Consider the following 144179-nt stretch of genomic DNA (forward strand, 5'->3'; position numbering starts at 1 on the left):
GGAGTAGGGACTGAGCAACGGGAACTCACCCCATTGGGGGGATTCGAACCGCCGAGCTTCTGATTGGAAAGTCCTCGGCTCTGTGGTTTAACCCACAGCGCCACCCGCGTCCCTTAGTTTGCCTACCCATGTGCTAAAGCTATTTTTGGTCATCTGCATACTATCCCTTGCTTTTTCCTGTAGGACTAATTGCAGTCGTTAACAGTCGTCAAGAGGTTTACCATGTCCATTGAGTCAATCACCCATCTCCTACTACCCTCCTGAGAAAAACCCCACCCCACCCTCCCACTATATACAGTGGTACCTCAGGTTAAGTACTTAATTCATTCTGGAGGTTCATACTTAACCTGAAACTGTTCTTAACCTGAAGCACCACTTTAGCTAATGGGGCCTCCTGCTGCCGCTGCACCGCCAGAGCACAATTTCTGTTCTCATCCTGAAGCAAAGTTCTTAACCTGAAGCACTATTTCTGGGTTAGCGGAGTCTGAAACCTGAAGCGTATGTAACCTGAGGTACCACTGTATAAGGGTCTGGTGACTTCTGTTTCAGTGCATCTGAAGAGGTGTGCATGCACACGAAAGCTTATACCCAGAACAAACTTAGCTGGTCTCTAAGGTGCTACTGGACATTATTTAAAACCTTTTATTATTATTTTTTTATTTCGACTGTGTCAGACCAACATGGCTATCTACATGAACCTAGTGCTGTAAAGTTGAGGGGGTGATTTTAGCTCAGCCCTATTCACACATCCATCGTGAAACACCCTTCTCGTGTGCGTGTGAAAATGATGTGTGAATGCAACACCTTGGAGAAAGTGCAGAGGGGAAGAAAGAAAGAAAGAAAACTCAAAGTCATGTAATTTATTGATAAGACTCAGCCATTATTTTTGGCTTTTAATTGCAAATCTCATACAGCCAGTCAATTTCAACATTTTCTAAAATTGCGACTTCTCAATAATACATTTCCTCAGTTTGCATTCATACACGTCACGGGGCATTTATTGGATAAAGTGCGAGTGATAAAACTTCATAAAGGTACAAAAAACAACTGATGGAACCAGCAGGCCTTAAATCAGAAACATCACCTATGAATCACACACCCAATCCTGATTGTCCATTCTCTCTCTGAAAACAATCTCAGTTTTACTAAGAAATGACAACTTCCAAGTACCAAAAGCCCAACTCTTATATCCCTAAAGAATGGGCGGAAACAGCGAAGGAAGTTTTGGCTAGAATAATAAACATTTGAGCCGTTCTTTTTATTTAAAAACAAACAAACAAACAAACCCCAAAGTAAACATCTGAAGGTATTTTTGGTCCCGATAAACAGATTAAATTGAAAGCCCTATTGATGTTATGGCTTATTTCTTATGGGCAATATTCGCATCACACACACAAACACACCACCCTGAAATGCACAAGTTGGAATTAAATCTGTGGTTGAATTCTCCAGATGGAATTCCCTCCCATTTCAGTCCGGAAACGCGTTTTGCTAAGGCTCTCCAAAATGATCACCTTTTTTAAAAAACCAAAATCAAACCTTCCTTGCATATAGAAATCTAGCACACAGAACATCAGGGAGATAGCGACCTTCTTGCTCATGAGGCTAGTTTTCTACAAGCAGAGAGTGTCTCTTATATGGGAAATACATGACAAATACTGCCCTGGTTTTGCTGCACGTGCAATGCCGTTTAAAAGCAACAGCAGGCACCTTCCATATGGTTGCAGTATGCGAGACCAAAGCTGCATAGGAACGTGGGAAGGTCTATCTAGATCAGTATTGTCAACACTGACTTGGCAGCTGCTCTCTGGGGCTTCAGGCAGGGATATTTCTCAGCCCTGCCTGGGAACTGAACCCGAGACCTTCCGCATGCAGAGAAGATGCTCTAACCACTGAGCCATACCACCGCTTGCTATGTTAACTGTAAATGGTAATGGAAGGTCAACGCTTATTGGAAGTCACGTGCAAGTCACCAAGTCAGTGGGTGTCTCCGCTACCTTGTAATAGCGACTCACGTAGTTCCAACTATGCACTGTGTGAAATACTTCCTTTTGCCTGGCCTGAATCTCTCTACATCCATCTTCATCAAATTGTCCCCAAGTTTTAAGAGAGGAAGAAATACTTCGCCCCGTCCACTTTCTCCAGGCTGTGCATTTTATACGAAAACTTTCCGCCCCTCTCCCACACAGAGACATTTCAACAGGTCTTGCATATCCAGACCATTCTATATTCCCTTTATGAGACCCACCTCCCCCTTTTTGCTCAGTATCTTCCAGGAAATGGCAATGCTTATGTAGCTGTGCATCTGAAACCCTGAACCAATTCTGCAACCCTTTGGCAATCACGGAATCTCTGGCTAAATATTCACCTCTCATTTTTGTGCAATTGCATTCTGGGTTTTTGCTACTCAACGGGTGCGACGGCCATGAGCCACTAAAAGCTCCACCCTTCTGCTACAGGAAATATGGCATTCTGAGATTTCAGTTGGCTTCGCTCACACGTTTGCACCCATGAGGTCTAGAGCCTTGATCTCTTTCGGAAGAAAAAGAGAAATCTAAATCAGGGGCACAGCAATGTTTGCCCTCAGTACGAGGTTTTCCAGACTTTTATCAGCCTGCTACAAAATCACAACACAGATGCAAGTCCTGGGCAGAGAATTTGCCTGCCCCAACTGGTGACTGTAGGGAGCATCAAAGCGACAAATTCCTGTTGTTTCTTCCTGAGCATCCAGCAAACGAGGCCTCGTCTACTCCCTGCCTTTTCCCACCTTTGGGGACAGCACCCTTGGGGATATGGGAATTAAGAAATGAGCCCTTCGCCCAGGTTGGCAATATGTAGTTTTTTCCCCAGGCTGGGTACAAAGCCCAACCCCAGCCACGCATGTGCGCATGAGAGACAGATTTCTCTGTGTAAACATACAGCCCCGAGTGGGACTACTTTATACTGCCCAGAGGCCCAGAGCTGGCAGTAAAATTACGCCCGGGACTTGTATTTGAAAACACTCCCCCCCCCCCACTTCTTGAAAAGGCACCGTTGTATAAAAATCAAATCAAAACAAAACAAAACCGAACGCGCTGGTCCCCTTTTAAAAGTGAAGGCATGCACAGTACACGATGCAGGTACAGATATAGATATATGCTGTATATTGCGAGATCGGATGTACAGATGGCACGAAGGGAACCGTTCTTCTTTTAGATGTTGGTGAGGACGTTGCTGGTGAGCAACTGCACCTTGAGGGTCCCCGGAAGCTCATTGACGCGTTTGCTGCCTTTGTCCTCCAGGTGGAGGATGTGCATCGACAGGAGGTTGTTGGGGTCACCTGCAAGGCTCACCTGGCCCAGAAAGGTATCGCTGATTAGGTTATGGTCCCAGACCTGGAGGGAGAGAAGCAGAAGTTGGTGGACAATCAGAGAAGGAACGCGCCCACAGACCAGGGCTGTGAGCATCCATGGTGGACCTAGCAGACCCCGACCAACCAAAATCTAAAAAACTAAGCATCTAGTCCTCATGATTGAAGAGAAAAGCTGCACATGGTTAAAGGTAAAGGGACCCCTGACCATTAGGTCCAGTCGTGGCCGACTCCGGGGTTGCAGCGCTCATCTCGCTTTACTGGCCGAGGGAGCCGGCGTACAGCTTCCAGGTCATGTGGCCAGCATGACTTAAGCCACTTCTGGCGAACCAGAGCAGCGCACGGAAACGCTGTTTACCTCCCCACCAGAGTGGTACCTATTTATCTACTTGCACTTTGGCGCGCTTTTGAACTGCAAGGTGGGCAGGAGCAGGGACCGAGCAGCGGGAGCTCACCCCATCACGGGGATTCGAACCGCGACCTTCTGATCGGCAAGTCCTAGGCTCTGTGGTTTAACCCACAGCGCCACCCATGTCCCTGCACATGGTTAGGCTGTGATAAAAAGAACAGCCGCTCCAATACTTTGGCCACCTCGTGAGAAGAGAAGACTCCCTGGAAAAGACCCTGATGTTGGGAAAGATGGAGGGCACAAGGAGAAGGGGACGACAGAGGACGAGATGGTTGGACAGTGTTCTCTAAGCTACAAACATGAGTTTGACCAAACTGCAGGAGGCAGTGGAAGACAGGAGTGCATGGCATGCTCTGGTCCAGGGGGTCACAAAGAGTCGGACACGACTAAACGAGTAAGCAACAAATAACAACAGGTTATGGGCCCAGTCCTCAGTGGGCAGAGACGGAGCATGGAAAAGGACCCAGAGACTGGAAGCGACTCAGCGTTTCTCAAGCAGCTGGCTGTGTGAAGGCTCTGGTAGGGAGTGTCTATTTGAGACCGGGAGGCAAACAATTCTTCAAGCCACGTGTGAGTAAAGACTGAGTGGAAAGCTGAAAGCTGGGTGGAGGTATGGCTGGACTTGGAGCTGGAGCTCAAGGGGGAGCTTCATATTTTCCAGTAGAGAAACTGGGAGAATCCAATTATATGTCATGGAATTTACAGATGTGGCCATTGTTAAAGAAAGAACAGTGTTGGACTATTATTGTTAACCCTCCTGTAAAAGACGAGGATGAAGAAGTTGACGAAGCCGACCAAAGACTGGAGGACAAAGCCTATGCCAATCTAATTCTGAGTTTAGAGAAGTCTCAGTTATCTTCGAGACTTGGGAGAAGAAAGGATCGAAGAAGATTGGAAAAAATTTAAGATTTACCTACAGAAACATTGTGATTTAGTGGAATGTTAAGAAGGATGCTTGGTTTTAAATAATTGGCCATCACTAAACTGGATTAGAATTTGATGATAAGTGAGATTAAGAGAAACAAAATCTGTAGGAGAACTATTATATTGTATTTAAATGAGTGATTATAAAACTGCAAATAAGATGATAATTTGCTTGAAAAAATTTATTAATGATGTAAGTGGGAGCGGGGGACGTGAGGAAGTCTAAAGATGTTATGAAATTTTGTAAAAACAAAGCAATGCTGTTTATTACTTTTGTATTTCTTTTATTAAAAACTCTAATAAATATTTATATATAAAAAAGAGAAGTCTCAGTTATCTCAGGTGCGTAACCTTGAAACAGCAAGTGAGATTTGGAAAGCACTGAGAGCGATACACATTAGAGATACTGCTGGCAGTAAAATTACTCTAATGCGAGCTCTGTACCGAGCCGGAATAAGTGAGGGTGAATGTGTTTGAAAACACCTTCAAAGAATGCATGATTTATTTTCACAGTTAAATGAAATCTTCTTTTAGGGGAGCCAGTGATCTACCGCAGGCGTCCAGTGATCTACCAGTAGATCACGATTTACCTGTTGGATGTGTCTGCTATAGTACTATGATCCTTTGATAAAGGAAACCTCACCTGAATGACAATGGGCTGCCCAGGCTTCTTGCGGTAGAACAGGCCTTTCACGTCAAACTCTGGCGTCACAGTGCTTTTCACCACCGGCGAACGGATCTTCTCGCCTTCACATTTAATGATCACGTAGGGGTCTGCGCCTGAATTAAAATGACAACAACGGTTGTTGAAGCCCCGAGGCCGGTTTGTCAGCAGCCCAAAGCTCCCCTGCTCTTTGGAAGCGACTCTCCCCCTCTCCTAGCTGTCAACGTTTCCCTTTTTCCAAGGGAAATTCCCTTATTCCGAATAGGATTCCTCGCAAGAAAAGGGAAAAGTTGACAGCTGTGCCCCCTCTCCTCCCCCTCCTCCCCCTGCAGATTTTGGGCGTGACGCGTGGGTGTGGTTGGAAATGGGGTGGGATCGGGGCCCTGCACCTTCTTGCGAATCCTGATTCTTCAGCCCGGAAGCCGAGACGACGTGGACTTGCGACACCATCTGCGGGTAGCCACACATCCCGCTCCAACAGGTGTGCGGGGGCTCATCCAGCGTCAGCTCCCTACAGGGTGGATAAAAATCAATGATTTTTAAAAAGAAAAATCAATAAACATTGGATTTTTAAAGAAATTAAATCAGATTTTTTTTTTATTTAATTCAGATTTTTAAAATAAAATGCTTTTGGAGGGAAAAATCTTTCTAAAGATAGTTTTCTATTTAAGTTACATTATAGGCTATTCATCAGGAAATAAGGGTTTGTTTTTAAGTTTTTCATGTGTGCCAAAACTCAGTCTAAGTATTCTTTTTGAAAAAAATTGTTTAACCACATCAGTTAACAAACATGGATACAGATGCTATAATTTGTTTTAGTTAAATAAGTTGTTTAAATTGTTATTAAGGAAATGATTATTTTTCTCCTTCCAATCAAGCACAGCAGAAAAGTTGTCCAAATAGAAACAACCATTTCATAATTGCCTGTCTTTGTGTTTCTAACAGTATAACTAAATCAGTAATTTTCAATAAAACCGTAAAAACTACTCTGAAAATTTATTATTCCAAAAACGAAACCTTCATCTGGTTGCAAATATTAAGATTATACCAGCAAGAATGAGTCTTTCGATAAAAAAAATATGATTTAAATCAAGTCTTACTGACTAGTGATTTAAATCAAGTCTGAAAATTTATTATTCCAGAAACGAACCCTTTATCTGGTGGTAAATATTAAGATTATTAAAAAAAAATGATTTAAATCAAGTCTGAAAATTATTCCAAAATACTGTAATTGTAAATATTAAGATTATAAAAAAAAATGATTTACATCTAGTCTGAAAATTTATTATTCCACAAACGAAACCTTCATCTGGTTGTAAATATTAAGATTATAAAAAAGAAGAAGATTTAAATCAAGTCTTACTGACTAGTGATTTAAATCGATTTGATTTAAGTCCACTTTCATAAATAAATAAATAAATAAATAAATTCTTACTGACTGGTGATTTAAATCAAGTCATATTGACCAGTGATTTAAACCGTGATTTAAACTGATTTGATTTAAGTCCACTTTCTGTAATCAATCAATCAATCAATCAATCAATCAAGTCTTACTGGCTGGTGATTTAAATCAAGTCATATTGACCAGTGATTTAAACCGTGATTTAAACTGATTTGATTTAAGTCCACTTTCTGTAATCAATCAATCAATCAATCAATCAATCAATCAAGTCTTACTGGCTGGTGATTTAAATCAAGTCATATTGACCAGTGATTTAAACCGTGATTTAAATCGATTTGATTTAAATCAAATCCACCCTGGTTCCTTGGAAAGGAGGGGGAAGACAGCTGAGAGATATCAGTGACTTTGCCCCTAAACTCCAAGCATCCTCTATTATCAGAGTCCCACTAAGGGCTGGGTGGGCAGGCAGCCAGGTGCAGATATGGTCCCAGCCAGGATCAAAAGGCTACAGGAAGCCTCCGTTCCATGGAGAGCAGCTTACTGGCAATCGGAAGGCACATCTGTGAACACCCTGAGGAGGAACTCGCCCACGTGGCCGGCCTCGAAGGTGGTGGGGATGATGACATAGCGCCCTTCCTTCAGGTCGGTCCTCAGGAAGACGATGCGGGAATTGATGTAGATGGAGCTGGCGACCTTGGGCTGCAAGGTGTGCATGCGGTAAGTCCGATTCAGCTCCACCTGGGCAGAATAAAGCACAGGAAAGAAGAAGAAGAAGAGTGTGAAACTACGGAACTCACTGCCACATGAGGCAACCCAGGTGGCTTTAAAAGAGGACCTTATCTAACAATCAGTAGATAAGGTTAAAGAAGAATGGGAATGTCATAAAAATTATTTGACAAAATTTGCTCCCAATAAATAATGCTTGGCTGTGTCTAGATTCATTTCACAGACAGAAGAATAATTTCATACTCCAAGGTGGGGACAAATAATTAAACATAGATTAAAAAGAGTAATACTGTAGTTGACTTGAAACTGCAAAGAGTAGACGGAAGTCAAAAAATCTGAATATATTGAACACTGCTTACTGTTGATTGATATCTGGGAGGAAGACCTTTCATTGCCTACAGACAGCCACCCAATCTTAAACAACTCCTAACCCACAATAATACTACAGCCAGACCTAACACGGACACTGGCACCAGAGCCTGCAATAAACCCGGATGCCAACTTTGCTGCCACATAACCCGGACAACACCATTACTGGCCCCAACAACATCACACATACCATCTCGGGACTATTTAATTGCTCATCGTCTAACATTGTGTATGCCATCAAATGCCAACAGTGTCCTTCAGCTCTCTATATTGGACAAACAGGCCAGACCTTACGCCAAAGAATAAACGGACATAAATCGGACATCAGGAATCACAAGACAGAGAAACCAGTAGGAGAACACTTCAATCTCCCAGGACATTCTATACAAGATCTCAAAGTAGCTGTTTTACTACAAAGGAATTTCAGAAATAGACTGGAAAGAGAAGCTGCTGAATTGCAACTTTTCACCAAACTTAAAACCATGGAGAGACCTGGTCTGAACAAAGACATTGGATTCTTATCTCATTATACATGACAAAGCCATTTTTCACCTTCTCACCCCTTGCTTTTTCCTGTAAGACCTATTGCAGTCGTTAAGAGTCGTCAACAGGCTCATCACAGCTATCTGCCAATCACCCATTCCCACCACCCTTCTGAGTAATACCCCTCCCCACCTTCTCACTATATAGAAGGGTCTGGAAACTTCTGTTTCAGTGTATCTGAAGAAGTGTGCATGCACACGAAAGCTCATACCAAGAACTAACTTAGGTGGTCTTTAAGGTGCTACTGGAAGGAATTTTTTTTGTGTTGATTGATAGATATTTATATTTTTTAATAGTTTTTCAGTTTGCTCTTTGGTTTTCTTTTTCTTTTTTCCTTTCCTTTCCTCGCTCTCCCATCTTTTGTCATTTATTCTTTGTGATGCTTATTATATTTACCTATTTATATAGTTATCTTCGATTTCTTTTATTATGTACACCGTAACAATTATTTCAGTCTAAGAATATCCAATATAAGCCCATCTTTTTTTATGTTCGTGTGTGTGTGTGTGTGTGTGTGTGTGTGTGTGTGTGTAAATTGTGGAAAAAAGAAAGATAAGAGGACCAGGCAAATTCCTGGAGGAGAGGGCTGTCGATGGCTACTAGTTACAACTTCTGGGCTCTACCTCCACAAAAAGCTTTTAAAAGCAAAAGTCAGAAAGGCGTTCAAGCTTCTGAATCATTTCTTCCGAGTCCACAATATTGCGAGTAGGGGTGTTATGTACTGAGTTGCATAGGATGCAGAATGCAGCAGTCTGATTGGTCCTAGAACAATAGGATGCAGAATGCAGCAGTCTGATTGGTCCTAGAACAATAGGATGCAGAATGCAGCAGTCTGATTGGTCCTAGAACAATAGGATGCAGAATGCAGCAGTCTGATTGGTCCTAGAACAATAGGATGCAGAATGCAGCAGTCTGATTGGTCCTAGAACAATAGGATGCAGAATGCAGCAGTCTGATTGGTCCTAGAACAATAGGATGCAGAATGCAGCAGTCTGATTGGTCCGCAGGAGCCACCCAATCCAACTCCAGGTGGAAGTGAATCCGCAACCTGATTGGCCTACAGGTGAATCCCGGAATTAGCCAATCACGTGGGGCCCATTGTGTAAATAATGTATATAAAGCAGACATTCTGGGGGAACTTCCATTCCTCACTACTATGAGCTGAATAAAGAGCATTAAATCCACTCTCGACTCCGAGTATATTTCAGGGGGTGTTACGATAGAAACAGACACAGGAGTAGAAATTGCTGGTGTTTGCTTTTTCACCTTGTGTGCGGAACGGGTATCAATCCAGCCAATATGATTGGCATTTGCTGCCACTGTTGCTTTCAGTCAGCAAACCACACCTATTCGATTATGTTTCCAAACCCCCCACCCACATTTGCATGGCGGTTGCTCTGCGCCAAAACAAACAGAGCGAAAAAGCGTAACGAAAACGTAACTGGTGCAACATATGCTAGCCACGTAAAGTCGCTGCGGAAGATAGCAAGAATAATGATGCAATTTCAGCAGCAGAACCGCAGGAGAGTAGAAACAGCGCTGCGGGCAACGAACGTAGAGCAGAACAGAAAGCAATGCCTCCATGCGTCTCTAACTCACAGCTGTCCATGGAGGCGCAGGTTAATTCTGTGTCCAGGGCAGCTGTTTACCAGCTCCACCTGGTACGCAGGCTGAGACCCTGTCTGCCCACGGACCGTCTCGCCAGAGTGGTGCATGCTCTGGTTATCTCCTGCTTGGACTACTGCAATGTGCTCTCTGTGGGGCTACCTTTGAAGCTAACCTGGAAACTGCAATTAATCCAGAATGCGGCAATGAGACTGGGGACTGGGAGTAGCCGCCAGGACCATATAACACCGGTCCTGAAAGATCTTCATTGGCTCCCAGTACATTTCCGAGCATAATTCAAAGTGTTGGTGCTGACCTTTAAAGCCCTAAATGGCTTCGGTCCTGTATACCTGAAGGAGCGTCTCCACCCCCATCGTTCAGCCCAGAAACTGAGGTTCAGCGCCAAGGGCCTTCCGGCGGTTCCCTCACTGCGAGAAGCCAAGTTACAAGAAACCAGGCAGAGGGCCTACTCGGTGGTGGCACTTGCCCTGTGGAACGCCCTCCCAGCAGATGTCAAGGCAATAAATAACTATTTTACTTTTAAAAGACAACTGAAGGCGGCCTTGTTTAGGGAAATTTATAATGTCTGATGTTGTATTGTTTTTAATACAGGGGTACCTTGGGTTCCACATTTCCGTGCGCTGCTCTGGTTCTCCAGAAGCGGCTTAGTCATGCTGGCCACATGACCCGGAAGCTGTCTGTGGACAAATGCCGGCTCCCTCAGCCAATAAAGCGAGATGAGCGCCGCAACCCCAGAGTTGGTCACGACTGGACCTAATGGTTAGGGGCCCCTTTACCTCGGGTTAAGTACTTAATTCGTTCTGGAGGTCCGTTCTTAACCTGAAACTGTTCTTAACCTGAAGCACCACTTTAGCTAATGGGGCTTCCCGCTGCCACTGCGCCACTGGAGCACGATTTCTGTTCTTATCCTGAAGCAAAGTTCTTAACCTGAAGCACTATTTCTGGGTTAGCGGTTAGAGTGTGTAACCTGAAGCGTATGTAAACCGAGGTACCACTGTATTCAGTTGGAAGACGCCCAGAGTGGCTGGGGAAACCCAGCCAGATGGGTCGGGTATAAATAAATAAATTAATAATAATAATAATAGTAATAATAGTAATAATATTTATTATTATTAGTAACCTGCTCAGTGCCAGCTTCCCCAGGTTTTTGAGTCCAGATGCAGACAGAGGAAGGTAGTCTCAGTGGCAGAGACATGCATTGCCCCGTTGGGTGAGAAGCAAGAAGCAGAAACAGCGGTTCACACAAACACACACTTCTGACCTTATAGATGTCGAATCCGATCGCCAGGTTCTCCCCCTTTCCCTCCTTCCGATTGGTCTGTTTGGGCTTCTGCTGGATGCAAATGAGCACTTCGTCTTCCGTTTTCTTCACGTCAAAAACGTACTGGGCAGGAAAAGAAAAGCAATGGAAAATGAGACAAATTTATTTTTGTGTGTGTGTGTGTGGAGCACTTGGTTGGCAACCTCCAAGCCAAGCTCTAGTGCCCACCGTTCTTTGGTGTGCCTTCTTGGCCAGAGGCTGAGCTACAAATCTGGGAATTCCCGGTTCGACGGAGGCTTCAGGCCATTTCCCCGTCTCTACCTCGCCTGAGCTCCGGAAAAGGGTTGTAGCTCAGTGGCAGAGCAGTCGCTTGGCATGCGGAACGTGCCAGGTTCAATCCCTGGGATCTCTAGGCACGGCTGGCATAGATCTCCGGCCTGAAACCCTGGAGAGAGCTGCTGCCAGCCTGTGTGGGTACCGTATTTTTCGCTCTATAGGACACACTTTTCCCCCTCCAAAAATTAAGGGGAAATGTGTGTGCGTCCTATAGAGCGAATGCAAGCTGCGCGGCTAAGCCCAAAGCTGCGGAGCGCTCCGTCTCGCTGTTCTAGCTTGGGGATGGCTGTGCGGAAAGCCTCTGTAGGGCAGCGGGGTGCTGCGCTCCAAAGGCTTCAGGGATCTTTGAGGCTGGGGGGGGGGGGGAAGCAGCGCTTCCCCCCTCCGCCAGCCCCACAAGCTGAACTTGAACACACCTTCTTTTAGAGGGAGAGAACAAGAAAGAACATTTTTTTTTCCTGTTCTCCCTCTCCTATGGTCCGGTGCATCCACGTTCCTGTTCTCACGTTCCTTGCTTAAGCTGGCCCCAGTCTGACGAGAACCTGCTCGCCATCAGTAAGAATCAGTCTCACACAGAGATGGGTTGAAGAATTCTGGCTGCTTTAGCGCTGCTGCAGCACAGCCTTTATTGTGTAAAGTCCGAAAGATACAAAATACAAGGAAAGCAACTTTTTCTAAGCCAGCAGATAAGGACAGTGCCATGCCATCACACCAGGCCACGTAGCCGATCAGGCTATGCTTACATCGGCCAATCATTAGGACAGCATGAGCTGTCCACGCGTTGATCACGCTCCAAGGATGCTTTTAGCTATGAAAGCACCCTGCAATAATAAGAACTTTGCTCATGCTCTTATGCACAAGCAATCATTTTCCCACACCAGTCTCTCAGTCCCTGTACCAAGCATAGGCAAACTCAGCGCTCCAGATGTTTTGGGACTACAACTCCCATCATCCCTAGCTAACAGGGATGATGGGAGTTGTAGTCCCAAAACATCTGGAGGGCTGAGTTTGTCTACGCCTGAACTTTCTAATAAGCTGAGAGCTGTTAGAAGACTCCTGTTTCCCTCCCAGATTTGCGATCCCTAGGGTAGTTTCACAGCCAATCCGCCCTTCCAAAGGGACTCTGGGAACTGTAGCTCTGCGATGGGAATAAAGGATTTCCATACTACTCTCAGCACCCACCAATCAGTTTATTATGGTCATAGACCAGCGGTTTAAAATAGTTAAAATACAAAATTATAAAAGCAAGATACAATCAATCTAAAAGCAAGCCAGAATTAGAGCAGGGAGACCAGAATTAGTGACCAGAAGGTTAAAACAACTAGAATTATACAATAAAATAAAATTATAGAATACTACATAATAATATATCCATGTGACTTCCCTCTCTCACTACCCATCATTTCTTAGTCTTAGAGTTCTTATTTACATTGCATCTTATATATCTCATCCTTAATGTTCTAAATACGGTTAATTTTTTCCTCTACAAACTTAATCTATACAGATTGAGGTTGAATCCTGACAAGACAGAAGTACTGTTCTTGGGGGACAGGAGGCGGGCAGGTGTGGAGGACTCCCTGGTCCTGAATGGGGCAACGTTGCCCCTGAAGGACCAGGTGCGCAGCCTGGGAGTCATTTTGGACTCACAGCTGTCCATGGAGGCACAGGTCAATTCTGTGTCCAGGGCAGCTGTTTACCAGCTCCATCTGGTACACAGGATGAGACCCTCCCTGCCCACGGACTGTCTCCCCAGAGTGGTGCATGCTCTGGTTATCTCTTGCTTAGACTACTGCAATGCGCTCTATGTGGGGCTACCTTTGAAGGTGACCCAGAAACTACAACTAATCCAGAATGCGGCAGCTAGACTGGGGACTGGGAGCGGCCGCCGAGACCATATAACACCAGTCTTGAAAGACCTACATTGGCTCCCAGTACGTTTCCGAGCACAATTCAAAGTGTTGGTGCTGACCTTTAAAGCCCTAAATGGCCTCTGTCCAGTATACCTGAAGGAGTGTCTCCACCTCCATCATTCTGCCTGGAAACTGAGGTCCAACTCTGAAGGCCTTCTGGTGGTTCCCTCGCTGCAAGAAGCCAAGTTACAGGGAACCAGGCAGAGGGCCTTCTCGGTAGTGGCACCCGCCCTGTGGAACGCCCTCCCACCAGATGTCAAAGAGAAAAATAACTACCAAACTTTTAGAAGACATCTGAAGGCAGTCCTGTTTGGGGAAGCTTTTAATGTTTAATAGGTTATTGTATTTTAGTGTTTTGTTGGAAGCCGCCCAGAGTGGCTGGGGAAACCCAGCCAGATGGGTGGGGTATAAATAATAAATAATAAATTATTATTATTATTATTATTAGTAGTAGTAGTAGTAACCTGCTCAGTGCCAGTTTCCCCAGGTTTTTGAGTCCAGATGCAGACAGCGGAAGGTAGTCTCAGTGGCAGAGACATGCATTGCCCCCTTGGGAACACCTTGCTCCGCCTCTCACCTGCCGCTCGCTGCTGCCTCACCTGTGGGTTCTGCAGGAAGGTGTCCCTGTTGTTGACGCAGCCCCCGCAGCGGTTCTTCAAGGGGTCTTCGTGCTTGGTCCAGGCCCCCCGCAAGACCACCTCCTCCCAGGTCTTATGGATGCTCAGGTACGACGTGTTGATGAGACGGCACTTGATGATGTCGGTGAAGTACCTGCAGAAGTCTTCAAACGTCATCCTGCGGTGGGGAAGAGTTCGAATCTTGACTCAGGACCGCAATACCTCAAGCACAGCCTCTTTCCATAGGAACCTACCCAGACCCTGAGATCATCTTCCGAGGCCCTCCTTTGTGTGCCTCCTCCTCGAGAAGTCCAGAGGGCGGCAACACAAGAACGGGGCCTTATCTGCAGTGGCTCCCTGTCTGTGGAATGCTCTCCCCAGGGAAGTTTGCCTGACATTTTGCCTTTAGGCGCCAGGCAAAAATGTTCCTTTTTAACCAGGCCTTTGGTTGATTTGATTGACATCCTATGCCCTTTCAAAATTTGGGTGTTGTTGTTTTTTGAGGGGGGGTTATTGGGTTGGTTTTTTTTTAATTTTCATTAGGTATTTTGTGGTTTTATTTCTTGATTTTATTCCGTGAACCACCCTGAGACCCCTGGGTATAGGGCGGTATATAAATTCAATCAATAATAAGTAAGTAAGTAAGTAAGTAAGTAAGTAAGTAAGTAAAGAGTTCAAAAGGGACGCGGGTGGCGCTGTGGGTTAAACCACAGAGCCTAGGACTTGCCGATCAAAAGGTCGGCGGTTCGAATCCCTGCGACGGGGTGAGCTCCCGTTGTTCAGTCCCTGCTCCTGCCAACCTAACAGTTCGAAAGCAGGTCAAAGTGCAAGTAGATAAATAGGTACCGCTCCGGCGGGAAGGTAAACGGCATTTCCGTGCGCTGCTCTGGTTCGCCAGAAGCGGCTTAGTCCTGCTGGCCACATGACCCGGAAGCTGTACGCCGGCTCCCTCGGCCAGTAAAGCGAGACGAGTGTCGCAACCCCAGAGTCGGTCACGACTGGACCTAATGGCCAGGGGCCCCTTTACCCTTTACTAAAGAGTTCAAATCTCGACTCAAAGCCTGGCCAGGTTAAACGGGCCTTGTATCCCTTTCTTCTGGTGTGGTGCCACCTTTAAGATACTTCAGCTAGCTGAATCTGACCCAGAAACACTATCTGAGGACGATTGCATGAGAGTCTTCATCTTGAGGTCGTGGGTTCGAGTCCCAGGGTGGGCAAAAGATTCCTGCATTGCAGGGGGTTGGACTAGATGACCCTCGTAGTCCCCTCCAACTCTACAATTCTATGATTTTGTGACCTGCAAAATGGCTTTCGATGGCTAGAAGCCACAATGGCTCTGCTCTGCTTCCACAGCTGGAGGAAGCAATGCTTCTGTATACAGTAGTACCTTGGTTCCCGAATGCCTTGGTTCTCAAACACCGAAAACCCAGAATTTAGTGTTTCAGTTTTCAAACGTTTTTCGGAAGCCAAACATCCGATGCGGCTGTCGGCTATTGTTTCCGGGGCGCCTGCACCAATCAGAAGCTGTGCCTTGGTTTTCGAACATTTCGGAAGTCAAATGGACTTCCGGTACGGATTAAGTTTGGTGCTTCTGTTTTTGCTATTTATTTTGCATTTTTTGTCTTTGAGGTTTTTTCAGTTAATTTGTTTTTGTGACTGTGTGGAACCTAGTTCAGCTACTGATTGAATGATTGTGTGACTGCAGAAATGGATAAAAGCCAAACGACGACTATCATCAGTGCAGGTATGAAAAATATTGAATTTAGTTTTTATCATCTACAACACTGTCTTATTTATCTTATAGCACAGTACGTTGATTATTGCTTTCATTTTATGGATCAGTGGTCTACTTAGATAGTAAAATTCATGGGAAATTGCTGTTTTAGGGGTTATTTTCAAAAGTCTGGAATGGATTGATCCATTTTGCATTACTTTCTATGGGAAAGCGTGCCTTGGTTTTGGAACAGACTTCCGGAACGGATTAAGTTTGAGAACCAAGGTACCACTGCACCCGTTGCTGGAAATCACAGAGCCCTCCTGCACTCTGGTAAGCTTTTTATAGGCCTCTGTTTGGCCACTGTGATCTAGTGTAGCGCACTAACCACTGCTCCGCGCTGTCCTTTTTTGTGAGAGAGGCAAACCTCCCTCTATCCACTTTCTCGACAATGTACATCATTTTTGTACAGTTCCATCACATCTCCCTTTAATCACCCTTCCCCTCTACCTAAACTAAAAAGCCCTGACTTTTTAACTTCTTAACTTTTTAAGTATTTTGAAGATTATATGTCAAAATATTGTTCTAAAAACGACATGCTAATAGGCTTAGAATTAAAAAAGTAAGCAATAGCAAAACCAATAAAGAAGGAAAAATCAGAATTTAACAAAAAATAATTTATTACAGAATGCAAGGGGGAAAGGTAGAAAGAAATATAAAGAAGTTGAATTGCTGTTGAGGGAAGTAGAGGGTTGGTGGTGGGATTTATAATTAAGTGCATAATTATGTAGCTGTTGTGATTTAGATATTATATTTTATGTGAGGGAATCACTGGGGATTTTGGTTATTAGGTATATATGTTAAGTTTCAATAAAGACCTTTGGAAAAGAAATTTAAAAATTAAAAAGCCCGTTTCTGCGTCAAAACCCAGCACCCCTGTAACAAACTTAAATCTGGGATTGGCAGCTTTTGTACTGAGGAAAAGACCTGATAGTTGCACTGGGCTATGATGAGAGAGATAAGGAATCATCCGCTTTTACTTCATACGCACAACTCACCAAAATTCCCCATCGTCTTGGACAGTCATTCCCAGTTTTTCTCTCTCGCTGTTGCTGACTTTCTGCCATTCCTCTGAGCTGCAGAAACGACAAGAGGACGCATGAGGGGAAACACAAAAATCATATTAACCATGGTTAGATATTTAGAAATCATATTAACCGTGGTTACATCTTTAGGTACCAGGCGAAAATGTTTCTTGTCATGATTAAATGGGCACAAGATGTAGGTCACAACATTATGATGGAAGATTGGGAAAAAATTATGGAAAACTGATTTAAAATTTACCGAATGTTCCCTATTGAAGGAGAATTATATGAAGATGATGTACAGATGGTACACGACACCAGGGCAGTTAGGGAAAATATACAAAACTAGTTCAAATACATGTTGGAAGTGTAAGGAAAAGGAGGGGACAGTTTATCATATGTGGTGGGATTGTAAGGTAATTAAAAAATTTTGGGAAATGATATACAACGAATTGAAGAAAATGTTCCATTTAACATTTGTTTAAAAACCTGAGGCATTTTTATTAGGGATTGCAGGGAAAGATCTGCCAAAAAAGTTGAAAAACATCTTCATGTATGCGACAACAGCTGCGAGAGTTTTAATAGCACAAGGATGGAAGGCTGAAGAAACCCCAACTAAAGAATCATGGTAAGAAAAATTGATGGACTATGCAGAACTGGCAAAACTGACATATAAACTATGTATCTGAAGAAGTGTGCATGCACACGAAAGCTCATACCAAGAACTAACTTAGTTGGTCTTTAAGGTGCTACTGGAAGGAATTTTTTTTGTTTTGACTATGGCAGACCAACACGGCTACCTATCTGTAATATAAACTATGGGACAAGGATAACTGTGACTTTAAAGATGAATGGGAACCCTTTACAAAGTAGCTGAAGACGCAACAAAGCGAACTGGACTCCTTGGCTGGCTTTGAATAAACATTCACAAACTTCTTATTGATAACAATCAGCTAAATAGTTTCAGGATCTATACAACTGTGTAACATGCAGAAAACAGCATTTTTAGAGAAATCAAAGACTGGAACTGAGGGAAGTTGGGGGGTGGGGGGGGTTTGTGTGGGAGGGAGGAAAAATGGGGGCGGGAATAAGGGTGATATGTTTCTGGATAATATGTTTTGTTTTAATTTTGAATAAAAAAGTTATTAAAAAGAAAAGAAAAGAAAATGTTTCTTGTCAACCAGCCCTGTGGCTGATTAACATTCATTGTCCTTTTTCTTTTCAATTTTTTTTTTACCAACAACCAAAACACAAACAGTGAAAACAAACAGTGAAAACCTCCAGGCGGCTGATACATTGAGTATACATAATCAATAATAACATATTCAAATCAACCACATGTACAATGCTATATACCTTAACACTCCTCCCTCCAAAAGGTTTATTTAACTTTCAACATTTTATTTGCCCCAAATTGTTCAAACCTGCCCAAATAATTCAGTATCTTCTCAAACCAATCCTCCTCCTCCTCAATGACCTTAAACCCTTTCATTTTATGTATCTTCACGGTTAGATATTCTTCGGATGAAGGGCAATATACAACTTTAAGTAAGTAGTTATGGGTTGTTTTTCTCATACATATTACTGTTTTTTTTCCATGTATAAGACTATATTTCCCCCCAATTTTTTAAAGTTTAAAATTGGGGGTCGTCTTATACACGGAATGTTGCAATGAAATATCTAAACGAATTTATTTCTTAATTTTGGGCTCAAAAAATAGGGGGCGTCTTATACATGGATGGGGTCGTCTTATACACGAAAAAACACGGTACATGTAATTTTTTATTGATTTCAAGGAAATAATGGCCGGGTGTGTGTGTAGGTGTGGAACCAACTTATATCTATAGTATTTATAATGTCTGAGGAACAATGAAGTTGGGGTCTGGGAGCCACCAGCAGTCCACAACATGTTTCCAGGGGGTCAGTGAGACCACAATTAAAAATATAATATGATGGGATGCCTCTCACTCTCTCTCTCTCCTTCCACGCAGCAAAGTAAATGCCAAGGAGAAAAAAAAACAGCCCAGCATCTTTTCTTCCCTGACAGGCTAGATTTCTATGTGCGGGGAGGTCAATTTTTATTTTATTTTTTGTACGGTGGGACATTTTGCTGCCATCTTAACTGGTTTGCCCCATCAGTAGGAATGTGGCAAAAGCCATTTAGACAAGGTGGCCCCCATTTCCAGTGGACTTTCCCAGACATACTCACGTGTCACTCCAGGGTCCGTTCCACTCTTTCTCCCCCCAGGGGTTCCTCAGCCTGATCATATCGAGCTTTTCGGACTTGAAGTAGGACAGCAGGCCGTGGCCCAAGCGGACTCTCCTCACATCCGTCACGGCGTAGGCATGCCCTTTGACCAGGCCGCAGTCCAGCCGGGCTTCCATGTCGGCCGCGGAGGTGGCCTTGCCGAGGGGACAAAGGAAGCACAAGAATTAAACAGTGCGCTTAGAAACATCTGCCCAAGGGACACTGGCAAAGGGTGAGGGGAGGTGAAGGAGCCAGGATGAAAAAAAAGCTGTGAGCCTCCACTCGAGGCTCGGCAACGAATTATTTCAGCAAGCACCTCAGCGCCAAGGCGTCAGAATAAGTGAGGCAGAAGAACAGGGCCTGATCAGTGGTGGCACCAAAAAGAGAACGCCCTTCTTGAAAGGGGAATAAATAGCATTCTGCCTACTGGTGCCTGTTAAAGACTTCACCAGTCCCCTGCCTCTAATATATTTAAAGGGTTTTTTTAGTTGGTGGTCTTTACGTTTAGTTTTACTTTTGCAACATGCTACTATTAGACTTTTAGAAGACATCTGAAGGCAACCCTGTTTAGGGAAGCTTTTAATGTTTAATAGGTTATTGTATCCTATTAATCTTAGGGTTGCGGATTCGAGTCCCAGGTTGGGTTGGACTAGATAGCTCTACAATTCCGTGGTTCTGTGGACACCAATCCTAATGGGTTAAGCAACGCTTACATCTTGCGCCAGATTCTTGGGAACCACTTAAGATTCAGGAGACGGTCAGGCCCACCCTCCTGCGGTTATGCCAACAAGAACTGCTGGGTCCTTACTTTTATGGAACAGCTGATGAGACCGCCCCGGTTGTAGACCTTCAACACCCGCTCAAAGAGAACGTTGCGTTTGGCTTCGTCGTTCGCATAGCCGCCTTCCAGCAGGTCGATGGGTTCGGAAACGCCGCCGGTGAAATCCACCAAAGCGTCAGCCGTGTTGCCTCCGTCTAGGGCCTCGTAGCATCCTGAGAGTCTACGCAGTGGGGAAGAGGAGCATAAGAACACGGGACGTGACAAAGATTATGCCCTGTTTGTGGAGTGGCATGACGTAAGCCAGGGGTCAGCAAACTTTTTCAGCAGGGGGTCGGTCCATTGTCCCTCAGACCTTGTGGGGGGCCGGACTATATTTTGAAAAAAATATATATGAAGGAATTCCTATGCCCCACAAATAACCCAGAGATGCATTTTAAATAAAAGGACACATTCTACTCATGTAAAAACACGTCCGCAGGCTGGATTTAGGAGGCCCACCCATGGCATAAGCTCACGACTATGCCACATAAAGGTAAAAGTTAAAGGACTCCTGGATGGTTAAATCCAGTTGGGGTTGCGGCACTCATCTCGCTTTCAGGCTGAGGGAGCCGGCGTTTGTCCACAGACAGCTTTCCGGGTCATGTGGCCAGCAGGACTAAACCGCTTCTGGCGCAACAAAACACCATGTTGGAAACCAGAGTGCGTGGAAACACCGTTTACCTTCCCGCTGCAGTGGTACCTATTTATCTACTTGCACTGGCATGCTTTCAAACTGCTGGGATGGCAGGAGCTGGGACAGAGCAATGGGAGCTCAGCCCGTTGCCAGGATTCAAACCGCCGACCTTCTGATCAGCAAGCCCAAGTGGCTCAGTGGTTTAGACCACAGTGCCACATATCACGCCCTCTAATAACAAACACAGCTGGTGCATGCAAATGCTTAAAAGCAAAAGGTGCTGCAAGTTCAACAGCAGAGATCATTCTGCACGTAACTTTAGGGTTAATTCTATTTGAAGGGAACCAATGTTTGAGGGAGGTGATGGCGATGCTTAATAGCCAGGCAGAACAGCGTTTGGATTGGCTGCATCATTCTGAGGGAGGTTTTCCTCTGGAAAGGTAAAGGTAAAGGGACCCCTGACCATTAGGTCGTGACCGACTCTGGGGTTGCGGCGCTCATCTCGCTTTACTGGCCGAGGGAGCCAGTGTACAGCTTCTGGGTCATGTGGCCAGCATAACTAAGCCGCTTCTGGCGAACCAGAGCAGCGCACGGAAACGCCGTTTACCTTCCCACTGGAGTGGTACCTATTTATCTACTTGCACTTTGACGTGCTTTCGAACTGCTAGGTTGGCAGGAGCAGGGACCGAGCAAAGGGAGCCCACCCCGACGCGGGGATTCGAACCGCCGACCTTCTGATCGGCAAGTCCTAGGCTCTGTGGTTTAACCCACAGTGCCACCTGTGTTTCCTCTGTACATCTCACTAAATGTCTTCCTGTCTATGTACAAGGCCTGAACAACAATAGACAAAAACCTCTGTTTGGTTCTCCTCAAATTATACTATATATTGATTTGTTCAGTTTCCTCAGTCAAGCGTTATCCTCAGGATTTATTTTCTTTCTGCGTCACTGAAGTGACTTTGTTAACAGGAGGAAAATATGAGTTCACATCTTTTTAATTTTTGTCAACGGTGTATCCAGGGCGACACACTGTCAGGGCATGATGGTCTTTGTGCCGAGACAGGAATTGAGGTATTACAGAGAAACATAATGGCTGCTGGCCAGATCATCCAGAAAAGAAATAGCCAAACGACCTTTTTTTAAGAAAAGATGGCTGGTGGGGCAGTGAGAGGGAGAGGGAACGATACTAATGCCAATGACCCAATAAGCCCCCTGCCCCTCAAAATAGGGAGAATGCTGCCTGGTTTTCACAACCAGAGGAACACAACAGGTAGCTGCGAAGTCAGACCTCTGGTCCATCTAACACAGTAATGCCTACACTGACTGGCAGCAGCCCCCCAGGACTTCAGGTGGGAGTCATTTCCCTGGCCGGAAAGCTTCGTGATGGGCGATTGGGGATTTCAACCCTGGTCTCCCAGGTCGTAGCCCAGCTACTCTAACCACTAGTCCACGCTGCCTCACTCACTTGGCGTAGGCCTTTTCCACCAGCGCGCACCACAGCTCGTTCTTGGAGTTGGAGTGGCAGTAGATGAGCTGGTTGTGCAGTGTGGGGAGGCGGTCGTCAATCACCACGTCCACCCAGTCGCCGAAACGCCAGAACTGGAAGTGGAAGATGCCGGCATAGTTCTCCGGCTTCTCAGCCGACCACTCTTGCTCCTTCCAGTCTGGGATGACCTGTGTCAGGGAGAAGGAAAGAGACATGTTAGGTACCTACGCCGTCGGGCAGAGTTTGCCAGAATTAAAGTGCATTACATCACTAGAGTGGGGTAAGTTTAACTGAAGGAGCGTCTCCACCCCCATCGTTCTGCCCAGACACTAAGGTCCACTGCTGAGGGCCTTCTGGCAGTTCCCTCCTTGCGAGAAGCCAAGTTACAGGCAACCAGGCAGAGGGCCTTCTCGGTGGTGGCACCCGCCCTGTGGAATGCCCTCCCACCAGATGTCAAAGAGAAAAACAACTGTCTGACTTTTAGAAGGCACCCCTGTTTTGTTGTTGTTTAGTTGTTTAGTCATGTCCGACTCCTTGTGACCCCCTGGACCAGAGCACGCCAGGCACTCCTGTTTTCCACTGCCTCCCGCAGTTTGGTCAAACTCATATTGGTAGCTTCAAGAACACTGTCCCACCATCTCATCCTCTGTCGTCCCCTTCTCCTTGTGCCCTCCATCTTTCCCAGCATCAGGGTCTTTTCTCTCTTCTCATGAGGTGGCCAAAATATTGGAGCCTCAGCTTCAGGATCTGTCCTTCCAGTGAGCACTCAGGGCTGATTTCCTTCAGAATGGATAGGTTTGATCTTCTTGCAGTCCATGGAGCTCTCAAGAGTCTCCTCCAGCACCAGAATTCAGAAGTATCAATTCTTTCGCGATCAGCCTTCTTTATGGTCCAGCTCTCACTTCCATACATCACTACTGGGAAAACCATAGCTTTAACTATACGGACCTTTGTTGGCAAGGCGATGTCTCTGCTTTTTAAGATGCTGTCTAGGTTTGTCATTGCTTTTCTCCCAAGAAGCAGGCGTCTTTTAATTTCATGACTGCTGTCACCCATTTAGGGAAGCTTTTAATGTTTGACGGACTATTGCATTTTAATATTTTGTTGGAAGCTGCCCAGAGTGGCTGGGTAAACCCAGCCAGATGGGCAGGGTATAAATAATAAATTATAATAATAATAATAATAATTAGTTGTTTATTTATTGCATTAACATTCCGCCTTCTTCCCCGAAGAGCTCGAGGTAGCAGATGAGGTTCTTCCTCCTCCTCACTCGTTTCCGACTCTTAGTGACCTCCTTAATTCCCCGCAACAACAACCCTTCGAGGTAGGTTAGGACGAGAGGCAGCGTGACTGGCGCATGGTGTCTGAGTGGAGATTTGAACCCTGGCCTAAAAAGGTCCTAATCCAACCCTCTAACCCAGGCAAAGGCAAACTCGGCCCTCCAGATGTTTTGGGACTACAACTCCCATCATCCCTAGTTAACAGGACCAGCAGGCGCAGACGATGGGACTTGTAGTCCCAAAACATCTGGAGGGCCGAGTTTGCCTATGCCTGCTCTAACCACTACACCACATGGGCTCCCTAAGTTACAAGGGCATGAGGGAATTCTATTAGTATGCTGGGGCTTCCAGAAAAAATCCCATCAATGGGAGCTGGAACCTTGCACACAGAAGGCAGTTAATACAGAATGTGTGAGGGAATGCAGAATATTTATCACTTAAATTGACTTACTTTGTTTTTCACATTAAAATTTTACAGTCACATATCCAACATACAACATTAAGAACAAGATTCCAGAGAATCACCTGGACTTCCATCCTTCCCTTTGTGGGTCATGTTGTTAATCATTTCCTCCTGAATCTTTTATAATAATCCAAATCTTTTACCTCTCCATTGTGTCCAAAATTCACCATTAAACTACAAGTGTTATTCCAATCCTACTAATGATTTTAACTGTTTACAATGGTTTTTAAGATAAGTTATAAAATTTCCCCCATTCCTTATTAAAATGTTGGTCTTCCTGATTTCTGATTCTTCCGGCCATTTTAGCCATAATCCATCAACTTGATCTGCCATTCTGCTCTGGTCGGGACTTTATCTTCTTTCCAATGTGCAATATTTAAGGGAGAATTCTCCCTTGCCCATCAGCCTTCGAGCAAATCATCTTCTACGTTAATCCTATCAATCACCAGTGGTTTTTTTTACATCCCATACTTATTTTCTGCCTGCAGGTAGCTCCAGAAAACCCCATTTGGAGGCTGCCTGGCAAAAGGACACAATTCTTAGAAATATCTTAAAAACAATGGGGAACTGTGATAACATGAGTGCCCCTTCTCAGCGTACTCCATTCCATCCCCACCATAAGCCGGCATTATGTAGACATTGAACAGACCAAGCCTTTACTGTTTTTCCTAAAGATTTGTGTTTCCTTGTTCCTGCAAATCTTAGGATTTGCTGGTGGTGCTACAGAAGCATTGATATTCAATGATACGATATGATAATCTTTATTGTCATTGTCCCATACAGAACAACGAAATTGAAAAAAATCTACATCAGACATTCAAAAACCAACAAGCCTGCTATCCCAGCCTGGTTAAAAACTCTGATACCCCATAATTAAACACAATATGCTCCCATAGAGACTACCTTACACTGCGTTTAAAACCAAAATCGCATTTGGATAGAAACTGTTTCTCAGGTGGCTAATTCTAGTCTTTATAAACCTGTACCCTGAATGTCACTCTGGGTGGCTTCCAACTGAATATTAAAAACAATACAGCATCAGACATTAAAAACTTCCCTAAACAGGGCCGCCTTCAGTTGCCTTTTAAAAGTAAAATAGTTGTTTATTGCCTTGACATCTGGTGGGAGGGCGTTCCACAGGGCAGACGCCACCACCAAGAAGGCCCTCTGCCTGGTTCCCTGTAACCTCACTTCTCGCAGTGAGGGAACCGCCAGAAGGCCCTCGGAGCTGGACCTCAGTGTCCGGGCTGAACAATGGGGGTGGAGACACTCCTTCAGTTATACAGGACCGAGGCCGTTTAGGGCTTTAAAGGTCAGCACCAACACTTTGAATTGTGCTCGGAAACATACTGGGAGCCAATGTAGGTCTTTCAAGACCGGTGTTATATGGTTTCGGCGGCCGCCCCCAGTCCCCAGTCTAGCTGCCGCATTCTGGATTAATTTTAGTTTCCGAGTCACCTTCAAAGGTAGCCCGACATAGAGCGCATTGCAGTAGTCCAAGCGGGAGATAACCAGAGCATGCACCACTCTGGGGAGACAGTCTTTGGACAGGGAGGGTCTCATCCTGCGTATCAGATGGGAGCTGGTAGACAGCTGCCCTGGATACAGAATTAACCTGCGCCTCCATGGGCAGCTGTGAGTCCAAAATGACTCCCAGGCTGCACACCTGGTCCTTCAGGGGCACAGTGACCCCATTCAGGATTGGGGAGACCTGCCCGCCGAAAAGGACCATAATCTTAATGGAGCACCTTAAGCCTGCCTTATCTGATCAGATCATAGATTTGTAAGGGTTTCCAAGCAGAGGTTGGGTGGCCATCTATCATGGATGCTTTAGCTGAGATTCCTGCATTTCAGGGGTTGGACTTGATGATCCTCAGAACCCCTTCCAGCACTAGGATTCCACTATTCTATGATTCTATACCACCATCATCTGAGGTGCAGCTGGTCAGATTTAGTGAACAGTCTTTGCCTGTTGCTGCAGCTGCATGGGGGAATTCCAAACTCCAGGGAACCCACTGGATCCCTCGCTCCAGGAAAGAATTTTGCAGTAGGTCAAAGACCTTTTACATTTCTCAGGAACTGATCTCCCTGGCTTCTTTCTTTGTGACACTTTTAATCTCTTCCACCTGCCTGCATCTGCTTGTTAACTTGGTCTCTCTTTCCAGCAGGGTCAATTTTGCATTGTTTTTGCAAGATGCCTTGGGCTCGCAAAATCAACCAAGCAGTATTGAAATTGAACTGAAATACTTTATTGTCACTTGTACAACTTGTATACAGTGAGATTACACGAGCACCCCCCCCCCACTCAGCTCTCTTAGTCTTAATTCCCCTCGTTTACTGACGCACACCCACCAAACCCGAAACTCAGTTGCCCTGTTGTTATCTTTTCACTCAGCAGCCTAACAGCCCATGGATAGAAGCTGTTCTTTACCCTGTTGGTGTGACTAATCCTGCTTCTATTATCTTCTGCCCGAGGGCAGGAGATCAAGAAAGTGCCGGCCAGGGTGTGAATCATCCCTGAGAATTTTCCTCACTCTCCTGAGGCAACGTTCTTCCGCTATTTCCTCCAGTGGACTCACGAGACAGCCCATAATATCTTGTGCTGTATTCACCACCCTCTGTAGGCACTTCCTATCAGATGATGTCAAACCAGTGTACCACACCGTGATGCAGTAGGAAAGGACACTTTCTGTTGTTGACTGGTAGAAGGAGATCATCAAATGTTGATTGAAATCATTCTTCTGCAAAACTCTGAGGAGATGGAGTCTCTGTTGGGCTTTCTTAAACACCTGGGTCGTATTTATTTTCCAAGTAAGTTGAACTCCCAGGAATTTAAAGGAAGAGACTCTCTCCACACAGCACTCCCCGATGTACAGCGGGGCTAGCTCTCCTCTCTTCCTCCAAAAGTCCAACACCATTTCCTTTGTCTTGCGGATATTAAGGTGCAAGTTGTTCCCTAGGCACCATGGAGATATTTTTTGGACCTCCCCTCTATGCGCTGATTCGTCTCCACCTGCTATTAAACCCATTATGGTGGTGTCATCTGCAAACTTAATAATTGCAGCAATGAGTCAGATGATACACAATCGTATGTATACAATGAATACAGGTAGGGACTTAGCACACATCCCTATTGTGTGGCCCTTGGGAAATGTTCCAGGCATATTCCCTAAGGCTGGAACCGCTATGGGGGTCAGGCCAAAGGAACCAGCAGAAGGGCAAAGATCAATAAATTCTGGCTGCATTGCACCAAGGAAGCTTACTGCAGAAGTTGACAACTTTGTTGGGGTCTGTCAAGACCTTTATTGTAAGAATCTTGCCGCATCAAGAACGAAGTACCCAAGTTCCCTTGTTTTCCTCTTCCCTCCTCATTCTTCTTTCCTTTTGTGTCGTGCCCTTTTTTTAAGATTGTGAGCCTGTGGTGGTCTTGTTTGTTACTGGACCGTGGAACCCAAGTTTGCTTGTTTCCCTCTTTCTTCCTCATTCATTTCCCCCCTTTTTGTTAGATTGTATGCCTGAGTGGCATGGGACGCGGGTGGCATTGTGGGTTAAACCACAGAGCCTAGGACTTGCTGGTCAGCAGTTCGAATCCCCCAGATGGGGTGAGCTCCCGTTGATCAGCCCCTGTTCCTGCCAACCTAGCAGTTCGAAAGCACATCTAAGTGCAAGTAGATAAATAGGTACCGCTCCAGCAGGAAGGTAAATGACGTTTCCGTGCGCTGCTCTGGTTCGCCAGAAGCGGTTTAGTCATGCTGGCCACATGACCCGGAAGCTGTATGCCGGCTCCCTCGGCCAATAAAGCGAGATGAGCGCTGCAACTCCAGAGTTGGTCACGACTGGACCTAATGGTCAGGGGTCTCTTTACCTTTACCTATGCCTGAGTGGCAGAGATGGCCTTGCTTGTTACTGAACTGCGAATGGCTCCAAGAATCTTTTTCGGCCGAAGGACAGGATAAAAATGCTTTTCTTGGCAGCGCCAGATGTACTAGGAATGAGTGGCTGAAAGATTCCCAGCCCTCTCTCAGGAAGATCTAGATAAAAGCAAATGTGGAATCGCTAATAGCTTCTTGTGGTCAGAGAAAGGGGGCAAATTCATTGTAAACGTAACCCCTGAAAGGTCCATTAGTCCATTAGCTACTGATGCATTGTACATACAGAAGAAATATGCCCCACTCAAGGCCAGAGAGAGGCATACAGAGAAGAAATCTGTTTAATATTGATGCTGATATCTGCCTCCAAGAGCCATATATTAATAAAGGGGGAGAAAGATGCAGTTCATAGGGGGGAATGTCAATTAAAAACAGAGCTCTGCACTCTTGTAACCGTTCGCTAAGCACAAAAATAATTGAGCTGTATGTCAAAGGACAGCCTTAGCACAGTGAAATGGAGCAAATCACCAAAAAAATAAAATCAAACATAAATTAAAAAATGATTTTTTGGTGTAAGAAAAACAACAACAAGAAGACTTTTAAAAGTATCGCTTTTTAAAAGAAGCCCAATCTAAAATTAAAGTGAATTTAAGGCATTTTTTAAGCAAAGGACTACGAAGTCCCAGGGAGGAAACCAAAACGTCATCTCAGATTCCTAAAGGTACTTCCAAGGGGAGTTTAAAGTGAATGCGCTGATCTTTTTTTTTTTGCCCTAGAAACCCAATGAACCACACCTGCATCTCAGGGGCAAATGTCACTGCAGAGCAAGCATGGGGCATATCTGTGCCCCTCCAGATGTCGGTGGACTACTACAAATCCCATCCCACCCACCCCCCAAGCTAGCAATGGTCAATGGTCAGAGATTCTGGGGCGCTGCATATATTTATTTAAATATATACCGCTTAACACTGTAGCCTCTAAGCAGTGTGCAATAAGTGTAAAATTAGCTGGAACCATAAAAAATACTTCTGCTGTCTTCAAGAAGTGTCAGAAGTTTAACAGGGACAGAGGGCCTGTCAGGGCTTCCCCTCCAAAAAATAATAATCATGGGAATTGCAGAATGCTGAGACCTGTTAGGTAACCCCTCACAGGACTACAATTCCCGGGGGGGAAACTGATTTTAATAAATAAATACATAATATTTGTTACTTAAGAGAAGTGTTGAAGCTGCAGAGAGATCGAGGGAAGTCAACTAATATAGCAGGGATTGAAACTAGTTTTAAAGAAAAGAAAAGAAAAGAAAAGAAAAGAAAAGAAAAGAAAAGAAAAGAAAAGAAAAGAAAAGAAAAGAAAGATTATAAATGTATTTCTTTCTGAGAACCTGGCATATAGGATCTTCAAATTACAGTGGTGCCTCGCAAGACAAAATTAATTCGTCTTGCGAGTTTTTCGTGTTGCGGAGCACGGTTTCCCATAGGAATGCATTGAAAATCAATTAATGCGTTCCTATGGAAACCGCCTTCAGACCAGGTCCGGGGACAGTCTGTCCCCCGACCTCTTCTGAAGGCTGGGGGGGGCAAGGGCTTTTCTTCCCACCCCCAGCATTTTAAAAAACCCCGGGACAGCAGAGGACTTCTCCGCTGTCCCGGGGCGATTTTAAAGCCCCCGGGAAGGCAGGCAGGGGGGAGCAAAGACTTTCGCCCCCCGCCGGCCTTCAGAAGAGGTCCAGGACCTCTTCTGAAGGCCGGCGGGGGGCGAAAGTCTTTTCTCCCCCTGCCTGCCTTCAAAAGCCGTCCGGGATAGCGGGAAGCACCTCTTCTGAAGTCCGGAGGGGGGGGGAAAGGCTTTGCTCCCCACCGCCAGCATTTAAAAGAGGTCCCCGGAGATTTCCCTATGGGCTTTCTTCTTGCGAAGCAAGCCCATAGGGAAATTCGTCTTGCGAAGCAACTTGCAAACGGAAAACCCTTTCGTCTTGCGGGTTTTCCATCTTGCGAGGCGTTCGTCTTGCGGGGCACCACTGTACTGTTTGTATCCTTTGAATAATTTTGTGTACATGTTCTTTTTTGTGCTTTCTCCCCCCCTTCCCCCTTTTTATATTTTCCCTTTTTATGTATTTTTTACTTTTATTTTTGAATAGTTGGATGTAAGGTTTAATTGATGCTTTCTTTGTGATTTTAAAAAATGCAATAAAGTTTTGGTTGTTTTTTTAAAATACAATTCCCGGCACTCTCACATAAAAAATGTAGTTCCCAGGAATCTCTGGTGGAAGCTACAGCCAGAATGCTTCAAAGGTACCATGTGGATGTGAGCTCAGAAGGGCTTTGCAAGCAAAATATTCCCCCCCGTGCCCCCTCCCCTAATCACAAACCTCTGTATTCAGGGTACCTGACTACCAGACCCCTGCGTAAAAAAAGTTAAGGGGAGACAAAGCACCCTCTTTCAAGTACCCTGGTGGTCAGTGCCAGATTTACGTATAAGCTAAACCAGTGTTTCCCAACCTTGAGCCTCTAGCTGTTTTTGAACCACAATTCCCATCATCCCTGACCACTGGTCTTGCTAGCTAGGGATGATGGGAGTTGTAGTCCAAAAACAGCTGGAGGTCCAAGGTTGGGAAACACTGAGCTAAACAAGCTACAGCTCAGGGCCCCACTCTCTTGGGGGCCCCAAAAAATTTTAAAGGAAAAAAGAACCTTGGATGTACATTTCCAAAATATAATATAAAAATAAAATAAAATAAAACCTACATGCAGCAACAGTGTTTTGTGTTGTGTAGGCTCCTGTGATGTAAGTCATGGGCCCCGCCTGCTAGCCTGCTCCCTAAAATATCACTGGTTTGCTCCTTTCTATATATAGGGGACGAGGGTGGCGCTGTGGGTTAAACCACAGAGCCTAGGGCTTGCCGATCAGAAGGTTGGCGGTTCGAATCCCCGCGACGGGGTGAGCTCCCGTTGCTCGGTCCCTGCTCCTGCCAACCTAGCAGTTCGAAAGCACGTCAAAGTGCAAGTAGATAAATATGTACCACTCCGGCAGGAAGGTAAATGGCGTTTCCGTGCGCTGCTCTTGTTTGCCAGAAGCGGCTTAGTCTTGCTGGCCAAACACTGGCTAGAATGGAAGGGCAGCGTTCAGTTAAGAAACTTCCCAGTGGCAAAAGTTGATTGACAGGGGAAGAGACCGGTGCTTGGAAAGTTGTGGTCGGGTCTCTGCTACCCAAGGTTTAAGCAGAGGCTGGACAGGACATCTTGGACAGGACAGCAGCCTTGAGTGAATCTTCTCCCTTCCCGCTTTACGATATACTAAGAAAACCTATATAGTGGTACCTCGGGTTACATACGCTTCAGGTTACAGGTTACAGACTTCGCTAACCCAGAAATAGTACCTCGGGTTAAGAACTTTGCTTCAGGATGAGAACAGAAATCGCGCTGCAGTGGCGTGGCAGCAGCAGGAGACCCCATTAGCTAAAGTGGTGCTTCAGGTTAAGAACTGTTTCACGTTAAGAACGGACCTCTGGAACGAATTAAGTTCTTAACCCGAGGTAAAGTAAAGGGTAAAGGGACCCCTGACCATTAGGTCAAGTAGTGGAGAACTCTGGGGTTGCGGCACTCATCTTGCTTTACTGGCCGAGGGAACCGGCGTACAGCTTCCGGGTCATGTGGCTGCATGACTAAGCCGCTTCTGGCAAACCAGAGCAGCGCACGGAAACGCCGTTTACCTTCCCGCCGGAGTGGTACCTATTTATCTACTTGCACTTTGATGCGCTTTCGAACTGCTAGGTTGGCAGGAGCAGGGACCGAGCAATGGGAACTCACCCCATCACGGGGATTTGTTAAGAACGGACCTCCGAAACGAATTAAGTATGCAACCAGAGGTACCACTGTCGTTGTTATAGCTACGGTTGTTTTTCAATCACAGCACAATTCCAGTGTCATTTTTAAATGCAAAGGCAGCACCCTGATAATCTGAAACGAACAAGGGACAGTCAAAAGAGAACCTCACCCTTAAAATAAAAAAGATCACGAGCTGGAAATTGCGTTCCAAATAATAATATATATATATTTATCTTTTATTACAATATTTTTTTTTACACCAAAAGGTTATTCCGAAGAAAGCTTTGAGAGTACAGGCTGCTACATTGCAGATGGGTGCATTTAAATGCCGGTATACCAAGAAATTGCAATTGCCATAGATTGTTGTGTCATTTGAGGCAGGATTGTGACCCCGGGGCAAACCACCTTCTGATGAACCCTCAGCACAGAAGTTAGCAGCAGAGCCAAGCTTCACGGCGCATTTCCTTTCCAATTACTTCCCCAAAGGGCTAATTGTTTCTCAAGCAAGGTGTTTCTCAAATGATGGCCGGCTGAAGACTGCGGAACTTTTCAAAGAACCCAGAACCCACTGGTTCACGGACGCCATTACTTATAAAGCGCTCTGGAAGCTCACAGAGACGCTGGACGTCGCCGAGAAATTGAAATCAGCAGCCGAGCTGCAGAAAAGCCATAGATCTAGGAGGGCCCACACTCTGCAAAGGGAGGTGCTGAGCTAATGGCCTGGCCCCCCCAAATGCCACAGCACCAGAAAAGGAATATATAGATCCAGGTGCACATATTGCAGTCGCATCTCGTGGCACCACAAGGTGACCAAGGACGTGGTGCTACGGAAGCCCATTCAGGACAACTTTTGAACACACACAAAAAGCAAGGAGAAAATTTTAGGCTCCTCCCCCTGGCCTTGGAAGACTCCGCCCCTAGGGGCTTTGCAAACAAACAAACAAACAAAGCACTTGGGATGCAGCTCCATGGCGTAAAATTTGCATGTGTTAATTCAGGCTTCCTCAACCTTGGCCCTCCAGATGTTTCGGGACTACAACTCCCATCATCCCTGACCGCTTGTCCTGCTTTGGGGAGGGGGGGGGGCGACATTGAACACGTGACATTTCGACGACCTGCCATTGCATGCAAGAGCATCGTGCCGCCTTCCCTAAGCCAAGCAGAAGCTTCCCAGGTTTGGGGAAGGAGGTGGCAGGCTTTAATACTTTCATACTCTAATTTGCCGGGAACATAGGGACGTAGCTTAGTCCCCCTAGTTAACTGGACACACCCCACTGTTAAGAATGATGTTGGCAAGATGGAAAGTGTGCGAAGACCAAGATGATCAAGGGTCTGGAAACCGAGCCTGATGAGGAACGGTCAAGGGAGGTGGGTAGGTTTGGCCTAGATAAGTGGAGACTGAGAGGTGATATGGTAGCCATCTTCAAATAGCTGAAGGATGGAGCGAGCTTGTTTTCTGCCGCTCCGGACGGCAGGACTCGAACCCAGACCCATGGATTCAAATTACAAGGAGATTCCGACTAAACATCAGGAAGAACTTTCTGATGGTAAGAGTTGTCCCGACGCTATAATTCTACGACAAGGCAGCCTCCTGACTTTATAATTATAATTTTTTTAAAGGGGGGCAGGAGATCTGGGGCCCTGTTCCCACGGGTCACCCCTAATAACTCCTCAGTTCCACTGTTTCTTAACTTCCCTTCGACCCACTCTGCACAAAAAGGTTGCAACGACTTTGTCACAACCTAACAGGAACCAGAACGGCAAGGATCTGCTTCCATTTGGCCTCAGGGATGGATGCTCAGGCACAGGGAAGCCTTGCTGGAAAAAACAAACCGCCATTGAGGCCTCGCGGGACCGCGAAAGATCTTTGCTTTTGATATTTTGAACAAAACATAAGAGTGGAATATACATGCTATTTTCTGTTTCTCCAGCTGGGAAGGGGCTCATATTCCAGTTTCTTCAATGGGATTATCAAAAGCTTTGAGCAAATGAACACCTGCAGCCAGGGCTGTTGGGAAATGTCTCAAAAATTAAGAATCAAGCCAGACCCATCTAGCCCAGTAATGTCTACACTGGCGGCAGCAGCAGCAGCTCTGCAAAGGTGTCAGGGAGAAAGGCCGTCCCAGCTCTAGCTGAAGAAGTTGAGGATTGAGCTACAGCCGTAAAGAAACAAACAAACAAATAATAAATAAATAAATACAGCCACAAGGGAACACATGAATGAATAAATAAAAATCCAGATTCACTGGCAGAGGGATTCTCAGATGAACAGAAATATTGGTTTTTATAGCAGCAGGGTTCAATTTCTGCCTCCCGCTTAAAGAATAAATTTCCAGTAAGTTCCAACAGCTCCAATCTGCAAATGTTTCTTTTAAAAGAAAGTAGTTTTACATTTATAAGATTTTATACACTTTGTGCAACTGGGGTAGGCTCTCTTGTTTCCAAAAGGCAGGGAATAATTTACTCTTAGGGGTACAGGAGAGGGGAAATGTGATCTGGGGGGGGAGGACTTAATTCACCCCCCAGCCACAGATCACCAGGAAACCAGGTTCTTTTCTCTGAGCCTCGGCTCCCAATTTGCAAAGCAGTAACTATTTCAACCCTAGACAGCATCTTAAAAAGCAGAGACATCACCTTGCCAACAAAGGTCCGTACAGTTAAAGCTATGGTTTTCCCAGTAGCGATGTATGGAAGTGAGAGCTGGACCCTAAAGAAGGCTGATCACCGAAGAATGGGTGCTTTTGAATTCTGGTGCTGGAGGAGACTCTTGAGAGTCCCATGGACTGCAAGAAGATCAAACCGATCCATTCTGAAGGAAATCAGCCCTGAGTGCTCACTGGAAGGACAGATCCTGAAGCTGAGGGTCTAATACTTTGGCCACCTCATGAGAAGAGAAGACTCCCTGGAAAAGACCCTGATGCTGGGAAAGATGGAGGGCACAAGGAGAAGGGGACGACAGAGGACGAGATGGCTGGACAGTGTTCTAGAAGCTACCAGCATGAGTTTGACCAAACTGCGAGAGGCAGTGGAAGACAGGAGTGCCTGGCGTGCTCTGGTCCAGGGGGTCACGAAGAGTCGGGCACGACTAAATGACTAAACAACAACAACCTCATGCTAAACACTGGGGGGGGTTGGGGGGTACATATCTGTAACACTCTACGTGATAAAAATGCTCCAATTGAGGGTTGCCAGGGTGGTGGTGGGGAGACATGAAAAGAAATCAACAAGTCAACAAGTCTTCATCACCAGACTCTTCCCCTTTAACCTATATCTGCACCTGCATTTCTCCCAGAACCCATGAGGACTACCAGCTTGCTTCAAAAGAGGCAAAAGGAAAATAAAAATCCGAACGGTCCCATGTATGAGGTCCTTGGCTCCATGATATACCCTTTGCTCTGGAGGGCAGTCAGAGCTGGGCAGATGTGCAGCTCTCCCGGTGTAAAGAATCGGGGCAAGATGGGAGTCGGCCACCCGGGGTGCCCTTGCTTCATCCAGCCCGGCTGCGTCGCTTTCTGAGATTGCCAAGGGGTCTTTTTGCGCCAGCGTTGCGTGGATGTCTCGACTCGGCGGTCTGTCTGCGCCCGTGTGTGCGCATGTCCGTCCCAAAGCTTCAAAACAGAAAACACGCCTCACTTCCCGGCAGGAGACTTTGCCGCCTAAGCTGTGTCACTCGCCGCTTCTCTGAATCCTACGTTGAAAGCGCGTCGAAAAAGCGTGGCCTTCCAAGTTAGAGAAGCAAAGAAATAAATAGGGTTCCCAAACGGAGGCAGGCACCTGTGGCAATCAGGAGGAAATAAACTGCGGTGCAATTTTGTCTTAGAAGATGAGAAAGCAGCCACAGAGTCGACAGCAGCGGGGAGAAAACAGGAGAAGTTAAGGAGGTTGGGAGGGCAAGAGAGGCCTGACTCAGACTTTGAACACGACTGAGCACTTGAGCTGGGCTGGTTCCAGGCCGTCTGTGTACGCCAGGAGGAAATACATCACTTTCCGGATCCTGGCCAGCTCCACCAGCCTCTCCCCAAACTCCAGAGCATCGGCCTCGTTCCAATCGACCTCCTGGGCGCCTGCCTTCTTCCAGAAGACGGCCACAGGCTCCAGAAGCTGCCTGCGCATGAGATTGGTGAGATCCGGCGTCCAGTGCTGGGAGGTGCCGATAATGGTGACCTTCCCGGGTTTCTCCAGAACCACATTCCAGCGCAGGAAGTGGAGTCCTTGCTGGCGCGAGAAGTCCAGGCGGTAGACAAACTCGTTGGCTTGCAGCAGCTTCTCCCCATCTTGCGGTTTCTCGTTCCTCTGCTGGAGGCTCTCGACCCGAAGCCGCATGCACCGGGTCAGTTCGACGTCCTGCACCAAGTGCAGCTCCAGCTCGGCCGCCTCCGAAGCCATCAAGACCCTCGGTTTGCCCTCTCCTCCCTTCCCCTCGACCGTGTTCTGCAGCACTGCCTCTCTGTCTTTCTCTGAGCGTCCGAGATGTAGGAAGAAAAATATGACACTATTTGCAAACTCTTCCTCTCTCTCTCTCTCTCTCTGGCCGGCCCTCCCCTGTCCCAGCGGTGCTAGGCAACCTGCTTCGGTGACGTGAAGCACCCTCGGGGGCTTTCCTCTGGGTGCCCTCGCCTCGTTTGCAGGCGAGGGACGGATCCCGGCGCTGTGCGATAAATCTATAGGGGATGCGGCCTCTGATGTCAGCTTCCCAGGCAACTCGCCTAGTGACCATTCCCAAACGAGGCACGTGGCATTCTCCGTCAGGTTTAAACGAGGTCTCCTATGTGCTTCGGATGGAGCCGGCCTCTCGGGAAGGGGCCGGGGACATATGCTGGAAATTCAGGAGGGGGAAGCAAGTTTCCTCTCTCCTCACCCCGTATGGCATCGAAGCATGTAAAGAAGGCTAGGCTCATGCTGGAAACAGCCCCATATTCTTCCCCCCTGCGTCCCGTTCATCTGACGCTTTCCCCAGCGTTGATAATTTTAGACTGCAGGCTCCTTATGTCGAACACTGACATGAAACCAGAATTGTAATAATAATAATAATAATAATAATAATAATAATAATAATAATAATAATAATAATACAGTCATACCTCGGGTTACGAACGCTTCGGGTTGTGCAATTTCGGGTTGCGCACCGGGCCAAATCCGGAAGTACCGGAACGGGTTACTTCTGGGTTTCGGCGCTTGCACAGAAGCACTAAATCGCACTTTGCGCATGCGCAGAAGAACTGAATAGCAACCCGCGTGTCCGCAGACATGGCGCTGCAGGTTGCGGACGCTGCAGGTTGCAAACATGCTTCCCACACAGAACACGTTCGCAACCTGAGCGTCCACTGTAATAACAACAACAACAACAACAACAACAACAATAATAATTCATTACTTATACCCCAGCCACTCTGGGTGGCTTCCAACAGGATATTAAAAACACAATAAAATATCAAACGTTAAAAACTTCCCTAAACAGGACTGCCTTCAGATGTCTTCTAAAAGTCAGATAGTTGTTTATTTCCTTGACATCTAATGGGAGGGAGTTCCACAGGGAGGGCGCCACCACCGAGAAGGCCCTCTGCCTGGTTCCCCGTTCCCTTCTCGCAATAAGGGAACCGCCAGAAGGCCCTTGGAGCTGGACTTCAGTGTCCAGCCTGAACGATGGGGGTGGAGACGCTCCTTCAGGTATACAGGGCCAAGGCCATTTAGGGCTTTCAAGGTCAGCACCAACACTTTGAATTGTGCTTGGAGGCATACTGGGAGCCAATGTAGGTCTTTCAGGACTGGTGTTATGTGGTCTCGGAGGTCGCTCCCAGTCACCAGTCTGGCTGCCACATTCTGGATTAGCTGTAGTTTCTGGGTCACCCTCAAAGGTAGCCCCATGTAGAGTGCATTGCAGTAGTCCAAGAGAGAGATAACCAGAGCATGTACCACCCTGGGGAGACAGTCTGCAGGCAGGGAGGGTCTCAGCCTGCGTACCAGGTGGAGCTGGGAGACAGCTGCCCTGGACACAGAACTGACCTGTGCCTGCAAGGACAGCTGAGAGTCCATGGTAAATACTTCATAGTTCCTGAAACCATTGTAGAAATATATTTTAAAAATAAAAAAAATTGTCCAGTAGCACCTTAGAGACCAACTAAGTTTGTTCTGGGTATAAGCTTTTGTGTGCATGCACATTTCTTCAGATGCACTGAAACAGAAGTCACCAGACCCTTATACAGTGGTACCTCAGGTTACATACACTTCAGGTTACAGACTCCGCTAACCCAGAAATAGTGCTTCAGGTTAAGAACTTTGCTTCAGGATGAGGACAGAAATCATGCTTTAGAAAGTCAGAAAGTACTTCCTGAGGTTTCGTCGGCATCTCCTTTCTTGTAGCTTGAAGCCATCGGTTCAGATCTGACCCTCCGGAGAAGGAGAAAACAAGCTTGTAGATCAAGGTGCTTGCTCACCTGCCGCGCTTGCGACAGGACCAAGAGCAAAAGTTTGGGAACATTTAGCAACGTTGTACTGCAGGACAGTCCTGCGAGGCTGGGGGAAAACAACCCTTGAAGCGGAAACAGTCTCCATCATCATGTACTTCTCTGGAGGCCCAGATGATGGCTGTGAGATAAGGAAAGTTGCATCCCTGCGGGAGGCGTGATGCAAATCCAACAGCTTTGCGGAGAGAAATGTCTCAAACAGCTTCACCCCAGTTGCTCTCCAACACAGGTGCTCCAGAATGTTCTATGGCCAGCAGGACTTGCATTTGCTAAATTTAAATTTGGTGACCAGCTGATCGGCGCTGGCTTCTAGCCCGGTTGGGACCCTGCTGCATTCCGGATCTTCCAGGCAGCGATCCCCAAACAGGGGGTCGAAGACAGTGCTGACTGAGAATTCTGGAGCACAGCTGATCCCGCGAGGCTTGGTCCCGGTCGATCACCAGTGCTTGGGTCTTCCTTCGCAGGTTGGCTATGCCGGTCGCCTGATGTCATGGTTATGTCAGGTGATTGACAGGTGGGCGCTCTGCTCACTCGTCAAAGCAGCCTGCCAGCTGCACAGGACCTCAGGATCAGGTCAGCCAGACTGAAAAGGACCCTTGCTCCCAGTGTAGTGGTTAGAGTAAGGGCAAGGGACTTTTGGCCCCCCAGAAGTTACTGGACTCCAAATCAGCCACAGCCAGCATGGCCAATGGTTAGGTATACAGTGGTACCTCGGGTTACATACGCTTCAGGTTACATACGCTTCAGGTTACAGACTCTGCTAACCCAGAAATAGTGCTTCAGGTTAAGAACTTTGCTTCAGGATGAGAACAGAAATCGCACAGCGGCAGCGGGAGGCCCCATTAGCTAAAGTGGTGCTTCAGGTTAAGAACAGTTTCAGGTTAAGTACAGACCTCCAGAATGAACTTAACCCGAGGTACCACTGCAATGGGAACGCCACACCTTTTATTGCCCTCTTGCTCGAGATCAGAGATAATAATAATAATAATAATAATAATAATAATAATAATAATAATTATGACTTTGCCACTCCTGAAAGTCTCCAAGTTGCACACACCTGCATAACCCCGACCGAATTCCTGCACCAACCGTCTTGTAAAGTTGGGCACGAAGCAGGCCGTCTGTCCGAAAATGCTAAGCCAGAGTGTGGCGTTTGCCTCCTAGGTGGGTCATAAGGAAAGGGTTAAATGAGTGTGAAGTGATTGGCCAGTGGGAATCCAAGGGGAGGAGTTAGAGTTGGAGTTGTTGGAAAGTCAGTTGGGAGTTGGAGAAGGAAGAGGGAGGATAAGTTTGTGGGCTGATCGAGTTGTGTGGTGAGAGAAACTGTTAGGTGGAGTCAGATACAGTGGTGCCTCGCAAGACGAAAAGAATCCGTTCTGCGAGTCTCTTCGTCTTGCGGTTTTTTCGTCTTTCGAAGCAAGCCCATTAGCGGCTTAGCGCTATTAGCGGTTTAGCGGGCTTAGCGGATCAGCTGTTAAGCGGCTTAGCGGATCAGCTGTTAAGCGGCTTAGCGGATCAGCTGATAAGCGGCTTAGCGGATCAGCTGATAAGCGGCTTAGCGGATCAGCTGTTAAGCGGCTTAGCGGATCAGCTGTTAAGCGGCTTAGTAGATCAGCTGTTAAGCGGCTTAGCGGATCAGCTGATAAGCGGCTTAGCGGCTTGGGAAAAAGGGGGGGAAAGAAAAAAAAACCCGGCAGGAACTCGCAAGGCATTTTCGTCTTGCGAAGCAAGCCCATAGGAAATTCGTTTTGCGAAGCACCTCCAAAACGGAAAACCCTTTCATCTAGCGGGTTTTCCGTCTTGCGAGTTATTCGTCTTGCGGGGCACCACTGTAGATAGTTGGGATAATCAGTCTGAAGTTGTTAGGAACGAATAGGTCAGTAAAGAAACTAAGATTAAGAAACTGACAAGAAGAATTAACTGAAACCTTAAACTTGTTCATGCTTATAAAAATAAACTTGATTATTTGTTAATGTTAACAACTGTCTGGACTCCGTGTGTACCCGAGGGAAACAGGTTGGTGGCAGCGAAGAGGCAATCACTATGGTGGCACAGGGATCAATAGACCGTCAAAGTCCGAGGACCCTGTGTGATCGCCACACAGAGCAAAAAGTTTCCAGCCTCAAACCCATCCAGCAAGTAATACGAAAAGACTCCCGAGAGGCAAGCGATGCTCTCTGCTCCCACCGGGAGAGCGAAGGGATTGGAAAGTTAGCATCGAGCAAACAAACAAAACAAAACAAAAATCGGGTTGCCGGGGGAGGGACGGCAATGTCTGAAATAATGAGTTCCTCATGGGTCCTCTTCTCCTCTTTGAATGGAGTCTCCGAGGACCAAGAGACCGGAGCAGATTGGGAGGAAATTTGCGCAGCTGAACTCAATGCTAAAGAAGGAAGTCAAACAGGGAGAAGCCAGGCAGTGACTGGCAGCTGGCACAGGAAGCGCATAATGTCACAAGTAAAAAGTAGAGACAACACCTTGCCAACAAAGGTCTGTATAGTAAAAGCTATGGTTTTCCCTATAGTGATGTATGGAAGTGAAAGCTGGACCATAAAGAAGGCTGATCGCTGAAGAATTGATGCTTTTGAATTCTGGTGCTGGAGGAGACTCTTGAGAGTCCCATGGACTGCAAGAAGATCAAACCTCTCCATTCTGAAGGAAATCAGCCCTGAGGGCTCACTGGAAGGACAGATCCTGAAGCTGAGGCTCCAGTACTTTGGCCAACTCATGAGAAGAGAAGACTCTCTGGAAAAGACCCTGATGTTGGAAAAGATGGAGGGCACAAGGAGAAGGGGAGGACAGAGGACAAGATGGTGGGACAGTGTTCTCAAAGCTACCAGCATGAGTTTGACCAAACTGCGGGAGGCAGTGGAAGACAGGAGTGCTGCCTGGCGTGCTCTGGTCCAGGGGGTCATGAAGAGTCGGACACGACTAAATGACTAAACAACAACAACAACCCTGCTAACTCGGCCTTCCAGAGTCAAGCAGGTCTACTCCAGAGATGGCCAATGTAGGAACATAAGAAGCTGCCTCATACAGAGTCAGAAGGTAAAGGGACGTGGGTGGCACTGTGGTCTAAACCACCGAGCCGCTTTGGCTTGCCGATCGGAAGGTTGCCGGTTCGAATCCCCGTGACGGGGTGAGCTCCCGTTGCTCGGTCCCTGCTCCTGCCAACCTAGCAGTTCGAAAGCACGTCAAAGTGCAAGTAGATAAACAGGTACCACTGCAGTGGGAAGCTAAACGGCGTTTCCGTGCGCTCTGGTTTCCGCCATGGTGTTCCGTTGTGCCAGAAGCGATTTAGTTCTGCTGGGCGCATGACCTGGAAAGCTGTCTGCGGACAAATGCTGGCTCCCTTGGCCTGAAAGCAAGATGAATGCCACACTTCATAGTCGCCTTTGGCTGGACTTAACTGTCCAGAGGTCCTTTACCTTTTCTTTTTTTACAAAAACAGACCACTGATAAGGTAAAGGTAAGGGGACCCCTGACCATTAGGTCCAGTCGTGGCTGACTCTGGGGTTGCGGCGCTCATCTCACTTTATTGGCCGAGGGAGCCGGCGTACAGCTTCCGGGTCATGTGGCCAGCATGACTAAGCCGCTTCTGGCAAACCAGAGCAGCGCACGGAAACGCCGTTTACCTTCCTGCCGGAGTGGTACCTATTTATCTACTTGCACTTTGACGTGCTTTCAAACTGCCAGGTTGGCAGGAGCAGGGACTGAGCAATGGGAGCTCACTCCGTTGCGGGGATTCGAACCGCCGACCTTCTGATCGGCAAGTCCTAGGCTCTGTGCTTTAACCCACAGCGCCACCCATGCCCCTAGACCACTGGTACATCTATCTCAATGGTGTCTGCACTGACTGGCAGCAGTGGCTGTCCACAATTTCAGGGATAGAGCAATTGTAGAAACACTCCCCTCCCCCAAAGGAGGGCATCAGGTAACCAAAGGATGAGCACAACCAGTGGCTCTCAAACTTTTTCAAGCCACCATAAATTCATTCCCGTTGCCCCCAACCCATAATATGAAGCAGTATTCGGAATAGCGTGACCCACTAAGGCATGGGTTAGCAAACTAAGGCCAGGGGGACGGATCCGGCCCAACTGCCTTCTCAATCCAGCCCATGGACGGTCCGGGAATCAGCGTGTTTTTACATGAGTAGAATGTGTTGTTTTATTTAAAATGCACCTCTGGGTTATTTGTGGGGCCTGCCTGGTGTTTTGACATGAGTAGAATGTGTGATTTTATTTAAATGTGTGCTTTTATTTTATTTGTGGGGCATAGGAATTCATTCATTTCCCGCCCCCCCCCAAAATATATAGTCCGGCCCCCCCACAAGGTCTGAGGGACAGTGCACCGGCCCCCTGCTGAAAAAAATTGCTGCCCCCTGCACTAAGGTAATAACACAAAATAATTCAAAACAGTAACAATGCATTGGACATTTATTCAAAAGTCAGTTAAAGTTATTTAGGTTTACTCAGCAAAACTGATAAAATTGATTTGGCAGTAGCAGTTTTTCAAAGTCTGCTAGTCACCTGCACGTCCCAAGACTCTTAATCTCAGCCTTGTGGCTTCAAGACCCACGTTGGGGATAAGATTTCTACATGTCAGGGAGTTGGGCGAGACAACCCTCGTGTACAATTCTATGATCTGACGAACACATCAGAATCACAATTTGCTAAGTGCGGACAGGCAGAAACCCAGCGTTCGTCCACTAGAGGGCAGCAGCTATCACAAGCATCTTTTCCAGTGATGGTGAAGATAACAAACAGGAACAGGCTTTTAAATTATATTTTTGTTCGGGCGCCTTGGGCACATCAATTTCTGTTGCCGGAGGTTGGAATACAGTCATTGCAACGTCTAGTCCTTGGCAGCCTTTTGTCCCTGTATGAATCTGTCTGTTTCCTTTGAAAGCCCTTGCAAAGTTCAAGGGCCGAGGCTCAAAAATTAAACAGTGAAACAGAGAATAATCCCTCCAGCCTCCGGCTCTCAGTTTGGCCAACGAGACGCCCCGTGGGAATTGCACAATCACAACAGTGCTCTCCCCTCCAGCAACAGCCGGTAGAGAATCTCAAGCTCAGGGCTGTGGGTTCGACCCCCAGGTTGGGCAAAATATTTCTGCCCTGCAGGGGGTTGGCCTAGATGATCTTAGGGGGTCCCCTTCCACCCTATAATTCTATGATTCCCAGCAAGAAGTAAAGCTTTCAGGAGGGGGTACGTTCCTTCCTCTTTCCCCTCTCTCACATACACCCCAGCAAGCAAACAATTCATACGCAGTCCTGTGGGATTTGGGGGCTGTGGGTTAAACCACAGAGCCTAGGACTTGCCGATCAGAAGGTCGGCAGTTCGAATCCCCACAACGGGGTGAGCTCCTGTTGCTCGGTCCCTGCTCCTGCCAACCTAGCAGTTCAAAAACACCTCAAAGTGCAAGTAGATAAATAGGTACCACTCAGGCGGGAAGGTAAACGGCTTTTCCGTGCGCTGCTCTGGTTCGCCAGAAGCAGCTTAGTCATGCTGGCCGCATGACCCGGAAGCTGTACGCCGGCTCCCTCGGCCAGTAAAGCGAGATGAGCGCTGCAACCCCAGAGTCGGCCACGACTGGACCTAATGGTCAGGGGTCCCTTTAGCTTTACCTGAATATTATTTAGCCCAGAAGAAGAAGAAGAAGAAGAAGAAGAAGAAGAAGAAGAAGAAGAAGAAGAAGAAGAAGAAGAAGAAGAAGAAGAAGAAGAATTTATTGTTTATACCCCATTTAAACTGTTTATATGGCTGGAGAAACCCATCTGGCTGAGTTTCCCCAGCCACTCTGGGCAGCTCTCAACAGAATTAAAAACTTCCCTGAACAGAGGCTGCCTTCAGATGTCTTCTGAAGGTTATACAGTGGTACCTCGGGTTACAAACTTAATTCATTCTGGAGGTCTGTTCTTAACCTGAAACTGTTCTTAACCTGAAGCACCACTTTAGCTAATGGGGCCTCCCGCTGCCGCTGCATGATTTCTGTTCTCATCCTGAAGCAAAGTTCTTAAGCTGAGGTACTATTTCTGGGTTAGCAGAGTCAGTAACCTGAAGCGTATGTAACCCAAGGTACCACTGTATAGTTATTCATCTCCATAACAACTGATGGGAGGGTGTTCCACAGGGTGGGTGCAACTACAGAGAAGGCCCTCTTCCTGGTTTCCTGTAACCTCACTTTTCGCAGGGAGGGAACCGCCAGAAGGCCCTCGGAGCTGGACTTTGGTGTCTGGGCCGAATGATGGGGGTGGAGACGCTCCTTCAGGTCTACTGGGTCGAGGCCGTTTAGGGCTTTCAAGGTCAGCACCAACACTTTGAATTGTGCTCGGAAACGTACCTTATCTACTGCAGTGTGAAAGGGCACAGTGTCTGAGCAGTGCATAATGAAGATTGTAGTGCGTGTGTTCATGTGCTGATGTGTATCTCCGTAGCCCCCACCCGTTCTGCACATGGCTCACGCAGTGGCAGCCCTGGGCAGCCGGCCAACAAACAGCCAACAGCCAAACGGCATAATCTAGTTGATGGAATTCAGGGTGGATAATGTGGAGGAAGGGCAAAGCAGAAAGCCCAGCTAGGATAGGCATTGCAGGAAGGGCAGGAAAAGCATAACTCTTTCATCGAAACCACGGGGGACTCTGAATCCGGAAGACCCATGGCAGGCAGGAAGAGAAGGCTTAACTTTTTGCATCAATGCGGTCGCCTCCATTGGAACGGTCTTTGCCAGCCTGGGCTTTTCCGGGTGTTTTGGATAACAGCTTCCATCGGATCCAGGAAGCACACTGCTGATGGAAGCTATGGTCCAAAATTTCTGGATGGCACCGCTTTGGCGAAGGTCGCATTAAAAAACAACAACCCCCAAACTGTTCTTAAAATCTGTTGATTTGATCTGTATTTTATCCCCTCTGGTGAAAACAGGGAAGTCCTCTTCCATCCCTTTCGACATTTCTCAGATGAAAACAGGGACATCCTATTCCATCCCAGCCAAGATTTCTCCAGTGAAGGAAAAGCGGGACATTCTGGGATCAATCCAGAAACTGAGATGATAATAATAATAATTTATAATAATTTATTATTTATACCCCGCCCATCTGACTGGGTTTCCCCAGCCACTCTGGGCGGCTTCCAACAAAACACTAAAATACAATAACATATTAAACATTAAAAGCTTCCCTAAACAGGGCTGCCTTCAGATGTCTTCTAAAATTTGGTAGTTATTTTTCTCTTTGACATCTGGTGGGAGGGTGTTCCACAGGGCGGGTGCCACTACCGAGAAGGCCCTCTGCCTGGTTCCCTGTAACTTGGCTTCTCGCAGTGAGAGAACCACCAGAAGGCCCTCGGAGCTGGACCTCAGTGTCTGGGCAGAACGATGGGGGTGGAGACGCTTCTTCAGGTCTACTGGGCCTTTGAGGCCATTTAGGGCTTTCAAGGTCAGCACCAACACTTTGACTTGTGCTCCGAAACGTACTGGGAGCCAATGTAGGTCTTTCAAGACCAGTGTTATGTGGTCTCGGCGGCCGCCCCCAGTCACCAGTCTAGCTGCCGCATTCTGGATTAGTTGGGATGGCATTTGTAATTCTGGGGCTGTGCCTGGAAAATTGGGGCACTTGGGAGGGTCTGGTATTTCAATAATTTCATTGGGTCTCTGGATGCTGGACAACATGCTGTCCTTTGGTCTGATGAAGCAGAATTCTTCTTATATTCCATTCCAAAATTCTGTTGCATCTTATCTGAAGGAGTCTGGGCCCAATCACAAAGCCATCAAAAGTACATAGGATAGGATTGCAGGGAAGTTAAAAAGAGGGCAGAAGTCCTTCAGACCCTGTCTTTCCTCCCCTGACGTCGTTCTGGCTTTGGAGAAGCTTCAAAACATTTCCAGACTTTCCTTCCCAATGATGAGGACTAGAGACTTGTGTTTTCAAAACAAGAAGTGGTGGAGATTCGCAAGAAGCTGGGTTTTGCAGGCTTAAGCCCACACAGGTTGGCTTCGCAAGAAGTGAAATGTGTATTCACAATGCTCCTAAAATAAACAAGCAACAACCAAATTTCCGCCGTTACCTTTTGCCACAGAGCTTCTCTTGACGCTAGGGAGGAGCAAGCCGCCACAAACCAGCAGTTCCCCACCTGGCCCTGGTGCAAGTCATGAGAGCTGATTCCATCCACGAAGAGGTGGGGGTCGTCACAGATGTCCTGCACGGAGAGAGGAGAAAGAAAACACGAGATGAAGAAGAGGCCGCCCAGTGTCAACAATACTGAGCTGGGTGAGCCGGAAGATCAGCTGCTCCCCCAAGTACCATGCGCCCCCAAATACCATAGGGCGCACCGGACCATAGGACACACCTAGTTTGTAGAGGGGGAAATCAAGAAAAAAAAATCTCAATTTTTGGAGGGGAAAAAGTGCGTCCTATAGAGCGAAAAATACGGTATTTAGAAGACCCAGAAACATCCTGTGCCAGAAACCAGATTCTTGCACAACAACAATAATAAAAGCATTATTTCGGCACAGAGCAGGGCACATCTGCTTAGGAAAATGCCGAGCAGGGAACCCAAGTCGCCGTTTGACCTCTCCTCCTCCGCTTTCCGGACAGTTTTGACAAAGAATGTAAGTGACATCAAGGGACTGAACTAGGCTCATTTGAAACCCGTCGTATATATATATGACTGTAGTTCACTTGATCCATCCACTGTAATTATTAAGTTTGCAGATGATACCACCATAATGGGTCTAATTACAGGTGGAGATGAATCAGCGTACGGGGGGAGGTTCAAAAAGTATCTACATGGTGCCTAGAGAATAACTTGCACCTAAATATTAGCAAGACAAAGGAGGTGGTTTGGACTTTTGGAGGAAGAGAGGGGAACTAGCCCCGTTGTATATCGGGGTGGGTGGGTGGGGTTGTGTGGAGAGAGCCTCTTCCTTTAAATTCCTGGGAGTTTACCTTAGTGAGGACCTCACTTGGAAAAACAATATACAGTGGTACCTCGGGTTAAGTACTTAATTCATTCCGGAGGTCCGTTCTTAACCTGAAACTGTTCTTAACCTGAGGTACCACTTTAGCTAATGGGGCCTCCTGCTGCCGCCGCACGATTTCTGTTCTCATCCTGAAGCAAAGTTCTTAACCTGAGGTAATATTTCTGGGTTAGAGGAGTCTGTAGCCTGAAGCGTACGTAACCTGAAGTACCACTGTACCGTATTTTTTGCTCTATAAGATGCACTTCCCCCCTCCTAAAAAGTAAGGGGAAATGTGTGTGCGTCTTATGGAGCAAATGCAGGCGGCAGGCTCAGTGCTCCGTTTAAAGAACCGTGTGGAGCGTGTGTGCAGCTCTTGGGGGCTTTTCTCCAAGGAGGGAGAAGGGCTGCCCTTCTCCCTCCTAGGGGAAAAGCCCCCAAGAGCCGCACATACACTCTGCGAGCTCTTTAAAGCGAGCGTGGCTCTTGGGGGAGCCTTAGCCGCGCGCAGCCTCTCGCGGGCAGGGGATGAAGGCTCCCCTTGCCCGGGAGAGGCTACGCGCGGCTAAATAGGAAGCCAGGACAACGAGTGGGATCACTGCACAGCGATCCCACTGGCTGTCCTGGCTTCTGGCTTAGCCGAGTGCAGCCTCCGCAGGGCATGGGGAGCCTTCATCCCTGTGCCCTGCGGAGGCTTCACGGAGCTATCCAAAAGCCAGAACAGCTAGAGGGAGCGCTGCGCAGTGCTCCCTCTAGCTGTTCTAGCTTAGCCACACGAAGCATCCGCAGGGCAGTGGGGAGCCTTCATCCTGCTGCCCTGCGGAGGCTTCGCGTGGCTATTCCTGGCTTTTGCGGGAGGTGGGCTCTGTCCCTTCCCCCACCTCCCACAAAAGCCCGCAAGAGCCACGCTCCTTTTAAAGAGCGCACATCTCTTGCGGGAAGTGGGGGGAAAGCCAGTAGGCTTGCCTTCACTGAAGCCGGGGGCGGGCAAGAGGGATCGGTGCGCACCAATCCCGCTTGCTCTCCTGGCTTCAGGGATAGCCCCGCAAGGCCTCCTGAGCGAAGATGGAGGAGCGCTCCCTCTTAGCTCAGAATGCTTTGCGTTGCTTTCTTATTTCTTGTTTCCCTCCCCTAAAAACTAGGTGTGTTTTATGGTCCGGTGCGTCTAATAGAGCGAAAAATACAGTAACTCAGGTGGTTAGGAAGGCCAAACAGAGTTCGGTAGATCAGCACAGGAAGGCCAACCTGGAACCATTTTGATTCCTAAACTGACCAAATGTTTTCTCTGCAAGGTCAAAGTGGGAGACCTCCCCATTGTCTCTTTCCTCACAAATCCTGTCTTAAGGACACATGTAAGATATGAATAGGGTGTGAGCCTGTGACCTGGCCCAGGAAATAAGTATTTATCACTACAAAAGAATGGCCAGGCTCCCCAGGAAATCCAATCAAGTAACCTGCCAGACAGGAGATAAACAAGGACAAGAGAAAAACAACATTTAAATTTCTGTGATGTAGGTGTGGTGTATCTGAGGGGTGGTCTTCGGTTACACCCCTTCTGTGATGTATGTATGTTTCTGGGGGTGGTCTTGATCTACAGGATGGGAATTTCAAAAGTCTTTATAAGCCCTTGCGCGCCATTTTTCTGGGTCCCTCCTCTCTCCTGCGGGTGAGGGGAGCACCCTGTTGCAACAGATCAATAAAGATCAAGCTTACTAGCTGCTTTGCTTCTCAATATTCTCTGGTTGGCCTCTGTTATTCTCTCCTACCAATAGGGAACCTATGTATGGACTCTATATGGGCTCTTGGATAAGGGAAAAGGGCAATTTTTGTTTACAACAGAGTGGACTTCCCATCCAAACCCTGGGATGAATTAATTTCCAATCTAGGCCATAGCGGCTCTGAATGACAGAGAAGTCACTTTCCAACAGCAGACGCCGCAATCCAAACCACGCACCACGAATGATGAAGAAGCAAATTTCCCCTCTCCAGGATATTCCCTTCAAGCATAAAAACAACAACAGAGAAACCAGCCCCTGCCCCAGTCCAATTCAATCAGGCTTGTGTCAAAGTCTCAGGTCGCAGAACAAGACAAACAGACGAACACACAGATTGCATATTAAGTTTGGGATGCTCAGAAAAGAGAGCTCTGTTTTCCATTAAGCAGGCATTACGAGACGCAAGGCTCTTCCAAGCACCACAGCCAAGATGGATCGCCTCCTCGGAACCACACAAGGCTAATTGAAAGAGAAATGTTATGATCTGGCAGCAGGCGGGTTGTGTAGCTTTATTGCACTGGTAGTCACTCCCCACCGGTGCAAGAAGGGAGCATTTAGGCTGCCTGAATTTCCTTAGGGATGTAAACCGAGCCGGCTGGATCAGGCCCATGGCCCAGCTGGTCCAGCATCTTGTTCCAAAGGGATTGCCTGTGTTGCAGGAATTTATGTATAGGTTGGAGGGGGGTTGCCCCCCAGCAGATATCATGCACATGCAACCCACTACCAAAACCAGCGCCATCACTTTTGTGACTTTTGTGATTTGTCCCCACAAAACCCTTCATCACAGTTTCTTCCTCTCTATTCAAAGGGCCTCTGCTGCACGATACCAAATGTAAGAATTCACTGATAAATGTTATCTCTGTACTGGCTCACAGGGAAAACTTCAGAAATTCATATAGACATGTGAGCTCAGCTACTCAGCAGCCCCTCTGCCTGAGTGATAATCCCTGGCATCCTGATACCTGACTTCCAGACAGGTAGCCATTCCAGAAATAACAAACCCAGATGAAGACAAAAGGGTGTGATTAACTTGGCTGGGAAACGGAAATGCACCATATTTTTCGCTCTATAAGACGCACCAGACCATAAGACGCACCTAGTTTTTGGAGGAGGAAAACAAGAAAAAAAATATTCTGAATTCCAGAAGCCAGAACAGCAAGAGGGATCGCTGTGCAGTGAAAGCAGCAATCCCTCTTGCTGTTCTGACTTCTGGGACAGCTGTGCAGCCTGCATTCGCTCCATAAGATGCACACACATTTCCCCTTACTTTTTAGGAGGGAAAAAGTGAGTCTTATAGAGCAAAAAATACAGTAAATATCTCTTGTTACACTTGATGGGTGTTTAGTGGAGGGCAAGGGGAACCATGGGGCAGGGTCTAGGATGCTCAGATTACTGCCACCAGACCTCCCCTTTCATGATGTAACCATGATGTATTAGTGATGTAGTTTGGGGGGGGTGTAACATGGGGATTAGCAGCTAATAAAAGTTTGGGTGCTTTTTCGTTCAGGGCTTCCATCTTCTTCCACCTTGTGGCAGGTGGGAGTCCTGTCGCGACCGTCTTCAAGATAGACCAAGCCTACTGGCTGCTGTTTTGCTCTGGTATTCCTGGCTGGTGTCCTTGTTTTTTGTCCAAGGGAGCCCTCAGATTTCTCCGTTAACCCCTGTGGGAAACCAGTAAGCAGGATTCATAGAATTGTAGTGTTGGTCATCTAGTCCAACCCCCGGCAGGAATCTCAATGAAAGCATCCAGAGCTGGAGAAAACAAGCTTGCTCCATCCTCCATGTGACATCCCTTTAGATCAGGGGTCAGCAAACTTTTTCAACAGGGGGCCGGTCCACTGTCCCTCAGACCTTGTGAGGGGCCAGATTATATTTTGAAAAAAAAATAACAATGAACGAATTCCTATGCCCCACAAATAACCCAGAGATGCATTTTAAATAAAAGCGCACATTCTACTCATGTAAAAACACCAGGCAGGCCCCACAAATAACCCAGAGATGCATTTTAAATAAAAGAACACATTCTACTCATGTAAAAACATGCTGATTCCCGGACCGTCTGCGGGCCAGATTTAGAAGGTGATTGGGTCGAATCCAGCCCCCGGGCCTTAGTTTGCCTACCCATGCTTTAAATATTGAAAGATGGCCACCATATCTCCTCTCAGTCTCCTCTTTTCCAGGCTAAACATACCCAGCTCCTTCAACCGTTCCTCATCAGGCTTGGTTTCCAGACCTTTAACCATTGTGGTCGCCCTCCTCTGCACACCTTCCAGCTTGTCAACATCCTTCTCAAACTGTGGTACCCAGAATTGGACAGAGTATTCCAGGTGTGGTCTGACCAAGACAGAATAGAGTGGGACTATCACTTCCCTTGATCAGGACACCAGACTTCTGTTGATGCAGCCTAGAATAGCATAAGCTCTTTTTTGCTGCTGCTGCACAAGAGCCTTCTCCATCCTTTGTGGTTCTCAGAAAATGGTACCCAGCACTGTTGCCTCCAAGTGAGGCGGCAGCAGAACATAGCCTCTGTACATGGAGGTTGTATTTAACTACCCTGGCCCAACGCCACCCAGTGAGCTTCACAACTGGGTAGAGGATTATTGATTTATTTTTGCATTTCTCTCTCACCTTTTCCTATATATATATATATATATATATATATATATATATATATATGCAGGTTTTGGTGTCCTCGGGTGTCTTCCCGTGTAAAAGTTGGGGTGTCTAGGCGACGTTTCGACGAGGTCTCACTCGTCATCTTCAGGCTGGTGCTTTCGGCTTCTTGTTACTGGAACAGAGCAGGATCTCAGTGTTTGAGTTCCTATAAATACTGTTGAGGGGGTGTGGTGTATAGCCTCCAATGTTCTGGGCAGAGAGGAAGTTCCCAGGCTAGTGTGCCTTTTCTTCTTTTGTTCCTTAATTACTTGAGGGATATCTTGAGTGATTTCTTGAGTGATATCCTGAGTACCACTTAGGTGGGTCATTAGGTGTGGATTAGTTGCTTCACAAAGTTCAAGAGGTCAAGACACAAGACTTTAGCAACTAATCCACACCTAATGACCCACCTAAGTGGTACTCAGGATATCACTCAAGAAATCACTCAAGATATCCCTCAAGTAATTAAGGAACAAAAGAAGAAAAGGCACACTAGCCTGGGAACTTCCTCTCTGCCCAGAACATTGGAGGCTATACACCACACCCCCTCAACAGTATTTATAGGAACTCAAACACTGAGATCCTGCTCTGTTCCAGTAACAAGAAGCCGAAAGCACCAGCCTGAAGATGACGAGTGAGACCTCGTCGAAACGTCGCCTAGACACCCCAACTTTTACACGGGAAGACACCCGAGGACACCAAAACCTGCATTCCTGTACCCGTGAAAATCTACGAAAGCATATATATATATATATATATATATATATGTATGTTTTAAAGGTTACAAAAAGAAAAAAATAGAAAACACCATATTAAACAAAAACAAAACAACACATCACAATAAGGAAAAAGAAAAAGAAGAAAAAGAAAAAGAAGAAAACAGAAAAATAAAAACAATTAAAAAACACAGCGAATCTTCCCATAACTTATCTTTCATTTGCTTGTTTCCTTGACCTCCTCACACCTCCCTTTTTTGTATTCTAATTCGGTTAGCTATTTCAGCAAATCCTTTCCATCTTTCCCAATTTTTGTCCTGTAATTTATCTTAATATAATGTAACTTTACTTTCCCTCCTTTCACCAATTAACAGTCTGTTTTTTCTTAATCCTTTATAACATTTCTGCTAAAACCACATAACTTCATTCCAACATCCTTCTAACATTCATTAATTTTACAATGTTTCTGTAAATAATCTTTAAATTTCTTCCAATCTTCCTCCACCGACTCTTCTCCCTGGTCTCAGATTCTGCCAGCCATTTCCTCCACGTTACTCAAGATGATATACATGGCTCTCCCATCCCCCAATTAATCCCCCCCCCCCGCCCAACAACCAGCTAGAAGCTGAGAGGCAGTGGCTGGCCCAAGCACAACCAGTGAGCATTTCATGGCTTGCAGGGTGGATAAAAATCAATGAAATTCATTTGTCAAAGAAAGAATCTGCGGGATTTTCATCCCACAGGGAGACCCAAACCTTTGGGTCACAAAACGTTGCGCCCTTTCCTTTTGCATCGGAAAACATCCGTTAAAAGTAATTGCACGTGGAAAAGATGCTGAAGGATGATGTATGTGTGTCTCCTGCGACCGCATCTGTTTTGAACATAATGGAAAGCCAAGCAGAGGAACTGCAAGGAGGAAAATAAGGAGGAAATATTAAAACGCAGCCTCAAGGGATGTGCACTGGGGAACCTAGCAATCGCTTGGCCCGACAGCTTCGAAGTCTGCCATGGGGTCCTTGCAAGGTCTTCTTTTAAAAGCATTTCTGCTGCTTTACTTTTTTTAAAAAAATAATGCTTTATTTTAATGTATTTTAAATCTTTGTTGGAAGCCGCACAGAGTGGCTGGGGAAGCCCAGCCAGATGGGCGGGGTACAAATAAATTATTATTATTATTATTATTATTATTATTATTATTATTATTAGGTTGAAAAGTTTATAACAGAAATATGCAATAGATGTTACTCTTTAACTAATACTTGCTTCGTACATCCATTTGTGATTAAATTTGACAAGACCTCCGATCTTCCCTTTGCATTCCCAAATTAAGTTCCTTAAATACGCGCTTAAACTTTACTTTCTCTTAGAATGTTAAGAAAAGTGAATAAGATGGACTATAATTGGAAATTGTTTTAGCTTAATAATGATATTGGAAAGCTGTTACTTTTAATTACAAGGCAAGTTAGAAGGGAGGGTTTTGAGGAAGTCAACCAAGATGTTTAAAAGGTTGGATTTGTGAAGAATTAAGTTTGTTGTTATCTGTTTATTGTTCCTTTTTTCTGTTTTTGTATATCATTTTGCTTTGTGGTTTGTGTTATCATTGTGGAAAATCTGATAAAAAAATTATTTTAAAAAATAAATAAAAAATAAACTTTACTTTCTCTGTGTTATTTGACTGACTATAAATTTCATTTTATAGAAACATCCTGCTTACACACTGAAGTTCAATCAAGACCTGCCAACATATTGATCTTTTGACAGCGTTCTTTTACATGCACTCAGTATATATCCCACTCTCTGATAAATTTTTCATCGGCAACGTCTCTTAGCCTCGCTGACAATCTCGCCTGCTCAGCATACTCTCTGATTTTGTTTTGCCGTTCTGATTTAGATGGAATATCCTCTCCCTTCCAGCCTTTTACGATTAGAATTCTGGAAGCAACCTGAAGGTTTTGGGGGATTTCATTACCCATAATTCCTAGCAGGAAGGCTTCAGGGGATTTTTTAGGGAACATTTTCTTAAACTCGTTATAAATCATTCCCCAAATTTATTTCTGCGACTTTCTGGCGCCCGTTCCAACACTTTGAGATGGAGCAGGGTGCAAACCAACATTTGTAAAGTGTCCTCATTGCCGCACACCTTCCTTTAGACACGAATTTGTTGTTGTTTAGTCGTTTAGTCATGTCTGACTCTTTGTGACCCCCTGGACCAGAGCACGCCAGGAACTCCTGTCTTCCACTGCCTCCCACAGTTTGGTCAAATTCATGCTGGTAGCTTCAAGAACACTGTCCAACCATCTCGTCCTCTGTCGTCCCCTTCTCCTTGTGCCCTCCATCTTTCCCATCATCAGGGTCTTTCCCAGGGAGTCCTCTCTTCTCATGAGGCGGCCAAAGTATTGGAGCCTCAACCTTCTTTATGGTCCAGCTCTCACTTCCATACATCACTACCCCTTCATGGATTACTGCCTTGCCGTGGCGAACTCAGGGAAGCTATGAGCTATGCCATGCAGGGCCACCCAAGATGAACAGGTCATAGTGGAGAGTTTTGAACAAATGTGATGCACCTGGAGGAGGAACCGGCAAGCCACTCCAGTATCCCTGCCAAGAAAACTCCATGGACAAAGTCAACAGGCAAACATGAATATACCTGTCTTATTTTTAAAGTAGGCTTCCTGGACCTGCTGTTAACTCTGCTCCGCTAGGCGGGTTGCACACCTCGGGCAGGTGTGAAATGCAGGAATTCATTTCGCTCCGGGCCTCTGATCCTCTTCTTTGCTCTCATCCATGCATGAAACCACTCAAATTAACACCCTTCGCTTGGCTGAGCCGTGCGGCTTTGCTGATAACGCTGCTCCGCTTTCGTGGCTGTGCATCTCACCTTGGCTTCTCTCTCACAGGCAAGGCATGCACAGCTGGACGGCAAAAGGATGTTCGGCACATACTTGATTAGCAGCAATGCGCCCTCCTCCCCATATCAAGGCCCCCAAATGACCTTCACTCTCAGGACGCGGAGCTCGCCTTGCCAGCAAACGCAGCTGCAGCCGTTTTGTGTGAGCCATCGATCAGGCCCAGATTTACATCACAGAATCGTCGAATCGTCGAGCTGGAAGGGAGCCAAGGGGTCATCTAGGCAAACCCCCGGTAATGCAGGAATCACAGGCTCAGTCCACTGAGTTTTTCCCTTTGATAAACAGCTTAAAAGGTAAAGGGACCCCTGACCATTAGGTGCAGTCGTGGCCGACTCTGGGGTTGTGGCGCTCATCTTGCTTTATTGGCCGAGGGAGCCAGCATACAGCTTCCGGGTCATGGCGCCAGCATGACTAAGCCGCTTCTGGTGAACCAGAGCAGCTCACGGAAACGCCATTTACCTTCCCGCCAGAGTGGTACCTATTTATCTACTTGCACTGATATGCTTTCGAACTGCTAGTTTGGCAGGAGCAGGGACCGAGCAACGGGAGCTCACGCCGTCGCAGGGATTCAAACCGCCAACCCTCTGATAAGCAAGTCCTAGGCTCTGTGGTTTAATCCACAGCGCCACCTGCGTCCCCGATAAACAGCTTGGGGTTCCCCAAAACAACTCATGCCAGACAAATCTCATTTTTGTAATGATGGCGTTACAAGGGGGAGGCTGTGGACGTAGCGCATCTTGATTTCAGTACAGTGGTGCCTCGCAAGACGAAAAGAATCCGTTCCGCGAGTCTCTTCGTCTAGCGGCTTTTTCGTCTTGCGAAGCAAGCCCATTGACGGATTAGCGGATTAGCGCTATTAGCGGCTTAGCGGATAAGTGGCTTAGAAAAAGGGGGGGAGGAAAAAATCCCCCGCAGGAACTCGCAAGACATTTTTGTCTTGTGAAGCAAGCCCAAAGGAAATTCGTTTTGCGAAGCACCTCCAAAACGGAAAACTCTTTCGTCTAGCGAGTTTTCCGTCTTGCGAGGCATTTGTCTTGCGGGGCACCACTGTAAGGCTTTTGACAAAGTCCCCCGTGATATTCTTGTGAAAAAGCTGGCAAAATGTGCTGTTTGACCGACCGAACCGAAAGAGCACTCATTGATGGTTCCTCGCCATCCTCTCTTACGGGCAGTGCTGAGTACTGTACTTTTCTGTGTATAGTCACACCTCGGGTTACAGACACTTCAGGCTGCGTTTTTTCAGGTTACGGACTCGCCGAAACCGGGAAGTACTGGAACAGGTTACTTATGGGTTTGAGGGGTCGTGCATGCGCAGAAGCACTAAATTGCGCTTTGTGCATGCGCAGAAGACCAAATCACAACCCACAAGCGCGCAGATGCACCACTGCGAGTTGCGAACATGCATCCCACACGGATCACGTTCGTAACCCGAGCATCCACTGTATAAGACTAGGTTTCCCCCCTTCAAAATCATACTAAAAAGTAGGGGTCGTCTTATAGGGTGGACGTTTGATTGGTTGCTGCTGCGGCTGCCACAAGCCATTGTGCGTGTTATTGGTTGCTGCGTCAATGGGTGTTCTTGATTGGCCGAGGCTGTGGCAAGTGGGCGGGCGATTGGCGAGGGGACAGAAGAGAGGCGGATTTCGCAACACGTGCGGGTGAGCGATTTTCGGCATTCCCACCTAATAAAAGCTCAACAACCCTTGGTAAACCCCCCCCCAAAAAAACAACAACAACAGCTCAACAACTCCCCTAAAAAGCTCAAAAACTTTTTGCCATCTCCCCCCATTTTCTGAAATTTCAGTCCCCCAAAATAGGGGGCATTTTATACATGGAGGCATCTTATAGACGGAAAAGTACGGCATATCCTGCTCTAAAACAACCCCCCAAAAGAATTTGGCACACAGGCTCTCTGAGCTCTCTAGCCAGGAAAAGCTAAATTGGATCATGCTCTTTAATAAAAATTATGCAAACTGAACAAGTTTGCAGAACTAATGCTATAACTTTTTTTCGGGTGCCATTGTTTCCTGCCTCTTGCTTTTGGGGTAGGGTGGGGAGGACACTGGAAATCTGCAAATAGATTTCCCATTCTCTGTAAAACTTCTTTTCGAAGGAGCCGAGGGACCAGATGGGGATGGAATCAAGGGCCTGTTCAGCTGCAGAACTAACCTTGTGGAATATCCTCTCCAGAGAGAGATTCTGTAAGCTCCACCTCCTGGATATCTCAAGCATCTCATAAAAACCTCAGCTGTTTACCCAGGCCTTTGAGGGGATTATTCTGTCCATTCGCTGATTTGCTGCTTTAAAACGGCACTTTTTAAAACAGTGCGTTCAATGGCTTCTTCCGTTTCTGATGTTGTATTTTATCGTATGGCATTTTGAATTCTATGCACCACAGAGTTTGGGAATCGCTGCTCTAGTGTATGTGTGATAATGCAGTTTAGTTACAGGAAAAAATCTAAACCGTTCTTTACGGGCAGTCTCTACAGTACATGGCCATGGAATGAACCAGTTATCTCCTTGGAACATCAAGTACATGGTCTGTCCTGAGTCTAAGGCCGTGTAAAATAAGCAGCTCTGTCTCTGAAGGAAAAACTCTCCCAAAATTATGCAGGTTTTGCCACCACCACACTATGACTCCTCTCTCTCCCCCCCCTCTCTCACACACACCTATTAATTATTTTTATTTACTATAACTATTACTATAACTATTTTTATTTTTACCTGCCTTTTTCCCTAACAGGGAAAGATAAAAACAAAAACAGGTAAAAACAGGTAAACCCCCCCCCAATAATTAAAAAGCAATTAAATTAAAACACACACACACGCCATACAAATAATCACAATGAAAACAGCACGGCCTCCATCACCAGCCCTGTCATTAAAAGCAGTCCATTCTCAACTGTCTCAGAAAAAAACAGGGCAACCCATTTTCCCACACGCGATCACGGCGGCCATTTTGGGTGTTGCGATCCCACCCCGAAGAAAAGCACTTTTCCCAGGGCGAGATCATGGAGCGGGTCACGTGACTCGCCTGGAAGCGCGTCCCGGAAAACACGTGTCCCAGTTTTTGGTGTGGAAATGTTGGAGGACATGTGCAACATGGTCTTCACCTGCTAGCAGAAGGACAACAAGGACGGGACCAGTCTGGCTTCTCCAGGGAGAGAGTTCCAAAGTTACCTGGGAGGAGCCAACACCGAGAAGGCCCTGCCTTGCATCCCTGACCAGCATGCCTTTGAGGGTGGTGGGACCGAGAGAAGGGCCTCCCCTAGAGATCTCAAAACCTGGGCCGGTTCGTATGAGTGAATACGGTCTCTCCCCTCCGTATAGAACTACACTTGCATTGATAAGCGAGAAGGGCGGCCAAAACTGTTAACCTTTTTAAAGTTAATCTTCCTGGGACAGTTGTACAAGGCAAGGTCTCTCAACAAAAAGGCCGTGAGCTGCTTTCAGCAGTTCCCAGAAACTGCCCCTCCTTCCCATAGTGGTGGAAAAATTGCAAGATGACAAATGTGTTTGACTCTTCCCTGCAGGGCAAAAGCAGATTTTGGTCCTTCGGTTTGTACCAGCCGAGGTTCCGAGAATCGTGCAGGCTCCACGTTCTCAGGTATGTTGAAAATCCTGTTAGACCTGCAGCTGAAGGAGTGGGCAGAATCAACTGACCATTGTGAGAGCTACGTGTCCACCAAGCCATCCTTATCCATTTCTGGACATCGTTTGTTTTGGTAACTTTCTCCTTCGTTATTTCAACACCAGTATGGGCAACACTGAGCCGCTTAATGCACGGTCAGAGGATTTGTCGACCTAGACCAGTCTAGTCCTTCAAAAGGGGGAAATGAGGTCTACCTCATTTGGCCAGCTCATTTTTTTCCTGCCCTGGAGGGCAGGACTCGAACCCATGGCTTCAAGTTCCAAGAAAAGGAGATTCTGCCTAAACATCAGGAAGAACTTTATGACAGTAAGAGCTGTTTGACTGTGGAACAGTCGCCCACAAGAAGTTGTGGACCTTCCTTCCTTGGAGCTTTTTGAGCAGATGCTTTAGTTGAGATTCCTACATTGCAGGGGGTTGGACTAGATGACCCTTGGGGTCCCTTCCAACTCTACAATCCAATGAATTCACCTTAAGTGCTTGATCGTTCCTTCATAGCCGCAATAGTGTGTGCCCCAAACCTGACGCTCACATCAAATTTCAGGTGTGGCGCAGGTGGGCTTCAGGATTTGAACCTGGGATCGTCAGCGTGCAAAACACGAGTGGTGCTTGAAGGTGCAGTCTGCAACCGCTGGAGGTCACTAGGTAAGCTGAGCTAACAGACAACCTCCACATACCCATGCCACCCCGATCTCTGAGCTGCCCCCCCTCCTGCCCCCAAGAGAGGCGCTTTCCAAAGACACCATTTGCTTATAGCCAGGGCTGCTGCAGCCAACAGCTGTTTACGATTACGATATCTTTATTGTCAATGTCCCATGCAGAACAATGAAAAACTACATAAAAACTACATAAAACTACCATAAAACTACATAAAACTACATAAAACATTCTAAAACCCCTAAAAACTCTGAAACCCCATTTTAAAATACACTAGACTATAGAGACCCCTTATGCTGCGTTTAGAACCAGAATTGCATTTGCATAGAAATTGTTTCTCAGGCGGCTAGTCCTGGCCTTTATAACCCTGGACCTTCTTCCAGAAGGCAGAAGCTGAAAGAGATCATTTCCGGGGTACGTACTATCCTGTGCTATCTCTGCAGCTTTCTTATGGCACCTGGAAGCATAGATTTGATCTAAAGTGGGAAGAGTGCACCCAATTATTCTGTCCGCAGTCTTTACAACCCTGGATAGAATTGTTTTTTCCCTAGTCGTGCAGCTCCCAAACCACACGCACAGACCATAAGTTAGTACACTCTCCACAGTGCAATGGTAAAATGCCATCAACAGGTCCTTTGAGAGATTGTTTTTCCTTGGCAGAAATGACTGGCAGAATCCGAGACCAGGGAGAAGAGTCGGTAGAAGAAGACTGGAAGAAATTTAAAGACTATCTACAGAAACACTGTAAAATTAAGGAATGTTAGAAGGATGCTGGAATGAAGTTATGTGGTTTTAGCAGTAATGCTATAAAGGGTTAAGTAATAATGAATTGTCAACAGGTCAGAATGTAAAGTTATAATATATTAAGATAAATTAGTAAGATGAAAACAAGGATGGAAAGGATTTGCTGAAATAACCAATTGAACTAGAATACAAAAAAGGGAGGTATGAGGAGGTCAAGGAAACAAGTAAATGAAAGACAAGATATGGAAAGATGGATTTGTTTTTAATTGTTTCTATTTTTTGTATTTTGTATTTTCTGTTTTTCTTTTCTTTATTTTTGTAATTTTTTGAAACTTTAATAAATATTATTTTTTTGAAAAAGAGAAAGAGATTGTTTTTCCGGAGGAGTCTCAGAAAATATAACCTCTGCTGTGTTTGGGAGGCAGAGACATGAGAGGGCATCAAGGAAGGCAGGAAAGAGCAAGGGACAGAGGCTAGAATTTCCTGTGGCACCCCTGAACACCATTCAAGGCACCCCAGGGTTGAAAACCACTGGGCCAGACCAACTCTGTGTTAAAAAGATGCCTGAAAACGTGACACAAAGGCTGGAAACGTCAGTTGCTTCCTTGTGGAAATCAATTGTAGATGACCACAGCAGTGACCAGAGCAGGAACGGCCACTGGGAGAAAGCGTAGGGAGAAGAAATGGCTTGGTGCATCTGCGGCAGCAAAAGCAGACGCCTTCCTATGCCCCAGCTGCAACAAAACATGTCTCTCCTGTGTCGCTCTCTGCAGCCACAGCAGGCCCGGCAACTCTCCAACGGTTTGACTTCACCAGCAACCGCACACTCCACTGTCGCCCGAGGCAGACGGACGCCAACCAACTAGTGATGATATAAGGACGACGAAAGCAACCAAAACACACTGTTGTTGTTTAGTCGTGTCCGACTCTTTGTGACCCCATGGACCAGAGCATGCCAGGCACTCCTGTCTTCCACTGCCTCCCGCAGTTTGGTCAAACTCATGTTGGTAGCTTCGAGAACACTGTCCAAAAATCTTGTCCTCTCTTGTCCCCTTCTCCTTGTGCCCTCCATCTTTCCCAACATCAAGGTCTTTTCCAGGGAGTCTTCTCTTCTCATGAGGTGGCCAAAGTATTGGAGCCTCAGCTTCAGGATCTGTCCTTCCAGTGAGCACTCAAGGCTGATTTCCTTCAGAATGGATAGGTTGGATCTTCTTGCAGTCCATGGGACTCTCAAGAGTCTCCTCCAGCACCAAAACACACAGATGGCCAGAAATAAGGATTTTCTGGTGGGAATGTGGCATGTAGCTCCCACAAGGGCCAGTTGATTCTGCCCACGCCTTCTGCTGCAGGTCTAACGGGATTTCCAACATACCTGAGAACGTGGAGCCTACACAATTCTCAGAACCTCGGCTGACCAAAACAACAACAACAAAAAACAACGCTTGCTTTCGCCCTGCGGGGAAGAGCTAAGGACATTTGTCATTGTGCAAGCTTTTCAAAGCTATGGGAGGTGCGGGGAGGGGGGAGAGATTTCCTAGGAACAACTAAAAGCAGTTCATGTTCTTTCGTTGAGAGACCTCGCGCTGCGCAACTGACCCTGGAAGATTAATTAAAGAGGTTAAGAGATAAAGGCGCTTGCCACTGTTATCAATGGTGGAGCGGAAAACACGCTACTTTAACGATATGTTCAGAACTATCGCTGGAACCAGCTTTCCTTTATCAAAGTGCTGGTATGAGCTCAAAAAATTCAGCAATCCCGTCGAAGATACTGCACGAAGAGGGCTTCTGCTAATGGTATTTTTGCCGCGAAACCTCGCGATTCTGTTCATCTTTATCCCCCCTTTTTTTTGCATTTTAAGAACAGTCTGTGGTGGCTAATCTACTCCGGAGGCCTGTTCTCACAGCGGCCTCTGTTTCTCATGTTTCTCAATACCAGTCACGGGGGAACCACAGCAGGAGTGCGCTGCCTTCCGAGTCTCAACACATGCTCAGAGGCGCTCTGCTCCTGCATGCCAGTTTCTGAAAGCAAAACATCCATAGCCCCAGAAATGCCACAAATTATCCTAGCCCTTACAGTGCAGTGAGTAGCCCAGAGACTCGGAAAACCGGGTTCAAAAATCACCTTGCCGTTGGTCACTGTCTCTTGGCATGATCCACCTCACAGCGTCGTGAGGGAGTTCAACCGCCACACGTTCCTAAGCTTCTTAGAACAACATGTTGCGAAAACGACAGGGGTCCACGTTGTCCTCAGAAATTTGGCTTCATTTTGCCCTCCTGCCTTCCCAGATATCCTTAGTATTTCAGAACTGTCGTCATTTTTAATCTTGCCCCACCTCCAATGATAATCGTTTTTTTCTTTGGCCTAAACAGTGGTTCTCAACCTGTGGGTCCCCAGATGTTGTTGAACTACAACTCCCATCATCCCTGAGCTGTGGCCTTGCTAGCTAGGGGTGATGGGAGTTGTAGTTCAACAACATCTGGGGACCCACAGGTTGAGAAAGGCCCTAACATGTAGCACTTTTTATCTCCTCGTTTATTTTTCTCTTCTTGACCAGCAGCTCCCCACACCAGCCCGGGGTGCCTTGCAGATGTTCTGTACTACAACTCCCATCAGTCAGTTCTGCCAGCTGTGGATGATGGGAGTTGTAGTCTAGAATACCAGGAGGCAGTCCTGGACCTCTCTTTTGCTATGGCTCTCTCTCTCTGAACCTTTTCCAAGACTTTGGCAATGTCCACAGTGGCACGGGGAGCCCCAACGGCAGGGAAAAACTCCGAAACGAAGACCATCCTTGAGAGAAGAAAAAGGGTTTCTTCACAGCCATGGGAAACGCTCTGAGGCACCAGTCAAGAATGAGGCAAAAGTGACTCCAATTGCTCCAGCTTCCACTTCCCTCCATGCTCCCTCTCCAATTCTTGACCAAACCAGACAATTATTGCCTTGTCCTTCTTGAGATTCAAGTGCTTTGTTCGTCTGGGCGAATTTTTCAGTGGAGGCAAAAGGAGGGGGAGGAGGAAGGAAAGAGTGTCTCTCTTGAGAAATGCACGTTTATGCAGTTTGCCGGAAAGCACATCAATTCAGAAATCAAATTAATGCACTAAGCTCATTTAGAGACACCCAATTGGTGCCAAAATGACCCATCCTAGGAAAACGTAATGTGAGCAATTGTTTTGTACTGTTTCGCTATTAGGCCTAAGAGACTGCCTGAAGAAGCAATCTTTTCCACCTTGGTACCCTGCAGATATTAAGGGACGCGGGTGGCGCTGTGGGTTAAACCACAGAGCCTAGGACTTGCCGATCAGAAGGTCGGCGGTTCGAATCCCCGCGACGGGGTGAGCTCCCATTGCTCGGTCCCTGCTCCTGCCAACCTAGCAGTTCGAAAGCACGTCAAAGTGCAAGTAGATAAATAGGTACTGCTCAGGCGGGAAGGTAAACGGCGTTTCCGTGTGCTGCTCTGGTTTTCCAGAAGTGGCTTAGTCCTGCTGGCCTCATGACCTGGAAGCTCTACGCCGGCTCCCTCGGCCAGTAAAGCGAGATGAGCGCCGCACCCCAGAGTCGGTCACGACTGGACCTAATGGTCAGGGGTCCCTTACCTTTACCTTTACCTGGCAGATATTAGGGGCTACAACTTCCATAAGCCAGCATGGGTATGATGGAAGCTGTATTCCAAAATACCTAGCCAGGTTAAGGGAGGCTGCCCTATGGTCAGATCCATCATCATCATATCCGTGTGGTGGACGGATCCTGAGGAATTTGCAACTGGAGGTGCCTGTTCTGCGCATGCACGTGTGGCTAAACCTGGAAAAATATTTAGGACTTCATTCCACAATTTCACCCAAGCAACATATTCGATGTTATACCCATTTCACCTTTTCCTCTTAAAAGCATCCCCGCAAAGCTTTGCCTTACCTTTGGCCGTTTCCATTGCACACCTTGAATTCGCGACTTGTAGAAGAGGGAGTCGTCGTTGGCCGGGAACAAGGGGTCCTCAAAGAGGATTTTCCTCCTTTGGCACTCTTTCTTCAAGGCAGCATAGCGCTGGTTCTCATATGGCTTTACGGACGAGAACATTGTTCCCGGCAGCCTCTGTGGGGACAGAAGGAAGGGGGGGGCACGTGAGAGACAGGCAGGGCCGGATTTAGGTTTGATGAAGTCCTAAGCTATTGCTATTGAAGGGACGCGGGTGGTGCTGTGGGTTCAACCACAGAGCCTAGGACTTGCCAATCAGAAGGTTCGCGGTTCGAATCCCCGTGATGGGGTGAGCTCCCGTTGTTCGGTCCCTGCTCCTGCCAAACTAGCAGTTTGAAAGCACGTCAAAGTGCAAGTAGATAAATAGGTACCACTCCAGTGGGAAGGTAAATGGCGTTTCTGCACGCTGCTCTGGTTCGCCAGAAGCGGCTTAGTCATGCTGGCCATATGAACTGGAAGCCGTACGCCGGCTCCCTCGGCCAGTAAAGCGAGATGAGTGCCACGACCCCAGAGTCGGCCACGACTGGACCTAATGGTCAGGGGTCCCTTTACCTTTTTTATGCTATTGAAGGTGATGGGGCCCTTTATATGTCCACCTGTCCTTTGTCAACAACAAATTGTCACTGTTTTGTGTGTTGAATATATGCTAGATCGGGGTCAGCAAACTTTTTCAGCAGGGGGCCGGTCCACTGTCCCTCAGACCTTGTGCGGGGCCGGACTATATTTTTTTTGGGGGGGGGGAATGAACAAATTCCTATGTCCCACAAATAACCCAGAGATGCATTTTAAATAAAAGGACACATTCTGCTCATGTAAAAACACACTGATTCCCGGACTGTCCGCGGGATGGATTTAGAAGGCGGTTGGGCCGGATCCGGCCCCCAGGCCTTAGTTTGCCTACCCATGTGCTAGATGCTAATTTATGGACCACATAGGTATCTCAAGCCATTTGCACATAACAAAATATCTATTTTATCAAAGTAACTGTTGAACTGAAACACAATTAAGAAGAACTATATTAATAGTGAAATGATTGTTAAGCTCTAACTTAAAATGATTGGGGGCCCATGACTTACATCCTAGGAGCCTACACAACACAAAACACTGTTGCTGGATGTAGGTTTTATTTTATTTGTTTTTTATCTTATATTTTGGAAATGTAAATCTAGTTTTTTCCCCTTTAATTTTTTTGGGGGCCCCAAGGGAATGGGGCCCTAAGCTAGAGCTTGTTTAGCGTATACAGTGGTGCCTCGCAAGACGAAATTAATCCGTTCTGTGAGTTTCTTCGTCTTGCGGATTTTTTCGTCTTGCGAAGCACGGATGCACCCTGGTACTGTATTATGAACATTATTACAGTACAGTACAGTACTCCTTTTATAATGGGATAGTGGGCAGAGCACAAAGCGGGTCGCTCCCCAGCAGGAGGAGTTTCCCCAGCCTGAAGGATCTGTTGCCGGGAAGAGGCAAAGACACCCCCTCCCACCTCCCCACGAAAACAGCCCCCCTTCCTCTGTCGCCAAGCCTTGCCGCGTCTTTGATCCGCCAAACCGCGTCCCACAACAAAGCCCCAGCCCGCTCCTCTCCCTCTCTCTCCACGAGGTGCCAAAGGAAGTTCGAGCCCAGGAACCGAGGGCGGACGCACGAAGCGCCGGCGCGGACTCTCCCTTGCTCCCCCCGCAAAGGAGCCTTCGTGGCGGCCCAAGCGCAGTGGATGCCTCCTTCTCCTCCTTGGTCCCCCTCCTCCTGCCTTCGCGCAGTTAGGGCAAAATGGAGCAGCCACGTGGGGAGGGAGAGAGAGAGAGAGGCAGAGGCGGTGGCGGCGCAGAGACCCAGCCAGATCCGCTGGATCCCAGCCCACCTGCCTCCTCTGTGCCCTCTCCAGAAGAGGATCCCTCTGGAAAAGGTAGGTCGCTCCCTCGCTCGCTCCCTGCCAGCCCAGTCCCCGCTTTAAAAGAAAACAAACTCGCAAGACGTTTCATCTTGCGAAGCAAGCCCATAGGGAAATTCGTCTTATGAAGCACCTCAAAAAACGAAAAACTCTTTCATCTTGCGAGTTTTTCGTCTTCCGAGGCATTCGTCTTGCGAGGTACCACTGTACATAAATCTGGCACTGCAAATAGTGGGGCCACACAGCCCAGCGTGCCAGATCTCATGTTATTCCCACACAGTGGGAAACTGTTTTAACTACTATAACAAGGGTGTCTGTGGACCTTAAAGTGAGGCTCATACAACAAAAAATAATATTTAGAATATACCGGACCCCATTAAATTTGTTTTTAAAAGGGCTATCTAAGGTATCTTAGCTGTTGGAAATGAAATAGGGGTAATGCTTCTCTAAAACGTATGTTTTTTCATTGTCCTATATGGAAATATTTTTGGCAGAAGGTAACTGAAACCATCAAAACAGAACCGAACAACCTTACATTTACAGAGCAAAAATATCCTCTTTACTTATATAACCAGCACATGGAACCTTACAAAAGGACATTACGAGTGGACTCTCTGTGCCCTGACCACGGCAAAAAGATGGATACTGATGAATTGGAAAAATAAAAATGCGGTTCCCTTCTACAATTGGACTGAAGATGTATACAAACTCACAACATATGAACAACTTGCATATACTGTAAACCAAGACTTTGCCACGGACAAATTCAACAATATTTGGAATCCATTCTTACAAATACTGTAATAGGTTAAGATCTGGGGAAGGACAATAACCACCTTGGAAAATATACAGAAACAGGTCAGTTTCTAGCAGCTGCTGTTAAGAACGGGGCTGAGAGGCATTTGCTGAAAAACGACCACCAGAATCCTGGCTGGCCACGAGTTCAAATTATGTCCCCGGTTCAAAACAAAACATGAACACGGCACTGGAGGAACTTCATTAATACAGTGGTACCTCAGGTTAAGAACTTAATTCGTTCTGGAGGTCTGTTCTTAACCTGAAACTGTTCTTAACCTGAGGTACCACTTTAGCTAATGGGGCCTCCCGCTGCTGCTGCGCCACCAGAGCATGATTTCTGTTCTCATCCTGAAGCAAAGTTCTTAACCCAAGGTCCTATTTCTGGGTTAGTGGAGTCTGTAACCTGAAGTGTCTGTAACCTGAAGCGCCTGTAACCCGAAGTACCACTGTACAGTCATACCTCGGGTTAAATACGCTTCAGGTTGAGCATTTTCAGGTTACGCTCTGCGGCGACCCAGAAGTAACAGAACGTGTTACTTCCGGGTTTTGCCGCTCGCGCATGCGCAGACGCTAAAAATTACGTCACACGCATGCGCAGATGCAGCGCACTGCGACCCATGCAGTCATGGGTTGCATTCTACTCAGGATGCAAACGGGGCTCCGGAACGGATCCCGTTCTCATCCAGAGGTACCACCATACTACATTTTTTAAGATTTGCCTTGAGACAGTCTTTAAACCTCTGCCAACAAACTGAGTTCTTGATCCTCAAACTGGGGACTATGGGTATGCCTGCAAAACCCGACATTGTCCGATTCACTCCAAACCAGTGCCAAACACGTAAATGAATTTTCCCGGAGGCACAGCAATATTGACTCTGCTTCTGCATAAGCGCAGAGGGCTGTTTCATCCCATTCCCCCAAGTACAGGCACTGCAAAGGGTTTCTTAGACACTTCAATGACTCACTAACGCTAGAGCAGGGATGGAGAAAGGCTGTATTACTCGCTGAATAATATTTGGAGGGCCACATGCCTCTGCTGAGTGGGACCAGAATCGAAAGCGGGAGGAGGCTTGTTTTTACACAGATAGAAGAGCCTTCGGTGCAAAGAGGCAGAAACGTCAGATGTTGGCAAGTCCCGCTGAAAGAGCGAAATGCCCCTCTGTGCCCCACAGATGTAGATATTCTGCTCTGCACAGATGACACTAAGATTTAGCAGCGGTTCTTGAACAAGCTGCTCTCCCCCCCCCCCTTTTAATTAAAAAGGCCTCCTGGATCCGAGCCAAGGACTTCCTGATTAATTACTTTCTCTCAAGAGCAGCTGGAATTTGCAGACACAGAAATGGCTTTACCCAGCCCAGAAGAAATCAGAAGACCTGTGATTTCTCCATCTGTATGACCAAAGTCCAGGCTCTGTTTGACCTCCTGTTGTTGCTGCTGCTGCTGCTTTTTTGCATGCACAATGCAAAGGTGTCATTTCCAGTTCAAACGATTGGACTGACCCTGAAATTTTGCTGCCCGAGGCAATGGGGAAGATGGTGACCCTATCCTGATTCTAATAATAATAATAATAATTTAAAAAACACCCACTCCTCATTCTAATAATAATAATAATTTAAAAAGACCCTCCCCTATTAATAATAACTATAACAACAACAACAACAACAACAACAACAACAATTTATTTATACCCCACCCATCTGGCTGGTTTTCCCCAGCCACTCTGGGCAGCTCCCAACAGAATAATAATAATAATAATAACAATAATAAAGCAATAAAACATCAAACATTAAAAACTTCTCTAAACAGGGCTGCCTTCAGATGTCTTCTAGAAGTCAGATAGTTGTTTATTTCCTTGACATCTGATGGGAGGGTATTCCACAGGGCAGACGCCACTACCAAGAAGGCCCTCTGCCCTGTAACCTCACTTCTTGCAGGGAGGGAACACCAGAAGGCCCTCGGAGCTGGACCTCAGTGTCCGGGCTGAACAATGGGGGTGGAGACGTTCCTTCAGGTCTACTGGGCTGAGGCTGTTTAGGGCTTTCAAGGTCAGCACCAACACTTTGAATTGTGCTTAGAAACGTACTGGGAGCCAATGTAGGTCTTTCAGAACTGGCATTATATGGTCTCGGTGGCCGCTCCCAATCACCAGTCTGGCTGCCGCATTCTGGATTAATTGCAGTTTCCGGGTCACCTTCAAAGGTAGCCCCACGTAGAGCGCATTGCAGTAGTCCACGCGAGAGATAACCAGAGTATGCACCACTCTGGCGAGACAGTCTGCGGGCAGGGAGGGTCTCATCCTGCGTACCAGATGGAGCTGGTAGACAGCCACCCTGGACACAGAAGGCGACCAATCTGACAACTGATCTTGTTCCCAAACTGATGATGGGGCAGCATCCTTCACCTTGCGAGGGGCAGAAAAATGGCTTCAGGAGCACAGAGGGTGTCACGGACTGGCTTGGACACGGAGGGATGGTGGGAGGCACCAGCTGGGGAACTCCCAAGGGGAAAAGGCCCTGGGCCTGGGAAGTGGTGGTGGGACCATGCTGAGTGGTCAGAGGGAGAAGATTGAGAGGAGGAGGTGCCGGAAGGAACAGGGTTTCATGAGCGGGGTGAGTCTGTGGCAGAGAGAAGTCTAGAAGCAGAGAGAGAAGCAGAGGCTGGAGAGGAGGAGGACCAAGAGACAGAGATAAGTCAGGCTTCTGAAGACGCCAGGGAGTCTCCCCCTCCTGCTGCAACAAGCTCCCTTTCCCCTTGGTCTCCCAGGACCAGGAGAGGTATGAAGAGGGAGGAGGTTGGCTGCAAGCAGACGCAGTCTCAAAAGGACCTGGGGGAGGAGGAGACATAGGGAGCTGTGGGAAATTTGGGACCTTCAGTCTCTGCAGCTGCCTCATAGGGGCAAGATCTACCAGGAACAGGTGCTGTGCTCATTGGCCTAGCACCCCTGAGCAGATCCTGTAGCTGTTAATAAAGAACCAGCTTCACTTTGTGTGATTTATTGCTAGCTCATCCTCAGAGAGGGCAAAACCATGGGGTACCCACATCTAGGAATATAAGAAGGCATCGTTTTCCATGCCATCCCACGTTCATCTCAAACAGCAATGTTTCTGTTCTGCTGCAGTCCATCTTCCACCCAGAACAATATTATTCCTCTTGCACAAGGTTTCCACTGATGGATTCTGCCCAAACATACAGCTTTCCAAACTATATACCGTATTTTTCGCTCTTAAAGACACACCAGACCATAAGACGCACCTAGATTTTGGAGGAGGAAAACAAGAAACAAAATATTCTGAATCTCTTTGTTTATGGTTTTTTGTTGTTGTTGTTGTTTTGTTTTTATATGTTGTTAATGGAAACTTCAATAAATATCATTTTTTTAAAAAAACAACAAAATATTCTGAATCTCAGAAGCCAGAACAGCAAGAGGGATCACTGCACAATGAAAGCAGTGATCCCTCTTGTTGTTCTGGCTTCTGGGATAGCTGTGCAGCCTGCATTCACTCCATAAGACGCACACACATTTCCCCTTACTTTTTAGGAGGGAAAAAGTGAGTCTTATAGAGCAAAAAATACGGTAGTTAATATTGGGTCCCCCCCATTGTGCATTTTCTGCTTTTCTTTCTTGTTCATGTTAATTTGGCCAAAGAGCCAACAAATTTGGACTGTGCGATCTGTCTAGCACCTTAAAAATCACCCAGACTGGAATGACATTGACAGTCCACCTGCAACTTGCAAGGCTCTGGTGCAAGAATAAAAAATTGTGCCCCGTTTTGAAGCACAACGTGGTAACAAGCAGCCAGGATACAGGCCTAAGAAGGATGAGCCTAGGTGGAGAAAAGTAAGAATTGATACCCGAAGAGGTTTGGGGGTAAACTCAGGACATGAAAGCGAGGGGCTTTGCAAGGAATCTGAAATTCTCGTATTAAATTGAAGCAAATCAGCCTACTGTTCTCTGTGAATATCCTGCCTTAAGAATTATATGTCCTCTAAATATAAAAGAATTGGTTATATGGAGGACTATGAAAGTTATTCATTTTTCTATTCATTTCCATAAAAATAAGCTGCAGTTTTCATCAGCCTTCCATTTCCAGACATGAAAAGTCCTCATTGTATGTCTTTCTGCTTCACAAAGCAGGGGTGGGAGGGGGGCATGAATTGCAAATTCGAGAGACCGTGCACGCCCCAGCCAGCTAATCCAAAAAGGTTCATAACAGGCCCAAGAGAACAGCATAAATGTTTGCGCCAAAGCCTCGGATAAAACCGCTGGCTGCTTCTGAAGGCCTGTGCAACAGTTTAAGTGAATGCAGATTGTTACAACTGGAAAGTTTGAAACCTTGGCCGGATATTTTATTTAGCCTCCCGGTCATGTGAATACTGCAACTGCCAGGGCAGAAAACTGTTAGAATCCCCAATTTGCAAACATAAAAGAGTATACGTTTTTGCACTTGCACTCGCCACAGCCCTGAGCTTCCAGTACAAGCTCACGGCGGAAGAAAAACGAATGAACACATTCCCAAAGAGGAACCTTGATGGGCACACTGCCACAGAATATTGCGCAAGAAGGAGTCTTGATCCAATCAAGCAATGAGGCCTCCGGCGTCTTCTCCATTTCTCAAGGTTTCGGGGCTTGGGAAACTTTTGCTTCTACGAAAGGCCATTGACCTACAATGACGGCCGCAGAAAACGGCAGCTGGAATTTGCAGGTGAATAACCCCAAGCAGGGAGGTTATTGTAGGGACGCGGGTGGCGCTGTGGGTTAAACCACAGAGCCTAGGACTTGCCGATCAGAAGGTCGGTGGTTCAAATCGCCGCAACGGGGTGAGCTCCCTTTGTTTGGTCCCAGCCAACCTAGCAGTTCGAAAGCATGCCAGTGCAAGTAGATAAATAGGTAACGCTCCAGTGGGAAGGTACACAGCGTTTCCATGCGCTGCTCTGGTTTGCCAGAAGCAGCTTAGTCCTGCTGGCCACATGACCTGGAAGCTGTACGCCGGCTCCCTCGGCCAGTAAAGCGAGATGAGCGCTGCAACCCCAGAGTCGTCCACGACTGGACCTAATGGTCAGGGGTCCCTTTACCTTTTTAAGTCCAAGCACACAACATGGATCACAGGTCTAACTTGGCAACTAGTAAGTTAAAGAATAGTCCTGCTGTAGGTATTTCTACAGTGGTACCTTGGTTCTCAAATGCCTTGGTTCCCAAACACCGAAAACCTAAGTGTTCTGGTTTTCGAACGTTTTTCGGAAGCTGAACGTCCGATGTGGCTAACGGCTATTGTTTCCGGGGCGTCTGCACCAATCAGAAGCCGCGCCTTGGTTTTCGAACATTTCGGAAGTCAAATAGACTTCTGGAATGGATTAAGTTTGGTGCTTTTGTTTTTGCTATTTATTTTGCGTTTTTGTTTCTGAGGCTTTTTCGATTCATTTGTTTTTGTGACTGGGTGGAACCCAGTTCAGCTACTGATCGATTGATAGTGTGACTGCGGAAATGGATTACAGGCCCCCATCTAAACAATGATCAGTGCAGGGAAGGGGGGAAAATGCAATCTTAATTTTAATCATCTACAATCCTGTCTTACTTATTTTACAATACAGTACATTGATTATTGCTTTCCTTTTATGGATCAATGGTCTCATTAGATAGTAAAATTCTTGTCAAGTTGCTGTTTTAGGGGTTGTTTTTAAAAGCCTGGAACGGATTAATCCGTTTCGTATTACTTTCTATGGGAAAGCGTGCTTTGGTTTTGGAACATTTTGGTTTTGGAACGGACTTCCAGAACGGATTAAGTTTGAGAACCAAGGTACCACTGTGTGAGATCGGGATCCTCCTGTATGATGGATGTGTATTTTAATGAACTGAATTATCCGCCATTGGGAGAGAGTGTGTGTATGTGAACTTAAAAGGGTTTAGCTTATCTTTTTAGTTGTATGGTTGTAATTCCCGATATTGCTCTCTTGCCCTCTAGTGAGGTAGGAGAGCCGGGGGGAAGAAATCACATCTGGGAACCAATGCACCCCTTAGGTTTAGTCAGTTCTGGATTTTCGTATAAGCTAAACAAGCTATAGCTTACGGCAGTGTTTTTCAACCTTTTTTGGGCAAAGGCACACTTGTTTCATGAAAAAAATCACGAGGCACACCACCATTAGAAAATGTTAAAAAAATTAACTCTGTGCCTATATTGACTATATATAAAGTAATTCTCTTGAATAGGAATCAAATAAACACAAAGAAAGTATTTTATAATTACTTTATTATGAAATAGTAAACAGAAATATGAAAAATTATAAAATACTTTATTTTTAAATCTTTCGAATTTTTCAATTTTTCCCACGGCACACCAGGCAACATCTCGCGGCACACTAGTGTGCCGCGGAACAGTGGTTGAAAAACACTGGCTTAGGGCCCCACTCTCTTGGGGGCCCCAAAAAAAATTAAAGGGGAAAAACTAGATGTACATTTCCAAAATATAAGATAAAAAACAAATAAAATAAAACCTATATCCAGCGACCGTGTTCTGTGTTGTGTAGGCTCTTTGGATGTACGGTATTTTTCGCCCTATAGGATGCACTTTTCCCCCTCCAAAAATGAAGGGGAAATGTGTGTGCGTCCTATGGGGCGAATGCAGGCTTTCGTTGAAGCCTGGAGAGCGAGAGGGGTCGGTGCGCACCGACCCCTCTCGCTCTCCAGGCTTCAGGAAGCTATCCGCAAGCCTTGGGAGCCCGCTTGAGTTCCTGCCAGGCTCCCTAGGCTTGCGGATAGCAGCCTGCATCCTGAAAAAAATAATTCTTTATTCCCCCCCACCCGCAAAACTAGGTGCGGCCTATGGGCCGAAAAATACGGTAAGTCATGGGCCCCCCCTGCTAACCTGCTCCCTAAAATATCACTGGTTTGCTCATTTCTATTTATAGGGTGCTTACATTCTGCATGGACTGGTTGCATTTCAGTTCAATAAAATACATATTTTGTTATGTGCAAATGGCTTTGATACCGATTCGGGCCATAAATTACCATATAGCATATATTCAACACAAAAAGCAGCAACCATTTGTTGTTGACAAAGGACAGCTGGACATATAAAGGGCCCCATTACCTTCAGTAGCTTAGGGCCTCACCAAACCTAAATCTAGCCCTGGTTTCAGATAGTACACGGGTAGACAACTCTACAAAGACCAGGACACAATTTTTCATAGCCCTCTAGCAGTGATGGTGGCTCCTTTGCCGGAAGTAATGTATTGAGCTTTAACTCTGGAAGTGTATATAGAGCAACCTCATCTCCCGAATGCCTTGGAAACTGAACGTCTGGCGCGGCTTCCGATTGGCTGCAGGAAGCTCTAGCAGCCAATCGGAAGCCTCACCTTGGTTCCCGAACCGTTCTGGGAGTCGAGCGGACTCCCAGAATGGGTTACATTCTGGAACCAAGACTCCACTGCACTTGATTTTGACCAAACGAAACCTCCTGGTGTATATTTTGCTGTAGGAGGCTTAGTTTGGTCAGAATCTGACTCGTGCCACAGGGAAGAAGCAGAAAACATACGTCTTTTGGTCAAGCCAGAACAGGACAGCTGGGATTGGAATCAGAAGACAGGAATATTTCTGTTGCTCCATGGTGTGACACTTAAAACGGGGCAGTTGCACGGTATGTTTAGGTCACGAGGACATTAGGAGAGCTGCACTGGATCCGGCCAATGGCCTCCCCAGCCCTGCACCCTGTTCTCACACTGGTCCTCCAGATCCCTGTGCAAAACCCCAAAAGCAGGAGCTGAGCAAAGCAGCCGTCTCCCCAACCACAATTCCCAGGCAACTGGTTTTCAGAAGCAGACTTTGTCCAACCGTGAAGGGTAGAGAATCATAGAATCAAAGAGTTGGAAGAGACCACAAGGGCCATCGAGTCCAACCCCCTGCCAAGCAGGAAACACCATCAGAGCACCCCTGACATATGGTTGTCAAGCCTCTGCTTAAAGACCTCCAAAGAAGGAGACTCCACCACACTCCTTGGCAGCAAATTCCACTGTCAAACAGCTCTTGCTGTCAGGAAGTTCTTCCTAATGTTTAGGTGGAATCTTCTTTCTTGTAGTTGGGATCCATTGCTCCGAGTCCGCTTCTCTGGAGCAGCAGAAAACAACCTTTCTCCCTCCTCTATGTGACATCCTTTTATATATTTGAACATGGCTATCATATCACCCCTTAACCTCCTCTTCTCCAGGCTAAACATGCCCAGCTCCCTTAGCTGTTCCTCATAAGGCATCGTTTCCAGGCCTTTGACCATTTTGGTTGCCCTCCTCTGGACACGTTCCAGTTTGTCAGTGTCCTTCTTGAATTGTGGTGCCCAGAACTGGACACAGTACTCCAGGTGAGGTCTGACCAGAGCGGAATACAGTGGCAGAGAATACAGAGAATAGCCATTTGCCCAACTCGCAGGCTTAGCATATAGAATAAGGGAACAAGAACACCATACGTTTAAAGAAAATTGGAAACCGTTTATTGAGTACATGGGAAATAACTTTGTACGGCTGAAAACGCTGGCAGCATTAAGGTAAATTCAACAGGGTAAACAAGTTTTGATGGATGCAATGATGGAATACTGAATGGTATAGTTTTTGTAAAATACGCAGGGATTTGTGATATGTAAAATGAACCATGGAAATACAGTGGTACCTCGGGCTACCGACACTTCAGGTTACAGACTCCGCTAACCCAGAAATAGTACTGTTAAATAGTGGGTAGACATAGCCTACTCAGAGACGCTGGAGTCGCTCATTAATGATCACCAGTGTCAAAGCAAAGATTCTTCAACATCAACTTCGTTGAACTGGTCATGTTGTGCGGATGCCTGATGATCGTCTTCCAAAGCAACTGCAGTGGTACCTCGGGTTACAGATGCTTCAGGTTACAGACTCCGCTAACCCAGAAATAGTACCTCAGGTTAAAAACTTTGCCTCAGGATGAGAACAGAAATCGTGCTCTGGTGATGCAGCGGCAGTGGGAGGCCCCATTAGCTAAAGTGGTACCTCAGGTTAAGAACGGACCTCCGGAACGAATAAAGTTCTTAACCAGAGGTACCACTGTAGAAGAAGGGAAGTCACTGATAACTTAAGGGTGTAAAAATTTGCGTTTTAAATTGTAAAACAGAAAATTTTACCAAAATTATATACAAAAAAAAAAAAGAGAGAGAGAATAGCCATCCATCATGGCTAGAATATGACTCTAGACTGGATCCAAATTGAGCATATAAACATGAAAAAAGATTATTGGTATTAGTACAGTGGTACCTCTGGTTACGTACTTAATTCATTCCGGAGGTCCGTTCTTAAGCTGAAACTGTTCTTAACCTGAAGCACCACTTTAGCTAATGGGGCCTCCTGCCAGAGTCTGTTACCTGAACCGTATGTAACCTGAAGCGTATGTAACCCGAGGTACCACTGTATTAGTATTTGCTGCATGAATTTAGCTCACAGCTAACAAGTCCTACATCTTGCCCTTTCTCTCCACAGTAGGCTTGTATTTCTTTATGCCATAAGAAAGTGTAGGGAGGGAGATTACGATCATTTATTTGTTCACTTGCTCAGTCCAGGCTGCAAATAATGCCATTCCGATCTGCAGCAAAGCAGAGACTGCTCCGGATTGCTGAAACCTGGAGGCTCCCCGTTCCCTCCTCCTAGTCAAACACAGGTCAACAAAGATGGAAATTTACAGTGTACACAAGAGGGACAGGTTCTCTGTGTGCCCTCTTCCCTCCCACTCTGTGAAACACAGGACAGTCCACCGCACTGAGTCACCGCATTCTTCCACTTCTTCATGGGAAATGTTATCTTTTTTAAGAGCACACCCCGAGCTCAGGGTGTTTCCAGATCAATAAGAACAGCACTGAACAAACTCACGGCGCCCTGTTTCCAAACAGAGCAAGGCACACACATATACACAGAAGCTAATAGCCAAAGCCTCTCGGTTGCTAAAAACATGTCGTAATTCGTAGTGATGGGAGAAAGATAAACTTCATCAGATAAGTCTCAGGAAAGGCTGAGGGAAAGCTTAAAAGTTCTCCCACAACTCCTAAAGTCGGGCTTTGGGTTAGTTTGGTTTTTGAGCAGAGTCTGGGAAACGATGGCTACCTTCCACCAACTGACTTCCTAGATTAAGGTTACCAGATTTTGTTCAATGAATCCGGGGACACTATACCAGGTGGACGGGGTATAAAAAATTGTTGTTTAGTCGTGTCCGACTCTTTGTGACTCCATGGACCAGAGCACGCCAGGCCCTCCTGTCTTCCAGGAGGAGACTCTGGAGAGTCCCATGGACTGCAAGAAGATCAAACCTCTCCATTCTGAAGGAAATCAGCCCTGAGAGCTCACTGGAAGGACAGATCCTGAAGCTGAGGCTCCAAGACTTTGGCCACCTCATGAGAAGAGAAGACTCCATGGAAAAGACCCTGATGTTGGAAAAGATGGAGGGCACAAGGAGAAGGGGACGACAGAGGACGAGATGGCTGGACAGTGTTCTCGAAGCTACAAACATGAGTTTGACCAAACTGCGGGAGGCAGTGGAAGACAGGAGTGCTTGGCATGCTCTGGTCCAGGGGGTCACAAAGAGTCGGAGACGACTAAAAGACTAAACAACAACAACAACAACAGCAAGTACTTCTTTCTGCAGTGTGTATTTAAGCTACGGAACTTGCTTCCATGAGAGACAGCGGTGGCTTGATGGCGACGCTCTGCCTCCATGGTCAGTCATGCTTTTGGGTACCAGTTTCTAGAAGCCACAGGGGGACAGAATGCTCTTGTGTTCCGGTCATGCTTTCAGACTTCCCAGAGGAATCATCAATCCCTCTGAGGAGAGGATGCTGAACTAGATGGGCCATTGGCCTGATCCAGCAGTCTCTTCTTGTGTTCTAGATTAGACCTCATGCTCAAGATCTGAGCCCTGGAGCTATGAAAGGAAACTGAGACACAATCGCCATCTTCAAATATCTCAAGGGTTGTCATATGGAAGATGGAGCAAGCTTGTTTTCTCCTGCTCTACAGGTGGCTCTTGATGCACTAACTCCAGCCTCAGTCCACCCCTTGTGAAAGTCTCCAACACATTTGAATGGTCTTTTCCTGACAATCCTCTTCTGCAATTACCTCTTGAGGCTTTCCCTCCTTATGGATTGTCTCAATGATGGCTTTCTGAACAACTGTCAGCTCAGCAGCCTTCCCCATGATTGTGCTTCCTACTGAACCAGACTGAGAGACCATTTAAAGGCTCAGGAACCCATTGCAGGTGTTCTGGATTGAATAGCTACTGCACCTTCTCACAATATTCAAATTTTCTGAGATTGTTAATTTGGGGTTTTCATCAGCTGTACGCCATGATCATCACAATCCTAACAAACAAAGGGTTGACATATCTCGGTTTGCATGTCATGGGTCTATCTCATATATTAGTTTCAACTTTTAAGTTGAATTACTGAAATAAATGAACTTTTCCACGATATTCTAATTTTTCGAGTTTCACCTGTAGAGGCTATGACCTGAACCAATGGGTTCAAGTTATAAAGAAGGAGATCCCACCTCAACTTTCTGACAGCGAGAGGAACAGACTCCCTCAGGAAGTGGTGGACTCTCCTTCCTTGGAGGTTCTGAAGTTGAGGTTGGACGGCCATCTGTGCTGGATGTATGACCTGACATTCCAGCATTGCAGGGGGTTGGACTAGATGACCCTTGGGTACTTCCAACTCTACAGTTCTAGGATTAAGACGGAGAACTTTCACAAGGTAAAGTGGGATGGGCTGGCTGGAGCTGGTGGAAACCGTAGTCCAAAACATCTTGAGGACACCAGGTTGGCAAGGGCTGGCACGGGTTTTCCCCTCACCCAGCAAGAACAAAACTTGAAAAGGAGCAGGTACAGTTGTACCTTGGTTCTTGAATGCCTTAGTCCTCACATGTTTTAGCTCCTGCAAACCCAGAAGTAAGCTTCCCCATTTGCGAACGTTTTTCAGAAGCCGAACATCTGACGCGGCTTCCGCTTGGCTGCAGGAAGTGCCTACAGCCAATCAGAAGCTGCACCTTGGTTTTCGAACCGTTTCGGAAGACGAATGGACTCCCAGAACGGAGTAAGTTCGAGAACCAAGTGTTATGGAAATTACGGGAGGGGCCACATCTTTAAAGTTGTTAAATGTTACAGATATTATGCATAAATGTATCCTTTCGACTTGGCTGCTCAGGGAAGTTACCTAGCTTTAACAATCATACAAAATCAACTCCTTTGCCAGTTTCCTCCATGTATGCACACTGTCTACCCCAGGAAGTGCCCAGAGGTGACAATTGCTGAGCTGTTTGTTAGCCAAGGAAAGTCTAATCCCATCACCAGACTTGCCAAGGGGTCCAGACATGCAAAGGAAGTTCTCTTGTACTTTTGGGTGGTGTGACTTCAGAGGTGTTTGCCTATGCTAATCTTATACCTGGGTCTTGCCCTGCCATGTCTGCTTATGCTAATCTTGTACCAAGGACTTGTCTGGACATGTTTGCCAAGGTTAAACCAGTATAACCCCTGTCTACCCCTCCCCTTTTGTGACACGTCAGTGATGTAGCAATGATGCTGTACGAACTGTATTCTGGGATATGGTGGGAAAGTTTTAAAAGTCTTTGTCACCCCATCCTCGGGGTTCAAAATTCCTCTTTGAACCTGTTGCGCAATAAACTTTGGTCTACAGCTATTTGCTCCGGTTGGTGGCTGGACTCCTTCCTTTATTCCGCAGGGACCCATGGGCTCTGCCCGACCAGCTGGGTGACTGACCAGCCTTGCACCTAGATTTTTCCATAACACAAGGTACCACTCTACAAAATCAGCAACCCCATGGGCTGCTGCAGGACTCCCCAGCCTATATCAGATCCCTAAATTGCATGACAAAACACACGTTTTCAAGAAGGGAGAGGATTTTGTGTCGTATCCAAACTGGATCGTTGCGTTTGGGCCAGTGATGCAGGAAAGCTAGGCTGATTCTCAGTATCCTCACCCTAATCTGACTTTTCCCTCTTTTAAACAATGGCTGTCTAGACCACGGGCTTCTAAAATTGGCACCTATTCCACAGGACAGAAGTGCCGTGTTCATATTTTCTGCATAACTGGTCGAAATTGCCCACTGAACCTTTCCATGCCACACCCAGCCGCTGAATCGCTGTGCTGGGAACAAGCTCGCCTGGGGATTTAAGCCTGTTACGTTTCTGTGTTTAGCCATAAAAAGAAAAGCAGCAAACCATCATTTTACTGGTCCTGTGAAAGTATCACTAGCCAGCTCAGGAGCTAAGCCTGCCACACCCAAGAGGTGATGTTTTTGGAGAGTGGCAACGTGAGAAAATTGTTTGGCAAAGGTGTTGGGCATCCCAGAGGTGTTTGCTCCTCTGAATGGTTCAATAATGTATTGACATTGGACAATTTTTTTTTTTAAAACATCCTGGCCAAAGGTAGTATGTTCAGTTTAAAGGAACTTTCTGCCATAGAGGTCAGTCCGTTTGGCTGTGGCAGAAAAAGCCACAACCTGGGAACACTGGGGTAACTCTTGTAAATAAAAGGGTGCACTTTAATTAACCTCATGGTTGTCTAGACTTCCTGATGAGCTATACTCAGTATTAGAAACTCAACTTCGTTGGACTGGGTCATGGTCATTCGGATATCTGATTATCGTCTTCCAAAGCAACTACTCTATCGTCTTCCAAAGCAACTACAATGGTACCTCAGGTTAAGTACCTAATTCGTTCTGGAGGTCCGTTCTTAACCTGAAACTGTTCTTAACCTGAAGCACCACTTTAGCTAATGGTGCCGCCTGCTGCTGCGCCGCTGCCACACAATTTCTGTTCTCATCCTGAAGCAAAGTTCTTAACCCAAGGTACTATTTCTGGGTTAGCGGAGTGTGTAACCTGAAGCGTATTTAACCTGAAGCGTCTGTAACCCGAGGTACCACTGTACTCAAAGCAACTTAAAAATGGAAAGTGTAATGCTATTGGTCAACAAAAGAGGTTTAAAGACTCTCTCAACGCAAATCTTAAAAAATGTAGTATGAACACTGACAACTGGGAAACACAGGTCTGCGAGCGCTCCAGTTGGAGAACAGCCTTTACCAAAGGTGTCATGGGCTTTGAAGACGCTCGAACTCAGGACAAAAGGGAGAAACGTGCTAAGAGGAAGGCACGCTTGGCAAACCCTCACCGTGATCAACTCCCGCCCGGAAACCTATGTCCCCACTGTGGAAGGACGTGTCTATCCAGAATTGGCCTCCACAGTCACTTATGGACTCATTGTTAAAACCGTGTTTATGGAAGACAATCTTACTCGGCTACGAGGGATCGCCAAAGAAGAAGAAGACAAGCTAAACAGCTCCTTAAGCCAGGGTTGCAGTGGCCAAAACAGTATGCCTAGTTGCCATTTTGGGACAAGACGGCTCAAAAGTCGTATTTTTCAATAAGATTTTTTGGTTCCTGAAATTCGTTCTGATTGTGTAGATAAAATATCAAGGATAGAATGCTACAGGGTGTGTTTTTAGTGTGTGAAAACAGACAAGATCCAAGGATCCCCAGGCATGCACCTCCAGATGGTGGAGACATCAGGCGCCATCCGGGCACCTGGGGGTCTTCACTCGGTTGCAAGTGGCCGATAGCCTGGTGCAACATGCGCCTTGCAAATGTCAAATGCTGGCTATGCCTATTGGTGCATACTACTTTTCCATAACAGTTATTTTTAGATATACAGTCATACCTAGGGTTACAGATGCTACAAGTTGCGTTTTTTCAGGTTATGGACCCACCGAAACCCGGAAATACTGGAACAGGTTACTTCCGGGTTTCGGGGGTTGCGCATGCACAGAAGCACCGAATTGCGTGTGCGCAGACGCACCGCCGCAGGTTGCGAACACTACAGGTTGCGAATGTGCATCCCGCACGGATCACACTCGCAACCCGACCGTCCACTGTATAGCGAAGAGTTGTTGTTGCTTAAATGAATCTGATTTTTAAAACACCAGTTAATTATATTAAGTGCCCCTCTACAACACACACACAGGTTCGTATTTGTCCACACTGCGGGGTTATTTTAGAGTACACATACAGGATCTCTTCAAACTGACTCAAGAAGCCCTCTCTCTAGTTCAGGCTTCCTTCCTGCATCAGAGATTGAACTACTGGGGACGGGTGGGGGAGAATATTTGTCTTGAAGTCAAGCGTTTTTAAAAAACAGCACTATGGGTCACATACTGTATTTTATTATTGTGGAAGGAGATGAATATTTATGACTCTGGCAACCGCAAAGCACAGACATTTAATTCCAACCTTGCAAGAGCACAGTAACTGCCAGCTCTTGCTTCTAGAAAGTTCTTGCCATCTAAAGCAGGGGTGGGCAACGTAAGGCCCAGGGGTCGAATCCGGCCCAATCGCCTTCTAAATCCGGCTCGCGGACAGTCCAGGAATCAGCGTGTTTTTACATGAGTAGAATGTGTCCTTTTATTTAAAATGCATCTCTGGGATATTTGTGGGGCCTGCCTGGTGTTTTTACATGAGTAATCATAATAATAATTTATTATTTATACCCCGCCCATCTGGCTGAGTTTCCCCAGCCACTCTGGGCAGCTCCCAATCGAGTGTTAAAAAGAATACAGAAGAATTGTCCTTTTATTTAAAGTGCATCTCTGGGTTATTTGTGGGGCATAGGAATTCGTTCCCGTCCCGCCCCCCAAAAAATATATAGTCCGGCCCCCCACAAGGTCTGAGGGACGGTGGACTGGCCCACGGCTGAAAAAGGTTGCTGACCCCTGATCTAAAGCTACTCTGGTTTGTGCAAGGGGTCCCAGGAGGTCACTGGTGTGGCACACATGGGTGCCAACGTTTCCACCAACCGCACATAGTGCCCGTGAAATGTCTCAGGAAGTTATCACCTCAAGAATGACAGGATTGTGGAGTTGGAAGGGACCCCTACGGCCATCTAGTCTAGCCCCCTGCACTGCAGCCATCCCAGCTAGATCATGTATGACAGGGGGCAATGTGACCTCTGCGTTTAAAAACCTCCAAGGAAGGGACTGTTACGATCAGAGATTCTTAGAAGACTGGAGTAAATATACGAACAATCTGAAAAGTAATTGTGATGAACAGATTACGCTAGTACGCCTGCAAGAAGTTTTGTAAGGTGGGTTATTTGAAATACTGCAGGAAAGACTATGAAAAGAATTATTAGTTAAGGATTGTTAAGTTGTGGGTTGACATAGCAGCAGGCACAGCGATTTCTTCAAGTAGCTCTTTATTTTGTAGCTGGAATAGAACTGACTGCAAACAGCTCAGCCGGCCTGCTTTTATAGGCAGCCGGCTGTCAACATTGTAACAACCACAGCCCAGAGTTCCCGCCTAAAATAACTGCTGCGGACCTGAGTGAAAACTATCTACAGACCTGAGTGAAAACTATATACAGTATCCCCCTGTTGGCCCAGGGTGAAACTACACTACATAACACCCCTCCCCACCGAGATAAGGTGTTAGTTACAATCGTAATGGTTTCCTTATATACAGCACTACGCGTAATGGTTCAATTAGGCACAAAAGCATATCGGTTACATTTCCCATACTTAGACCAACAGTGATACATGTCCAACAACATAGTCCTTTAAATAAGTTGGGCGCTTGGAAACTCTGCCAGACCGCCGGGGACTGGTAGCCAAGTCCGGAGGGCCACACAGTTCTTGCTGAGGCTGTGGTGCGACCCTAGGTGGCGTTGGAACCAACTCCCCTGGATCCGCTGCTGTGGGTGGAGCCTCCGCAAGTGGAGTGGTCTGAGTCTGTTCTGAAGCGGCTTGGTTCGGCTCCACGCTGGCAGTTTGCGAGGGAGGTGTAGGTGGGGCCTCGCCATCTGTACGTGTCTCTTCTGGAGCTGCAAGCGCAGTTGGGGGCACCTCGGTAGTGTCCAAGTTTCCAACCCTGCGCCTAAGCTGGTCTATGTGCCGTCGCCACAAGCGTCCATCTTCGAGTGCCACCTGGTACGAGCGAGGTCCAGTGACTCCCACTACTGTGGCTGGCACCCAAGGAATGTCCCCCACATAGTTCCGGGCAAAGACCTGGTTTCCTGGGACAAATGACCGTGGCGCGTTGGCACAGCCTGGGGGTTCAGCCACGGCAAAGTCCGGGTGTAGCCGGTCGAGCGGTGACCTGAGGCGGCGGCCCATAAGCAGTTCAGCAGGACTCCTCCCTGTGGCCGCATGAGGGGTGATGTGTTGCACGAACAAGTATTCGGCGACCCGCTCATGCCAGTCTCCCCGGTCCAGGCGCGCCAGTGCCTCTTTTGCCGAGCGCACCATTCTTTCCGCTTGCCCGTTGCTGGATGGATGAAAGGGTGCCGTTAGGGCATGGCGGATGCCCAGTCCCAAAAGATACCGCTCAAAGGTGCCTGACGTGAACTGCGGTCCGTTGTCAGAGACAAGGACATCAGGACACCCATGCGTTGCAAACAGGCCTCGCAGCACCCGGATGACAGCTTCGGTAGTGGTGGAGGGCATCAGGGCGACCTCCAGCCATTTGGAATAGGCGTCCACCACTACCATAAAGGTCCGGCCGTGAAAGGGGCCAGCCAGATCGATGTGCACCCTCGACCAGGGTGTCTTTGGCGTCTCCCAGGTGTGTCCCTTAGCTGCCGGTGGTGCAGGCCTCGACTCTTGGCACGCTTGACAGGCGGACACCCAGGCAGTGATGGCATCGTCCATATTAGGCCACCAGACGTAACACCGAGCCAATGCCTTCATTTTGACAATTCCCGGGTGGCCAACGTGCAGAGCCTCCAGGACGCGCTGACGGAGTCCCTGGGGAATCACGACGCGGTCTCCCCACAGCAGACAGCCGCGATGAGCTGAGAGTTCATGTTGTCTGGTTGCGAAGGGCTGGAACTCCGATGCAAAAGGCCCTTGTGGCCACCCCCTCCACACCCAGTTGAGCACCCGGCTGATGGTGCGATCCTGGGCAGACGCGGAGGCCACAGTGGTAGCTGATACAGGCGCTGCCGGAAGATCCTCAATCAGAAGGAGCGATGAAGCTGGAGCCGGGTCTTCCACAAATGCTGGAAGAGGGCAACGGCTGAGGGCGTCGGCATGGCCCATCGATTTCCCCGGGCGATGGATGAGCCGGTAGTGGTAGGCAGCCAGGAAAACAGTCCATCGCAGCATGCGTGGCGAGAGGACCGGTGGAGTTGGACGATCACCGGCGAGGAGGCCCAGGAGTGGCTTGTGGTCAGTGATGAGGTCAAAAGTCCTGCCATAGAGGTATTCATGGAACCTCTTCACTCCAGCCACAAGTGCCAATGCCTCCTTGTCGAGCTGGCTGTAATTCCGTTCCGTCGGAGATAGTGTCCTGGAAAAGTAGGCGAGCGGTGCTTCTCTTCCATCTGGAAAACGGTGACTAAGGACAGCACCGATGCCAAAAGGTGAGGCGTCGCAGGCAAGGACCAGCGGCCTGGATTCACTGTACTGTACCAGCACACTGTCTGAAGAAAGGAGAGCCTTGACCGCGTTGAAGGCCGCTGTCTCCCGATGACCCCAGGCCCAAGGTGACTTAGTGCTAAGGAGTCGGTGAAGAGGCTCAGCCACTGTGGCTTTGTGGGGCAGGAACATGTTATAAAAGTTCAGCAGCCCCAGGAATGCCTGCAACTCCGTTTTGTTCTTTGGGGTGGGGGCCTGCTGGATAGCGCGGATCTTGGATGTGGTTGGGTGAAGGCCGGAGGCATCGATAAGATAGCCCAGGAACTCTACCTGTGGAACGGCGATCTGGCACTTCTCCCTCTTTACCTTGAGCCCGGCCTCTTGGAACCTGGTCAGCACGGCACGGAGGCGCTCGAACAGCTGCTGGTGTGAGTCTGCAGACACCAAGACGTCATCAAAATATGGTACCACGCCCGGAAGCCCTTGCAGGAGACGCTCCATAAGGCTTTGGAAGATTCCAGGAGCCACACTCACCCCGAACTGCAACCGGCGGCAACGGAATGCCCCCCGGTGGGTGACGATCGTCTGGGCTTCAGCAGTGGCATCATCAACTGGCAGTTGTTGATATGCTTGGGCAAGGTCCAGCTTAGCGAAGACCTTACCCTCACCCAGGGAATGCAGCAGGTGTTGGACAACAGGAACCGGATAAGCGTGCTGCTGAAGTGCCTTGTTGATCGTGCACTTGTAGTCAGCGCAGATTCTCACCGACCCATCTGGCTTGACAGGCGTGACGATGGGGGTTTCCCACTTGGCGTGGTCAACCGGCTCCAAAACTCCTTGGGCAATCAGTTTGTCCAGTTGTTCGTCCACCTTAGCCTTGAGAGCAAAGGGAACCCGGCGTGGCTTTAGCTTGATGGGGGCGACTTGTGGATCAAGGCTAAAGGAGATGGGCGTACCTGTATATTGCCCCAAGGTGCCGTCAAAAACCTCGGCAAAGTCTTTGACCAGACCCTCAGTCTCTGCGTTAGAGATGCAGTTGATGCCGGTGACTTCCAGGCCGAGGGCATCAAACCAGTCTAGCCCTAGGAGGCTTGGCCGCTGACCTTCGACCACCACCAACCGGAGCAGGCCCGAAAAATCCTTGAAGGCGATCCGGAACCGGCCAACGCCTACCACGGGAATGTCGTTTCCCTGGTAGTCTCTCAGGTGTACGCGGTGGGAGTTGAGTTGCCTCTTGGACACTCTGGGTACCAGTCTTTTGATGGTGCTCCATGACACGATGGACAGGGCAGACCCGGTGTCGATCTCCATGTCACATGGAGCTCCTTCAATGAGCACCGTGACGTTCAGCTTGCGTCGCGTAGGCGAGTCGGTTTGGCCAATTGTGGTTCCAGACGGGCAGTGGCAGTTGGTGAGAGCGAAACAACTTTCCTTGGCAGACTGGAGTGAAGACTTGGACTTGCGAGTCGATGAAGGGGGGGTGTCAGACGGAGCCGATCGGCAGACCTTAGCGATGTGGCCCCTTCTGGAACACTTCCTACAGATGGCGTCTCTGAATCGACACTTGGCACGGGAATGGTTGCCTCCGCAGCCGGCACATTCCGGTTGGCCCTTGGACTTCTGTTGGAACTTCCTGCGCTCCCGCTTTGTCTGGTGCACGTCATCGTCTTCACTGGAGGATGCCTCATCACTGCTGGCCTCTTCATGATGCACCGGAACTGGCTCCCTAGCAAGACGCGGGCTGCTGGACTTGCGGATCTCCTGGGCGGAGCGTTCAGCAGCTTCTGAGGCCACAGCCTCCTCAATGGCTTTCTGTAGCGTGAGGTCTGGCTTGGCTAGGAGACGCCGTTGCAGATGGATGTCCCGGACCCCGCAGACGATTCGATCCATCAGGGCATCGTCTAAGTCTCGGAACTCACAGTGCATTGCAGCCTGTCGCAGGGCGGTGGTGTAGTTGTTGATTGACTCCCCCTCTGCCTGGTTCCGGTGGTAGAACGCATGGCGGGCAGCAATCTTGGACGGCTTTGGTGCATAGTGGTTGCGGAGCTTCTCTTGGATCGTGTCCCATGGTGTTGCCTGGACTGCTTCAGGCGCAACCAATGCTCGGGCCGTCTCAAACACCTCAGGCCCACAGAGGCTGAGGAATAGGCCCCGCTTCCGATCCTTTGATACTGCTGTCAGCTCGTTGGCTTGGAGGTAGCAGTCGAACCGAGCGAGGTAGGAGTCCCATGATTCAGAGGCTGGCGCAAACGGCAGTAGAGGCACAAGTGAAGCCATGATTCCGATGCCGGCGTGAAGGGCGATGGATGGAAGACAGTGCTCTAGCCAGAACAGTCAGCTCTGAATTGGTTCTGCCCAGTGATTTCGCTCAGTGATTTCGCTCTGTGATTCAGCTCAGTTCAGAGGCTGGCCGCATCTGGCTGTGCTCTGATGTCCATCCATCCCATCCTCGTCGCCAGTGTTAAGTTGTGGGTTGACATAGCAGCAGGCACAGCGATTTCTTCAAGTAGCTCTTTATTTTGTAGCTGGAATAGAACTGACTGCAAACAGCTCAGCCGGCCTGCTTTTATAGGCAGCCGGCTGTCAACATTGTAACAACCACAGCCCAGAGTTCCCGCCTAAAATAACTGCTGCGGACCTGAGTGAAAACTATCTACAGACCTGAGTGAAAACTATATACAGTATCCCCCTGTTGGCCCAGGGTGAAACTACACTACATAACAAGGATAATAAAATGTAATATAGAAATTAAGAAATGCAGAGTAAGTGATAAAGAATGGAAAATCATCAGAGGTATTGATGGAAGTCTAAAATATTGTATAAGAAGAGAAGATATGTTGTATGACTGTTGGAACTGATATGTTAAAAAATCATTATATATATATATATATATATATATATATATATATATATATATATATATTTAGAAAAGGAAAGGACTGTTTGCATTTCCTTCTTGCATTGCCTTGGCTTCTCCTACATTCAACACAATCCCTTTTCATCGGATGCCAGAATTGGACACCCAATGTCTCTTCCCATCTGAACAGAGGTAAAATAATAATAATAACAATAAAAATTCAGAAAGCTTGAGCGTTAAGAGGCAGAATAGTTTTTTCTAATAACCACTTCCGGCACAGCAAAGTTGCTAAGCGCATAATAAATCCATGAAATCGCCAGCTTTTCCACCTTGGCGCAGTGAGGTTGCCGCTTTTGAGGGCCAAGAAGCACATCCGCAAAGGGGCGAAATTGTCGTGGACACCACACACAGAGAGCCCGCGATGAATTGGCTACAAATGAATGTGACTTTCACATGCAAATTCAGCAAAGGAGGGGACTCGGGGGCCACCGCCCTAAAAAGTGCTGATCTGAATTTATTTCTCTCCCCGCCCCACCCCCGCCATGCCACCAAGATAACTATACGGCACATGCCAGTGTTTTGTGAATTAAAATCAGAAGCTGAAAGACTTCTGGGAGAAGATTTATAATGAACTGAAAAAAATGTTGAAATATACATTTATTAAGAAACCAGAGGCCTTTCTTCTGGGAATAATAGGTTTGGAATTGCCCAAGAAAGATGTTAAATTATTTTTGTATGCCACAACGGCCGCCCGAATATTACTTGCTAAAAATTGGAAAACACAAGAACTACCAACAGTGGAAGATTGGCAGATGAGGGTGATGGACTTTTCGGAGCTAGCTGACCTGAATCCACGACCAGAAAGAAGAGGAGTTGCAAGAGGACTGGAGGAAATTCAAGGACTATTTGAACAAATATTGTAATATTAAAAATTAGAAATTACTTGAAGGAAACAAATAGGCCTAGGATTAAACTAAGTTATAATTAAATAAATGGGATTTAGAATGTTAAGAAAAGTGAATAAGATAATTGGAAATTCTTTTAGTTTAATAATGATGTTGGAAAGATGTTACTTTCAATTACAAGGAAACTCAGAAGGGAGGGATTTGAGGAAGTCAACCAAGATGTTTAAAAGGTTGGATTTGTGAAGAATTACGTTTGTTGTTATTGTTTATCTGTTTAATGTTCCCTCCCCCCCCCCATTTTCTTTCTCTTTTTCTATTTCCGTGTATCATTTTGCTTTGTGCTTTGTTTTATCATTGTGGAAAATCTAATAAAAAGTTATTTAAAATAAAAATAAAAATCAGGAGGTGCACTCAAGGGAAGATGGGAGGAAGCGTGCGCAGAACAGCAACTCATACAGAGATCCAGCTCCGAGAGGCGGAATTCCACAGTCGCTCCCAACACAGAGCGAGACATTGGCACAATTGCCTGAACTCATAAGCAACTCACTGGAAGCAGGTTTGCAAGAGATCTCCCAGGAGCCTATAATTAAATTCCCGTCTCACGACACCCTAGGGGCTCTGTCTAAGTGACATATGTGCAGCAGGATACAGGAATAAGTCTCATCTCTATTCTCAGACCCCCAGATCTATACACACAACACACACACACATACCAGAGATGGGAACCTCAGGTTTGGGCGATTGCGATGCTGTCTACTGGACCCAAGCCAAGAGTCGCATCAATTGCTTTGCCCAGTTTCGCCTCCTGACGTGTGCCCTCCCCACTCGAAGATTCCCTACCAGCAGTGTTAGAAATTAGCCAGGCGCCAGGCGCGTTTTGCTACTGGCATGGGTTCAGTGCTGGATTTACGTATAAGCTAAACAAGCTATAGTTTAGGGCCCCACTCTCTAGCGGGCCCCAAAAAAATTAAAGGAAAAACAACAACTGGATGTACGTTTCCAAAATATAAGATAAAAAGCAAATAAAATTAAACCTAGTGTTTGTCTTGTGCAGGCTCCTATGATGTAATGCATGGGCCCCGCCTGCCAGCGCCTGCTCCCTAAAATATCACTGGTTTGCTCCTTTCTATATATAGGGTGCCTCCATTTTGCATGGACTGGTTGCATGGCAACATCTGCAAATGGCTTGAGATACCTATTAGGTCCGTAAATTACCATATGGCATATATTCAATGCAAAAAAAAAAGTGACAATTTGTTGTTGACAAACGACAGCTGGACATATAAAGGGCCCCGTTACCTTCAGTAGCTTAGGGCCTCATCAAAGCTAAATCTGGCCCTGCATGGGTTCAATTGCGACGATGTGGAGATTTCTGGGCACCAGGCTAGTGACCCCAGTTTATAAACTTCTGCCTTAGTCCATACAGTGGTACCTCGGGTTAAGAACTTAATTCGTTCCGGAGGTCCGTTCTTAACCTGAAACTGTTCTTAACCTGAAGCACCACTTTAGCTAATGGGGCCTCCCGCTGCTGACGTGCTGCCGGAGCACGATTGCTGTTCTCATACTGAAGCAAAGTTCTTAACCTGAAGCACTATTTCTGGGTTAACGGAGTCTGTAACCTGAAGCGTATGTAACCTGAAGCGTTTGTAACCCGAGATACCACTGTAGTTAATAGCATTTCCATTTCCACTGTGTGTATCTCTCCTTCTTGCACACTGGGACAAGCGAGCTCTTGTAAGAGCAAGCTGCAGTCAAGCAATGCAGCTGGGATCATAGAATTGTAGGATTGTAGCGTTGGAAGGGACCCCGAGTCCAGGCATCCCCAAACTCAGCCCTCCAGCTGTTTTGGGTCTACAATTCCCATCATGCCTGACCACTGCTCCTGTTAGCTAGGGATGATGGGAGTTGTAGTCCCAAAACATCTGAAGGGCCAAGTTTGCCCATGCTTGATCTAGTCCAAGCCCTGACGAATAGACATTCCGTTAGGGTGATTGCAACCTTGATTTCAGGTGCTGTTTGCTACCATGCTTATATAACTGAGTTACTAACACTGCCTACAAGGGGGTGCAGCCCTGGTACAGGGGATTGGTTCCCCACTCTGCTCTAGGGGTTATACAATGAGGTCTCCCCTCCTCACTTCCTCTCTGATCCCTTTAACCAAAGATGCCACTGGAGACTAGAGTCTCTCTGTTATCGAAACAAGTTGGGCTGAATACATAGCTGTCAACTTACAGATTTGAAAATAAGGGACCAGCAGCCTCGAAAATAAGGGATCAGCAGCCTTGAAAATAAGGGATTTTCCAAGCACAGGTATGTTCAACTTCTGAGCCCCTCCGAGCCAAAAGCAGAAAGCCCAGCCAGCAGCCAAACGAAGCCTCAAGCAGTGGTTCCCACAGCGCAGTAACCCAGCAAAGGGGATGCAGCAAGGAAAACCACCATCACCTCTCCGCTGGGAAGCGCTGAGCAAAGGCGAGTCCCCAGGCAACGCAGAGCCAATTTGATCGGCACAAGGCATGCAAGCTCCACCCCCCCAGTCGTTCTTAGACTCCTTATTGGGTGAGCAACGCAGCCAAGCAACACAGTTGGAGCCTCCCTCCTCCCTGGCCGGCAGGGAGGGAGGGAGAGGAGCTGCTTCCTTTGAAACCCGGGAAATTTAAGGGGCATCATCAATAAGGGACAGCAGCGGGACACGGCGCTGGGATAAGGGACTTTCCCGCCAAATAAGGGACGGTTGACAGCTATGGCTGAATAATATTTTGCACACCGTAGACTTTCTTCCTTTTGGGGTTCCACACTGGGTCCTTTCCTCCCCCCCAAAAAAATCCAGGCAAGGAAACCTTTCACGAACTGGATGTTGTTACCGTCTTACTGCTGACCACAAAGGCTCTTAGCAATTACTCTGCGGTGATCAGGGTGGATAAAAATCAATGATTAAAAAAAATAAATCAGATTTTTTAAAAATTTAAATCCGATTTTTAAAAATTTAAATCCGATTTTTAAAATAAAATGCTTTTGGAGGAAATATCTTCCTAAAGATAGTTTTCTATTTAAGTTACATTATAGTCCAAAGGCTATTCATCAGGAAATAAGGATTTGTTTTAAGTTTTTCATGTGTGCTAAAACTCAGTCTAAGTTTTGTGGGTTTTTTAAAATGTTTAACCACATCAGTTAACAAACATGGATACATATGCTATAATGTTATTGTTTCAGTTAAATAAATTGTTTAAATTGCTATTAAGGAAAAGATTGTTTTTCTCCTTCCAGCAGAAAAGTTGTCCAAACGTAAACAGTTAACTTCTTAAACCTCACAACAATTTCATAATTATCTGTCCCTATGCATTTCTAACAGTATAACCAAATCAGTAATTTTTGATATAACTGTAAAAGCTACCGTATTTTTCGCACCATAGGGCGCACCGGACCATAGGGCGCACCCATTTTTTGGGGGGGGAAATAAAGGGGAAAAAATTATTTCCCCCCCCCCAGGCGCGGGGCTGGGGCGGGGGAAGCTCGAGCTTCCCCCGACCCCAGCCCGCAAACAGGCAGCTCTCTGCAAGCCGTGGGAGCACTCCCGCTGCTTGTGGAGAGGTCCGCGAAGCCTGGGCGCGCTGAGCTCAGCACGCGCAGGCTTCGGCATGCTGGCAACTCTCCGCAAGGAGCCGGAGCGCTCCGGCTCCTTGCGGAGAGGTCCGCGAAGCCTGGGCGCGCTGAGCTCAGCGCGCGCAGGCTTCGGCATGCTGGCAACTCTCCGCAAGGAGCCGGAGCGCTCCGGCTCCTTGCGGAGAGGTCCGCGAAGCCTGGGCGCGCTGAGCTCAGCGCGCGCAGGCTTCGCCATGCTGGCAACTCTCCGCAAGGAGCCGGAGCGCTCCGGCTCCTTGCGGAGAGGTCCGCGAAGCCTGGGCGCGCTGAGCTCAGCGCGCGCAGGCTTCGGCATGCTGGCAACTCTCCGCAAGGGGCCGGAGCGCTCCGGCTCCTTGCGGAGAGGTCCGCGAAGCCTGGGCGCGCTGAGCTCAGCGCGCGCAGGCTTCGCCATGCTGGCAACTCTCCGCAAGGGGCCGGAGCGCTCCGGCTCCTTGCGGAGAGGTCCGCGAAGCCTGGGCGCGCTGAGCTCAGCGCGCGCAGGCTTCGCCATGCTGGCAACTCTCCGCAAGGAGCCGGAGCGCTCCGGCTCCTTGCGGAGAGGTCCGCGAAGCCTGGAGAGCGTGAGGGGTCGGTGCGCACCGACCCCTCTCACTCTCCAGGCTTCAGCGAAAGCCTGCATTCGCACCATAGGACGCACACACATTTCCCCTTCATTTTTGGAGGGGAAAAAGTGCGTCCTATGGTGCGAAAAATACGGTACTTTATTCCAAAAATGAAACCATCATCTGGCTGTAAATATTCAGATTACACTAGCAAGAATGAGTCTTTCTGTAAAAAGAAATCATTTAAATCAAGTCTTACTGATTTAAATCGATTCTATTTAAATCAAATCCACCCTGGCGGCGAGGAATGCATTCTGCCAGTGCTCAGAGGCACATTCATCTATTCTAACTTCATGTCCTCCAGCAATAAAATTGCATGTCAGGGCTGACCCACAGACACACCCATCAGCCAAGATATTGAATATTCCTCAACTGGGGTGGGGGTGGGGAATCAGATCAGCAGCGAAGTGAAATCCATTTAATTTGCAATGGATTTTGCGCATGTTTCCTCCCTTGATGCATCATCAAGCAATGACTTGCATGTACCAACATCCAGTCTGCATCCAGTCTGCATTTAATGGGAAGACTGGAGAATGCCAAGCTACCAAAATAGAGAGAGCGGCTTAGGGCTGCATACGCCACTTATATTTAAAGCAAGAGCCAAGAATCTTGGGAACTGTAGTTTGCACCCGCACAGCGCTACAGTTCCCAGCACCCTCAAGGCACGACTGTTCCCAGCATTTTCTGGGGGGAAGCCATGAAAGGCAAATGTGTTTCAAAACTGCTTTGAATGTATCCAGAGCGCACACAAGCCAGGAATGCAGATTGCCTGCTTGCTTCGGAAAGAAGAAAAAATTCTGGATAGTATCAAGTCATGTGAAAGGACAGGAAGTGGTTTGGTGGGTTTTCAGAGGAAAACCCCTGAGGAAAGCTTTGAGATGGGCAAAAGAGAACGAAAGCAGAGAACTGATAATGTTTGGAACAGAGAAACTGCAAAATCCCTGTTAAGTAGGATAAGGTAAAGGTAAAGGAACCCCTGACCATTAGGTCCAGTCGTGGCCGACTCTGGGGTTGCGGCACTCATCTCGCTTTACTGGCCGAGGGAGCCGGCGTACAGTTTCCGGGTCATGTGGCCAGCAGGACCAAGCCGCTTCTGGCGAACCAGAGCAGCGCGCGGAAACGCCGTTTACCTTCCCACCGGAGCGGCACCTATTTATCTACTTGCACTTTGACGTGCTTTCAAATTGCTAGGTTGGCAGGAGCTGGGACCAAACAACGAGCTCACCCCGTCGCGGGGATTCGAACCACCGACCTTCTGATAGGCAAGCCCTAAGCTCTGTGGTTTAACCCATAGCGCCACCCGCGTCTCTCCTGTTAAGTAGGATGCCGTGCCGTAAATGAGGATGCTTAATTTCTTAAAGAGAGTCACACCCTTTGCTCAGGAGGAGATTCTTCCACAAGCCAGACATAATCTAGTCTAAAATCACCAGTTTGGGAGTGGAGGGGGAGAGAATAACTCTATATATGCCTTTTATTATTTAGGAGAGAACCCTGCTTTTGTTTTTTTAACTCCCAGGGCTCTCTTTTGAGACACAATCCCTTTATCACAAGGACTAGAAACCTGACTTCCAGGACCTGCACAGAGTACAGTAGGAAACACTGGGATAGATATAAGATATATGTTCAAAAATACAGTAAAGGTTCTCTATCTATGCTGGCATTTGATTGACGTTGGAGAGAAATCGAATTGAAAAACAAGATTAAGGGTGCTATTTGATACACGAATGTCATAGATAAGATGCAAAGAAATATATAACAATATGAGTACATTCATCTGTAAAAAAAGGATTCTACAACGTAATTGATAGGAAGTCTATAGTGTTGGTATATATATGATCTGGGAACAGTTTTGTGTTTTTCTTTTTAGATATATAAATTTTGTATATAAACTTTGTATACATGTTGGAAGTTATGCTATAAATAAGATATGCAATGTAATAAGAGAATGTACTGTACACAGATGTAACATAAGATGGTTAATAAACTGGTTTTTTTAAAAAAAGGAAACACTGGTCTGTGGATTAAACGCATGGGAGGAATTTATTAAATAGGGAGGGCTGTGACTTAATACTGCAGGCATTGATTCAATCTTCTCTGCTGCCTTGCAGTTATTTTACTATCAAAACACACTCTTTAGAGACCCACATGCCCTGTAGCTTCTAACAAAAGTAGGCTCATAATTGCCTACGACAACAATTTGGTTCACATATTCGTAAGCAAGTGCTGTTTCCTGCCCCCCAACAAAAAAAAACACCCCAATTTTTCTTTGCATGCAGATGCAAAGGGGTTGTGCTAGATGCCCACTGGTGTCCCTTCCAACTCTACAATTCTAAGGCAAGCGAACAAGCTAGACCTTTTCTGACTTTCTTTTTCCTTTCTCCTCCTGTGAAGAGGCTGCACCCTAATGTTGTGTTTTAATCTTGTTTTTAATCAACTTGTTTTTATTATTGGTTGTTAGCCACCCTGAGCCTGGTCTTGGCTGGGGAGAGAGGGGTATAAATAAAATTTATTATTATTATTATTATTATTATTATTATTATTATTATTATTATTAGCAGAAACAGCTTCCAGGATATGGGTTTATCATTTAGGATACATCTTCATCTGGCGAAGCACCATGTTAAAAAGGTAAAGGGACCCCTGACCATTAGGTCCAGTCATGGCCGACTTTGGGGTTGTGGCGCTCATCTCGCTTTATTGGCTGAGGGAGCCAGCGTACAGCTTCCAGGTCATGTGGCCAGCAGGACTAAGCCGCTTCTGGAAAACCAGAGCAGTGCATGGAAACGCCGTTTACCTTCCCGCCGGAGAGGTACCTATTTATCTACTTGCACTTTGATGTGCTTTCAAATTGCTAGGTTGGCAGGAGGAGGGACCGAGCAATGGGAGCTCACCCCATCGCGGGATTCGAACCGCCGACCTTCTGATCGGCAAGTCCTAGGCTCTGTGGTTTAACCCACAGCGTATAAAAGGTGTTTTTAAAAAATGCTTTTGAACGAAAAGGAACGTGATGTTGATTGGGGGACAGAGGACAGTGGCAGGTGGGCTCAACCTGAACACCTGGAGACAATTGTTACATAACGCGCGGCATCCAGACGATACAGGACTTTCTCTGCCCAGGAGGAAGCCAAATCGACCCCCTGGAAACTCACTGCAATTCAGGGAAGCACAGAGCGTGTAGAAGACCTCAGAGTTTGAAAGGCCGGGAGGGGAAAGCTATCTAAAACGAAGCAGGTTTCCAAAATCGCAGGTTTGTGTGTGGTTTTTGCGCGTGCACAAACGCACAGCAGCGCAAAGAGGTCTCAGGATCCCGGTTGCAAGCCTTCTGCTCTTCCTCCTGCAAGGAGAGCTTGCTCGAGAGTAAAGCCCCACTGGACCCAGCAGAACTTCCTTCCAGGTAGATGGATTCCTCTTACCGATTGCTGACCGCCTTCCAATCAATCAATCAATCAATCAATCAATCACAAGGCAAGCATGCACCAATATCCTAGTCACAAGACTTTAAAGCAAAAAAGGAAGGATGTTTTGTTATTTTTGGCAAGGAAGTCTCTCCATTTCTTCCCTCATCAGCCCGACATCTGCATCCTCCCCGCTTTTCAAAGAACGGAAAACGAAAGGCGAATGCGTCTCCGCGAACCCCGCGCTTTTCCCATTCGTTTTGTCTGCGTGTGCGCGCATACACACATGCAAGATGCGTGCAGATGCAGGAGATTTTCTGCGGGTCCAGAGGGGGAAGAGAGAGCAGCTTTTTCTCCCTCCCTCGAGTCCCATGGCATTGACATGGGGAAGTGGGGAGCTTCTGCAAAGCTCACACACACCGCATGCACAAGAGGGAAACCGGATTCACTCCGGATCCACCCTACCCTGCCCGCTTTGCCTTACCTTCCTCCCAGGAAAGGCAGCTCCTGCAGAATCTGGTCTCTTTTCTCCTGAGCTCCCCTCTCTCCAAGACTTTGCTTGCCCGGGGCGGGGCTTCGGGAGGCAATGGGCGGGGCATGGGGAGGGGGAGGGGCTGCATTCGGCGCATGCGCCTGGCGCACGGCAGCTGCTGTGCGTGGGAACGTTTCCATTCACAGAATTCGTTCATTCAGTCCTTTGCTCGGGGGAAAGTAACAAAGTGGGGTTTTTGACTTAGGCACGTGCAAGACCGGGTCGCCGAGGGACTCTTAAGGGTACGCTCCTTCCACGAGCTGCTTTTACTCGCGAGTAAGCCCTGCTTAGATCCCGAGGATTTCATGTAGCAATATTGCCACCTTCCACGGAACGGATTGCATTGAATTCTTCCGCGGAATTTATGAATTGCGTGAAGAACTTTCGTTTGCCTTTCCCGATTGAATGCCCTGGCTCCCATCAGGGGAGTCGTAGGATTGTAAGGGACCTCGAGGGTCATTTAGTCCAACCCCCTCCAGTGCAGGAATAAAGGAATAATAGTTAAAGTCATGGAGTTTTCTTGGCAGGGATACTGGAGTGGCTTGACGGTTGCTGCTCCAGGTGGATCACGTTTGGTCAAAACTCTCCACTATGACCTGTCCATCTTGGGTGGCCCTGCACAGCATAGCTCATAGCTTCTCTGAGTTATTCAAGCCCCTTCGCCACGGCAAGGCAGTGATCCATGAAGCTACCAGCATGAGTTTGACCAAACTGCGGGAGGCAGTGGAAGACAGGAGTGCCTGGCGTGCTCTGTCCATGGGGTCACGAAAAGTCGGACACGGCTAAACGACTAAACAACAACAACAAATTAAAGCCCTCCAGATGTTTTGGGACTACACTCCCATCATCCCTGACCACTGGTCCTGTTAGCTAGGGATGATGGGAGTTGTAGTCCCAAAACATCTGGAGGGCCAAGTTTGCATATGCCTGGTTAAAGCTATGGTTTTCCCAGTAGTGATGTATGGAAGAGAGAGCTGGACCATCAAGAAGCCTGATCGCCGAAGAATGGATGCTTTTGAATTATGGTGCTGGAGGAGACTCTTGAGGGTCCCATGGACTGCAAGAAGATCAAACCGATCCATTCTGAAGGAAATCAGCCCTGAGTGCTCACTGGAAGGACAGATCCTGAAGCTGAGACTCCAAGACTTTGGCCACCTCATGAGAAGAGAAGACTCCCTGGAAAAGACCCTGATGTTGGGAAAGATGGAGGGCACAAGGAGAAGGGGGTGACAGAGGAGGAGATGGTTGGTCAGTGTTCTCGAAGCTAGGAACATGAGTCTGACCAAACTGCAGGAAGCAGTGGAAGACAGGAGTGCCTGGCGTGCTCTGGTCCATGGGGTCACGAAGAGTCGGACACGACTAAACGACTAAACAACAATGTTCAGCAAGAGTCAGAGTCAGGCCACCATCCCTTCACTGTGCATTGCTGAAGAGGTTTCTCCACCCATAAAAAGGTAAAGGTACCCCTGCCCGTACAGGCCAGTCTTGCCAGACTCTGGGGTTGTGCGCCCATCTCACTTAAGAGGCATGGGGCCAGCGCTGTCCGGAGACACTTCCGGGTCACGTGGCCAGCGTGACATCGCTGCTCTGGCGAGCCAGAGCCGCACACGGAAACGCCGTTTACCTTCCCGCTGGTAAGCGGTCCCTATTTATCTACTTGCACCCGGAGGTGCTTTCGAACTGCTAGGTTGGCAGGCGCTGGGACCGAGCAGCGGGAGCGCACCCCGCCGCAGGGATTCGAACCGCCGACCTTTCGATCGGCAAGTCCTAGGCGCTGAGGCTTTAACCCACAGCGCCACCTGCGTCCCTTTCTCCACCCATAGCAGTTACTTTTTTTTTTCTCCACCCATAGCAGTTACTTAAAAAAGAAAAAAAAAGAAAACCAACAACACTGTACCGTGGATCTTGTTGCATTCATCTATTAGAAATACGCCCTGTGTAAACACACAAACCCCATTTTCAATGACGACATCCTTTATTATTGTGCGGCTCGATGTTATCTTTGTATGGCTTGACCACAGAATGCTGTTATGTAGCTGCTACATGCAATAAAAGAAGTTTAAAAATAGATGGAAGAAGATGACGCAACAGTTTCGGCTGAGATATATCCAGCAACTCTTTCGGTCCGGGTCAGTGATTGAGGAACAGGATAAGACCACAGAAGTCAGATCATGAGCACTGCATGTTCAGTGCATTTTCTTTCTTTCTTAAAATTTTTATTAACATTTAAAACACATACATATGCATTTACACAATACACATACATAACACACTACCTTATTTTCATAACATAAAGCATACCTACATTACTCTATATAATACCTACCTATACTGTACATATCAAAATACCTACACACCTACCCCACACGGACATTTTTGGTGCATTTTCATTTACGTTCCTGGTCCTGAGGTTGCAGTCATAGCATGTTGGGGTTGCAAAGGGATCTTGGAGGTCCTCTAGCCTGACCCCCATCCTCAATGCCAAATCTTCAATGCAGGATGCAATTATAGCATCCCTGGTGCAGATACAAATTGCCCCCTCCCTGGTCAGCTGACAAGTAATTTGGTGAATGGGGATCAGCTGATCTCTTTAGCTGATCTGCACAGATCAGACATGGCAGGGCTGTGTGTTTGTTCACATGTAAGCGTGCGCATAGGCTGAGGGTGAATGTGGCCCTCGAAAGGTTTTTAAAAAAGGGTTAACCAACCCTGATTTAGGGATGTCATTGAATGGATCCTGAAGAAATTGTATTCTTTCACCTGTTTGACACTACACCAGCACAATGCCATGATTTGCTGTTTCTTAAAACCTGAACAATTGGGATGGGCTTGGAGAATATTAAATGTTTCAGGATTTAGGAGTGTAATTTTGGCCGCGCTCCACAAACCACTTAAGCCAGAGTATCTCTGCTTCGCCAACTTTGGCAGTGAGATACTAGCTGAGGTTGAACTTCAGTCTACGTATATCTCTCCTGCGATTTGCAAATTGGCATTTTCAAATGCTGCGGGGGACACCTGATTCAAGACAGCCTGAAAAATAGGTTGCTATAAAGAAGGAGGACGGCAGATTTCGAAAGAACTCGTCAGGACGATTGAGGAACCTAGAAAGCTGCCTTTTGCAGAGTCAGACCGTTGATCCATCGAGCTCAGTACTGTCTGCACAAACTGGCAGCCGCTCTTCAGGATGAGTCCCACTATGAGAACAGGACCTTGGACTAGATGGACTATTGGCCTGATTCTGCTGCACTCGTCTCATGTTCTTCTCCCCCAGGCAGTCTTGGGTTAACAGTATGAGTGTGCGTCTTTAGTTTGCAGTATACCAGGAAGTAAGCTTGTATTTTTTCCAGTTGCATTCAACCAAATGAGCATTAGCTTACTATCGCTTCCTGAAGCAAACAGCCAGGTTTAAATATAGATTTATAGCAGAAGTCAGCAAACTTTTTCAGCAGGGGGCCGGTCCACTGTCCCTCAGACCTTGTGGGGGGCCAGACTATATTTTGAAAAAAAACACCTGTATTTTTTGCTCTATAAGACTCACTTTTTCCCTCCTAAAAAGTAAGGGGAAATGTGTGTGTGTGTTAGGGAGTGAATGCAGGCTGCGCAGCTATCCCAGAAGCCAGAACAGCAAGAGGGATCGCTGCTTTCACTGCGCAGCGATCCCTCTTGCTGTTCTGGCTTCTGAGATTCAGAATATTTTTTTTCTTGTTTTCCTCCTCCAAAAACTAGGTGCGTCTTGTGATCTGGTGCATTTTAGAGAGCGAAAAATATGAATCAATTCCTATGCCCCACAAATAACCCAGAGATGCATTTTAAATAAAAGCACACATTCTACTCATGTGAAAACACCAGGCAGGCCCCACAAATAACCCAGAGAGGCATTTTAAATAAAAGCACACATTCTACTCATGTGAAAACACCAGGCAGGCCCCACAAATAACCCAGAGAGGCATTTTAAATAAAAGGACACATTCTACTCATGTAAAAACACTCTGATTCCCGGACCGTCCGCAGGCCGGATTTAGAAGGTGATTGGGCCGGATCTGGCCCCCGGGCCTTAGTTTGCCTACCTATGATCTATAGCTTTTTGGAGAGGTTCTTCCCCTCTGCTTGTAACTACAGCCCAACACATACACAACAGAACACAACACAACAACAGGTCAAAGACTAATAGAATTGTAGGGTTGGAAGGGACCCCAGGGCCATCTAGTCCAACCCCGGCCTCCATGACAGATGGCCATCCAAACTCTGCTTTAAAACTTCCCAGGAAGGAAAGTCCACTACTTCCCAAGGGAGTCCATTCCACTGTTGAACAGCTCTTATTGTCAGAAAGTTCTTCCTGGTGTTAAGCCGGAATCTCCTTCCTTGTAACTCGAAGCCATGGGTTCGAGTCCCGCCCTCCGGAGCAGGAGAAAACGAGCTTGTTCCCTCTTCCGTGCGACAGCCCTTGACATATCTGAAGATGGCTACCCCATCTCCTCTCAGTCTCCCCCGTTCCAGGCTCAACACACTCGGCTCCCTCAACCGTTATTTGTTATAATTATTTATTAAATTTACATACCGCCCTAGACCCGTGGGTCTCAGGGCGGTTCACCAGCCCAAACCACAATATGAAAACACAAAATACATAATTAAAATATAAACAGAACCAGCTGAATAACAGCCCCCAGCACATAAAAACAGTTTAAAGCAATATTTTAAAAACACAATTAAAAAGCACTTTAAAAGAATGTGGACAGTATGTCTGCTGGGCAGCAGCAGCCCTTTTGGAGTCTGTCCGGCCCAACCCTGGTTCCTTGTAAAGCTTTGTTTTCAGATCATCTTGGTTGCCCTCCTCTGCACATGTTCCAGCTTGTCCATATCCAAATTATTTTGTGGCGCCCAGAACTGGACGATACGATAATCTTTATTATCATTGTCCCATACAGAACAACGATATTGAAAATTTACATCAAACATTCACAAACCAACAAGCCTGCTATCCCAGCCTGGTTAGCCCCCTAAAAACTCTGATACCCCATTTTTAAATACAATATACTCCCATAGAGACTACCTTACACTGCGTTTAAAACCAAAATCACATTTGAATAGAAACTGTTTCTCAGGCGGCTAATCCTGGCCTTTATAACCCCTGTACCTTCTTCCAGAAGGCAGAAGCTGAAAGAGATCATTTCCAGGGTGCGCACTATCCTGCGCTATCGCTGCCACTTTCTTATGGCAGCTGGAAGCATGGATTGGATCTAAGGTAGGGAGAGTGCAGGGACGCAGGTGGCACTGTGGGTTAAACCACAGAGCCTAGGACTTGCCGATCACAAGGTTGGTGGTTCGAATCCCTGCAACAGGGTGAGCTCCAGTTGCTCGGTCCCTGCTCCTGCCAACCTAGCAGTTGGAAAGCACATCAAAGTGCAAGTAGATAAATAGGTACCACTCCAGTGGGAAGGTAAACAGCGTTTCTGTGCATTGCTCAGGTTCGCCAGAAGCGGCTTAGTCCTGCTGGCCACGTGACCCGCAAGCTGTACGCCGGCTCCCTCAGCCAATAAAGCGAGATGAGCGCCGCAACCCCAGAGTCGGCCATGACTGGACCTAATGGTCAGGGGTCCCTTTACCTTTTTAGGGAGAGTGCACCCAATTATTCTTTCCGCAGTCTTTACAAACCTGGACAACATTGTTTTTTTCCCTGACACAGGACTCCAGGTGGGGTCATTCTCTGCCAAGCTGGCCTCTCTCCTGGTGTTTCTAGATTAAAAGTCCCATCAGTGGAGCTGTCTGGGGCTGGTGGGTTTTAAAGGTCAGCACTGACACTTTGAAACGTACTGGGAGACAAAGTGGGTTTTTGTGTGTAATAAAAAAATTAGGTCTTATAGATATAATAAATGTTCATATATATATTATAATTATTTATTTATTTATTTATTTATTTATTTATTTATTTATTTATTTATTTATACAACAAGAAAAAACACACAAAAAACACAAATACCAAATTACACACAAATTACAAAAATAACCATAGACACCTAATTTTCTTGGCAAACAATAAAACATCTATTGGTCTTAACACTAAAGACCCAACTTCCCGTCTATTCCATATTTCAAATTCATATTACTTATTGCCAACGCACATTTTTTTTCACAGTTAAACTTATTCTCAATAAATCTAATTTCTTCTATCTACCTAGCAACTATTACTGAAGTTCCTCGAATGCTGCAACAGAATTTAAACTACTGTATTTATTTTTCAGATATTCTTTGAAAACCTCCCATTTAGAAAAAAAATCCTGTTTTGATTTATTCTTAATTTTTTTCTGATAAACCATCTAATTCGGCATATAATAAATAGATATAAATAGATAGATATAATAAATGTTCATAAATGTACCAACCAAGCACGTACATAGATATGTGGACCACATACCTGGAGCAGCACAGGAAGACCGTCCTGAAACCATTTTGACTCCCAAACTGACCAAATGTTTTCTCTGCAAGGAGGGAGGGGGTGAGGGAACCTTCCCATTGTCTCAGGAATTGGGAAATCACCATCTCAAAAGAATGGTCAGACTACCAGGAAAGGCAATCAGGTAAGGCATTATCAGATAACCAGGCAGACAGGGAAAACAACAACATTCGAATTTCTGTTGTAGACCGCCTTTTCTGTGATGTAGGTATGATGTTTGTGGGGTGTGGTCTTGGGTTACGCCCTTCTGTGATGTATGTATGATGTATGGAGGGGTGGTCTTGAGCTCTAGGACAGGTAATTTAAAATGTCTATCTAAGGGCGGGCACACCTTTGTTCTGGGTCCTCCTGCGTGTGAGGGGAGCACACTGTTGCAACAGCTTTAATAAAGATCAGGCTTACTAGCTGCTTTGCTTCTCAATATACTCTGGTTGGCCTCTGTTATTTTCTCCTACTGATAGGGAACCCACTTAAGGACTCTATACAGTGGTGCCTCGCAAGACGAAAAGAATCCGTTCCGCGATTCTCTTCGTCTAGCGGTTTTTTCGTCTTGCAAAGCAAGCCCATTGACAGCTTAGCGGATTAGCGCTACAGCAGTCTAGCGGCTTCTAGCGATCAGCTGTTAAGCGGTTTAGCAGCTTAGGAAAAGGTGGAAAAAAGCGGAAAAAACCCGCGGGGACTCGCAAGAATTTTTTCGTCTTGCGAAGCAACCCCATAGGGAAATTCATTTTGCGAAGCACCTCCAAAACGGAAAACCCTTTCGTCTAGCGGGTTTTCCATCTTGCAAGGCGTTCGTCTTGCGGGGCACCACTGTACGGACCCTTGGATACCCCATAAGGGAAGAAGGCCAGATTTTGTTTACAACGTGTGTGTATGCATTTTTGATTCATAACTGGGAGTTGAACTTTTGCTTTGCCTGTGTGGTCCATTATCTGTCTGAAGTGCCATGCAGGTGTCCTTGGGCTGAGGTTGTGGCTTCTAACACAAGACACAACAAGACACACAATACAGAAAGGGAAATTAAGGCAGGAGCCGCTGTGTGTTTGTGAGCTCGCAGCAAAGCCATTCTGTTATATACTGAGTTGAATAGGATCCAAAAGGCGGCAGTCTGATTGGTCCTAGAACAATAGGATTCAGAATGCAGAGGTCTGATTGGTCCACAGGAGCCACCCAATCCAGCTCCAGGGGGAAGTGAATCTGCAACCTGATTGGCCTACAGGTGAATCCTGGAATTAGCCAATCACGTGGGGCCCATTGTGCAAATAATGTATATAAAGCAGACATTTTGGGGGAACTGGCATTCCTCACTACTATGAGCTGAATAAAGAGCATGAAATCCACACTCGACTCCGAATATATTTCACATTCCTTCGGCAAGGGCAAAACACTTTCTCTACCCTCTCCGCTATAATAGTAGGGAATCTGATAATAATACTTTCCTTCTTTGTCTGAGTAAGGTTCACCTAAAAGGGGAGATCCCAGCCAAGGGGGAAAGGGAGGGGAAGCAGGAAGTAAAGGTTAATATTCAACCTGTTTCAGGCCTCAAAGGGAGTTTCGAACTGGTTGGGTATTAAACTTTTTCCTACCCCTTTGTTAAAGGCTGACAATTGACCAGAAAAAAAGAGACAACCTGATCTGTACATTTAAGAACACCTTGATCTGGAGAAATCAACAAGGGAAGTATTTGCAGGGAAAGGAGAGAAGCACCGCTACCTGATTAAAACAAGGAAACAAAGCTGCTGTTAAAGGCAGAGGAGCAGGGTCTGGTAAATAAGTTGGCAACCTTGTGAATAACTCTTTGGAAGCGCTGGATAGCAGGGGCTTGTGCTACCATTTCAACCCAAGCCATGCCCATGTCTAAGGTGTGTTATTATTGCAGTCAGTAAAAGAAGGACCTCTCCATTCTGAAGGAAACCTCTCCATTCTGAAGGAAATCAGCCCTGAGTGCTCACTGGAAGGACAGATTGTGAAGCTGAAGCTCCAGTACTTTGGCCACCTCATGAGAAGAGAAGACTCCCTGGAGAAGACCCTGGTGCTGGGAAAGATGGAGGGCACAAGGAGAAGGGGGCGACAGGACGAGATGGTTGGATAGTGTTTTCGAGGTTACCAGCATGAGTTTGACCAAACTGCGGGAGGCAGTGGAGGACAGAGGTGCCTGGTGTTCTCTGGTCCATGGGGTCACGAAGGGTCGGACACGACTAAACGACTAAACAACAACAACAACAACAAAAGAAGGAAGTTCTAGTCAAGTAATTTTGAGCAAAACAACGGTCAGGAGACCATGATCTTTATTGTTGCGCAACAGGTCTCCACAGGAGCAAGAAACCAGAGCATGGGGCGACATCCTCTTTTAAAACTTCCTGCAGTCACCCAAAATACAGTTTGTGCAGCATCATCGATGCATCATCTTTACATCAATGACATGTCACAAAAGGGGAGGGATAGACAGGGTTTAACAAGATCAGCATAGGCAAACATGTCCAGACCCCTCTCAAGTACCCACCATCAAAGGAAAATAGAGCTCCCTTTGCACATCCGTAAAGGTAAAGGGACCCCGGACCATTAGGTCCAGTCGTGGCCGGCTCTAGGGTTGTGAGTCGAGGACCCTCCACCCACACAGGATTAAAATAAGACACACAGACCCATTATTTTAAGTTAATGCGCAAAATTAGGCCACAACTTTTATTGGTTACAGCATGTGACTAGTATTGGCTTAGGCACTGGCCACCTCAGGAGAAGAGAAGACTCCCTGGAAAAGACCCTGATGTTGGGAAAGATGGAGGGCACAACGAGAAGGGGACGACAGAGATGGTTGGACAGTGTTCTCGAGGCTACAAACATGAGTTTGACCAAACTGCAGGAGGCAGTGGAAGACAGGAGTGCCTGGCGTGCTCTGGTCCAGGGGGTCACGAAGAGTCGGACACGACTAAACGACTAAACAACAACAAATCCCATATGAAGTTCTAGTGTTATGTGAGAGGAAGGAAAAGTTTTTCTCTGTGGACTTCCTGCCATGCATAATTTTATAAACACCTATCTTGTTGCTTCTTACTCGCCTTTTCCCTACCCTAAAAAATCCCAAATGTTGAGACATTCCTTCATAAGTGAGCTGCTTGAACTTTTTGGTGAACCTTTTCTGAACTTTTCCCTATCCAAATCTCTGCAGTGATAGAAGGGAGAAACCAGATCTAAGAGGGGTTTCTTGGCAGATTAAAATGATGGATTTTTTGGAACTGGCCGATCTGACATCTGAAGGCAGCCCTGTTTAGGAATGCTTTTAATGTTTAATAGGTTATTGTATTTTAGTGTTTTGTTGGAAGCTGCCCAGAGTGGCTGGGGAAACCCAGCCAGATGGGCGGGGTATAAATTATAAATTATTATTATTATTATAAAAAAACATGGGGCTCGAACCCGTGACCTTGAGATTCCCATGCTGTACCGACTGAGCTATCAAACGGAACTTGTTTTGTTTTGCCACAGTCTGATGCTTATCCGCTTGTGGTAGCGCAGAGGTGAGATTTTCCAGTATACCTAGTGACTTTACATCGATAACCCAGCTTGTTAAGTTTTGCTGCCCGGAATCAGCTGCTGTGATGCCCACAGCTTCCGGCCTTCGGAGAATTACCAAAAAAAAGTTGCCCAGTGAGCAATCCAGCCTGCAAAGCTGTTGTGCCAAAACAGCAACCGGAAGCCAAGTTGCTGAGCTGCCTTCTGGCTCACAATGGACTGTTTGCTGAGAATTGCATGCTTTAAATACTGGAAGAAACTGGTCATTTCTTGTGGAGAGCTGAAATGTGAGGAAGGCTTGCAGCCAAGGCTGGGTCCTCCAGGGGTGGGCATGGGGGGCAGGTAGTGTCTGTTCCTTTAAGGGTTGCAGGAGGGAGGGAGGGAACAAACAAACATACTGTAAATCTCAACCATAATTAACCCAAACTTAGTAACATTGTTAAGTGACTTCCTCATATCCCCCTGGTTGAATTTCAGTGGGTATCATTCTAACGGTTTTCGTGACCCCCTGGACCAGAGCACACCAGGCACTCCTGTCTTCCACTGTCTCCCGCAGTTTGGTCAAACTCATGCTGGTAGCTTCGAGAGCAAGCAAAAAGACAATGGGAAGGTTTTCACCTGGACTACAGGGGACAAAGATGGTTCCAAGAGAATCTCTAAGCCTTGTTCTTTCAGAGGGAGTGCAACCCCATGTAGAATATAATATATAAACAAATAATTTATACCCCACCCACACAATAAAACATCAAACATAAAAAACTTCCCTCAACAGGGCTGCCTTCAGATGTCTTCTAAAAGTCTGGTAGTTGGTGTTCTTTTTGACATCTGAAGGGAGGGCGTTCCACAGGGTGGGCGCCACCACCGAGAAGGCTCTCTGCCTGGTTCCCTGTAACCTCACTTCTCGCAGTGAGGGAACTGCTAGAAGGCCCTTGGAGCTGGACCTCAGTGTCTGGGCAGAACAATGGGGGTGGAGACGCTGCTTCAGGTATCCTGGGCCAGGCCGTTTAGGGCTTTAATGGTCAGCACCAACACTTTGAATTGTGCCCGGAAACATACTGGGAGCCAATGTAGGTCTTTCAGGACCGGTGTTATGTGGTCTCGGAGGCCGCTACCAGTCACTAGTCTAGATGCAAATCCATCCAAGATAATAGAATCATAGAATCGAAGAGTTGGAAGAGACCCTGTGGGTCATTTTTTCAATGCCTTTCGATCCCGTCTGGGGATCGAACCTGCAACCTTGGCATTATCAGACCACATTCTAGTGTGGGCGATTGTATTAAGTTGCTACCTGTTCTGCCCAGCCTCAGCATGCACAGTTGGACCGCAGAGCAGGCAGAAATTCAACAGGTAAAGCAGGGACAGGACCTGCCTTTGAACAGCACCCCATGCGGTGATGCTAGGCTGTCTGGTGGCGCAGGGAGAAGGTTACTGATCGGGAGGCGATGCCAGCCTAGCAGCTTGCAGGCAGAAACCCCACTTTGATTGCAAATGCGATGCAGCTGCCTTCTGCCTTGCAAAGCAGAAAAGGCCATTAATTCAACCGTTCCTGCCTCGTCAGCTGCCCCAGCGCCAACTGTGAAGACATTAAGATCAAATTAGCCCAGCACTGTCAGGTCTGAAGCATCCTTGTGGAGAAGGGAGATGTCACAGAGGTGGGGTGGGGAGAAAAAGGGGAGGGAAGGGGTGAAGTTGTCAGCACTTGGGGCCCTTTCAGCTGAGTCGGCGTCACCAGATGTAAATAAGGAGGACCCTCATTCGACTTTTCTTACGAAGGTCCGGCAGGTCCAGCTTCTCATTGTTGTTTGGTTTGGGGTGGTTGTTGTTTTTTGAGTGGCCTAACAACATGTGAGGGACGCGGGTGGCGCTGTGGGTTAAACCACAGAGCCTAAGACTTGCCAATCAGAAGGTCGGCGGTTCGAATCCCCGTGACGGGGTCCCTGCTCCTGCCAACCTAGCAGTTTGAAAGCACACCAAAAAGTGCAAGTAGATAAATAGGGTATATAAATAGGTCATTCTGGACTCCCAGCTGTCCATGGAGGCACAGGTTAATTCTGTGTCCAGGGAAGCCATTTACCAGCTCCACCTGTATGCAGGCTGAGACCCTCCTTGCCCGCGGACTGTCTCACCAGAGTGGTGCATGCTCTAGTTATCTCCCGCTTGGACTACTGCACCGTGCTCTACGTGGGGCTACCTTTGAAGGTGTCCCGGAAACTGCAACTAATCCAGAATGTGGCAACTAGACTAGTGACTGGGAGTGGCCGCCGGGACCACATAACACCAGTCCTGAGAGGTCTGCATTGGCTCCCAGTATGTTTCCGAGCACAATTCAAAGTGTTGGTGGTGACCTTTAAAGCCCTAAATGGCCTCGGTCCTGTATACCTGAAGAAGCGTCTCCACCCCCATCGTTCACTGAGGTTCAGCGCTGAGGGGCTTCTGGCGGTTCCCTCATTGCGAGAAGTGAGGTTACAGTGAACCAGACAGAGGGCCTTCTCGGTAGTGGCACCCACCCTGTGGAACACCCTCCCTTCAGATGTGAAGGAAATAAGCAGCTATCCTATCTTTAAAAGACACCTGAAGGCAGCCCAGTTCAGGGAAGTTTTTAATATTTAATGCTGTATTGTTTTTAACACTTGATTGGGAGCTGCCCAGAGTGGCTGGGGAAACTCAGCCAGATGGGCGGGGTATAAATAATAATAATAATAATAATAATAATAATAATAATAATAATAATTATTATTATTACTATACCACTCCGGCAGGAAGGTAAACGGTGTTTCCGTGCGCTGCTCTGGTTCGCCAGAAGTGGCTTAGTCCTGTTGGCCACATGACCCGGAAGCTGTACGCCGGCTCCCTCGGCCAGTAAAGCAAGATGAGTGCCGCAACCCCAGAGTCGGCCACGACTGGACCTAATGGTCAGGGGTCCCTTTACCTTTAACAATATATGAATACAAAATAGCATGTGCAAAAAGAGAAAAGAAGAAAGGCTGTTCTATGCAGTTTCCTGGGAATAATCTCTCATTTGCACTTGATGTCGGCTTACTGCTGACGGCATAGGTTCAAGGTGTAAAACACGATGAGAAATAAAACCAATCTTGCAAAGATGATTTCCTTTGACTCCATCAAAGAAAAGAAGTATCCACTCTGCTGGATTAATTTCATCGTTCCTGAATTCTTGGGTGCAGATGAACTTTCTCTTCGAAGTCTTAAGAACCCTCTTCTCCGTTCATTTGCTGTTGTTGTTTAGTCATTTAGCCGTGTCCGACTCTTCGTGACTCCCTGGACCAAAGCACGCCAGGCAGTCCTGTCTTCTACTGCCTCCCGCACTTTGGTCAAACTCATGCTGGCAGCTTCAAGAACACTGTCCAATTATCTCATCCTCTGTCGTCCCCTTCTCCTCGTGCCCTCCATCTTTCCCAACATCACGGTCTTTTCCAGGGAGTCTTCTCTTCTCCTGAGGTGGCCAAAGTATTAGAGCCTCAGCTTCAGGATCTGTCCTTCCAGTGAGCACTCAGGGCTGATTTCCTTCAGAATGGAGAGGTTTGATCTTCTTGCAGTCCATGGGACTCTCAAGAGTCTCCTCCAGCACCAGAATTCAAAAGCATCGATTCTTTGGCCATCAGTCTTCTTTATGGTCTAGCTCTCACTTCCATACATCACTACTGGGAAAACCAGAGCTTGAATGATACGGACCTTTGTTGGCAAGGTGATGTCTCTGCTTTTCTCGTTTCAGTATTCTCCTTCAAATGCACACAAATCAAATAGCTTAGTTCATTGTTCTCATAATCTTACAGGGTTGGGGAGGGGAGAATCCTGTATCCAAGTAACTGCTGAAGATCTGGTGCCCCCTACTGGCCACTGGAAAACATAAGCTATACTGTATGTTATATCTGTCTACCTCGAGAGGCAATGGAGTATCCCTATGGGGGTGAAGTCAAACCACTGCATTATCAGCACCGAAGTGAGTTCTCTGAGGCACAAGCCTGGCCAGTGTATATAGACGTCTTGGGCTGCCCCGATGACAAGATCCCCTTCTCGGCCTCGCTGATGTGGTCCAAAGGAAAGCAGAACAAGACATTTGACACCAGCTTGGCTCTCACTTCCCTCTACAGGATGTGCAGAAGCCACCATCTTAATAATAATAATAATAATAATAATAATAATAATAATAATAATAATAATAAATTTTATTATTTGTACCCCGCCCATCTGGCTGGGTTTCCCCAGCCACTCTGGCTGGCTTCCAACAAAGATTAAAAATACATTGAAATGTCACACATTAAAAACTTCCCTAAACAGGGCTGCCTTCAGATGTCTTCTAAATGTCAGGTAGTTGTTTATCTCCTTGACATCTGGTGGGAGGGCTTTCCACAGGGCAGGTGCCACCTCTGAGAAGGCCCTCTGACTGGCTCCCTGTAGCTTTGCTTCTCGCAGTGAGGGAACCGCCAGAAGGCCCTGGTGCTGGACCTCAGTGTCCGGGCAGTCTTGACTGTTGGACACACTCTTGGTCTCATCCGCTCCATCCATCAGAGCCTGTCTTTGGGTTATGTACTGAATCGAATAGGATCCAAACTGCAGCAGTCTGATTGGTCATAGAACAATAGGATCCAAAAGGCAGCAGTCTGATTGGTCCTAGAACAATGCAGCAGTATGATTGGTTGGCAGGAACCACCCAATCATGCTCCAGATAGAAGTGAATCCACAACCTGATTGGCTTACAGTAGAATTCTGGAATTAGCCAATCATGTGCAGCCCATTGTGTAAATAATGTATATAAAGCAGATACTTTGAGGGGACTTTCATTCATTCCTCCTCACCACTATGAGCTGAATAAAGAGCATGAAATCACCTTGCGACTCTGAGTATATTTCACTTTGAATGCAGGGATAGTCCTTAACTCACTGAGGGTTTGAGACCCATCTGCTACCCTCACGTGGTTTAGTCGGCCAGTCAAAGCCATTCCAGAAGCCGCAGGTGAGAGCTGAGTGCAGGGTGGGCACAAAAGGTGGACAATCTACCCCAGAAGGAGATCGAAGTTTCCCCCACCAGAGGTACTACCCCTCCGCTAACACTATCCCCCACACCACATGCAAGCTACCATGTGCATGGCATTATTATTGTTGATCAGCAGGTGGTAGCATTGACCCAACAGTTTAGTGACTTGAAATCCCAACTCTGCAACTTAACATTTTTTAAAGCACATTCTCCCAGTCTTCTTCTTCGGCGATCCCTCGTAGCCGAGTAAGATTGTCCTCCATGAACACGGTCTTAACAGTGAGTCCGTAAGTGACTGTGGAGGCCAATTCTGGATCCACACGTCCTTCCACAGTAGGGACATTGGTTCCCGGGTGGGAGTTGATCACGGTGTGGATTTGCCAAGTGTGCCTTCCTCTTGGCACGTTTCTCCCTTTCGTCCTGAGTTTGAGCGTCTTCAAAGCCCATGACACCTTTGGAAAAGGCTGTTCTCCAACTGGAGCACTCGCAGGCCAGTGTTTCCCAGTTGTCGGTGTTTATACTACATTTTTTAAAGATTTGCCTTGAGAGAGTCTTTAGACCTCTTTTCTTGACCACCAGCATTATGCTTTCTGTTTTTAAGTTCATAACAGAGTAGTTGTCCAGGGTTATAAAGACTGCAGAGAGAATAATTGGGTGCACTCTTCCCACCTTAGATCAAATCTATGCTTCCAGGTAACATAAGAAAGCTGCAGAAATAGCGCAGGATAGTGCACACCCCGGAAATGATCTCTTTCAGCTTCTGCCTTCTGGAAGAAGGTACAGGGTTCTAAAGACTAGGACTAGCCGCCTGAGAAACAAGGGGGTTTCAGAGTTTTTAGGGGGTTTTGAATGTCTTATGTAGATTTTTCAATTTCATTGTTCTGTATGGGACAATGACAATAAATATATCGTATCGTATCGTATCGTTGCTTTGGAAGACAATAATCAGGCATCCGAACAACACGACCGGTCCAACGAAGTTGGTGTTGAAGAATCATTGCTTCGGCACTGGTGATCTTTGCTTCTTCCAGTACTGTACTGGCATTAGTTCGCTTGCCTTCCCAAATGATGTGCAAAATTTTTCAGAGGCACCGTTGATGGAATCTTTTGAGGCGTTGGAAATGGCGTTTATAAGTGGTCCATGTTTCACAAGCATACAGTAAGGTTGGTAGTACAATAGCTTTGTAAACAAGCACTCTGGTTTCCCTGCGAATGTCCCGCTAAGGGTGAGGTTCAAAGAAGAACCAGAGAACTAAAGAACAACTGGTAGATAAAAAAAAGCCCGAAAGATCAAGCACTTAGCTGACACTCATGACGCACAGACAGAGCCGTCTTTCCTCTTTCTTTTTTTTATTAATTTTTTATTAACAATTTCAACATAACAAATTATCAAAACAAATCATATTCATTATTTCCCCCCTTTCCCCCCTCTCCCAAGACTTCCCTCAGCTCCCCTCTCTGATTTCTCAACTCATGTTATTCTCCGCATCCTGTAAAATTGTATATATCCTTTTATTATCTGTCTACTATATTAACCCTCAATAAACTTGTGTATGTTTATTCAAAACCTGCCAAGGAGTCCAGTTCATTTTGCTGTCTTTTAAAATAATTTGGAAAAAGTTCCCGTTCTTCTTTAAAGTCGCAGTTGTCCTTATCTCGCAATTTCGCCAGTTCTGCATAGTTCATGAGTTTTCTCTTGCCACTGTTCTTTTGTCGGGGTTTCCTCATTCTTCCATCCTTGTGCTATCAAGACTCTTTCCGCTGTTGTAGCATACATAAGTTCTTTATTTTCCTTGGCAGGTCTTGTCCTGCAATCCCTAATTCAGAGCCGTCTTTCTCATAGGGTTTAGTGGCGCATTGCGCCAGGGTGCCGGCCTCTCAGGGGCGCCTCAGCGAGTGGGAGAGCTGCGCGGCTTTGCCGGCGGCCTCCCCTTTCCCTCCTGCACGCCCACCAGCTGTGCCACGTCAACTATATGGATGGTGGGCATGCAGCTTGCCTCCCAAGCCTCCGTGAGAGGAGGGCAATCCCCGCAGAGGCTTGGGAGAAGGTTGACAACTCTGGGAAATGGTGTGTGTGTGTTTGTGGTGTGTGCCGGAGGGATCTTTGCACCAGTGCCAGATATGCTTAAGACGGCCCTGTGCACAGAGTTTCTTTAAAGCCACAAAGACCCCCTATGGGCCAATAAACTATGGCCTATGCCCCCTACACTCAACAGACATGCTACTTTTGTTTTTTAAATATTTTTTATTAGTAATTTCAACATATTTTATTTAAAAAATATATCATCCTTGAACCACCACCCCTATTTTTTCCCTCCCCCTCCCCCAAAATACCTTCCCACTGGAGCGGTACCTATTTATCTACTTGCACTTGGACGTGCTTTCGAACTGCTGGGTGGGCAGGAGCTGGGACCGAACAACAGGAGCTCACCCCGTCATGGGGATTCGAACCGCCGACTGTGGTTTAGACCACAGCACCACCCGCGTCCCAATAATCAATGTATAAGACACTATTGTAGATGATAAAAAAATGAAAATTTATTTTTTTTTCTTCCCTGCACTGATGATAGTCATTGTTTGGATGGGGGGCTTTTATCCATTTCCGCAGTTACACAATCAATCAATCAGTAGCTGAACTGGGTTCCACACAGTCACAAAAACAAACCAACCAAAAAAGCCACAAAAACGCAAAATACCGTATTTTTTGCCCTATAGGACACACTTTCCCCCCTCCAAGAATGAAGGGGAAATGTGTGTGTGTCCTATGGGGCGAATGCAGGCTTTCGCTGAAGCCTGGAGAGCGAGAGGGGTCGGTGCGCACTGACCCCTCCTGCTCTCCAGGCTTCAGCAAGCTGTCCGCTAGCCGTGGGAGAGCTGTGCGAAGTCGCTCAGCACGCCCCAGGCTTCGGGCAAAGTGCAGCTCTCCACTAGCTGTCACGCAGCTCTCCCACGGCTTGCGGATAGCAGCCTGTTCTAGGGGCTGGGGTCGGGGGGAGCTTGGGCTTCCCCTGCCCCAGCCCCGCACCTGGGGGAAAAATATTTTTCCCCCTTTATTTTCCCCCAAAAATCTAGGTGCACCCTATGGGCCGGTGCGCCCTATGGGGCGAAAAATACAGTAAATAGCAAAAACAAAAGCGCCAAACTTAATCTGTTCTGGATGTCTGTTTGACTTCCGAAATGTTCGAAAACCAAGGTGTGGCTTCTGTTTGGTGCAGGCGCCCCGGAAACAATATCCGACAGCTGCATCGGACGTTCGGCTTCCCAAAAACGTTTGAAAAGCAGAACACTTACTTCTGGGTTTTTGGTGTTTGGGAACCAAGGCGTTTGAGAACCAAGGTACCACTGTAGAAATGCAGGGCTGTTCTTTAACTTATTAGTTGCCAAGTTAAACCTGTGATCCGTGTTGTTCCAGGTTTTTGGAGTTTTGGGAACCAAGGCATTTGAGAACCAAGGTACCACTGTACTCATAGCATGATGGGATCAATGCACAGGGATCAGAGCAGCAGAACCCCTCACCAGAGCCATAGGGGCCTCTTTCCCCATGAACACAGCAGGCTTCGAGGTGGAGGGAGCAGGATGAGGGGCAATCTAGGAAGCTGAGGCAGGCAAGTGCCCACAGCCCAGCTCCCTAGCTGGCCTCCCACCTCTGGGAGAAGGTGCGTGATTCCTCAGTTGGAGTAGGCTCAGGACAGGTGAGGGTCACACCTGCCTCATCAAGTCCAGATGCTGAAATCAGCACGCAAAATATTGTTACAAAAGTGGGGTGCTCTGCCAAGCGGTGGCAAGAGCCCATGGGGTCCCAAGCACTCACACAGGGTCCAGGGCCAGATTTAGGTTTGATGAGGCCCGAAGCTACTGAAGGTAATGGGGCCCTTTATATGTCCAGCTGTCCTTCATCAACAACATATAACAACATGCATGCAACAACATGCATCAATAGGAGTATAGCATCTAGATCAAGGGAAGTAATAGTGCCATTGTATTCTGCTCTGGTCAGACCTCACCTGGAGTACTGTGTCCAGTTCTGGGCACCACAGTTCAAGAAGGACACTGACAAACTGGAACGTGTCCAGAGGAGGGCAACCAAAATGGTCAAAGGCCTGGAAACGATGCCTTATGAGGAACGGCTAAGGGAGCTGGGCATGTTTAGCCTGGAGAAGAGGAGGTTAAGGGGTGATATGATAGCCATGTTCAAATATATAAAAGGATGTCACATAGAGGAGGGAGAAAGGTTGTTTTCTGCTGCTCCAGAGAAGCGGACACGGAGCAATGGATCCAAACTACAAGAAAGAAGATTCCACCTAAACATTAGGAAGAACTTCCTGACAGTAAGAGCTGTTCGACAGTGGAATTTGCTGCCAAGGAGTGTGGTGGAGTCTCCTTCTTTGGAGGTCTTTAAGCAGAGGCTTGACAACCATATGTCAGGAGTGCTCTGATGGTGTTTCCTGCTTGGCAGGGGGTTGGACTCGATGGCCCTTGTGGTCTCTTCCAACTCTTTGATTCTAACATTGTCGCTGTGTTTTGTGTTGAATATATGTCCTATGGTAATTTATGGACTTCAAGATATCTCAAGCCATTTGCACATAACAAAGTGTGTCTTTTATCAAAGTAATTGTTGAATTGAAATACAATTAAGAAGTATATTAATAGTGAAATACAATTAAGAAGTATATTAATAGTGAAATAATTATTAAGCTCTAACTTAAAATGATTTTTTATTCATAACTTAATAATGCAAATACATTGGGATTTGGCAATAACAAAAGTCCCTTTAGAAATGCAATTTGCAAAGACTCATAATCTAGTCTCTAGAAACTTGCTGTAACATGAAATAATATGTGTAAATATGATGCAAACTACTAATAATTATAAATAGCAGAATGTAGGCACCCTATATATAGAAAGGAGCAAACCAGTGATATTTTTTGTGCTGGATATATGCTATTTGGTAATTTATGGACTTAATAGGTATCTAAAGCCATTTGCACATGTTGCCGTGCAACCAGTCCATGCAGAATGTAGGCACCCTATATATAGAAAGGAGCAAACCAGTGATATTTTAGGGAGCAGACTAGCAAGCGGGGCCCATTCCTTACATCATAGGAGCCTACGTAACACAAAATGTAGGTTTTATTTTATTTGTTTTTAAACTTATATTTTGGAAATGTACACCCAGTTATTTTTTCCTTTAATTTTTTTGGGCCCCCTAGAGAGTGGGGCCCTAAGCTATAGCTTGTTTAGCTTATACGTAAATCCGGCACTGGGTGGTGCTGTGGGTTAAACCACAGAGCCTAGGGCTTGCTGATCGGAAGGTCAGAGGTTCGAATCCCCGTGACAGGGTGAGCTCCTGTTGCTCGGTCCCAGCTCCTGCCAACCTAGCAGTTCGAAAGCACGTCAAAGTGCAAGTAGATAAACAGGTACCACTCCGCCGGGAAGGTAAACAGCGTTTCCGTGCGCTGCTCTGGTTTGCCAGAAGTGGCTCAGTCATGCTGGCCACATGACCCGGAAGCTGTACACCGGCTCCCTCGGCCAATAAAGCGAAATGAGCGCCGCAACCCCAGAGTCGGCCACGACTGGACCTAACGGTCAGGGGTCCCTTTACCTTTACCTTACTGTAAACCCAGCACTGACAGTGTCCTGCTCCTTCGGATGACTGAAGGCATGGCGGAGACTGTCGTGGCTTTAAGAAAGATGGTTCATTCACCTTTTCCCCTGCCTTCAGTCTTCATGGAGGGAGTCCAGATCTTACGCCATGGTGTTGAGAGGGGCTTGTACCCCGCAGCAGTGCAGGCCAAAATATTATTCCCTGATGGCCCATCAACACTTTTCGTCATGCCAACAGATTTGCTCTTCACCATAGCTGTCAACTTACAGATTGAAAATAAGGGGCCAGCAGCCTCAAAAATAAGGGATCAGCAGCCAAAATAAGGGATTTTCAGAGAACAGGTATGTTCAACTTCTGAGCCCCTCTGAGTCAAAGGCAGAAAGCCCAGCTAGCAGCCAAACAAAGCCTCAAGCGGTGGTTCCCACAGTGCAGCAACCCGGCAAAGGGGATGCAGCAAGGGAAACCACCGTCACCTTTCCGCTGGGAAGCGCTGAGCAAAAATGAGTCCCCAGGCAATGCGGCCGATTTGATCGGCACAAGGCATGCAAGCTCCACCCTCCAGTCATTCTTAGACTCCTTATTGGGTGAGCAACGCAGCCAAGCAACACAGTTGGAGCCTCCCTCCTTCCTGACCGGTAGGGTGGGAGGGAGAGGAGCTGCTTCCTTTGAAACCTGGGAAATTTAAGGGACATCATCAATAAGGGAAAGCAGCGGGACACAGCGCTGGGATAAGGGGCTTCCCCGCCAAATAAGGGACGGTTGACAGCTATGCTCTTCACCAAGCTAGCCAGGCTGGTTGGCATAAGCCAGCTCAGGAATTCTCTGTCTGGCGCAGCTCTGTAGCTTGTACTTTCACCCATATCTCAGTTAATCAAAATCCTAGTATTTATTCATTTCTAGAGTTTAGGGGAGTCCCCCTCCCCAATCTATAACAGTATAAAAGGGAACCAGAGCTGTCTGCTCAACTGCCCATGTTGGCAACATACACCAGGCATAGGCGAACTCAGCCCTCCGGAAACTCCGAGACTACAATTCCCATCATCCCTGACCACTGGTCCTGTTAGCTAGGGATGATGGGTGTTGTAGTCACAAAACATCTGGAGGGCCGAGTTTGCCTATGCCTGACATACACACACAGAAACTACATAGAACAGGTGACTGACAATTTTTTGCAACTTATGCCAAGTGGGATGTTGGCTTTCGACCTTTACACGAGCCAAGGAGCTATTTGGATGTGATTTGGTAGGCAAATTAAGTTTAAGCAGCTGGAGCGCATTAGTCAATTGGTTTTTGCATCATACATACATTTTGATATATTTTTTTAGACACTGCGTAACAAAATAGGCCACTGAAGAAGGCAGAGCAGCTGAAACGTGTTTTGGTTTTTAAGCAATCTAGAAAATTGGATCGATGGATGTTAAGAACATATTAAGCAGGCATTTTAGGTGTCTAAGGAATAGGACTAAATATAGGCACATTTCATGCACCATACAGAGGTTTTCTTTTTATACAGTTTATTGCATAGTTCCTCACATGTTGTGGATATATTATTTTGATGTATGTAGAGTTTACTGATTTATGTTGATGTATCAATGTTTTATATTTGGAGTGTAGTTTCTTGCATTTTTGTATATAAAGGTTTTTCTGCTATAAAGGTTCAACTCAATTTTTATTTAATAAAATTTCTTAAGACCTCTATGGGCATCACAAGCATTAGATTTTGTTACAGATAGGTAGCCGTGTTGGTCTGCCATAGTCAAAACCAAAAAAAATTCCTTCCAGTAGCACCTTAAAGACCAACTAAGTTAGTTCTTGGTATGAGCTTTCGTGTGCATGCACACTTCTTCAGAAAGCTCATACCAAGAACTAACTTAGTTGGTCTTTAAGGTGCTACTGGAAGGAATTTTTTTTTATTAGATTTTGTGTGTATTTGTGTATAGACCTCTGCTTTTACTTACCCAGAATTTGTTCAACAGGTGCAAGAAAAGGAACCTTAAAACTCATGAGGGCACACCTCAAAAAGAACGAGCGAGGGGGAAAAGAACGAACAACGGAGTCCTTAATTAAATCAAAAATCCTTTAATAATTATTAGCTAGAAAGTCATAATTAATGCTGAAAGGGTAAATTGATTAAATACGTCATTTAAATCTGAAAAAGCCACTTTTATTGCAAAATAGCATTATATATTATAAGCTTATTTGTTGAGAAATGAGTCCCATAGAAAGATTTCAATATAGTATATCAAAATGCTTGCAGAATATTCATCACAATGGCTTTTATATACAGTTTTCTGCTGTTTTGTGATACAACCACAGTTAAGTTCGTCTGTAAAGGAAAACGTTTCTTTACAAAATAATCCCACAGGTCCAGAACAACAGCGAAAACAACAAAAAAGGTTGAAAAAACCAAGTTTGGTCACTTGACATAAGATATCCACCACATCCCTTTCGACAGCCCGGTTCCATTTCCATTTTAAACAATAATAATAAGCGACATCTTAAAATCAGTGCATTAAAAAGTGTGTCCAATAATCAAACATTCATTTGACACGATAAGAAGCAATACTCGTTTTAGAGGGTTTCGGAAACATGGAGGTCTGAGATGCCAATCTGACGGGCAAGATCCGCTGAGAGGGGGCTTTTGGGTAAAGGAGTAAAACCAGAAAAATATGGACCGCCCCACGCATCACGCCCTGGGAAATCTGGATGCTGGTTCTTTAACGTGGAAGCAAAGCAATACTTTGCACGTGGGAAAGCGTTAATGGCACAGAGGGATAAGCAGCAATAAATACAGAAAGCGTAATAAAGAGGTAGGGTGGGGAGCGTTTTCCATTCTGAGAATCACCTTCCTTTCCAGACCTTCTGGGGTCCAAAGTGGGCAGAGCACTGTACAAGCAGGCTAGTTTCTACACATGGCTCACCCAACTCTCTCTTCGGCAAGGAGCGCAAGAGGCATCCGTCTCAAGAATTCAAGGACATATTTCAGCCAGGCAAAAGCACCCAAGGGTGGGGCAGAGAGGGCAGGATTAAGACTACAGTGGATGCTCGGGTTGCGAATGTGATCTGTGTGGGATGTGCGTCCGCAACCCACAGCGTTGCGTCTGTGCACGCGCAGGTTGCGATTTGGAGCATCTGCGCATGCGCAAAGCGCGATTTAGCACTTCTGCGCATGCGCGACCACCGAACCCGTTCTGGTACTTCCAGGTTTTGGCGGTCCGCAACCCAAGAAAACGCAACCTGAAGCGTCTGTAATCCAAGGTATGACTGTACGGCCTGGGAAAAATTCAGAGAGCCAGGTACAGAGGACCGGCTCCCCGAAACTCAAGGATCCCCACTCCTGGCGCAATGGGACAGATAAACAGGCAGAGATCCCAAGGAGCAGAGTCGGAGGTGTGGAAAGGAAAGTTGAGCAGAGGAAGCAAAGCTCAGGAACCAGGGGTTTGCTCAGCAAAATTGGGAGAGAAGGCGGTTTAGGTGAGCCTGCACTGAACCTCCTCAGCCTTCAAGTGAGAAGGTTGCATAGCTGAAACGGTTCTCCGCGGATAAATTAATTCTCCACACAGAAGCCTGGAGTGGTGCAGAGCAGAATCAGGTTTGCTACCTCACCTGAAGAACATTTGCGGAAGGTTTCTGCATTTTGCATGTGTCTGATATGTGCACTACATATCGCTGTGAATATTCATGGCACCCTTTGAACCCAAACTGCCTCCCCCTGCTCCCTTCCACCGCCCCACTTTCAGCTTCCGCTAAGAAGAGTCACTGGCAAATATTTTACCGCCGTTGCCAGAATAAATTTCAGCCCAAACCGCCTGGTTTGTGAAGACGGGCCGACTGCATTCCTGGTTCTCCCCCGAGCAGAATGGGAAGACGGTTCGCTAAGGAGCACATACAGTTGTGCAAACTTCTCAGAAGGAGGACTTTTATTTAATACTGTTGGGTATTCAAATGCCAACATTGTCCCAATCTTCAATTGCTAGCTGTACGTTCAGCCGCTCATCAGATCAGATGCTCAGATTCAGTATATGGCGGTATCCCATGTTCCTTCCTCAATCCGTCAGATGATCCACATTGTCATTATGACAGAGAAAAGGCAATTTTATTTTTATTTTTTTAAAAGAGCAGAATACAATCTGTGTGCCTCACTGGGATGCCAAAAAATACCCCTGCAGCAACATCTACTGTCATTGCCAAATCAAACATTCAACCACAAACAAGTCTTGAGATATGGGGAATGTTCCTCTTGATATTTTTTTTAATGACTAGACTGGGCAGCTAATCCAGGTTGGCAAATAAAAATGCAAAGTTCACCGTCCCACTTTCCTCCACGTAAAACGATTTCAACGGTTTGTGGCACTGAAAGAAGTTCTGCAAGTTCCCGCTGTTGGGTTCACCTGGGGAAGATTCAGATCCTTCACAGGTGAGACCGTACACAGCTAGAGAGAGCAGAACTAGATTGTTTCAAGGCAGGCACCCCCAAAACTTGGCCCTCTAGGTGTTTTGGAACTACAGTTCCCATCATCCCTGACCACTGGTCCTGTTAGCCAGTGATGATGGGAGTTGCAGTCCCAAAACTGCTGGAGGGCTGATCTTGGGGATGGCCAAGTTAGGGGCAAAGACCTTGCTCCTTGTGGTTGTGAGTTGTTTTCCCCCATTATGGGTCCAGCCCCAGCCTTTGGCTCCATGTTGGATATAGTCTTAAGATACATTCCAGTTGGGGTGGAGATTGCAGCTCATCACCTCCTGGCTGCAGGTCACAGGGAGCGTATTTTTTTTTAAAACAAGCCCTCTGGTTGGGGAGATACAATCGTAGTAAATACAAGCTTTAACTTCTGGGCTCCACATTTTAGCTGGCAGCATCTCAGGGGCAAAGTGCACACGGCGTTTACAGGCTTCCTAATGTTGTGCGTCTCTTTCTTGTTGCAGCAAACAGTGTGTGGCAGGGAAGAGCATCAACAAGACTCAGAATAAGGCTTTAACTTCCCCACCCCAAAAAAGCTCAGTTTCAACACACAAAGAGCAGGAGGGGCGGATTTTCTAGGGACACCACACATAATTCCGCTTCTATTTTATCCATGCCATTTATATTCCTTCTGGGCGAAGGCAGCCCAGGTTTTCCCCCCGATAAGAGATAAGCTCCCAAGCATTCACACACAACTTTCAGTATTGCACAGGTTCAGTAAAGCCAAGAAGGGAATTCAGAGGCACAGTCTTTAGCAGGGGTGGCCAAAGTGGAGCCCCCGTAGACACGAATCCCCGACCACTGCGGGTGTGATAGGAGTCAAACTGGAGTGCTCCATGTAGGCTACCCCCAATCTGAAAATATTACATTCTTTTCTTCCGGCGGCGCTTTTTAGAATGCGTTTGGACCAAGCATTGCTCTTTTTGACTACATAAAGTGAAGAAGATGCCCAGATTTTGCTACAGGAGATGCAAACAGGTGTGCTAAGACGTCTCACTTTAAACAGGCCCCTTTCCTTAGCTAGCAGAGCTCTGCTGCGGCCCCTGCAAATTTTACACCCCCGAAAGGCTTACTTTAAGTGGCATTTGCCCCCAGCCAGAAGTTAAAAGTTCTTTGCCAAGTCCATACTTCTACTGAAGGGAGACTTGCCTCCAGTTTCAATGATGCGTTTGGGACGCATGAAGGTACAGGAAAAAAATCTGCCTTAGAAACTTTGATTGAACAGCTTCCAAAGTGCTAAGGTGGTTATCAGTCCAAATCTGAGCCCCGTATAATAGCTGTGCTAGGGGTTTAGCTTGGAAGACTTCTAGGGCTGATGGTATATGTTTGCCACCCTTTGTATGGAAAATAAATCAGAATAAGGGCCACTAACTGACTGCTGATTCAGGACTTTAAATTCTGCTTTTATATCAAATTTCCTTTTCTGCATATACTGTAGTGTTTTACTGTTGCTATGGCCATTGGCTAATGAGAATAAATTTTTATTTTATTTATTTGCCCCCAGCCACTCTGATGGGCTCTGAGCACATCTCCTGAAAGAGGATTAGCCCTAACAGCGAGTCCCATAAAACCAGGAATATTTCTTTGATGGGCTTTAAAAAAAATAAAATTGGGAGCAGCTGAATTCAGTCACTCCAAACACATCCAAATGGGGAGATGGGGTAGAGCCCTACTTCTTGCCCTCCAACGAAGGGTGGCTGGGAAGGAGGCAGGGCCATGCAATAGCTCCGGGTGTTTTTATTTCTTGATGCCAGGTGTTTGCCCACGGCACCTGCCCGCTCCTGGGCATCACCACGGAAACAGCGCCTGGAATGCCACACTCTGGTATAAAAAGCGTTAACAGCTACGGCCCGTTGTGGTGGGCGGTAGGCAAGTCATGGAATTTCGCTGCAGAGAGCGCTGAATGGCACCCACGAGCCTCTCCCTCTGTGCTGGGCCCACACCCAAGAGGCTTTGCCCTCCCTGCGTGGGCAAAACATTGGGCACTCTCAATGCAGCTGAGCCAGTCTTGCTTCTCTGCACAGCAAAGAGAGAGAGACACACACACACACTGGGTTTTCTCTAAAGCCCTAAACGGCCTCGGCCCAGTAGACTTGAAGGAGCGTCTCCACCCCCATCGTTCTGCCTGGACACTGAGGTCCAGCACCGAGGGCCTTCTGGCGGTTCCCTCGCTAGGAGAAGCCAAGTTACAGGGAACCAATTGGTCCAGTCATGGCCAACTCTGGGGTTGCGGCACTCATCTCACTTTACTGGCCAAGGGAGCCGGTGTGCAGCTTCTGGGTCATGTGGCCAGCATGACTAAGCCGCTTCTGGCGAACCAGAGCAGCACACGGAAACGCCATTTACCTTCCCAGCTACCAGGTACCTATTTATCTACTTGCACCTTGTCATGCTTTTGAACTGCTAGGTTGGCAGGAGCAGGGACTGAGCAACGGGAGCTCACCCCGTCGTGGGGATTCAAACCGCCGACCTTCTGATCGGCAAGTCCTAGGCTCTGTGGTTTAATCCACAGCACCACCCGCATCCCGACAGCCAGGTGCCTGGCAAATTCCAAACACAAAGCAATGCCCTTCCTCAGACTTCACGTAGGGAAAATGATCTTGTGAATGCAGTCCTTTTCAGCAGAGCAGGGGTGGGCAACCTTTTTGGCCCCTGACCCCCATTTCCCCCACCCCCAGGCCAATGCTGTCAGTCAGCTGGGACCATGCATCTGTCAATCATCTGATGTTATAACAGCATCAGGCGTTTGACAGGTGGTTGTAGCATCTGCCTGTCAGCCAGCTTGCTGTCAGGGGGAGATAGCAATGAACGGCTTACGCATGGGGAGTTCAATCTAAGAAGCAGTGACCCCTAATCTCAACCGCTTGGGAACTCTTATTGCATGAGCACAAGGTGTGGGTGGAAAAATGCACTTTTGTGATTCTTCCCCTTTTAAGCGACTGGAAAACTCAGGAAGGCAGCAAATATTCCAAACGAAGAGAAGCAAAAGCAGAGCAAAAAAAAAGCATGAGTGTTTGTTCTGGGCGTCTTGGTTATGAATAGTCTGTGCCTTTTTGCTTAAGGGATGTGGAGGTTTCGGGTACCAGTGCCATTCAGGAGCTTCTTAAACAAACTGAGCTGCCTCGTTAGCTCAAGAGAGGCTGCTGACTTTCGCCAAAGCACCCAGGAGCTCAAAGCATGCGGGGAACAAAAGCAATGCAACAAAACCACATTTCCTTCGCCATCTGGCAGAATCTGACAGAAGCCGAACAGCTCAATGTTCAGGGATGCCTACCAAACTGCAAAACACATGCACACGCCATCAGTTCTCAGGTAGCATAACTGTAGAATTAGACATATGTCTCTTTTTAAGAACCTCTGATGCAATAGTCAAGAAAAGGGCAGATGGCCAATTGACACTTTTCTCCGTTTTAGGAAGGCACAATCCTAACTTTCATATTACGTTTTTATTCTGCCCATCCGCCAAGGAGATCAGGGTGGCATGCCCAATATTCTCAAAACAACCCCGTGAGGTAGGTTAGGCTGAGAGATAAAAGACTCAAAATATGTCACGTGTGCATCTGAACAGTTGTGCATGGATTTTGTACTCCGGAAGGCAGGCAGGCATGAATTAAATCTGTTTGGGAACGAGAACCGGCGATTGGTTACCTCCAGGTAACCATTTAGGACTGCAATGAAAGTCCAGCTTCACAGTTCACATCTCCAACTGGTCGGAGGGCGAGAGCTAAGGCAGTTTTTTTCCTTTGGCCTACAATTATCCCATGGAGAGGGAGTGGTTTTCGAAGGGGTGGTTCTCCTACTCTGGTTCAAAACATTTTGCAGCTGCACAGTGATCAGAGAAATGTGTCCCAGCATCCTCTACTGTTCCACAAGGGATCCTGGGCCACACCTCTCTAGCTAATACTGTTTTATTGGTTCTGCAAGTAACCACTGGGGTGGACAACTGGACTTCTGTTTATGGTGCGAGTATCACTGACTTAACAGCAAATTTCACAAACCTTCTGTACGTGGAAAGACACTCCCTCTATCAAATTAAAATCCCGCTGTCTGTAAAGGAAACAGGACATTTCACTCAGTTAAGAGAATAACGCCCTTACCCCAGCTCCCCTTATTGTGTGCAAATTGCTAAAGAAACCAGTTTTTGGAAAGCCAGAGTAAAGCCCCGGACTGTTAGGATGTAGCAGCAGACATACAGAGTGCGCCCGAGAACACAGAGACCCCTATAAAGATCAAATCGATGGTCTGTCCGTTCCTGACTGGCTTCAATGATGCTCAGATGCGTTAGGTTTTCACCCACAAATGGAAATTCTGGCCAGCCAAACGAAAACCTCTGTAACCCGCCATCAAGAACAGAAAACACACTTGCTTTCTGTGAACAGCACAATCTGCCAGCCCAGCAGCTCCTAAAGTATTGTACACAGAAATCCCACGCCCTCGTTTTGATACCTCAAGCACAGAAAAACCTCTAATCGTGGCTTCTGTAGAGAGGCTGGCTCTTGTTTCTACAGATTCTCTGCAGCTCCAGAGGGAAGGGAAGGGGGATATTCCTTTGCAAGAACGTTCAACACGCCAGTCCAAGTGGTTTATTGTAGACTCTCCTGATGCATCTGGGGTAAGTTGTCTCTTCAGCGTTGGTCAAATGTCCTCGTCATTGCTTCTTTGCAGATTCTTGCTTATTGGTCGATTCTACTAAGAGAACAGGCCAAATCCCAAAGAGAAACTATTGAAAGGAAGGGAGAAAAGGGGTTCTTAAGACTGCTGGGCCGAAACATAGAAACACAACACACATACCTCCCTGGAGATTGCCAACTGATCAGACAAAACGTTCTATTTTGCTCCTGCCCATTTAAAAGCAGCTTGATCTGTGTAGAGGCCAGTGGGTTTTCATAGCATGCAAGCAAGCAGATTGCCACTTGCTAATGTCCACGGACCAAGCTGCTGTTTAATACACAGGAGCCAGGGGAACGAACATGATTGGTAAATAGTAAGTCCAGTTTACACAGTGTTTATACACAAGAGCATCTGGGTGACTCTCTCTTCTGAGAAACGTTTATTGGTTTAATAGGCAAAAAAAGATGAAGAGCTGTCATACTGTACATATCTGATACTCTGATACTGAGTCGAACCCTTGGTCCATTTAGCTCAGTGGAGTCAACACTGACAGCAGCTCTCCAGGGTCCCAGGCTTCAGGAGTCTCTCCCAAGCCTACCTAGAGATGCCCGCAAGACTGAACCTGGGACCTTCTGAATGTATACGCACAAGGCAGATGCTTTCCCACTGAGCCGTGGCGTCTCCTGGACTCAGTGCGCAAGCAACCAGGAATTTTAGCCGGCTTGGGAAAGATGTTAACCTTCACGTTAGAAGAGGCAATTCACATGGCCTGGAGATAGGCGCAAGAGCAGCCGTTATGTGCAGAGAAGCGTTCTCACTGCTGCAATCCCGGGATCCCGAACCCTAGCACTGCGGCACTGGGAGAAAGCCATTTGGGGACCTCTTGTCATCAGAACAAAGGCACGAGGGGAGACTGGACTGGCCCCAGCCTTCAGAGGAGTGCAGTTGCTGAAGGAGGTTTGCCTCCCTGCCAGAAACTGAACGCTCTGCTCCAATTGCCCCAGGGACTGCGGAGGGCAGCACCCCGTGGCCCCATTTGCCAGCTGGGGGGTGCATGGGCTCCTGGGTTTTTAATTTTAGTGCAGGCACCTCCATGGCACTGCTTGCGATGCCTACAAAGAACGGTTTCGTTTAGGCAACCATACCCAGACACGTAATTTTAATTTGTACGTCTGCTTTTCACACTGTGGATTTTCTCTGCATTTTGATGATGTTATTCCTGCACCGCGGGGGTTGGACTAGATGACCGTTGGGCCCCTTCCAACTCTATGCTTCTTTGTCTGCCGCTTTTAAAGTCTGTTTTTAATTCCTACGTTCGCTCAGCGTTTTATACCGCCTTATGCTTTCTTTAAGAGTACCTGCTATACAAATCTTGTTAAGAAAATTAATATACACGTGAAAGGCAGTGCAGTTATTCGATCAAAAGGCACCTTCAAAAATGACATTTACTTTATTATATTTCCATTTTTACGCATTTCACAAGGCCAGAGCGGGTTACAACATCAAAGGTGATACAAGGAAACAGCAACAACGGTCATCACCCATCTAGATGCAAACCGGTTAAATCACTAAACAGAAAATTCCTTAACAGCCTAAACAAAATAGCAAAGCGAGAAAGCAAGACAATCCCGGTGACACAAAGCTTTAAAATGCTGTAGTGCTGCATGCTGGAGACGCTGCCCTGCTCCCCTTGACCCCTCCGTCTGTCCAAGCAAATGACTTGGCAAGGACTTCCAAAGCTTAGCTCCTCCTTCCCGTTTGCCCTAGAAAGCACTGAGCGTTCTGCGAAAGTGAAGCAAGTTCTTAGCAGCTGGGCTGTCTCAGGGAAGCTTTTCCAACTGTGGCACTGGGCAAACCTATTTTAAAGTAGGTTCCCGCTTGGATGCCTGCCTAATGTGCGAGTTCAGTGCTGCATTTGAAGTGGAAGATTTTCAAGACAATTAGGCATGTCCCAGCAGTAGGGACGGGAGAAAGCGACAACCACCCCACTGAGACTTAGCAATATTATCGCCCGGACTGTGTCCTTGTTGCCTCCACACACGAAAAAAGGGTGCAAGCTGTTTCATTACTCTTGTGGGACACGTCGTTCTGGTGGTTCAGAACAATGTTTCAGAACAATGTTCAAAACAGCCATGTTCTGATGGGTTTTTTAAAGAGACTTGCTCCTTAGGCCCCAAGAGAAACCCTCAAGGCAAGCGAGGCATCCAATCTTGTATACAAGTTTGGATCCAAAAGCTGACAGAATATGCCGAATTAGACGGTCTATCGGAAAAAATAAAGAATAAATCAAAACAGGAATTTGTCTCAAAATGGGAGGTTTTCAAAGAATATTTGAAACGTAGTAGTTTAAATTCTGTTGCAGCATTTGAGGAACTTCAGTAATAAGTTCCAAGGTAGATGTAAGAAATTAGATATATTAAGGAAAAGTTTAATTATGATAAAAGTGTGCATTGGCAATAAGTAATATGAAATCGAAATATGGAATAGACGGGAGGTTGGGTCTTTAGCGTTAAGACCAATTTATGTTTTATTGTTTGTTAAGAAAATTATTTGTTATTCCTGTGTGTAATTTGGTATTTGTGTTTTTTCTTTCTTTCTTTCTTGCTGTATCAATAAATAAATAAAAAAGGCAAGCGAGGCGTCAAGTTAATTGTATGAATGCAAGCAACATGCTTGGGGTTTTTTTTTATGTGAATAGGAAGCAAGAGCAGTGTAGGGGTTGGTGTTTAACATTCTCTCCCCCCCCCCAACAAAATTAAATCTCTGAAACTGGAACTTTTGTTTCAAGGGAAGCCAATGTGCTGCTGCCCAGTGGAGGCACTGAAATGCAAGCAGCAGCTTCTGAGAGACCTCAGAATCACTTACACCATGGTAAATTTGAGGTGCTCTTGGACTCCCGATGCCAATCAGCCGTCGCTAATGGCTCCGGCGAACAGAACCAAGGGAGCTGGGAGTCCCACATCTAGAGAGCCTACATCTGGTTTAGAGTTTGGGATAAATGCACACATGCAAAACCAGAGATGCTATTCAAGTGATTGTGTATTGATTAGTTACGCTTACTAAGAAAACGAATCGTTCTGAAGTCAAAGATTGCTCCTTGTTCTATGCTGACACACGCATCTAACAGCGGAGTGATCCACCCTGGAAGAGGCAGGCTCTCTTGTAAAGGGGGAGCAGAGAGGGTGCTCTCTGCAAAACGGCCAGCTGCCACTGAAGGATTTGCAAGACGTTAAGGTGAATTTTAAAAGCAGTTCAAATCAACGAGGGATACATGTTTTTCAACTGATCCAAAAGTTTCGAAACTACTGTTCTTATTGATTTGTCAATGAAAACATTGCTTCGTTTACTCAGAGGGGGGAAACAAGCACCGTATCAAAAACCCAGGGGTGTAGGAAATGCTGCGGGAACAAAGGAGGCAGCCTTAAAACAGATCATTTATCCATCCAGCCCGGTATTGTTTACCCTGGTGGTTCTGAAAACCCCCCTCTATGGATCACTGGAAAATTGCTGGTCTTGGCAGATCATTTAATTATTATTATTTTGCACCTGTTGTCGCACGCTGCATTTTTTATTGATTCTTTTATCTCCTATACTGTATTTTACTGTATGACCATCTGAATTACACAGAACTCAAACTGTATGCATTCGTCACAGACTCGTTTTGGTCTGCCTGAACGAAGCCTGTGGTCCACAGACCACAGTTTGGGAAGTCCAGTGGCTGGCACAAGAATTCCAGGGCTATCAAAAAATTCCCAGGTTCAGAGAAAAAAGAGGGAGAGAGAGAGGACTCCTTGCCTGATCCTGCTAACAAGGGAGGTATGCCAGGGACTGGCAACATTCTGCATGCGCTCCACCACTGAGCTATGGGTCCTTGTCTACACATGTGAAGACGGGGAAATTTAAGAGCCTCGCTGGAGCAATTCAAAAGAACATTTTGGACCTGAATGCCGCCTCTCAGCCCAAAGGAGGAACACCACAATGTTACAGAATCTTACTTCAAAGAAAGCACACCGTCACAACTTGCCAAGCTGCAAGATCAATTGTGCCTCAACGCCTCAACTTCTATGCAATTTGGTTGTGTCCATTAATCCAAAATTCCTGCAGAACTGCTTCAGCTACGATTGCTTAAAACGCCTCGAGACCCCGAAGTGGTTTTGCTGGCGCTACCTTGATCACCTGGTCGATGAATCGCATTCGGAAGAGGCAATAAATCTCCTTACAGCTGCAGCTGCAGGCTAACTGGAAAACGCTTATGGATCCCTTCGTTTCTCAAGAGGTCCCTTCCAGATGTGGACCATTGTGCTGGTGACAAAATTAACTCACTACAAAAGGACTCAAGCAGGTTTTAAAACTCAATAAAATTTATTGGTGGGGGCGGAATGACAGTGGTTCATTATGTTTTTTGAATGATATAGCTCGGGATGCATGTGCCCTTTTCTCTTCTTGCTCAATGTTAAATTGACACTGCAGATTTTATGTATGCCGTATCTTTTGTTTTTCCCTACAGTGAAAAGCAAATCAAAAAAGGAAAAAAATAAATAATCCATCACTAGCAATCTCAAATGCTTCTGTCCTAACAAGCCCCGTCACCTGCACAAGCCGTAAATTACTGTAGAATTCCTTACCTTGACCTTTGGCCTGTACTTCAGGTAAAGTGTCCTTGAATATAAGCTAAAGAGGAGAGGTGAGTGGAGAGAAGGAAATGAAGATTAATAAACAAGCGCTTGGGTACATCAGCTTAGGTGAGACGACAGAACACGGCCCCAACTCAACTGAACACCGGAGCTGCTGGGCAGCTCAGTTGGCAGAGCACAAGACTCTTAAATCCCAGGGTTGGGAGTTTGAGCCCCACGCTGGGCAAAAGATTCCTGCATTCCAGGGGGTTGGACTAGATGACCCTTGGGGTAACCTTCCAACTCTACAAAGGCAAAAGCAACCAGCCTCCTGTTTTGCGTGCCTGGGACTGTGAGAGCAGGAGGGGAACCATGGAGGCCAGCTGGGCCAGCATCGCTGAGCGGAGCTTCTGATTTAAGGTGCTGGTTTTGACCTTTAAAGCCCTTCACGGCCTAGGACCCTCGTACCTACAGGACCGCCTCTCCTGGTATGCCCCACGGAGGACCTTAAGGTCCATAAACAGTAACACCCTAGAGGTCCCAGGCCCTAAGGAAATCAGATTAGCCTCAACCAGAGCCAGGGCCTTCTCAACACTGGCTCCGGCCTGGTGGAACACTCTGTCTCATGAGACCAGGGCCCTGCGGGATCTGATTTTTTTCCGCAGGGCCTGAAAGACAGAGTTGTTCCGCCTGGCCTGTGGCTTGGAATCAATTTGATTCCCTCCCCCTCTTTCTTTCTTTTTTCCTTTCTCCTTCTGTGTTGAAACTCCTGTTTGGGGACTTCCCTGGCTTTTTTCTGGCCCATGTAAGACCAGTCTGGATAGTTGACCTTGGTGAAGACTTGACGTTTTTATCGCCCAGAAAAATTTTTGATTTGAGTTTCCACTGAAATGAGGCTGCATTTGAATGTTTTTATGTTGTATTTTAATCTTAAGCAGTATTTCAATCCATTGTTTTTATATTTTGTGTTAGCTGCCCTGAGCCCGGTCTTGGCTGGGGAGGGCAGGGTATAAATAAAATTTATTATTATTATTATTATTATTATTATTATTATTATTATTATTATTATTGCTGCTACTGAAGCTGGGGCTCTTGTGCAGCGATACTGAGGTGGGGGATCATAAGAGGAGCCTGGCTCTGTTAGATCAGGCCAAAGGCCCACCCTGTCTAGCACACTGCTCTTCCGCTTGGCCAGCCACATGTCTATGAGAAGCCAATATGCAGGGCCTGAGTGCAACTACCTTCTCCCAGCTGGCAATTCCCAGCAGCTGGTATTCAGAGCTAAGGTGGAGAGGGCAGGCGGGCAAAGCTATAGCCAGAGCCAGCGACAGGCATTTTGCCTCCCAAGGCAGTTGTTTCCTCTGCCGCCACGGGTCCAGCTGTATAGTCAAATTATTGTGGCAGCTGGATGAGTTAACCCCACAAGTAGGGCTGGGCGATATATCGCCCCAAACCGGTTTGAAGTCCATAGCGCGTCATCGGTTTCATTTTTTGACCTGGCAATGTATCATAAATCATGACGTGCGTGCATGTGTGCCAAGCAAAAATCGCAATGCGGGAAAAACCATGAAGCCAGCGAATGCCTCTACAGTCATACCTCATGTTACGTCTGCTTCACGTTACGTTCTTTCAGGTTACGTCCCGTGGCGACCCGGAAGTACCAGAAAGGGTTACCTCCGAGTTTTGCCGCTCACGCATAAGCGCAAAATGACATGCACAGATGCGCCGCTGCGGGTTGAGCTCTTTTCATGTTGCGAATGGGCCTCCAGAACGGATCCCGTTCGCAACCAGAGGTACCACTATACATAGCTCCACCCTTATTGCAGACATTGTAATATATCAGTATATCGTGACGTTTATCTAGTGATAAGATAGAAGTTGAAAACCAGATATTGCCCAGCCCTGCTGTGATGGCCTGGGAATCCGATTCAGAGGCTGAACCGGAGGACTCCCAGCCTGCACAGGAGTCCCCGCCTCCAGGGCCGGCTGAACTGGGGCAGGGCCTTGATTCTGAAGCGCCTGCACCTGTGCCGGATCCTCAGGAGCAGGCACCAGGTGATTCCACTCTGGCTCCAGAGGTGGTTGAGGACTCAGTGCCTACAGGTGAGTCTCCCCCTGGGCCCAGTAACCCTTCAGCCTCTCCTGAACTGCAGAGGCTCAGGGCAGAGAGGCGGAGGGAACTGGTTTCTCCCAGGAGGAGTGCTCGCCTTAAGGCCAGGAGAGGCGGGTCTCCTGGGGGCCAGGACCGCCCTTGGCCTCAGAGAAGATAAAGGCCAGTCAGCCTGGTCCCAGGTTGTGGGAGCAACGTCGTTATTGAGTACCTGTTCCTGCCCGGACCCAGACCTGACCCTCCAGTGTTCCTGTCCCCGCCCGGCTTCCTGCTTTGGACCTCGCCCCGCTCCTTGTGGACTGTTTCCAGGCTGGTGACCCAGGACCGGACTTTGACTACGCCAACGGTAACCTTCCCCCTGGGACCAGCACACCTGCCCTACCCACAAGTGCCTTCTCCCCCCTTCCTGACAGTGAAAAATAAAATAAGAATAAATTGCTACTTATTCTGTTGCGCTTTCAGAAGAGTCCCATGTCAGCTGCCTGAGGCGGCTGCCCCACTCTACCTAATGACAGGGCCGGCGCTGCACCAGTTGCTGCCGTTCCTCCCTGCCAACCCCCTTGCCACCTGTCACCCACTGCTGCTCCTCTTCAATGCATACAGCCCCGGACGCAGCTCCTAATCTTATTAACAGAACTTTTTACCAAGAAAGCAGTCATGCCTTTCTGGAAGGAAGGGGAATGGTTTACAGCTATGAAGTTGGCAGCACATAGGGCAGGAGTTTCCCCACCCAGAGCCCACGAGAAGGGGAGGCCGTCACACCTGAACAAGATATGAAGGTAGGAGCCGAGGCCTGTAAGAATGTGCCACCAGGCGTGAAACTGCGTCATGACGCTCACAAGTGGAGGTAGCCTCGCCCGCAAACCCCTGTGGAGGGAGAAAAATAAACAGGACAGAGTCACAACCTGGGCCTCTAAACAGCTCAATTTATATACCTGTCAGACCAGTTTCCTGGGTGTCTGCTTTCTAGGAATATCTGGAGATACTAACTCAACATTTTCTTTGCCTGGCAGCTTGCTGAAACAGTGCTTTCCATTCTCTTGCAGAATATACAGGTGAAACCCCAAATTAACAATCTCAGAAAATTAGAATATTAAATGAAATTAGAATATTAAATGAAATCAGCAAAACAAGGACTGCAAATAGAGCAATATTGGACCTCTGAGAAGTAGAAGCATGCATATGTACTCAGTACTTGGTTTGGGCCCCTTTTGCATCAATTACTTCCTCAATGCGGCGTGGCATGGATGCTATCAGCCTGTGGCACTGCTGAGGTGTTATGGAAGACCATGAAGCTTCAATAGCAGCCTTCAGCTCTTCTGCATTGCTCGGTCTCATGTCTCTCATCTTTCTCTTGGTAACGCCCCATAGATTTTCTATGGGGTTCAGGTCAGGCGAGTTTGCTGGCCAATCAAGCACAGTAATCCCATGGGCACTGAACCAGGTTTTGGTACTTTTGGCAGTGTGGGCAGGTGCCAAAGTCCTGCTGGAAAATGAAGTCAGCATCCCCATAAAGCTTGTCTGCGGAAGGAAGCATGAAGTGCTCCAAAATCTCCTGGTAGACGGCTGCGTTGACCCTGGACTTAATGAAGCACAGTGGACCAACACCAGCTGATGATATGGCTCCCCAAATCTCTTTTCTGACGAGAGCAGCTTTTGCATCTCATTTGGAAACTAAGGACCCAGAGTCTGGAGGAAGAATGGGGAGGCACACAATGTCAGACGCTTGAAGTCCAGTGTGAAGTTTCCACAGTGTGTATTGATTTGAGGAGCCATGTCATCAGCTGGTGTTGGTTTAAAAGTCTAAAAGGTGACCTTCGTCAAAGCTGCACACTCGAGGAAAACATGGGCTTGCCTGACAGAGGAACCAGCGTCAAAGGTGTCGGTAGCTTTTTTGGTGCACCCGGTTTACCGTTCCGTGTGCAATGAAGCTTCCTTGCGTCAGCGGAGACAAGCTCTGCTTTTTGTAACTGCATGTTCAATTTGACATTTGTGTGGGTTACAGGGCAGTTTATTCCACCCCCGGTGGCTGTGAAAGAGACCGTGGAAAAAGACTTGTCTGACCAAAGTACGTCTCACAGCCCATTTGCAGCCCAATGAGGTGGACGTAACGTCACTAAAGCAATCTCTCTGGCTGAAGCTCACTCAGATTAGATCTTCCATGTAGCTCAGGACTATCTGATAAAAAGCTGCTCACATTCAGTCCAACACGGTCTCTAGAGTGCATGCAATCGCTGTAGCAGCAGGATCAAAAACATGCAGTTGTTTAAGTAACTTTTAAGTTTCTGCAATTCTCTACCATGGAAGCTAAATGCCACAGCTGCAAGAGGACCTTGGCCAAACACAGTTGCCCTCCTAAACCTAGCTTTCCCCCCCCAACAACTGGGGGTGGGGGGGGGGCAAACCATTTCTCACCACAACTTCTTAACCCAAAATCTTCTAATACTGTTTGTCAACCCTGACTACAGTCTGACAGATGGCACCTTCAAACGCTACGGTTGCAAGAATACAGTTCTGGACGCGAGTGGCTCCGTGGTCTAAACCACTGAGGCTCTTGGGCTTGCCGATCAGAAGGCTGGCGGTTCGAATCCCCTCAATGCGGTGAGCTCCCATTGCTCAGTCCCAGCTCCTGCCAACCTAGCAGTTCAAAAGCACGCCAATGCAGGCAGATAAATAGGTACTGCTGTGGCGGGAGGGTAAATGGCGTTTCCATGCGCTCTGGTTTGCATCACGGTGTCCCGTCGTGCCAGAAGCGGTTTAGTCCTGCCGGCCACATGACCCAGAAAGCTGTCTGCGGACAAACGCCAGCTCCCTCAGCCTGAAAGCAAGGTGAGCGCTGCAACCCCATAGTCACCTTTGACTGGACTTAACCATCCTTTGCCTTTTACAGTTCTGGACAGACTGAGACAGTGAAGCTACGATTTAGGAGCTGCAACTTAGAACAGAGTGTACAAGGGTGATGCAACGCCAAGCGGCCCACTGGGCGATTTAGTACTGCATGTTGTATAGGCAACTCCCCACTTACGCGGGGGTTACGTTCCTGGGCACCGAGAAGCAAGTCTCATCTCGACAGCCCAGGACCTCCAGACACACTGCCCAGCCTTGTGCCCCAGGGAGGTCACTTTGGTGCTGCTAACACAGCGCTTTGATTTCACCCCCAGAGGCACACTCCATTGTATACCTGAAGAAGCACCTCCATCCTCATCATTCTGCCCGGAAGCTGAGGTCCAGCACCGAGGGCCTTCTGGCGGTTCCCTCATTGTGAGAAGCAAAGCTACAGGGACCCAGGCAGAGGGCCTTCTCAGTAGTGGCACCTGCCCTGTGGAACGCCCTCCCATCAGATGTCAAAGAGATAAACAACTACCTGACATTCAGAAGACATCTTAAGGCAGCCCTGTTCAGGGAAGTTTTTAATGTGTGACATTTTAGTGCATTTTTGGTCTTTGTTGGAAGCCGCCCAGAGTGCCTGGGGAAACCCAGCCAGATGGGCGGGGTACAAATAAATTATTATTATTATTATTATTATTATTGGATCTCAAGACAGACAGTTGTCAACTACAGCCATTATTATCGTTGACGATAACAAGGTCTCAGGGTGGGTTACAATATTTCAAAAACAGTATTAAAAATGATGGGGTTTTGGAGTTAATTCCCCCCCCAAACTGCAAAGTCAGTTCACTTACCTCAGTTTATCGCAGAAAATATTGTCTACGTTCCAAAGGAAAAACCCCAGCAAAAATACCGTCAGGGACGTATAGCCTAGGCCCCTCAGCCACGGGTATACCCTAGAGAGAAGCAAATGAGAGTTTTTTAATACCTTAAAGCAGTTTTAAAAACAGGAGAAGAGCCCTGCTGGACAAGACCAAAGGCCCATCTAATTCCCATTTTCAATCCCCGGACCCTCTAGGCACGGTGGAAATCTTGGGAGAGCCATCGCCAGTCGTATTGGCAATGCTGAGAAAGGAAGACCAGTGGTCTGACTCAGGCGAAGGGAGCTTCCTGTGCTCTTGGAAGACCGTGAGCAGGACCTGAGAGCAACAGCCCTCTCCCCAATTGCCGCTCTCACCAACTGGTATTTAGAAAATGCACCGCCTCCAGCCGTGGAGGTGGAACACAGCTATTGCGGCTAGAAGACACCGATGCTTTTATCCTCCATGGACTGGCCTAATTCTCTTTTAAATCGATCCAAATTAGTAGCCATCGCAGCTTCTTGTGGGATCAAACTCCACAGTTCAACTATGTGAAGAAGCCCTTCCTTTTCGTCTGTCCCGAAATGTCCGTTTGGCTCGGTTGGATGTCACCGGGTTCAAGCTACTAGGACAGGGGAATCTCTTGCTACCCACCTTCTCCAAACTCTGGGTCATTCTGCACACCTCCATCATGTCCCCTCCTCCACTCAAAACTAAAAACCCGCAAATGATGAACCCTTTCCTCATAGAGGAGCTGCTTCACCCACATTTATTCTGACTGTCCATTTTGGTTTTAGTCAATAATAACAATAACAATAATAATTTTATTTATACCCCACCCTCCCCGGCCAGAGCCGGGCTCAGGGCAGCTAACAACCAGTAAAATTACAGTAAAAACATAATGGGGGGGATTTTAAAATACAGGTTAAAATGCAACTTAAAATGCACCCTCATTTTAAAAGTAGCCCATAGATCAAAACCATAAGGGGACGGAAAACATAAGGGTCAGACTGAGTCCAAACCAAAGGCCAGGCGGAACAGCTCTGTCTGGCAGGCCCTGCTGAAAGATGTCAAGTCCTGCAGGGCCCTGGTCTCTTGTGACAAAGCGTTCCACCAAGTCGGGGCCAGTACTAAAAAGGCCCTGGCCCTAGTTGCGACCAATCTAAGCACCGTGAGACCTGGGACCTCCAAAGTTTTGTCATTTGTGGGCCTTAAGGTCCTCCGTGGGGCATACCAGGAGAGGCGGTCCCGTAGATACGTGGGTCCTAGGCCGTTAGAGGTCATTATGTAGCCAGGGGGACGCCAGCCAGAGTGGGGGCCCTCTCTGCATTGCAGAGGGACTAGATGATCCCTGGGATCCCTTTCCAACTTCACAATTCTATTATTCTATGAATTAGCCTGCAGTTCTGGACCCCTCTGCAACTGTCCCATGTCCTCGCTGAACAAGCCTAGCCTGAAGGCTGCATGCTATTTTTGACTCAGGCTTGTTTGCTGGCTAAAAATGAAAAAACGAGACCACTAAAACATAATAGACAAAAAAGGAAAAAAGCCCAATAACTCCCCTCTCACAAATGACCAAGTGCAAGCGTTTTAAAGTTAACCCGTTCCTTACCATAAGACTATATATACAGATCGCAGTACTAGAACAGCCACCAGCGTTCCATACATAACCTGTATGACAAAGCAGAAGGAAAAAAGGTTTAATTTTCTCTGGGTCTCTCCCCTCTACCGGTAAATTAATAGAATACTATGCTTCCCTGCATGAAAGGTGTTGCGCTTTGGCAAACATATGCAAGGCTAGCTAAAATTTAGCCTTCCATTGCTTTAAGAAAACGCATGCCAAGAGGGAGGGACCAGTCGGATTTACAAGAGGGAAGAAGAAAAACTGAAATAAACTGACTTCGATTCCCCTCCCCCCCCCCCACTGCCTCCCAAGACCATGTTATCCCAGTTCACGCACCTGACAATTTTTGCTTTTAAAAGCTCATGTAATATGTTAGTCGATAGTGTGACCCAATGATTCCTGCGAAATCAATCACGATCTCCCCCTTAACACCCCATTTGCTGCTAAAGCTGACGCTCGGACTGTCATTCCGCATCTTTGCTTTTGTTAAATTTGGTTTCTGTGCCTCCCACTCTGCGCTGAACAAAAGGGGAACTGTTCTGCCTGCAAGCACCGTCTTGGTAGCCAAGATAACCCCACAATTAATTGGTAGTTGTTGCAATGATGAGCTCATATATATTTGCCCTGACTTGCTCTGATCTATGCTAACTGGCTTGCTTTGATGTTGTGTTTATCTGTGCTGGGCTCTTGGGATGCTGGGTTCTTGGCCCAGAGAGGTGAGCTGTCTAAAAACCTTGGACAGTTGCCACCTACGCCTTCGTGGGTGAGGTGGGTTCATGGAAGGTTCTGGCTAGACTGCCGTACACTGTCTTGCCTATAAGTATAGTATACACATTTGCCTGGGGGCGGACAAGACATCATAACATCCACCGTGTTCTCCCTGCGTTTGCAAAGGAGTCAGGGTCTCTCCACCTTTCTTTAATAAAGCTCTAGAAAGCAACCCTGTTTAGGGAAGCCTTTAATATCTGATGAATGATTGTATTTTAATATTTTGCTGGAAGCCGCCCAGAGTGGCTGGGGAAACCCAACCGGATGGGTAGGGTATAAATTTGTTGTTGTCGTCGTTTAGTCGTGTCCGACTCTTCGTGACCCCATGGACCAGAGCACGCCAGGCACTCCTGTCTTCCACTGCCTCCCGCAGTTTAGTCAAACTCATGTTCGTAGCTTCGAGAACACTGTCCAACCATCTCGTCCTCTGCCGCCCCTTCTCCTTGTGCCCTCAATCTTTCCCAGCATCAGGGTCTTTTCCAGGGAGTCTTCTCTTCTCATGAGGTGGCCAAAGTATTGGAGCCTCAGCTTCAGGATCTGTCCTTCCAGTGAGCACTCAGGGCTGATTTCCTTCAGAATGGATCGGTTTGATCTTCTTGCAGTCCATGGGACTCTCAAGAGTCTCCTCCAGAACCATAATTCAAAAGCATTAATTCTTCGGCGATCAGCCTTCTTGATGGTCCAGCTCTCACTTCCATACATCACTACTGGGAAAACCATAGCTTTAACTATACGGACCTTTGTCGGCAAAATGATGTCTCTGCTTTTTAAGATGCTGTCTAGGTTTGTCATTGCTTTTCTCCCAAGAAGCAGGCATCTTTTAATTTTGTGACTGCTGTCACCATAATAAATTATTATTATTGGATATTATTGACATTTATTATTGGATAACTCAGTTGGTAGAGCATGAGACAGGTAATCTCAGGGTCGTGGGTTCGAACCCCATGTTGGGCAAAAGATTCCTGCATCGTAGGTGGTTGGACTAGATGACCGTCAAGGTCCCCTTCCAACTCTACAATTCTTTGATTCTGGCATTTTTGACATCCTTCTTTGGTATTCCTGCATCAACCCACTTGCTCAGGCCCTGCTTTGGACCTGTGGTTCTGAACACCACCACAAATAAGCCCAGGATTTCTTCCCCAAGCTTCTATCCCCTCCCTCCCTCCGTACCACTTGGTCTCCAGCCAGAAGAAAGTAGGTTTGCAATGGTCATCTGACTTTAAATGCCCTCTCTCCCATTTATTGATCCAAGTAGCATTGTGACTGACATGTCAAGAGATCCTGACCCTCAACAATTCACAGGTATACTGCCAATATCTGTAGCTCCCCTCTACAGCTGTCCCTTCAATGTTTGTGGTGTCTACCTCACTCTTTGCTAGATTTCTTTGCTTCCACTATCTTCCACAGCTGAAAAAACTCTTCTCCTAAAAAATACACCATGTTCCAGAACGTTAAACCAACGTGCAAATTAGCCTGTGCATATCAATTACCAAAAGGGAAGTATCTTGCTGTTGGTTCTCTAATATAGTCAGAACGTATAATCTGCCAGCGTGCTCGCTGTGACATTTATCACATGAAAAGGGATTGTCAAACTAGGAAGAGGAGGGAGAAGAACCAGCAGGAGCTGGAGAGACAGCAGCAAGAGAGCAGATTCTTTCAAAAGACAGGTAGCAGATTATATTAGATACTGATCCATTTGGAAGACATGCAGTGGCGACGTACGTTCATGCATCTAGTTGTTGCAATTCTAAAATGCAGAAATTATGCATCTAAATACGGGAAATCAAAAATAGCACGGCATAATGAGAGACTCCAGACACACTTGGAACGCTGTCATGTCTGCATGTGTTCTGACAATTAATTGCAGTAAACGAGGAGTGCTTTCTGCTCTCTTGCCAAGGTACGTTATTTATATCATGCTTACAAAGCTTCTGCTATTAAAAACACATCGCCAGAGGGAAGGGTTGAACATTGCTCACAATTAAGCAAATTTCTCAGCCCGACCTGCAGTCTCTAATTCGGCACATCTGAATTATCAACAGCTTGTCTACACAGGTGTGATTTTACCCAACACAAGTATGTTAACTCCAAAAAGTAGCTCTTAATCCCCCCCCAAAAAAACCCCCAACCCATATCCATTCAGAAATGTTAGACATTTGCTGGGGAAGAGGAGAATAGATGGCTGAGTTCTTTGTCTCTTGCAGCAGAGATAGTAAAGACTGGCTGCCTGGGCATTTAGAAATTTGATGCAGCTGCCTAGGAAATCTAAATATTTTTCTCACAGGACAATCCTATGCATGTTTACCCAGAAGTAAGCTGCACTGTATTCAGTGCAGCCCTCTCCCTAGTCAGGATTGCACCTTCAGTCTGGTACCAAAACCATTCTTCATAGACATCTATCTACAGGCCTTAAAATGTTGGGAGCTATGTATCTTTCTTGGACCATAAAGAAGGCTGATCGCCGAAGAATGGATGCTCTTGAAGGAAATCAGCCCTGAGTGCTCACTGGAAGGACAGATCCTGAAGCTGAGGCTCCAATACTTTGGCCACCTCGTGAGAAGAGAAGACTCCCTGGAAAAGACCCTGATGTTGGGAAAGAGCACAAGGAGAAGGGGACGACAGGGGACGAGATGGTGGGACAGTGTTCTCGAAGCTACCAGCATGAGTTAGACCAAACTGCGGGAGGCAGTGGAAGACAGGAGTGCCTGGTGTGCTCTGGTCCAGGGGGTCACGAAGAGTCGGACACGACTAAACAACAACAATGTATCTTTCTCCTTCCTCTCTGCAGAACTACCCAAACCAGGTTGCAACACCAGGTGCAACAAAGTTGGCATGAACACATGCCTGTACTACACATCAGTGGAAGCTGGTGGGGGGTGGAAGGGAGAGGCTCCAAGCGGTTTGGAGGATGTAAAAAGAAGAGAAGCAACAGAGTGGGATATTTTCTTGATGAGGGTGACTTTCTCCCATAGATTTAGCCACATAATAGGTCTGCTTGCTGTATGCCAATCATCAAATGTTAGCCACCCACAGATACGACTAAGTTGGCAGTTGCGCACTACAGAACTTGATTTCTTTGCAAAGGGATGATCAACTAGCGGTCCCTGGGCTGTGATGGATCTGGGAAATCACAGCAGCCCTCTTATGTTCTACTCAGGATGCAGTAAGATGCCTGACTACAGTCTTGAGTGGAAGGAAAAGAAAATGATGCTCCAAGCTTGAGTATTACATCTCTAGTTCTGATCTTGCGCCCAACAGACTTTGGTTTGCAATGCAGGGCCCGAGCATCACTTTAGCATGGCAGCTGAGAGAACGGGTTGTGCGGCAAATGATTCGGTGCCAAGAAACACTGATTTCCCACCAGTCGTGCCCGAGAAACGATGACCGATTGCATCCCCTCTGTTTAAACCGACAAATGAGCAACTGTTTACCTGATGAAACACTGGCTGTTTCCAATTTAGGTATACCTGCAGAAAAGGAAACACAAAGAAATATATGCATAAGGCAGCTGTTGCTGGTGTGTACCGCAGGTGACCAATCTGTGGCATGGGAACAGGAGGATGCCCAGGTGTGATGCCCAGGTGTGGTGTGGTGGCACTCCTGGGTCAGACTGTGGCTTTGGCTGGCATTTTAGCCCAATGCTCTCATTCTTAGTGACTACAGTGGTACCTCGGGTTACATATGCTTCAGGTTACAGACTCCGCTAACCCAGAAATAGTGCTTTAGGTTAAGAACTTTGCTTCAGGATCAGAACAGAAATCGTGCTCCAGCGGAACAGCGGCAGCAGCAGGAGGCCCAATTAGCTAAAGCGTTGCTTCAGGTTAAGAACAGTTTCAGGTTAAGTACGGACCTCCGGAAAGAATTAAGTACTTAACCCGAGGTACCACTGTACTGGGGAAGGCCAAGGAGGTCCCAGGCTACAAATGACCGCAGGGCATACCTGAGACAGCTTGCGGCATGCAAAGGGAGGGTTGCAGGGCACAGCAAATCCTTTGTATACTGTCTCCGGCACCTCCAGTTAGAATGCTCTCAGGGACAAGGAAAGGCTTCTGTTTGAGCTGCTGCCCTTCAGCACTGGCCAGATAGGCTAGCAGCCTGACTCAGAATAAAGTAGCTCTGTAGGTTCTACAGTTCTGAATACATCTATAGCAGCTCTGTGGAAATTCTCTGTTTGCCACGTATACAGTGGTACCTTGGTTCTCAAACGCCTTGGTTCCCAAACCCCGAAAACGGGAAGTAAGTGTTCTGGTTTTCGAATGATTTTCGGAAGCTGAATGGCCCGTGCGGCTGTTGGCTATTATTTCCAGGGCACCTGCACCAATCAGAAGCTGCGCCTTGGTTTTCAAACATTTGGGAAGTCAAATGGACTTCCGGAATGGATTAAGTTCGAGACCACGGTATTTGGCGCTTTTGTTTTTGGTATTTATTTTGCGTTTTTGTTTTTGAGGCTTTTTGGGTTAATTTATTTTTGTTTGACTATGTGGAACCCAGTTCAGCTACTGATTCATGGATTGTGTGACTGTGGAAATGGATAAAAGCCCCCATCCCAAACAATGACTATCATCAATGCAGGTAAGAAAAAACATTAATTTTAATTTTTATCATCTACAATATGGTCTTATTTATTTTATAGTACAGTACATTGATTATGGCTTTCATTTTATGGATCAATAGTCT

At 46.9% G+C, this 144179-nt stretch overlaps 3 protein-coding genes across 3 annotated transcripts in view; all 3 read right to left on the reverse strand.

Moving 5' to 3' along the window:
• Positions 1 to 845: 845 nt before the first annotated feature.
• Positions 846 to 97129, reverse strand: CAPN5 (calpain 5). The gene is made up of 13 exons (XM_081909845.1): positions 97026 to 97129; positions 63985 to 64161; positions 46084 to 46215; positions 22102 to 22310; positions 19992 to 20184; positions 19145 to 19338; positions 16909 to 16986; positions 14119 to 14314; positions 11274 to 11396; positions 7290 to 7486; positions 5736 to 5857; positions 5326 to 5462; positions 846 to 3374 (listed from the first exon to the last, which is right to left on the reverse strand). The coding sequence occupies exons 2-13, from the start codon at positions 64144 to 64146 to the stop codon at positions 3192 to 3194; spliced, it is 1926 nt and encodes a 641-aa protein (XP_081765971.1). The 5' UTR covers positions 64147 to 64161; positions 97026 to 97129; the 3' UTR covers positions 846 to 3191.
• OMP (olfactory marker protein) lies at positions 35302 to 36294 on the reverse strand. Its single transcript, XM_081910201.1, has one exon. The coding sequence runs from the start codon at positions 35942 to 35944 to the stop codon at positions 35465 to 35467; it is 480 nt and encodes a 159-aa protein (XP_081766327.1). The 5' UTR covers positions 35945 to 36294; the 3' UTR covers positions 35302 to 35464.
• A 29526-nt stretch (positions 97130 to 126655) lies between the features above and the next one.
• ACER3 (alkaline ceramidase 3) overlaps positions 126656 to 144179 on the reverse strand; it is a 47055-nt gene continuing 29531 nt past the window's right edge. Inside the window, exons 5-10 of the mRNA XM_081909082.1 lie at positions 142934 to 143105; positions 138723 to 138781; positions 137105 to 137206; positions 134184 to 134288; positions 131324 to 131369; positions 126656 to 126807 (exon numbers count right to left, since the gene is read on the reverse strand). Of these exons, the coding sequence (XP_081765208.1) occupies positions 126736 to 126807; positions 131324 to 131369; positions 134184 to 134288; positions 137105 to 137206; positions 138723 to 138781; positions 142934 to 143105 (556 nt within the window). The 3' untranslated portion in view covers positions 126656 to 126735. The remainder of the gene's footprint in view (positions 126808 to 131323; positions 131370 to 134183; positions 134289 to 137104; positions 137207 to 138722; positions 138782 to 142933; positions 143106 to 144179) is intronic.

This window comes from Podarcis melisellensis (assembly GCF_964234715.1).
Source record: "Podarcis melisellensis genome assembly, chromosome: 4".
Classification (NCBI taxonomy): Eukaryota; Metazoa; Chordata; class Lepidosauria; order Squamata; family Lacertidae; genus Podarcis; species Podarcis melisellensis.

Bases quoted from the DNA above. Each gene is read 5' to 3' on its own strand.
- OMP (XM_081910201.1), bottom strand. From the start codon at position 35,944: ATGGCTTCGGAGGCGGCCGAGCTGGAGCTGCACTTGGTGCAGGACGTC.
- CAPN5 (XM_081909845.1), bottom strand. From the start codon at position 64,146: ATGTTCTCGTCCGTAAAGCCATATGAGAACCAGCGCTATGCTGCCTTG. The intron at 46,216-63,984 runs GTAAGGCAAAGC...CTCTCCGTGCAG, and splicing joins TGCAATGGAAACGGCCAAAG to GACATCTGTGACGACCCCCA. The intron at 22,311-46,083 runs GTAACGGCGGAA...TCCCTGACACAG, and splicing joins GAGAAGCTCTGTGGCAAAAG to GTCATCCCAGACTGGAAGGA.